The 144179-nt window shown below is 33.4% G+C and overlaps 3 protein-coding genes across 3 annotated transcripts; 2 read left to right on the plus strand and 1 right to left on the minus strand.

The window, feature by feature from the left end:
- The first annotated feature begins 2051 nt into the window (after positions 1–2051).
- LOC124355635 (DNA-directed RNA polymerase III subunit RPC5) lies at positions 2052–26857 on the plus strand. The gene is made up of 9 exons (XM_046806798.1): positions 2052–2220; positions 9690–9791; positions 14698–14828; positions 17427–17620; positions 19141–19319; positions 20573–20777; positions 21677–21879; positions 23223–23386; positions 24853–26857. Exons 1-9 carry the CDS (start codon positions 2185–2187, stop codon positions 25232–25234), a joined length of 1596 nt encoding a protein of 531 aa, XP_046662754.1. The 5' UTR covers positions 2052–2184; the 3' UTR covers positions 25235–26857.
- A 13032-nt stretch (positions 26858–39889) lies between these two features.
- LOC124355636 lies at positions 39890–40996 on the minus strand. The gene is made up of 2 exons (XM_046806799.1): positions 40930–40996; positions 39890–40347 (listed from the first exon to the last, which is right to left on the minus strand). Exons 1-2 carry the CDS (start codon positions 40934–40936, stop codon positions 39890–39892), a joined length of 465 nt encoding a protein of 154 aa, XP_046662755.1. The 5' UTR covers positions 40937–40996.
- A 49607-nt stretch (positions 40997–90603) lies between these two features.
- On the plus strand, positions 90604–134902 carry LOC124354005 (E3 ubiquitin-protein ligase ZNF598). The gene is made up of 8 exons (XM_046804117.1): positions 90604–90902; positions 97748–97999; positions 104428–104639; positions 122495–122607; positions 123404–123551; positions 126561–128035; positions 130230–130501; positions 133414–134902. Exons 1-8 carry the CDS (start codon positions 90726–90728, stop codon positions 133585–133587), a joined length of 2823 nt encoding a protein of 940 aa, XP_046660073.1. The 5' UTR covers positions 90604–90725; the 3' UTR covers positions 133588–134902.
- Positions 134903–144179: the final 9277 nt, after the last annotated feature.

The following is a 144179-nucleotide window of genomic DNA, read 5'->3' on the forward strand; positions in this document are numbered from 1 at the left end:
CCATTCAAAAAGTGTTTTATTCCCATTGATATTCAATCAAAAAACGTGTTTTTATCCTTGAGTTTCGGTCAAAAGGGGGTTTATATTCCAAAATTATAAATGCATTTATTCTAGTTTGTTCTTGAGGCTAACATCTGCCACATGTCTGTTTGATTATCTACGGTCCATCTATATCTAATAAATAAAAAAAAAATCATGGTTTAAATCATGTGTTTCTGAGTTTCTATAGGTTTTTTTGGTTTCCTGTAAAAATTGCATCAGAGTGAGAAATCACCTTTTGAATGTTTGCTCCTCAATTAGAATACTAAGTCATTTAGAAGCAGTGTAAAACTGTAGGTCTCCAATTTTCTCTTATCACTTAGCTATTAATTAATTGCCATTTGTAATATGATTTTAGCTTATATAAAACAAAACTAATAATGGAACCATCATTCATTCCATGGCCTATTCATCTCACATTTCCTAATAACACTAACACGTTCTACGGGTACAAATAAGAAACTACTTAAAATATGGCTCTATTTTCAGCTCTCATTTATAACACAACTACATTCTTGTAGATCTATTTACAACAGGCTTGTGTGCGATGAACTAGTTATATTTATGAAATCTGAACAAGTTCTCTTATTTGGTGTGATGTACGCATATCAATCCTGTTGTGCAATACTGTTGTGTTTTCTTCCCTTGCTGGTGAAAGATGATGAAAATAGCTTTGGATGCCAATCCATTATGGACACGGACGGTATTGTAGATGATGATAAATGAAACGAAAGTACATTTGAAGAACTAGAGTAAGAATAGGGTAGTTGTTAATTTCAAATCTGTAACTTCTGCTAACATGTTTGCCAATTATAATTTTGGTAATATTCATGACTCATGGTTTACATACCAAATCACCAACTACAATGATCTGGATAATTTTTAGAACTAAAAGCCGTAGAAATCTGTGAATAAAACATATATAACATTTCAAAATAAAATACTTGTGTTATCTTATGTATAAAATAAAATCGTTAAGTACTCTTCCATTTCTTGTTCGCTTATTTATTTTTACCAATTAATTTACTCATTAGTACATTTGGCTTCATAATCAAGGCTCTAAATCTGGAAGTAAAAAAAAAACTTTGTTTAGAACAAAAATAACTTTATCATTACTAATTTTTATTTTCAAATTTAAGAATGTTATAAAGACCGAAAACATCTATATATATTTTTACTGTAAAAGGAAATTAAAGGCAAAATAAAAGAAAATACGGTTATAAAGACGAGACCATTTTTTGAACATATCTCCAACAATTTGTACTCATCTCGACTTAATACTAGGGAGATGTACGGAGAAGAATGGAAGTGGGTAGGACACAACCAGAAGACAGAAGAAAAGTACTTGTGACAAAAATAGTGTTTCAACAATATACTGACATCTGAATCAACTGTACTGTCTCTAATCTGTCTCGGGCCTGCAAGGTAGAAAAGTCAACACCCTGGTTGTCCGTCTATCTGCACTAAATTAACAAAATCTGTCCAATTGCTTCTAAAGAAAATCAATTTTTTATAACCACTAAGAGTATACGGATAGTCAATGCTGTCATTATTTCACCATTAATATTATGTCACTGGCTAGTTTGTCGGTACTTTCTTCACCGATAATATTATTTAAGAACGACCAGTTATCCATTGTGATTGTAGAATATTGTTTTTACAACGCAAATATTTGTGAAAAATTATATTAATCCATTACTCTATTTTCTTATTTTTGCATCATTTAATGCGCTTGTAGCAGATTGTATTAGTAACTATGGAAGAAAGTAATTTAAATTGTTGAACTACTGGATTTATTTCAAATATTTGAATACGTGAATGATCCATTCTTTGCTGTTTGAATGATCCATTATTAGGGTGAACACTGAAACAGCTGGTTTTAAGTTCTCGCTGCCGTTCCTCATTCCCTGTTTGTATGTTTGGAATCGTTACCAATTTTTGATTGGTCGATTGGTGCTTTCATCTTGGATTGGATGATGAAATCTTGAAACTATAATACAAAACAGAAAAAAATGCACGGTTGGTTTGGAATGTCTGTTACTGTTTGTGTTTGGGGTTAAGTTTGCAGTACATGAGTATTTTAAAAATTAAAAAGTTGATTATGGTTTAATAAATTAAACATCTCGTTCTTTCCATAAACTAATCATGAATGAAGATGAAGAGGATCCAGTTGTATCCGAGGTATTATTGTAATTTATGCTTATTTTGAGTTTATTTTGGATTAGTACATTTTACAACGTGGTTGATCGTTGACATTATTTTCAGAGTTTAAACATACAACTTTATTATTTTGTTGTGCCTTTTCATATCCCCATTTAACACGTTATACATTTTTCACTATGTAGATTGTCAAATACAAAATGCAGCCTCCTATTAGGTAGAAACAGCCTAAGTTTTAACTTCTTAGTCCTAATGATATATACAATATACAGTATTATGTGGGTTATTTTACTTCAATACCATTAGCCTTCAAACCTAGATCGTTTTACACTAAAACCTCACAGTTATATAGCCTAGTGTTTTTAAGGATTAAAACAATACCATGGACTAATGTTACCCTTTAGCGCTTCAGAGGCGAATTAATTGAGCCTAGAAACATAAGCGGGGAGACTTTAATAAACAGCCTACACTCGTTATTCGGTTGTTTTTATCGAATGGTGATATATAATATCCAACTTCGATATGTATAAATCGTACACAATAAGAGTTATAATAAATTACTGTAAGAAGAATCTCGTACATTACAATTTTAAAGACAAACTTAATACTAACATTACAAAACAACAAAACCAACTATGGCCTAGACTTAGATATCAAAGAAACCTTACAATATTTATAACTCGCCCAGCTTCATATCAACGAGTAACCTCTTTTGAGAAATGGAGGAAAGAAGTCTCCCTATAGGTTACCAGGAGCCAAACCCACATGTTGTAGCCATGTAAACAAATCTCGTCATTTTTGAGAAACATCTCACATATTTTCCTCATATTCATCGCCATTTTCAAAATATTATTTACTTCTTGTTGTTTATTGTTTACATTAAATTACTATAACTAATAGGGTAGGGTATGATAAGCGGACCCGGTTTTTTATACCGAGGAATGTAGTAGTCAACGATACCTAATATTCGCATCTCAAATCCTAGACTATCAGTCGATATAAAAGTACCTAAATATAGTCCTCAATAACAATCATGTGTTTTAAATTAAAATATGAATTTTAATATTTACAGTGATCAAACAAATTATTATAACCAAAATTAGGAAAACTGAAGACGACCATATTTGCTCCTCTCACAGTTAGGTACAGTTGTTTCTTTCCCACAAATTTCACATAATGGGTTTTTCGGTACGAGTCCAACATGTTGAAGCCACGAAAAACATGTCTTATCATCTTTCAAAGCAATGTGGTGTAGTTTTCTAAAATTGACTGCCATTTTTAATAATCAAAATTACTTATGCAAATTTGAAATATTACCTGTGTATTATTTTAAAGTGTTTACAGCTGTTGATATAGATTATTTGGGTACGGTCCAATAAGCGGACCCGGTTTTTTATATCGAAGAATATAATCATCGATACCTAATATTTGCATATCGAATCATAGACTATCAATCGATATAAAAGTAATAACAATCATATGTTTAAATTAAAATGTGAATTTAATGATAACAAATAATAAATGAACATAACCAAAATCAGGGAAACTCATAACTTTAACTAAATGAAACAGAACGAAAACGTTTTTACTAAAGTTGTGTCCACCATTACCTTCTTTTTTTGCATCTGAAGACGACCATGTTAGCTCCTCTGACAGTTACATTTGTTACCTTTCCACAAATATCACATAATGGATTCTTAGGTACTAACCCAACATCCTGAAGCCATAAAAAACATATTTTATAGTCTTTTAAAGCAATTTCGTGAAGCTTCCTAAGATTGACGGCCATTTTAATACACAATGTTACGTGAAATTTAAAATATTACCTTAATTGTATTATTTGAAAGTGTTTACAGCTGTTCATATAGATTATTTAAGTTGTTAAAAATAATTCATCAGTATCGATTGATTATATCGATGGTTATGATTAAGTAATATCGTTTGCCAATTTCGATATAAAAAACCGGGTCCGCTTATTGGACCCTACCCGATTATTTAAGTTAATAGTTCAAAATAATTCATCAGTATTGATTAATTATATCAATGGTTATGATTAAGTAATATCGTTTGCCAATTTCAATATAAAATATCGGGCCCGCTTATCGTATCCTACTCTAACTAATTTGTTGAAATCATATGATAAGTTAAATAAACTGTGTAATATCGAATTATTCATTCGGATAAAAACACAAACAATTCTATAAAAACAACCAAATTAATTAGTGTATGCCACTTATTAATGTCTACCCACATAAGCTAAAACAAATTGATTTTTTCACAGATACCTTTTGGCCATGTTAATGTAAAATCACTTCCAACAGTTTCTTAAAATAGGTCTAGTATATTTTAATTTCCAGAAAGAACTTTTAGTAGGTTAGGATACAAACTAACTTACATAATGCACAAAAAGTAATAAATTCTTTTATATTTAGGTTAGATCCAAAGTGATCCATCAATCTAGAGGACTGGAGGTAATCGGTGTTTCTTTTTTTTGCAATTATTTGTCATTTGTTGAATATTTACTTTGTTTTATGATAAATTGGCTGGGTAGACTTTAAGAAGTGGTCTACACTCGTCATTCAATTGCTAATTATCAAATGGTTTATTTTTTTAATCCGAAGGAATAATTCGATATTACAATTTATTTAACCTATTGTACTATTTAAATTAGTACAATTTATTTGTACTAATTTTAATGTAAACAATAAACAGCAAGAAGTAATTAATATTTTGAGACTTTGAAAATGGCGATGAATATGAGGAAAGTATCCTATGTGACATTTTTCTCACAAGTGGCGAGATTTGTTTAAGGGGCTTCAACATGTGGGGAGAATTCTTTCCTTCATTTCATAAAAGCGGTTACTCATTGATATCAAGCTGGGCGCGTTATAAATATTGTAACATTTCTTTGATATCTAAGTGTAGGCCATAGTTTGTTTTGTAATGTTATTGTTAAATTTATGGTTTTTTAAATTGTAATATACGAGTATCTTCTTGTTACCTTAATTTATTATATAACTCTTATTGTTTAAAATTTTTAGTTATTGAATTGTTCGATAATAGCAATGGAATGTCTAGTGTAGGCAGCTTATTAAAGTCTCTCAAATTGTCCACTTTGATTAACAGTAAACATACCAATAACGTAGAAAAAACTAATGTTAAAACCATGGATGAGTGTTGGATTATTTAGGACCTTAAGTATTAGGGATAAGTTATTTAAATAATTTAAAAGATCTCTCTGTACAAAGAATAAAGTAAATGTTGATAAATTTCAACACAAGCTACCAACATGGCTGAGACAAGATAAATAAACTCAAATATTGCACCAATAAGTTCCAAAAATATATTACTAATTCAAAACAACTGTGATTTATAGTCAATGGTATTAAATATATATATATATATATATATATATATATATATATATATATATATAATGGTGTGGATAATATTTCTTGTAACAAAGTAGCCAGTTTATATTTGGATGTAAGTAAAGCCTTTGATATTGTTAATCGTAATTGCTGCTAAATACATTGTAATCTGCTGGTATTCGAGGTGTCTCTTTAAGTTGGTTTAAGACATACCTAACAGGTTAGCAGCAATTTGTCAAAATAAGCAATGGCAACATCTGTTTAGAAATTCTATATTTTGGAATACTTCTTGGGTTATTTCTGAGGCCTAGTTTGTTTTTAATCTTTGTTAATGAATTTTATCTATAAATTTCAATAGTAAAGTGATAGCATTTTCTGATGATATGGCACTTTTGTATATAGTGCATCAACAGTTAATGAATTATATTCAAGAACGCAGGATGACGTTAATAAAATATCTATATGGTTTGGTTGTAATAAATTATCTTTGAATGTATAAAAAATACATGATTCTTTTTTTTTCCACAATCTAATAATTTTTGTACAATCCTAAGAAATTATTCAATACATTGCAGCAAAGCTCTATATAATTTTAGAGTGATTAATAAATGTAGTTAGATCACGTATCTAGTTTTACTCTTAATGAAAACTTATCATGCAAACTTTATGAAAGTTCTTTGAAAAGGGGCATTTCCTCATTTAAAATCAGTTAGTCACCCCTCAGTAAAGAGTATGGTTTGTGTTTAAGCTTAAAATAGGTGGTAGCAATGAATCGTCACAGAATTTCTCGTATATACTGGTAGCGATAATATTTGCTAGGCCACCGCAAATTCGTGGCATTTCTTGCAAAAACAGCTGTTACGTTTGGTGTAAGGGTTAAATTTACTAGGTGCGTTCAAAAAGTAACAGGAATTTTCATTCTTTGCAAAAAATATTTATTTATTTGTTCACATTAATGTTGTCACTTTCAAAATAGTTGCCAATAGATATTATGCACTTGTGTCAGCGCTTCTTCCAATCTTCAAAACACTTCTCAAACTCAATACTTGTAAAATGATAACCATTTAAAGTTCTCTTTATTTTTGGAAATAAAAAAAGTCACACCGAGGCATGTCTGCAAAATATGGAGCTGCAGCATTGTGACAGTAATGTTTTTTGCAAAAATCCACTAACAAACAATGAAATGTGAGTAGGTGTGTTGTCATGGTGAATTGTTTTGCCACAAATCCAAACTGTTTTTGGATTGCTTCATGCATAAACGTTGAACTTTCAGGTCCATTAAAATCAAACAAAACAGTGAGCATAATCTTCATGTTTGACTGTACTTGTCGAGCCTGTTTCGGTCTTGGCGATCCAGAATGCCTTCACTGGGATGATTTGAGTCTTAGTTTTGACGTCATATCTGTAAACTCATGTTTCGTCACATGTTATAAGAGCTACTTCTCTGATTAAAATACATTGTTTATAACCACTTTTTTCACGTTTTCATCGGTTGTTGATGTGCTTGGGCATCCAGAGAGTTTGTCATCTTCAATGTTTTCACAGCCATCTGTGAAACATTCATACTACTCGTCTACCCTTGTTTTACTCATAGCAGACTCACCATAGGCCTTTGTTCACATTTCCCACACTCTATTACACCTTATTTCGTTTTTAAACAAAATATAATACACAGTTTTCTTATCCATTTTTGTTTCAAACATAAATTGCTGGGTTCATAAAACACGGCTAACCATAACAGCTGCCAGTGAAAAAGTAAACAATGAATACAGCTGGAAATGTTATTATACTTTAGGAGTATAAATAGGCTTACTAATGAAAAAATCTTGACATTCTGACAATTTGATTCTCCAATTAAAAAATTCCATTACTTTTTGAACACGTCTCATATACATGTCATGTAAGTTTCCTGCTGCTACTTTGGTTTTTGTGCAGATTGTTTGACAGTTTTTGAAAAGCTGGTATTTTGAGACTAGTTAAACTATTTCCTTTATTTTAGTGTAAAGTCAGGTCTTATTAACAGAAGTAAGTACCTATAGAAAATAACAGTACTGTGACTCAAAATATTTCAATGACATTCAAAACACCTGACATGATCAACAAATTAGGTATGGTTTGCAAACCATTTTAAAATGTTGATGTGTTTTAATTTGTGTATATGTGTGTTTTGTTTTAACTCAATTTTAACATCAATGATGACTCTACTGAGGATTACAGTTGTTTATATTTGGTTTGAGAATGGACTAGAGAATCGGAAGTTTGTGATCAGGAAGTCAGGGAAAACTGGGAATTCGAAAAAAAGGTTTTGAGTAGCCACCATGAATAACTATGGTGGTAGCTAATGTCTTCTTGCTATGGTACAATCTTTTGGTGGGTTTGTAATATTTTGAGCTCTCACGATCTTTCTTGATCCTTGAGCCTTTTTAGAATTTTATTTTTTATTGTTCAGTACTATCTCAGTGGACATTTTTTCGTTATCTTCAGCGTGTGTTAGTACATTTAAGTATCTAGTTACTTGCACAAAGGTTTTAAAATAAATGTTGGTAAAATATATTATTAAGGTGGACTTTTTTATTTTTGTTCAGAATCAGAAGTAATTTATTTCGCTAATAACAAAATGTTTTATGAAATAAGTCACATACTAAATTAAGAGCAATCAAATAAGGCTATTTAATATAATTTACTTATCACAACAATCTGACAGGAATTCTTGTACAGAATATGGACATCTCTGTAGCAACATGGTTTTAACTTCTTTTAGAAAATGTTTTGAGCTGGATAGGAGTTTCAGGTGGAAGCACATTACAGTGTCACAGAGCTGAATAGTGCATGCCCTTTTCAAGAATCAGTCAATCTGCAGATCAGGTAGACCATGTCACTCTTATGACGAGTATTGTACTAATGATTGTATTTTCTGCAAAAAAAGATGGTAATTATTATTAAAGAAAGTTAAAACTTGGAAGAGTGAGGAGATTCAGCTACTGAAAAAAGGCTTACTCTGAGCACAATAATCAGATCCTGACATAATAAGAACAGCCCTCTGTTATTAGGTACTCTTACAATTTTACTAGATAACCCCCAGAATGTAATAATATATTTTAACCTACTGTACAGATAAGCATAGTAAATTTGAAGGACATGTTCTTTACCAACTAAGAGCATTAATACTGGAAAAGCGAAAGTAATTGAAGACAGCTTTGTGCATAGGGTATCAGGTATCAATATGTTGACAGTTGATTTATCATTCAAAACAGCACCAAGAAGAGGGGAAGAACCTTGTTGGCTGATACCACTTACGCTGAAACTCGCTACATTAGGGAAACGTGGCGAGGAAAATCATTGTTTTAGTTTTATTTTTATTCAAGTGAAGACCATTTGGCTTAAACCGTCTACTCGAGCCAACATATAACTGACTCATGATAATTTCTAGGCTGTGAAAATCATGATATGAAGACAGAGCAGTTGTGTCATCTGCATAACAAACAATGTCTAAATTCATATTGGAAAGAAGTTCATATATATATATATATATATATATATATATATATATATATATATATATATATATATATAGAAAGGAGGCATATGGAGCCTTGAAGTCCTCCTTGAAATTGTCCTTTATTTGTTAGTCAAACTGCCGGCTTCCTTTTCAGAGAGGTATGAGGAGAGAAGTGAGAGAGCTGCACTGTTCAAGTCTTTCGAATCTTTCCATTTTGACCAAAAAAACGGAATGGTTGACACAATTGAAAGCCTTGGATAAATTACAGTATATCGCACCAACACACTGCGACCCATCTAAAGCTCTGAAAATGGGTTCCATGGCATACAGCACTAGAAGTTGAATACCTCTGAAACCAAACTGAGTTGCAGTGAAGAGTTCATTAAAGTTGAGGTATTGTTTAAGTCTTACCAGAATGATTATTCCAAACACCTTAGCAAAGGAAGAAAGCACACTAATTGGTCTGTCATTGGAAATTGCAGTTTTTTTTTGCTATTTAAATAAATTTAATGAGAATAATTTTTTCTTGTATTATATTTAAATTTTTATTTTTGGATATCTTATTCATTGTCTTTTCATTTTTTAAACTAAGTAGTTTGCAACTCCTTTTTTTTGTTCAGATGCCTGTGTTCCTTGCACATACACTAGAAGATCAGCTTTACTTGATCCAGCATCCAACCCGGCCTGCTGCCCTACCCCCGGAGAATGACAATATCATCAGGGTAAGTGAGGGAAGGATTAACCAGTATAACTGGAATTACTTCTGAATTTTCTGAATTGAAGGTTTACCAACTAAAAACTTCTAAAATGGAGGAGAAATTAGCAGAGGAGGATTTGAAATATTGACATGACATAGTACTTTTTTATGATTGCAACTCTACTTTCGCTATTCAATTCTAAATGGGTTAGATCTTCAAAGTCACATATCATAGGATATATTTGGGAACAGTTTTTGAGGTATTTGTCAACAAATAATAAATTTAAGAGGAACAGACTTAGCAGACTTGTAGCTTTCTTTTAATATGGTAATTGAAATTCTTTTAATATATGAAGTACTAAAGTTCAATACTTTTTTTCCTGATAAAATTTGGTTTTAGATTGGTTTCCAATTGAATGATAAACTTTGAACCTCATCACTGAACAGAGAGAATCATACAATGATTCTGACACTCTGTCTTGAAAGAGTTGTTTTTTTTTCGTAGTTTTTAATGAGTTTAATGATGTATGGGAGACCTTTGAAAAATTGGAGTGGTCTGGACATACTTTAAGTGGTGTGGATGAAAATACCATGAATGTAGTAATCTAATGGACTCTGACAGCCATTTGAAAACAATATTACTGTTGATGACCTCAACCAAGTTGCTAATGTTTTTTCTAAAATGTCCTTGCACGCCTACGCAGAACTGTCAAATGAAAATTGCTTATCACTGGAAGCTACACCACTATGCTACTGTCTTGCTCCGACACACCACCTACATGCCACAAATAGGGGTTGCAGCGTTACTGCAGCTACCAAAAAGCTCAGCAGAATTCCTGTTCCATGAGTAGCCTGAAAAGTCACTGTTTTGAAGATGTTCCAGCCATCCAATGAGCTGTCACAGTAATTATTTGAATTTCCAGGAAGCCTTTGCAGATGGAAATCTTGTTGATAGACTTAAATCAACAACGTAAGAAGTAAAGAAATAAATTAAGATATGGTTCACTGACAGGAGATAGACTATCTCTATCTGGCCAGTGAAAATAAAGTAAATTTATATAATAATTTAGTGGGGATGAGTCGTAAATAAATACTAACTAAAATTAATAATGTATTAGTGTAAATATTATACACTGTTATGAAGACTTAACAACATGATCAGATCAATAATTTTTTTCACTAAACCCAGACTTAACATGTTATGTACAAACCATTGTTATTTAATAGAGTTCTGATAGTGGTGAATTAATTTTTTATAAGGAAAGGATAATATAACAGTGATGACCAAAAAACTTCAGAAATCCTGTCTGTAAACACTAAAAATCTTCCAGATTAATGGAAGGATAGTATGTAACGGACGAGACGGGACTTGGGAATTAGATAATCAGAAAACTAGTTGGCCGCAAAAATCTGATTTTAATTTAATCTTTCACATTAATAATTATTACGATACTATTCACATTCCCTAAACTGTACTTTTAAAATATATTAATCATTCATCAGCGAAACAGTAGGTAAAAAAAATTTAGATTTTAGAGGGAAGGGCAAACACGGAGCGACGCGTTACGTTCGAGTACCGGCGATCAACTCACTCCACGCACATACTTTTTCGCTACAAATTTTTATTAAAATGGCGGACTAGACTCCGTACGGTGCTGCTCCCAAACGATTTACTTGGGCGTAACAGAGTCTAGAAACGACACAACTTGGCCAGACACAGGCTGGAGTCAGCAGAATCAGCAAATTCCTCAGCCAGCTGCAGCTAAAGCTGCCACGGGTATCGGGCTACTTCCGCTTAACAACTCAGTTGAGATCAACTAGAATATTCCGAGCAACTATCACTTGGACTGATATCTTACTAAATAAATATATAATAATCACTGTTCCTTATTTCCTTTTAATAATTTAGGTGACGGTAGATATTTTGTAAGTAATAGCACTTACATTTTACTGTTAGGAACAATGCAGAATCGTTGGTTGGTAATACTACAATATAAATACTGTAGTACTTCACTGGTCAATAATAATATTGACCTCACAGTGTCAAATGGTCAGGGGCTTTCTTAATGGGCCGTCACAAGTATGCTATCCTACATACATAGATAATTACTTCAACAGACTGCAGTACAGTAGCAAAGAGTAAGATAAATATTAATGATAACAATTCCATTATTACATGATATCCCAAGCTCAAACAACTTAACATCATTGTGGAGCATACAATGTACATCTTGAATACAGTTACAATTGGAGAACTTGCAAGTACAATAAATGAGTTGCTAAGCATGAACTTTTATCATTCTTGCTTCGTGTTGTCCAGCTTTTGCTTGCTGAGGGTGACAGAAACTAAAGACCTCTCCGCAAAGTTAATATGAAACAGGTAATTACAGGTTGATTTTGTTAATCCCCCCCGATGTCATAAGATTCTTAATGTCCAGCTGTTGCTTGTTGAGTATTACAGAAACTAAAGACCTCTCCGAAAGAAGTTAGTCAATATAATACAGATAATTACAGGCTGATGTTTTCAATCTCCATGATGTTGTAAGATTCTTAATAAGATAATCCCCTGTCCAGTTGTCACTTGCTGAGGGTGACATAAACTAAAGACCTCTCCACAAGAAGTTGCTCAATATGAAAAAGGTAAATACAGGCTGATCTTGTTAATCCCCATGATCTCGTAAGATTCTTTAGAAGATAACCCCTGTCGAGTTGTTGCTTGTTGAGGGTGACAAACTAAAGACCTCTCCACAAGAAATTACTCAATATGAAACAGGTAAATACAGGTTGATCTTGTTAATCCCCATGATCTCGTAAGATTCTTTAGAAGATAGTACTTGAGAAGCCTATAACACCTGATTATCAACAACCTCTTACTAATAGATAGCATGTAGTTGTAAAGGGTAAGTCCACTCTCATTTTTGGTAGATATGTTGAAATGATTGTGATATATGATAGTGGAGACGTATAAAGAGATTTTTTATGGACGTGAGTAAATGCTCTGATTGCTTGTGCCACAACATGATCTTGGTAAAGCTATACAATTTCGGCACCCAGGACATGGCAATGTGTTGGTTTAGATTATATCTCACAAATAAAAACAGAGCAGTTGAATTAACTAGTCTGTCAAAAACTTAGAACCACAGCCAGATCAGTGTTTCAAGCTCATAGTAAGATGAATGAGTAAGAGTCTTTGAGACTCAGTCTTGGCCCACTTTTGTTGTGCGTTTGTGCTGTCCACCAATGACCATCTTGAAGTGACAGCCTTATTCTTGAGCCATAATCTAATCAGATGATATTGTCCTATTCAAATCCCAATAAAGAACAATTAGCGGTTTTGTAATATGTATTTTTTTAACAACAGTTTATGTTTATTATTTTAAGTGAGCAATTCAAAGTTTTATTATATTTACAGATATAAATTGATCAAATTGATGTAAATTCACATGATAACGAAGAGCATTAAAGTCGTTACACATTTGAATTAACTTAATATGTGTTTAACCTTGTCTGATTCTATCCTGCAATTTTGATGTTGGCTTATTAACTCATTTAATTTTCCAAGTTAATGGATTTATAATTTATTTTACAGGTTTGTATTACAATAAGATTTTTTAGCTTAATATTTTAAATGGTTAAAGTAATGGTATATAGGGAATTTTAAAAATTGATTTAGGAATGTTCTTTATAATTTCATTAACCCTTTTAGTGCTAAGGGGTCTGGCGCATTGCCATACCCAAGAGTGGTAAGCATTTTAGTGCATAAATGCAGAGTTTTAGTAAATTCCTTACTATTTCCTTATTTGAGGTCATATCTTGTTACTTTTTTTGTATTGAAGATAAATAACCAATAAACAGAAATAAATACAAAAAAATACATTTGTACATATTTGAATTGTTATAAAAAAATTTTCTTTATAATGTAAATTTTTTTCATAATTTTTTATTCACTTTGGCATACAATTTTAATATGTAAACAATTTTATATTATTTTTCTGATGCTACCATCAGAAAGAGAAACTAAAAACTAACCAAATTCCATATATTTTATTTTATTTTTAAAAAATAAATAAGAAGTGTGGATGACAAATATATAATATGTTGTCCGCGCCAAATTTTGCACTACATGTAATGTTTGAAACGCTCAAGAGAAAAAGTAATACACTTACTATTATTAGCATAAATACTTTACTAACTTTATTATTATTTATAAAAGAAGAAATTCAAGCACAGTTAACACTTTACAGTAATAAAACTATAAAAAAAGGTGAAGTAAACTCATCATAACTCGCAATGTTCTTATTAGATATAGTTTGTAACTTAGTAAAATATAATACACACGGAAAACAAAAATGAAAAATGAAGTAATGCAATGATTTGGAATACTAATGAAGTAGTATTTCACAATTATAACACAATGTAATGGATAAAATAAGATAAAACAGAGTAAACAAAGCACAGCGTCAGTTCGCTTGCAACGTAGGCCAAACATCCGACCTGACCTTCTTTTTATTTCACGTCAAAGACGTATAAACAGCTAGTCATCAGTAATCAAATATACAAAATATCATTACTCTATGGCTTTTGGATGAACTGTCATCGTTTGCAGCCAGTAACTTGAATAAACTGAACCAATATATATAAAAATACGCTGTGTCTACGACGTAGATGCTGTAGCACTAAAAGGGTTAAATATTCTTTTTATATTAATTGATACCCTCTCTGCACTTGTGATTCCAGATTATTTTTGAGAAAATATTATTAATAAGTTGTGCACTAATATGAACAATATTTGCTAATATATTATATAGTTGTGACTGTGGAGCCTGCATTTTCAGTAACTTACATAACTTATTACTCTTCATCTTTATTTTAACATGTTTTAATTATGCCCAGATTTATTTCATATGTAAGATTCCATTATGTTGTTTCAGTGCTGTTTTAAGCCTGATCATCAAGAATTATTGATGGAGCTGTCAGTCGATACAGAAAACCCCAACTATGACACCAGCCATGGAGAACAGATCGCAATCAACGTGGATGGCGGGAAAAAACCGACCGGATAGTGAAAAATTTTTCAAAAGGTATGTGCTTAGTACCATGAAATGAAATAATTTACTAAATGTTATAAAAATTAGCTGTAATTCCTCATTCAGGGTGCTTTGAGACATTGTACCAATCTTCAGAAGATGATTACTTACAGTGAAATAAGTACAAAAGTTACTGTATCAGGGTGGCCACCTGACCGGGAAAACGGGAATAAGCCGGAAATTCTTCTGAGAACCGGTAAAAATTTTTAAAATAATTTTTCTTTCTCCATGAATATATAAAATCAAGATATAATTTGACAGCTTCTTGAATCAAGAACTAATTAATCACGAAACATTGTATTTTACGCGACGTGGCTCTTGAAATTGTGAATGAAGATCGACAAATGTTCGTGAGCTACATCTGATGCTGGTTAATCTAAGGTTATAGTGTAGTGTAGTGAGTTTATCTTGGTTAAGTCTACTCCTGTGCCGTGGCAAGCCCCCCCCCCCCCCGTGATGTTATGTTTTTATATCACGGTCAAATCTAAATCTCTACTGAACTGCGTTTACACCAGCAAAAAATGGTGCAAGTTTTGTGTCCAACTAAACATTGCTTGTCTAAATGGGCACAAGAGGTCTCGCAAGCACTGCCACAACCAGTGCCGGACAGTTTGTTACAAGAACTAGAGACCAGTGTCTGCTATTAAAATTTCAATTATAAACATTGCCGAGACCACTGTCGTGTGTGAACAGACTTTGTCTTGACTCCCGGAATAACCAGGAACTACTTAATTAATTAAGTAGAGTTCAGATGAAAGTATTTGATTTATTTGTTGATTGTACTGAACTGACCTTATTTACCGGCGAAATCATTGTCTCGTACCGAAAGTTTGTCCACCGCCAGACCTCTGACGTGCAATACTGGGCTGCAGTCTGCCCCACGGTAGCGCTGTGTTGGTATTTATTTGTTATCTTTGTATTTCCGAATATTATAATGTATTTTCTAAACTTCACAGAAAGGAAAGTAATTAGGTATACAAAATGTTATGTTGACACATTGAAAGCCATAGAGATAAAAACTAGGGAGCTTTAAATAGGTGATAGCGATGAGAAAATAGCGTCACCGAATTTCTCAAATATCGCTAGCGATGAAATGCTAGAGCACCGCAGCTTTCTGGAATTTCTTGCAAATACTGCTAGTGACGATAAGACGTCATCGTTGCACTTGACGTAACGGTTAAATACAGTACTATAGTTGTCTATTTGGTTTGAAAATAGACAAGATAATCAGAAATTTTCGACTGGGAAAAAACTGGGAATTTGAAAAGAGGTTTTGAGTGGCCACCCTGTGTATAGACTTGTGTCCTACTTGGTTTTGCATCTGTCTACATCCTTGTTTTATTATTTTACTTAAAAATTCATAGTTTATAAGTATGATAAAAAAGTAACATGTTAACATTCCTAGTTTTCTTTGTTATTTCATCTGATTCATGTCTAGCACAAGACCAATTTTTATGTTGAAACATCATCAGTCAATTCATTGAAGGAGGATCTCTTCTTATTGGAAAAACTATTTTCAAAAAAAGAAAACTAACAATTGTCCAATCATTTTAATTTTCACACGAGGCCTTTTGACATCTTAGATGCCATCGTCAGGTGTGAATCAACAATATAAAATAGTATAAATATTTTACAATTGAAAACAATTATCAGCTGCATAAAGCTTAATACAAGACATGTATAATGAAAAGTAAATAAAATACATTAATATTAATATATGTATAAAAGTTTGGGTCAAAAAGAATTTAGTTATATTTTAAAGGAAGGTTTAATTTTAAATCGGTTCAAAATCATTGTTTACTATTTAATCTTTATGTTTTTTTATGTATAATGTTTCATAAACGTTGAATTCTTCTTTTATAGAAAATAATAGAATATCATCAGTCAAGTTAAAGAAAGATTTAAAACATTTATTTCCTCTGCAGAGTCAATGACATTAAAATAAAAGCACATACAAAAACTTAAAAACACACATAGTTCTAGTTACACAAACATAAAAACACATCATAATTTAAAACTGTAGTTTGCAAAACATACCTAGTTCGTTGGTGATGTCAGGTGTTTTGAATGTCATTTAAATATTTTGAGTCACGGTACCATTATTTTCTATAGTTACTTACTTCTGTTAATAAGACGACGTTGCGCTAAAATAAAGGAAATAGTTTAACTAGTCTCAAAATACCAGCTTTAAAAAAACTGTCAAGCAATCTGCACAAATACCAAAGTAGCAGCAGGAAACTTACATGACGTAAATGAGGCGTGTTCAAAAAGTAATTGGAATTTTTTAATTTTGCGGTTTTGGAGAGTCCAATTGTCAGGTTGTCAAGATTTTTTTTAAAATTAATGGATTAGAGAATAGAAATTTTCAACTGTGACAACTCCAGGAATTTGTAAAGGGGTTTTAAGTGGTCACCCTGTTTTAATTTTACATACTAACAGAAAAGAGGAGCAATACACCGCTGTACCAATGTCATCAAAAAAAAGGGTAAGCAAAAAGTAGCTCAATTAAGATTTATTACTTTGAATGAAAAACATGACGTGGAACCCACTGTTTAGTTAGATTGATGTTACAGTTCCTTAATGGACAAGCGGACACTGCAGTCGACGCGAGTAGTAACTGACACAAGCTCATGCGCCTTGGCCACACTCAAGAATAGGCAAATGTTCATTGTGCCTCTCAAGGGTATTATGAGTGTTCAGCCAACCTTTCCCCACTTGGACGTGACGGATAAGAGAGCAAAGGAAGAGGCCAAGGAGATGGGTGAAGGTAGGTCCTCTGGTTTGTTTCCTTAAAGAATTTTGACAGGATGGGGGTGGTGACCAAAATTATTTCACAACACTACCCGTGTGTTGACAATAGTAAGGTATGTTGTATTTGGGTAATCTGGGTAGTTCTTCAAAGTTTTAGACTCTTAGTAAGCTGTGGAATTTTGGAGGAGGGTAAAATCCTCAAAATATTCAGACTTATGTCATAGTTTTGATTATAACTTCTAATCCATTTGTTTAAAGAAAACTTATGTTTAGATTTATATTCAAATGTTTCTATTTTACAAATATACAGAATTTCAGGGATTCTATGCTCATGGTAGAGCAGTAAAAGAATTTTGTTAACTGTAAAACTTGGTAAGAGTAAGGGAGTTTTCAAATATCTCTCAAATTTATTAAATTTTGTTGTCACTAAATTTGTTCTTCCTTCTGTTGAAAATGTCGTGTTTAAAGGTACAAGTACCTTTCATTGCCTAGGTTAAAAGTAGTGACATGTTGAAGTCAAATGTTAGATCAACCAAACCATCAACAAAAATTCAGATTCAAGAATCGGTCAAGGGGATTCAATAATCCAGTCTGCAAATAAATCGCCACATTATTAGTTATTGGCTGATCAGCAGTAACAATTTCTTGATTGCTGAAACACATTTTTTCTCTACTTTGTGTTATACAACTGTAAATAGATAACTTAATTAACAAAATATCTTCCTTTTGTAAATATATTAGTTGCAGTTAGTATCTTTTGAATGTGTATTTTGGTGCATCTCCACGAGTCTGCTGTGTCTATTTGTGGATGACTGCTGATACTCAGTACGCAAATTACAATTCACTAAAATGTGTTTTTGACGTACTTTGTATTTAAAAAACGAAATAGATAACGTAATTAACAAATTATCGTATATTTGTGCATCATATTCTGCTTGCAGTTCTTTTTTTATTTACATGCATTGCCATGAGTCTACTGCATATTTTCTTAGGCAGCTGAAAAAACTGCTTGAGGAGACAAATTTTTAAATTAAAGTATTAGAAAGGGAAATTAATTCTTTAGCTGTCTTATTCAAGTGGTTTGGTTTTTTGTTATTTTTTACTTACAGACATTGAACATTGTCTCAAGAAATAAGCACACACACACACACACACACACACACACACACACACACACACACACACACACACACACACACACACACACACACATTTTAATACCTACTTTTTGCTGTTTTGTAAGTACTACTTAGGCTCTTCTTAAAGTACTAGTAAAAGTTGTTGCTTTTTATCAAATTAATTTACACTTAACTTTAATGTTCACATACCTTATCAACAATTTTGCTTTGAAAATTTGTGTAAAACAGCTCTTTCAAATTACTTGTGGTCTGATTTGCCCCTAGACAAACATATTGCCACTATCAGTTCCTTTTACCAAAATAAATCTTCTTCTGTGTTTGGAGGAAAATACAAAACATTAGAAGTATAAACAGTTTTGTAAAAATGGTATATAGTGAAAACAAATTATGTTGGCAGACGTTTCGGGGGGAGAAGAAGAAGAAAGCGAGAAACAAGTGACAGTGAAATTTGCGCGACAAGAGAGCGATCGCGTGAAGAGAGCACGTGAACAGTCGTACAACTACTTGAGCAAGAGAAGTGCTGAGGAGAAGTGGTATCAGACCAAGTACCATCTACCTAATTCAAGACAGTCCGAGGTAACAAACCTCCGTTAATTTACAACTTGTTTTCATTTATAATATGATTATTTTCTGGGTATAATTAAGCTTTGATCAACTTGTATCAACAAAACTTTTGATTAAAATGATATAAAGTCATGAAAGATAAGATTAGATTGGCTCATGAGGCTAAACAGGGAAAGTTGTCTTGGAGTTTATAAAAATCTTGTCCAGTCCTAACAACATTAATGGTGTGTATGTACCAGTAGTTAGTAGTATGAATAATACTTTTTCCCTGTCTATGATTTTGATAAATTTTTACCAATCAGTGGAAAGAAAAAGTTGTGAATAATAATGTCTTTTATACAGAATAAGGATTGCTTGATGTTGTATAAACCACCTCCTTTGTTGTGTGTTGTAGGTACAATGACTTGCCGTTGACATGTATAAATAAGTAAATAAAAACAAACAATTTTATTTTTTATTCCATTATTTATACATGTCATCGGCAAGTCATTATATGTATGTATGTTTTATATATACACATCGTACCTCGCTTGGTTTTCTGTCTGTCTATCCATGTGTTTTTAATTTTAAAATGGTTAATGTGAATAACTTAAAACTTGGCATTTATTTCAAACTAATCAATATACTATTAACAAAGTATTGAATAAATAATATTATTTTCTATTTCAAAATTGTTGCATTTAAAGGTTTTTGAAACCAGTATAACAATTTTGTTAGAGTAATATTTTTTTCGAAATGTAATAACAAATCTAATGGTATCCTATTTGTTTAAATCGATTGAAAAATAAAAGAATTACTAATGTATTAGGTTTTTTAAGCCTCAGCTTTAGCTATGACGGTTTCGATGTACACTGGTTTATTTTCACAGTACACACACTGTTTTCATGTCTATACATTATTGGCCCTCTCCGGGATTTGAACCCGTGATCTCTTAGTTAGAGAACCGAGACTATAACCATTAGACTTCGGAGAAGGACTCAATATATTAGTTAATGGACTGAGTACAAAAATAAATGTCTCTGTTACTATGTAAAAAAAATAATGTCTCAGTTAATTCTAACTATTGTTAATTAAGCATACCTATACTAAAAAGAAGAAAAAAACATGGACAGACAGACAAACCACTAACGAAAGTAAGATGTAGTACATATGTTAATATGAATTTCTTTGCTTGTTGTATCTGTTAATATTTCCTGAAGATAATAATTTCTGGGATCATTTATTCCATTGACACTGACACTTGACCTGGTTGTGTTTCGCAACAGAGGGAGAAGGCTAAGTTAACATCGGTGGAACTGTCAGACCAGTTGGGAGCAATGTGCCTGACGGCCCGCCAGTATATGGATAACTTGGTGCCAGTACAGCAAGATCCCACCTGGTTACTACCCAGCATGCCCTCACATGTCACTTCCCTGACAGCCCTGAGCAACTTGCCACTGCCTGACATCGTGTTGGCCATATTGAAGGAAGGTGAGTTCCAAGTTGTAGTATTGTGTTCAACATAAGCATATTTTCATTGATTGTCACTTGTAAATGTATATAATACAATTTTTTTTCTTTCTGGAAGATGTTCTATTTTTTTTTACATAGAAAAAATATAAATAACATACTAAATGGGATATTTCATGCTCACTGTGCTCAAACACAAACATATTCAGTTTGAAGTATCCAGTGTTGCCAAATTTCAGAAAGAAAGAGATAATGAATTACAGAAACAATTGTAAACTTTCACTGAGCCTACTTTTTACACTAAACTATATTATCATACATAATTATATCTACAGATTTCATATTAAGGTTATGTGGCTGTCTAGATTTTGTTACCCCATTGGTAGGCTAACTCACATCTCCTCAGACATTCCAATTCCAACTGGAATTGGTTAGTCTGATTGGGTATCATGTTGGTTATAAAACAGTTGTTGAAAGAAGTGATATTGAGACTAGCAGATGAAAGGTTTGTCTTTGAATATGTTTTAATGACTTTTCAGTGGCAACTCATGCGTAGGCTATTATTGGATGAGTTAATGGCAGTTAGGCCTACGTACTGAGCAGATTTTACATATGTTTGGTAGAATTTCAGTGCCATAAGTATGGTGCCCTTTAATTTGATACAATGGTTGAGTGACAGTTCTTGAACTGCTATGAAGCCTAATGCAGTTCAAAAGTCTTGAACTTATTATTTCCACATATTAAAGAGCCATGTGGAAAGTTAAAAGTTTTATAAAGTATATGATGTATGTATGTATATACTAAATTAATTAATCTTGAATTACAACTTTGTGGCAAGAAAAAGTTAGAGTCCAGGTTTGAAATTACGTGGACACAAAGAATAAATAAGTTGTAGATACTTATTTTAAATGTTGTTTCAGTGAAAATCATTACATTCGAACAGCTGGCAGGACTGCTGGCTGGGCAAGCAGACCGAGTCAAGTTGCTGCGCTGTGTGCAGCAGGTGGCAGTTCTAGTTCAGGGCAACTGGGTGGTCCGCTCTGAGTGTCTCTACAACAAGGAGTCTATCAGTGAACATAATGGTGTGCCTGGAGAGATCATGTGTCGTGCACGTGACTACATCGTGAGTAAAAAGTCTGCTAGGAGATTATATATCTATATTATTGTATAACGATCTAATGATGGTCTGTAGGTTTGTGTGTATTATACTCAATTGAATTCACGTAAAAACCACTAGACCGATTGTACTGAAATTTTACATGGACATTCTTAAAGTCTCTGATTAACATTTAGGCCTATTCTTATTTTGAAAAATTTTACAATTTATATTTAGTTGTTGTTGGGAAAATGTCAATTAAAGATAAAGAATATGTAAAGATTAACTTCATAGAGTAAAGATTTTTCATTAGATTTGTAACAGAATTTTTATTCAGTTTGAACATAATTTATTCAAACCAGAATTTTTAGTCATTTTCAACAAAATTGACATTAAAGTATTTTTGATTAATTTTGAGTATTGTCATATATTTTCTTATATATATATATATATATATATATATATATATATATATATATATATATATATATATATATATATATTTCCTATTTAGATAGTAAAATACTTTGTGATTATCTGTATATTCATTTAGTAATTGTTTTCATTTTTAGACTGTCCCCTTTAAAGAATTGTTTGGTCTTTTTTTTAAATTCATTCATGGTACTTTATAAAATATTTTATATTGGTCTTCTCAAAAGTGGTTTTGTAGTGACATATTATTTATGTATACTCATAGACTCTGTAATAATATGATGCAATGAAAATGGGGAAGTTTGGTTCAAGTCTTTGTGGATGTTATATGGATAGGGAACTTGAACATATTCCAACCCTAATTTTAATATGGCTCGCCAAAAAAATTTTAACATCTATGCATAATTTCTTAAAATGCACACAATGTTTAGGGTAGTTGTGTAGGAGATGAATTTGTCCAATTACTGTTTTTGTATGTTCTATCGGCAATAGCTACAAATTGTGTAACTGCTTTTTAGAAATACGTTCATGTATATTTGTCCATTATACATACATGTTGTCTAATTCTTAGGTACATAGTAATTAAGTTTTTTTCTTTTTGGGAAAGGAGAACAGTTTGCTGTATTCTATTTTATATTAACTGTCACTGGAAAGATTTTTACTGACAGTATTAAATTTTAATAAAATCATAACTTTTGTTATTTGTCATGAGGCAAAAATTTGAATTTTTTCTTACATTGTAAATTAATAAAAATATATCATAAACCCTACATTTTTCTTTTTATACATATGAGTTGTTTACAAAACAAACTTATTTCATAGAGACTAACAATAAAATGTTTATTTAAAACTTTATAAACTTTTAACAGCTAGAGTTCGTTAAAAAATAGAGTAATTGTGCTAGTTTAGTATTGATATGCTTGTAACACTGTTTGTAGCTGTACCAACTGTCCGAGGGGAAGGTGTTAGAACGCAAGCAAGTAGCTGCTACAGTGCGCCTGCCTCCTGAGGAACTCAAGACACTACTCTCGCAGGTGGCGAGGCTCAGGCGTAACAAGGGCTGGGAGCTGGTTCTTCCTCCAGACTCAGAATTCATAGATAGGTCAGTTCTTAAACATTAGTTTAGTTTTGTCATTTCAGGTTAAGTTTAACAAGTGGAGGATCACCTTTGAGATGGAGGCACACATAGGTTTTAAAAGTTGACTAAGTAAGTTTAGTAGATCTAGATTTTTAAATTTTGTAATACTTACATACAATAACGTTTTTAAACCAGCAGTAATTTTTATCAAACTCATTTGATCTGTTTAGTAAAAAGCTGTTATATTGTGCTCTTTGCATGATGAAGATGGGTTCAAACTTCAATACAAAAATTAAAAGTAGCTAATTTCCTTAAATATGTTGTGTTTATTTTGTAACAAGTTGTCTTTTGATTTTTTCAATTTCATTTCAGTTAGTTGTATCCATTGCAAATAAATGGATTGATGCATACATTAGACTCTATGTTCTGCAATTTAATCCGCGTTTGAATATGTCTTTCATTTTGATTCATGGAATCAGCCATTTTGTAATGGGAAAGAGAAACTCCGAGGAAAGAAAATGTGAAGTGGATCTGTCCAATGGATAATTTGCAAATGTACATCGAAACAGAAATAGGACATCAATACAATAAAAAATTTTTACATTGATTCCAGTTTGGATATTACTTGACATGCATGATTAATGGAAATTGCTTGACTTGCACAATTCAAACTTTGTTTGCAAAAATTCTTACTAAAATTGAAGACATAATAGTATAATTTTAAATACTATATATAAATACGAATGAAGTTATATTTCAAAGTAGATAACATCACAAAACGATCAATAATAGCAGAGTATCAGTTTACAAACAAAGTGTGTGCATAGTGGCTAAGTATTTTCATTTATAGCAACAGCTGGACCATTAAGAGTACACTCGGACTGATAAAACAAACCAAGATTGAGTTGTGACTGCTGCTGGATGTTATGATCACTGATGAGTCACACTGCACATTGTATCACACTAAAACACCAAAGAAGCACTCTCACGCATTTTGATTTTATAGAACTAACATTAATATAATGCTCAGTATATTCTGAGATATCATGATATATTCCGCTAACAGCTTATACAGGCAGTAAAAAAGTTAATTAACTTTGTATTTTAGTTTTGATCTTTTGTGAGGATTGAGTGGTTCCACATCTGTACTCATGTCATTTTAGGGATACGTAGGGGTTAATCCTGAATAAAAATTTAGTCATAAAAATGTTAATCTGTCATTAAATTTAAAGTAGGTTAGTGTGTGATTGCAGTGTTGTTTCTTCATATACTGATAGTTGATTTAGTAATGTTCACTATTTTATTTTTTTATTTGTAGGCCTACATTAACTCTTTAATTTATTCCAATGTTGATTATATTTGTGATGTCTATTCAGTATTAGAAATTATCCTTAATTATTAAATCGAGTTGTCTCTTCTACTTCTTTTGAGTCTATCTCGATCACTTTTTTGTATTTTCTTGTTCCCTATAACACTCAACATGTTTGCAGGAATTCAGAGGTGGTGGAAAGGCAGACACGAGCTTGGGCGAGCAAGTTCAAGCAGATTATGGAGGCACTGGAAGGAGATGGCACAACCCCACAAGGTAAGGGGCGCTCCAGACGACGGGAATCATCCATGAGTGGTGGCTCTGACCTCGAGAGTCCCCAAAGACTCAAGGCTCCTCCGAGACATCGGAAGGACTCTTCGTTCAGCTCAGACACGGAGAGTGGGACGGAATCAGGTCGAAGGAAAAGGAACAGCGAAAGTTCCGAAGGGCATAAAGTCAAGACTGAACAACGTAAGAAACGAAATAGCGAAAGTGGTAGCGAACCAAAACTGAATGGGAAGTCAAAGCGGACTAAAAATGAAATACCTGAAGTATTTTCGTGACGAAAAGTAACAGGTAAATTGCATTACCTTGTGGATTATATGTGTTTATTTGTATACCTGCTATGAGCTAGTGGAAACATCTATTGCCAATTCAGGTGACACAAAATGGCTGTGAGGTTGATCTGACCGGAAATGAAATTTTCAAACCAGTTGGACAGCCAGAGTTTATAATTAAAATGTACCAAATGAATTCACATAAAAAAGGTTGGGCTTTACATTTTACAACACAATATTTTTGTTTTATGTAATGATCATTTATTTGATCTAAAAAGGTTGCAGATTTTATTTTTTGTGTTGGAGTTAAAAGGTTATATTTTAATATATATACTGTAATTGTTACAATTCAAAAATATAACAATGTAAAATTGGTGTTTTTAAATTAAGTTCCTGCTGCAATGTATTTAGGCAAAGCTTAAGGATAAGAGAACTGGTTATATTGTTTTGCGTCAATATCAAATCTATTAACTTATTTGGTAGAAACAACTTTGTACTAGTTAATATTTTGAATAGTAAATGCTAGTCATCTTTTAAGTAGGAATCTGTTGAGATTTTGTCTGTTTTTGATAGATTCTTACACTAATTAGAAGTTAATTAATTGATTAATTAAAGATTTCACTTTGTTGAGTGATTTATTACAATTTTAGCTAAAGATATTAAAAACACATATAAATAAACAACTTAATATGGAAAAATTAAGGAAATGTACTAACAGTTGTTTTCTCTGTGAGCAAACCAGGTTTTAGTTGACCTAAACCGTTTGTGTTGTACTTCTCAAATCAAAGATAAATAAATATGATTTTCAATATTTAACATTAAAATAATAAATATAAAAATTGTATTCGAATAATAGAAATTAAATTATACTAATTGAGAGTAGTATGAAATCCATATTTTAAATTCTATTATCCAAAACATTAAAGATTAGTTCATTTCAATCACAAAAATAATAAATAAATTATAATGTAAAACTGTTAATTTTATTTAAGTTTTTATTTGTTGAATCATTGTTGTTTAGAGACACTTTTAATCAGTGTATTTATTTTTGTACATATTATGTATTGCATGTTATAGTAAGGTAAGATTGAATATTTTTTGTTGAATTTTGTATTCAAATTTTTCTGTTTATAAGGATAGCATTCATTTTAATACTGAAAACATTTTGATTTATTGTTAGGCTTATTAACAGTAAATTAATATTAAGTTGAACTCATTAAAAATATAGTGTATTAGTTATTATTAATTTAAAAACTAGTTAAATTTACATAATATTTTTTTTATTCATTTAGAATCATTGTTCCTAATTAGTTTCCCTTGGCTACTCGAGGTTTTTAAGCAATTTAAGGTTATTTGTGAAATATTCTTAAAGAAGTCTTTAAAAAACATTTTTAGAAAATGATTAGTTTAATATATTTTCAGTTTGAAAACTTTTTAGTCTTGAAACTAGAACTATATTTTAATTTTGTTAGATTAAGATTATTTATTGTTATCCAAGCTTATTATGTTTAAAACGGTATGTAAATATAATGTTTGTATCTAAGTTTGTTAAACTTGCCGGGTATAAAGTTAGTAAACATATGATTGTGTGATTGTAAGAAAATGTAGAAATAAAGAAAATGAAGTGCATAGTTGTTGTTTTATAAATCCTCATAGCAAATGGTTATTTTATAATAATAGAGGTTTCTACAGCTAGGATGTCACTTATAAACAAGAATAGAAGAAAGGAGGAGGAAAATGTTAATTAAATTATTATTGTCTTCAGCATAGGTGCAATAGGTTGTAGGTACGGTTAATCGTTTAAAATTATAGAATCATTTCTCGTTAACATAACTTTTTTGAAGATAAAAAGATGTTTTATTACTTCAAGAAGACTTGTAAATCTCATCATTGAGATTAAAAATAGGAATGTTGGCTAATTTTATGGTAACACAAGGAAAACAGCTTAAGATAAGTATGTTATTTTTTACAGTATGAATATGAGTAATAAAATCAGGCAGCAACGTCAAAGTCAAAACATTCTTTATTTACAGAAACTTTGAGAATTGTACTGGCATCAATTCGTTTAAAAAGGAAAATTTTAATTAAAAATTTTTAAAGTTTGTAGTCTTCAAGCGTAAGTATCCCCCATTAGTGGAATTCGTCCAGTGTGTACAATGAATGGTTTATAAGTAATTCACTTAGGGTGGTCTTCAGACTTTTTCTGCTTGTGCTTCGAATTCTCTCTGGAAGTAGGTTGTGCATCTGAGGGTTTCTTCTGTGCTGTGGTGGAGAGGTAGCTGATATCTAAAGGCGTGTCTAGTGTCATAACTGTGTGTCCGATCTTCGTTGCAGTACTTCTTGGTGTACATACAGTATCAGCTCTTAATGCGCAATTTCTATTATGTTTGGTTTTGGAAGTCCTTCTCTGGAGCTATCCATGAAGCTAATGCCTGAAAGAATTGAATGGCTCGCTTTTTAAACAGTAGAACTCAATGGAGATTTCCTGCAGATATTCCGCCATAAGTACGAAGGTCTTAGGGAGATGAGATTCAAAGAGTACATGATACATCACTTTGGATGTGTCTTCATGAATTGTATGTTTAATTTTTTTAAAGATGTATAAACTGGTATATAGTGTGCTGCAATCAACCTGTTGGTTCCAAGAAATTTTTCATGTATTGTGATTCCATGAAGTATTCTTTGATCCCAACATTCGCTATATTTGGGCTTTAATTTACTTTTCAGCAATACACTAGATGTTAATTTTACTAGTAATCACAGCTAAGTCATTTTCGTGGTAGAATTGATAGGCCGTGTTAAGCACAACAAATATGTCAATTGCTAATGCAACTTTCTGGCTAATAGTAGGGTCGTATCATCAGGGAGCATCAGCAGTTTACAGTGTTCTTAAAGATACTGTGGCATATCATTTGCCAGTTGTAGGTCCTTATTAGTAAAATAAAAAAGGGCCCAATACAGAGCCTTGAGGTACATCTTGATTAGTTGAGAGAGATTTGGACTTTACTTATTGCAATGTCCCGAGGTATGTTTGTCTCAGTTCAACAATTTGTGTTTCTCCCTTAAACCAAGGTCCAGCTCAGTCATTTATGTCCAGTTTTTCTAGTTTTTGCATTATTAGATCATGGCTCAGGCAATCAAAAGCCTTACTGAAGTCCAGCATAATAGTTGTTACAAAGTTTTTTCATCAAGATTGTTAATGATAAATTTAATTAGTTTTACAATCACTGTGGTGGTCATTGTACATCAATTGGAATTCATTGACAATTCTTGGGTAATTAAAAGTATATGATATTTGCAGTTATCTATCAATCTTCTCAAAATCACTCTCTCAATTATCTTTGAGAATGCTGATAGGAGTGTTCTGCGATAGTTGCTGATAACCAGATGAGAGCCACTTTTAAACTTTGGAGTACACCTTTGCAACTTTTAGTGGTAAAGGGAAATTCCAGCAGTGACAGATTAGTTATTTTAACATGGGGCTTAGTGAAATCAAGACCAACAATGTTTTACTATCTGAGTCTTGATCAAGTCTAACTGACGTTTAGGATTTGAATATTTTAATTGTTTACTATTTCTTCTTCATCAGTGAAAGGAAAGCAAGTCAGATATTTGGTTTTTGGTGGTGAGGATTAAAAGTATTTATTCCAGCGGGATTTATTTTAAGAGTTTGATCTGCTGAGTAAAAGAATATTAAGGTGGTTTACTATTTTCCTGGAGTCACATGTGTTTTTCGTTCTATGTTGCATTATATCTGAGGTACATTGAATTGTTTCATTACACAAGGAGGTACATTTTTTCATTATTCATTTATAACCTGCCAAATAGCTTTATACATGTTTTCTGAATTTTGTACGTGAGCCATGGTGTATTCTGTCTTAGCATTTTAAGCTGAAGAGCACTCTGTTTTTTAGCATTAACCATGTTAGCACTATTCTATTAATTAGCAGTGAGTTAAAATTGGTGTAAGAATCTCAAGTAATTAGTCATCAGGGTAATAGCTTCTGTTTCTGTAAATGTAGGTTTAGATGTTTTGTTTTGTTTTAATGTTGAGGGCACGTTGCATCTAGGGCTGTATGTACAGTTGATAGAAAACTATCTAATGCTCTCAACAAATTGAGCATTAAAAATTTCTTCCCATTTTTCAGTTCCAAGAAGTTTGAAAGAGCATGTAAATTCCATTGATTGAAAATTTTGCGTAATGTAGTAGTGTTTGACAGTGGAATGTGGTCAGTAAAAAGTGTAAGAAGTTGTACTGTATGGTCAGATACTCCTGCATTTATTACTTATGTGTTTAACCCATCAACTTTGTTAGTAACAGATGAAGTCTATTGATGGAATCAGGGGTTATTCTATTTGGGGAAGAAGTAATCTTTGGATGTTGTGGCTCACTAAAATGCTGTTAAGCTTCATTGTATTACTGTTGGCAAGCAATGTTGATGTCTCCCATCATGATGATTACAGGTTTTGTAAATTCTTTCAAACTACTATGTAAATCAATTGCGACACCATCTTTTTTGTAATTTTTCCTGCTGAAATAGATCACAAGTGAAACTAGGTAATTTTGTGTTTATAATACTTCTTTCTTTTAGGCCATGTTCAGTTAGAATTAAAATGTTTGGTTTTATTTCTTCCAGAAAGTAGATTAAGCTGTCAGTTTTATTAGATATTTCTTATACATTTTTATGAATTATAGTAGTTTGGTTAATGTTGAGATCTGTGTCTTTGTATAATTCTGTTCTGTAATTTTTTTGAAAAGGTAAGGGAAAACTTCTGTTCAATTTAGTTGTTCCCAATCCCTAAAAATTAATCATTGAGTAAAGGTTTAGTTTTTTATACTTTTGGGTGCTTATTTTCTGAGGGGAAGTGGAAGGATGAATATTTTTATTGAGCAAAGCTGGACATGTCTTTAGAGAGCATTTTGACTGTGGGCTTCTTCATTATTCGTGTTAAAACATTCATCTAAGGTTTCAAATTGATCTAATTTTCTTAGCAGAAAGCGGGGCCTGATTACTTGCTAAAAACTTTAAAAGTATGAATGTCTGACTATTGATGAGGACTGTTTTGATTTAAATTTAGCCATTTCTTGTTTATAAAAGAGTATCGAAATTTCCTATGTCCTCAGTAAACTTTCCTAGATTGTATGGAAGAATGTCAGTAGTTTCACCTGTCTTTGGGATTGAACTCGACTTGGCAGGCCTGCTGGAATCTGTAGAATGTTTTGATTTGGCTGCCTGTAGGGAAATGCCAAAAGTGTTCTTTATTCCATCCAAACTTATTTATTTTTAGGGGTGGATGCAGTATGTTTTAATTATTCATTATTTGATAATGACATTTTTCTAGTGTAATATTAAATAATTAAGTAATTTAATAAAATTAATGTTTTTACTCGTAATAAAATATTACCTATAGAAATTCAATTTGTTTTATAAATATAAGTCTTATTCTTCTTTTAGTCTTCTTTAATATACATACCTCAGCTGTTTTTCTGTGGGTCAAATTACAAGATGTCCCCTAATACTGCTTTCAAGTGTATACAATGCTTTTGGAATGACTAAGACTTTTTCTGTTTTCTTATCTTTAGGAAAATTATGTTGAATAGTTATGTAATAAATAATTAAACCAATCGGATGTCTGCAGCCAAAACGTAACCTATCAAACTGTTTATTCTATTCATTCCAACATTGTACAACACTTGCATGATTATTATGTGGATTAAAATTATCTGATTTGCTTAAATCCATCATCCTTGTTGTCAATAGTCAATATTAAAACATAGAGAAACCAGATCTATTCTCTTTGTAAGTTCAACTAAAATAGTAGCAATAATATAAATACTAAGTCACAAAACAACTCCAAAGGGTCATTAATACAAATTTAATCATTTCACCTACATAACACTAGGTTAGCCAATAATAAAAAGTGAGCCTAACAGCATAAAATACTTCTACACGGCCACATGTTTATCAGCAGTGGTTCTTGCACCAAGTAATGAATCTCAGAAAGGTGAGCAAGGGTTTTCTCTCATATAAAAAATGTGAGAGGAAAAAATTACATTGCAAAAGCTGACTGAGCTAGTCAAAGGAATTGAAATTTAAGGTTGTAGAATAACAGAGCAAACAATTCTCGAAGTGACTAAGCAATATATTTTCCTAATAATTTTCTGTATTCCTTACTGATTCTCATTCTCCACTTAATTAACATTTTCACTTGTATTCGATAATAAGTCTATTGCAGCTAAAACTCTGTTTGATTTATAATAAAAGCTTTTTTACATTTCCAAAAATGTACATAATAGTCCAGCGCTACAATAACTGAATCTAAATCTAAATAGAATCATTATCTTGAGTCTCAGCCCCCTCCTTACACAGACAGTTATGAAAACCTATATGAGATGTTCAGCCAGGAAAAAATATTTTCCAACATAATATAAGCGATTTTTTTTAACTTGAGACTTAGGCAACACTCACTTTAAAAATTCAGCACAACTGATCCCAAAGTGTGCTAAAGCAGGTGGATACTAGTGGACTAGGCTATGAGAGTAAGAAAATTCTACACATGTGGAAAAGGCCCCACTCATCCTCAACTTTGTCCAGAGTCCTGGTGTCAATGAAGTCCTCTTTGTGTACTACCACTTATATTTATATAATATAATATAATATTAATATTTAATTTTCCAATAAACATCGAATCAGAAAAATTACTTGTTCTTTCCCAGGACTTGAACCTGGATCGCTCACTTGCCGGGTGAGTGTGCTACCACTACACCACAGAGCTCTTACAATTAAATTATTTTGTATTTGGCCGTATCTGTACATATACCCAAATAACTAAACTAAAATATGATTGGAAGATCAAATACCTGTCAAACTACTTTTATTTACATTAATCAAATTTGTATAAATGGCAATAGCCTAATTTAATTTTTCAATAAGCATTGAATCATAAAAAGTACTTCATATACATACACTTTGTTTTAGCTGTTGGTATGAGAATTTGTAAGCATTCTTATTTTCCCAGCAGAAATATGATAGCAAGTCTACTTAGGAGTATTATTAAAACAACAATTTTTCCATCACAAAGCGAACAATTTTAAATGTTCTAAAATTTGTAGTTACGTTTACTACACATTAAAAGTAAAGTTGTTGCATTAAAATCTGTTATTAGTAACCTAATATTTTAACACATATATCTTCAAAACACACCTTTTCAATCATTACATTGTTCGTTCACTGACAGTAAACTGGCTACAGTATCAATATACAAGGTACATTGCCAGCATTCTGGATGGTAGTCAGATTGTGGTCCATCTGCTGAAGATGGCCTTCAACACATTGGGCATCAGCAATAAGTACAAACTTGTAGCTTACTAGAAACATTATTTGAACTATGTTTGCTCTTATTATCACTATTTGCAATAAGAATTGCTTTTTATTAAAGTAATTTTAAATGTAACTGGTTTGCATAAAACATTTACATACTTTACTGATAACATCACTGTAAAAGTCAATTGTTGTAGAAAACAACAATTCTACAACAACTGACTTTTACAGTGATGTTATCAGTAAAGTATGTAAATGTTTTATGCAAACCAGTTACATTTAAAATTACTTTGGTATACAGATAACTGCAAAACACAAGTGAAAAAGTAAAGACAAATATTGTATCACAAATTTTAGCAAATAGTATATAGTAATCCTGCAATAAACTACAGACATATATAAAAGAAATAAAAAAAGTGGTCACTATTTATTCTATTATAATTCATTTCAAATATAGCAACGCTATACAGAAATTAGGGTTTCTTGAACTTAGCAGTGCATTTTTGTAATATAAAAATCACCCATGAAGTTAAAAGCCAGTTTGGTGAAGCCCTGAATACATGATCCACTGCCCTTTTTCACTGAGCACTTTTGATTCAAATTTAAATTTGCATATTTAAATATTTATTAAATTATAATTAAATGAATATTATATTTAAATTAAATTTAAAATATGAAATTATGTTAAATATGATTTTATTTTCAAAGAATATCTTATGTATGACTAAGATTTGTTGAATAATCAATAAAAAATAACTCACTAATGACAAATTTTGCTAGGTATATACAGGATGTCCTGTAACTGTCTGGAACATGGTGTATCACATTATTGCTCAGGTCAAGACAATAACATTTCACCACATAAACATGAGTGTCTAGTGATCAGTTTCCCATCTGTCTGTCTTTATGTGTATTTTATAAAAAAGTAAGATTTTAAAAGTAATAAAATATGAATTACCAAACTTTGATCAAATGCTTATGGTGCGAGTTACTGCAAAAAATGTTATAATATTATCTCTAATACTTTCAAAATGGCGGCCATTAAAACTCTTTAATTTTGAACATCGTAAAAACCAGCAATTTTACTGAAGAACTAGAATAACATTGTGTTGTGTGAATTTTATCATAAATCTAATGACACCAAAATCGTTTAAATAGGGTAATAAACCATTGGAACAATATTTGCTTCAAGAATATTCTTGATTTATTATATTTTCATTACTGTGTCTAGTTTAAATGGTGAATAAAATCGCATTAATTAGAAGACAGTGGCACTGGTTGTCACACGACACGTCCTACTGCTCCAACAAATCACAATTTATTGTTATGTCGACCAACTGTGAAGCAAAAACTGTTAGATATAGGCTACAGTTAACAGACACAGGAGACTTACACTCAAAACTAAGCCGATGATCGTACATCAATATAACATGGGGATGAGTGGAATTTACGGCACCAACCAAATGTTATATACTTATTTAGATGAGCGTAAGTCCCTCAAAACCTGGAAAAAAGTTATTTTTAACATTATTGGACGAATAGTCCTGAATTCATATGTTGTATATAAACTAAACATTGAGAAACCTCTCACTCGCTATGATGTTATGGTTGAGGTCACTGAGTCACTGGCTGCTGACAAGCTGACAGGAAGAGGGGGTGGAGATGCACCTGGAGGATGCAAATAGTCTGTTTTAGTTTTAGTTTATTATTATATTTTATAGTTTATAGCTCTGTTAGTCTTATTTTATCAATTGTACCATTTGTTTTTCCTAACAGTAGATTATTTTTTACATGATTATAAGAACTCGTTATTATAGGTACCGACACAATATTAATGTTCCTTCTTACGTTAAAGGATTTTAATTTTTCATATAAGATTTTTTTTTTACCAAATCATTTTAAACAGTACCTTACGTTTTAAATATTTTAGGATAAGTTTTATTTATATAATTAAAACATATTTGTAATCTACAATTCATAAAGTTAAAGAAACAAGAGATCAATTCCTTTGATGGCAAAAGTAGTTTTTATACTTTGTTTTATAATAAATGTATATTTGTAAAATTGTAGTGTTATTTTTCCAAACTTGCACATCTCATTACTAAATACATGTACTTTAATATAATATAGAAATTTCCTTACATAAAAAATTTTTCCATGTACTTTTAGTTACTTAAAGGTAAAAAATTTAAGCATAATTTAAAAAACTTCACATTTATCTTATAAAAACGATACTTTTAAATCAAGATATCTTAAATGTGCCTATACATAAACATACATCTACAGTACTAATAACGAAATAAACAAAGTAAAAAACATAATTTTATCATCAAAGATACAAAAACTGTGACCGTTTATGTGTACACGAGTAAAAAGCGCTGAATTGGCCTGGGCTTGTGCTACGTACCCCGCCCGCATCAAAGGCCCGGCGCTCAACGGGACGATCCGGACCAGTAACTCTGGCGCCATACGACGTGACTTGCCCAATTGGCTTGGCGCTAAAAGGGTTAAGAATAATAAACAAATAGCACAATCATAGTAATGTTCACGCAACAATGTTTTTATAATTGGCAACGGCACAGATCAGGTGTTTTTATGAGAAAGACAGCTGGTTGTCGTATAACTTTTTATTAAACACATAAGTTCTATAACAAAAGAAAATAAATTCAGTCCTCCTCCGTAGACTAGTGGATATAGTCACGGCTCTCTAACTGAGAGATCACGGGTTCAAATCCCGGGGAGGTCCAATCATACAGGAATAGCAACCACAGTGTATTAAAACAAACCAGCATAGCCGTGAGCTAAGGCTTTAAAAAGATAACAAAAAATAAATAAAATAAAATAAATTCATTGAACACCAAATACTGACTCTACACCATCCTTACGTAGGCCTGAAAAATAACATGTATTTAAGTTCTTTTGCATCTTAAAACACAATAGCCATAAGGTACTCAAACTGAAAATACTGCCCTATTTCAATTTTGCCTGTTCTAAGCAAGGTGTGCAATAAGAATTCTCTAGAAAGATTGTTAATCATTCTGAAGAGATTCGACATCCTTTCTGACAACAATACAGATTCAGAAAAAATTGAATTACATAACTGATTCAGTGATGAATTTTATGAACTTAGCTGACGACAGAGTAGAGAGGCGGGGACATAACGAAATATTGTTGCACATGGTCTACAACATACCAACACAGGGACACTAGTGGGTGCAGATATCGGACGTTATGTGTAGTAGAAGTAAAATACAACCAAACCTTTAGAGATTGTGGAAGATGTCTTCCTAGTGGAAACCGATTCTACAAAGTTGCTTAGAATGCATATTGATTGTGGGTCGACTAGTGACTACTCGTATCACATAGACAGTGTTAACTCAAAGGTTGTTGCATCAGGCAGGGACAGATTTATACATTTTTCGCCCCTAGGCACTATCCTGACTGCCGCTCCCTTGAAACATGCCACATCTTCGCCAAAATCATTATTTAAATAAAAAACTAAATCTAACGTGTCCATAAACAAGGGTTCATAACAATTCTGAGAGTTATTCTTTTATATTTTAATTACATTTGAAAAGATAAAATGTTATTAACTAAACTAACTTTTACAAACTAAAAAATATATATTTTTATTATTAAAATACACGAATAAAAAAAATTTAACAAAAATAAACCAATGTATCAATGTTGATACTTTTGGAAATCTTTATTGTGTTTTCTTACATTGGTTTCCTCCTACTTTTAACCATTGTAAACTCCTCTATTAAATCTTTAACTTTTATTTGATCACCGTTCAAAAGTTTACAAGCCTTGTACAAGCCTTGATGTGTAGAAGAGCCGAGTTTATCTTCATTCTGGGTCTAAGGCAAGATTTTATTCTTTGCTAGACAAAATCAAAGATTACATAGTTGATATCTGTGTTGGGAAACGTAAATCAGAGATTTTGTTCTCTTACGAGCTTTTTCATCGGTAAGGAGTTTTCGTTAACACTGCCACTATATAGAAGGCCAGATAAGTGTTTGCACTCCTTTAAAAATGATTTTTCTATATCGTTTTCATAAAAAGATTTAAGTTTTCAGTACGATAAATAATAATTTCAGCTAAAACGACGATATACTGTTAAGAACTGATAACTTATCAGCAATAACGTCATAAACATATTTGCGCTTCAGTAAAGCTGACTTGAGTTCGTCAAGAACAACGTAATATGTTTCTACTGGCTCATAGCCATAGCGCCACAGAATTGGCCCGAGTGCTCACAGCGCCAACACAACCGAATAAATAATCGTATCCAGGCTCACAGCGCCACAGATTTGGTCGAGTGCTCACAGCGCCAACACAACCGAATAAATAATCGGATCCATGCTCACAGCGCCACAGCTCATAGCGCCACAGGTCATGGCGCCACACATTTGGCCGGAGTGCTCACAGCGCCACAGCTCATAGCGCCACACATTTGTTGTGGCGCTGTGAGCTGTGGCGCTATGAGGCCGCACCCAGTCTCTACTTTCTGGTGTTGCATAGCGCCACAATCTCCTATTGGTTCAAATTTATTAAATAATAACCTTGGAGGGGGACACTTGATGTAGGGGAAATATTGCTAAAAAAAGTGTTTGCGTGAGTGGCTAAACGAAGAATTATATTGTGACATTGAGACCCATTCCTTCGTTTCACTTGTAAACAGCATCTAGGTTATGTTGATATGTGAAATGTATTGGTCTCATTGGCCGTTCCCAGATTTGATCATTACAGAGTTGTAAATGTAAAATTTCACATTTTATTTATTATCTCATTTACAGATATAGTTCCAACAGATTACACGAGTTGATTGGAAGCAACATATTTCGACAAAGTAAATTTAAAAGGTAAGTCAATTTAATATAGCCTCTATATACTGTATATATATCGTCGCTTAAGAAACAGGACCGCCTAAGTGACATTTTGGTCAACTTTTCAGGAGGGACAAAAAACTTTCTCTTTACCACAGATAATGTCAAATCCTGATTTAATTTTTACCTGTTTTCACATTTTCTAAGTTCTGTGAACGGTATTAGGTCATTTAATTAGTATTTGCCATTCATGTTTTATGTAATGTACTTAGGCGGTACTACCGCTTATTATTATTTTCGTTAGGTACTTAGGCGGTATTGACGGGTTTTGTTTAACTGGCGTTAGAGCGTACAAAAAGTTTTGTTTTTCACATCAAAATTTTTGTTTTATTAGTAAAGTAATTTAAATATAAAAACCACTTATTTCAATTAATACTGAAAATCAATATGGGGGAAATAACAACTCATTAAAATGCAAAGATAAAAATTCTTTATTTTTGTTGTATTCTTATTTGTATAAAGTAAGGATACATTTCAAATATAAGTACTTGTAAATGGTTATTATCATCATTACATTATGAAAAGTTGTATAAATTTTAAATGGTAGAATCTATACAATTTGGGGGACAAGTACTAGCTATGGTTAAATAATACAACAATAGTATAATAAAACTAAATTATGACAGTAAGGAATTGGTAAAATCCCAATCAATAAAAGGTTTACTTGTTTTTGTACGGCAGACTGTCATAAAATTCATGACAATCTCTAGGAATAAATTGCTTCAGTTCCTGAAGGTGTGTTTCCACTTTGATTCAGTGATGGGGAGTCTCTGTTTGTTAAGTGGCGGGAAGTCAGTTATTGGCTCAACATTTTTCAACATTTGTTTCCGACTTTGGGGCAGTTCCTTGAATTCATCATTGAAATTGAGTTTGTAGAGGATCTTTCCATCCGGCTGGTACTGTAATGCTTTTACATCGTTAACCTTTGGGGTCTGATACATTTCTACCGGGTCTTATTGAATCGTAAAAACATAGTGCTAGGCTTTGAAAAATATTTAAAAAACTGGTGTGTCAAAAACACAGACCTGTAAGGAATAGGTGCTTTCCTGGCTTCTAAGGTCAGGCTGTGATACGTGCTCGGCAGATAAATTTCTTTTCTTCCCTGTTTGTTGTAGCTAGGTTGGAGCAGGGATTCAATTTTGCTGTGAACTGAGTCACACTCCATCTGAGTATGACCCTTCACTAGCCACTTTTGTTCGATTACTACTTGGATTCCATCGATAGATGTAGCAAGGCATTTGACAGTATGGCATTTTTATTTTGGGCTCCACAGCCATCTGACCATAAAACAATAGGTTTTTTGTCTTCTGCAAGCATAGTTTTTTAAATTATCAATAATGCAGGATGCATAAGTTGACGCTTCAAGTGAAAGATGCTGTCTCGTCAAACCAGTAACACTTGACATCTTTGTTCCCCAAATTGTACATAGTGAAATTGTGTACTGCTAACTTAGTTTTGATGAAGTACATGGAACTGGCATTCAAGCAAGGCGCTAATTTTACTCTTTCAACATCCTGAGTGAAAGCATAATGCAATCCTTGAATGGCTTTAGCTTTGTCAATTTGTTTTTGCTCTCCTAAGCTTGTTTCTTTATCAATTATATGTTTGTTATACTCCTCCTCAGTAACGGTTCCATTTTTTATCTCAAAGGCAGAACAAAGATCGCATTTATCCTTTTTCGGTGCATGTATAGCTAGGTTCTTCTGTTTGAAAATCTTATCAAATGTAAACCTACTAAGTGGAACAGCGCTACTGGTCTGACATTGGGTTCTTATATAGATCATAGAGCTGAGTCTTGGACACAATCGTTGTTTCTAGATACAAAGATGTAGAAGTGGATCTACAATAATGGGCGGGAAGTTTGGGCAAACTGTCAAAAAAACTTGTTTAAAAACTCAATCTGAATCGGATTTACCCTTCTTTCTCCAATATTATCATGAGATGTCTCAAATGAAGAGGCAGTACCTGTAGATTATCCAGGCGTGTCTAACCAGTATCGCACAGTCCATTTCTTAATTCCTAAGGTTTGTAGAAACATGTTCTGGCAGACTTTCATCTTTTGCCATTTACAGTAAAAATAGTAAGTCAGGGTATCGTTTCTTCTTGATTCATCACCTTCAGCTACCCTCCGTTTAATTGGCGTTTTTAAGACATTGTTTACTATGAAAACTTTTCTTTGATCCCAGTTCATATTATTCCAATAGTTTTGAAAAGATTTACTGTCTCTCTTGTTGTATTATGCTGTTACAAAACCTAACTTTGGACCGTTCACAAAATCTTGAAGTACACGGAGGTCCCATCCTTCTTCCTTCTCTCTCTGTGTCATGGGTAGGTTTTTCCTTCGGCTGTTTTTCTAAACCCTAAATATGCTTGCCCTTTCATTCTTTTTTCCTTTTCAGCATTTCTTTTCCATTTAGTCTTATCAGGAATTTTACTTCTCACTCTATTTCTTACAACGGCTGTTCTTCAGGAGGTTCCGGACCTTGTTGGTTTACTTCCACTTCTGGTGGCTGATGGATTACTTCCACTTCTAGTGGCTGCTGGATTACTTCCACTTCTGGTGGCTGCTGGTTTATTTCCACTTCTAGTAGCTGGTGATTTATTTCCACATCTAATATCTGCTGCTGGTCACGTAAAGGTGAAGATTGAACAATCAAGCTGCTGTTAATTGATGGAATATAATCAAGATCGTTGGGGTCATCAAAACTTGAGTCACTATCTGCAATTGAAGTGTCCTTCTGAACGTCAAAATAGTTATTTCTAATATCAGGGAGCTGATGTTGTGTCGTGCTACACGATGAGACAGCTGTATCAACAATATCACTTATATTCAAAGTGGTAGACACATCCTGCAATTCCATAGTGCTTAGGTAGCAGAGAGAATCTGTTACAATGTCCTCTTCAGCACCTGTAATAAATTCAAACTAGTTAGGAGCAATCCAAGCTCAAAAGAATTGATTATTTTCTGTTTACCAAAGTTGTATACCATTGTAAGTGTATTGGGCAAACAAAGAAAGAGAGGAGAAAGAAAAGAAATTACATTTATTCTCTTCTTTCAGCACACAAAATACATAATACATTACAAATTGTGCAGTAATCATGTATAACTATCATTGTTACAAATGAATAAAATCTAAAATAGCTTTCACTTGTTATAGTACCTCGGCCAGCTAAAACAAAACTTGGTGGTGTCCCCTTGGAAACCATGAGGAAAATAATTGCACTACCCATACAATAATAAAGAGAATTTTTGGCTAAAACAAGACAACTGAAATGATACATCAATGATGCAGGGTAAACTCTGAATTTATTCTATACAGTACGTTATTAAGAGCTTCACACTTTCAAATCGTACTAATAAAATAAATAAATTGTTGTCAATAAGAACACAATAGTTGTCCGTTTTCAAAAACTTATGATTGCTTTTAAATATTGAAAAAAATATTAACACATAACAAATACCGTAACTTAGTTAATACGAACTACTTACTTGTCATTTTAATCTTCTTTAAATTGTGGTTTTCATTGCCAGAAGAACTTTGATGTGACCTCTTAGTAGCTCTTTTCAATTGTACTAAATCCCATTTCTTTTAAGATCTCTGACGAATGTGAATAAACCTCCCTCAATCCTCAGAATTGCTTGAACTATCCATCACTGTACTCTAAAAAAATAAATTTATCAGCGTAATTCAATTTTCAAATCTTTCATAATATCTGCATTCAGAGGAGGACATTAAAGATAACAATATATCATAACGTAGTCATTGCTATGGTATAACATCCCTGGTAATTAAAAGTATGTATTTTTGACTTAAGCTTTAAGTTGAAGGTTATTTGTGACTTTGTCGATGCAAAACATGTAATTTATGACAATAAAATATTATTTATTTTATTAATGAAGATGCTATTTCAGAAGCGGAATGATAAAACAATTTTATAAAGACTTGAAAAATAAAAACAACTTGTGTAAGATATCTACTGTTAGGTTCAAAAACCGCCTATCTGCTAAAACTCACGAAAAAGCAGAACCGCATATCTTGAGTTGTGTAAAGTAAGGTTAAGCTAGAAACTGTTTTAGATAAATGTAGTGTTAATTCACTATAAACAAGATCACAAAAGCAAAGAGCTTTTCCGTGAGTAAAACATAGTTTTTATTCTTACATTTTATTGACGCCAAAGGTTGCACAATGTAGACACAATTCCAATAGAACAGTGACGAAATGCGAGCCGGTATCTACTGACTGATGGCTTGCCTCGCTATATAGGCGGTACTGCCACTGAGGTTGCAGATAGGCGGGGCTGTTTCAAATGCGATAGTGACGCTATCTGTTAGAGTTTTGTTGAACTAACAGAGCCAAACGGTCCGCAGAGAAATTCTGCGTCCCATTGATACCAATAACTCAATTTCAGCAAAAATGTCACTTAGGCGGTCCTGTTTCTTAAGCGACGATATGTTTAAATATATATTCTTCACTTATTGCACATTACTTGTTCTAGATTTACAAATAAATACTTAAAATAGGCTGGCACTACCTTCCGACACCAGTTTTGGCTGTGGCATTCCTATCTTTCAGACACCCAAAACTATTAGGCCTATAAACTTATAAACCACTATTGTCTAGGTAAGGAAACCTAGCTTCATTTATTGTTCCAAAATACATAGGCTAGCCTATGTGAGCCTCATAATTCGTTGTGAAATTGAAAAGTAGGCCTAGGATACACCTAAAGTTAAGCGTATTTGAGATTAACTGTGAGAGGAGCAAATATGGTCTTCTTCAGTTTTCCTAATTTTGGTTAATTTGTTTGATCACTGTTAATATTAAATTCACATTATAACTTTTTTTAACCCAAATTAAAATTAATTCTTTTCTAAATTTTGAACTACTAGCTTTATATATAATTAATTAATAATATAATTTTATATAATATATTATTTGTGCCATCTTATTTAAGCATTCACAAAATAAAGAGATGCAAATCTCAACATAAACTTAAATTATGAAAATCTCTTTTTTTAGTAGTACAAATTATAATTTAATTATCTTGTGACCTCTTAACAGTTAATACAGGGAGAACTTCTCACTCATTTAGAGTACCTCAAAATGGATATTTCAACTAGGATCAGTAGTTATTGACTGATCATCAGAGAAGCCTATCACTTGAGCAGCTGGAAAAATGTCTGTGATATTTCTGTCTACCTCTCTGTCTGTCCACATAATATCTTGAAAACGATCTGATCTATAGGCTTGAAATTTTGCATAAAGCTTTATTGACATACAGGCTAAGGCAAACCACCCGTCCGCAATGTAAAGCGGCTGAACAGAGAAACCTACTTTCTTCGTTTTAATAAAAACGCCCTTATTTCAACCCCAAAGAATTCAGAGAATTAATTGTTGTCACTAAAAAATACCCCAAAATGGCACTTTTGGAGGAGTAGGGGCCAAAGATTTTCAAATGTAAAGGTAAGTCGAGCCAAAGCTCATTTTAAAGGTCACTGATTATTTTGGAAAAAAGTTTTAAATTTATTTGTTTTTTTGTATACAAGTTGGTCCAAAATGTCAAAGTTGTACATTACACAATTTGTTTTGCTGTTCAGAATTCCAAATTTTTATCCAAGGTTACCAAAGAAGTGCTTTTTCTTAAGCTATTTACAGTTGTAACTTTTCAGCACAATTCCAGTTTTTTTTAATTAGTTCAAATAGATTATTTCAAACTAGTAAAACCTAACAAATTCAAATAGCAAGGTACAATTTTCATTATATAAACCGATAGCTCTCTTAAAACCAAATAACAATGCCAGTTATGTTTTAACCTATTTTTAATTAATCTGTACACAAGAATTAGTTTTAAAAATTTTGATGTTCAGTTACATGAACATCAACCCTCCACCACCCCCCAGTCTTGTTTCAAAACTGAGACCACTCCTTGACAAAATTTTGAAAGATCCAGCTGCACATATGTGAAGTATACTGCAAAATCCAGTTTTTCCGGGAAGATATCAGGCACCTTGGGAAGAACGATGTCCTCACAAGAAAATTTCTTCATTGCTGTCAGCCATTGAGCCTGGGACCAGCAGAGCGCTACGTCGAAGAATGATATCCACACAAGGAATTTCTTCTGTGCTGTCAGCCATTGAGCCTGGGACCAGCAGAGCGCTACGTCAAAGAATGATATCCACACAAGGAATTTCTTCTGTGCTGTCAGCCATTGAGCCTGGGACCAGCAGAGCGCTACGTCGAAGAATGATATCCATACAAGGAATTTCTTCTGTGCTGTCAGTCATTGAGCCTGGGACCAGCAGAGCGCTACGTCGAAAAATGATATCCATACAAGAAATTTCTTCTGTGCTGTCAGCCATTGAGCCTGGGACCAGCAGAGCGCTACGTCGAAAAATGATATCCATACAAGAAATTTCTTCTGTGCTGTCAGCCATTGAGCCTGGGACCAGCAGAGCGCTACGTCGAAAAATGATATCCATACAAGAAATTTCTTCTGTGCTGTCAGCCCCATTGAGCCTGGGACCAGCAGAGCGCTACGTCGAAAAATGATATCCATACAAGAAATTTCTTCTGTGCTGTCAGCCATTGAGCCTGGGACCAGCAGAGCGCTACGAGAGAGAGAGAGAGAGAGAGAGAGAGAGAGAGAGGTCTTTATTTACAATCATTGAGATTGAAATGGCGTCAACTTAACAAACATTTTTAGTAATAGTCCAAATACTTGCTTTACAACAATATTTCACTTGTTTTAACAGTTTGCCCAGTCCATGAATTTCCTTCACACTGTAAAATGGACGTTGCAGCAACCACTCGTAGAGTTTTCCTTTTAAGGCTTTTGGATCAGTCCTCTTCAGCTCCTCCGGTAGCAGGTTAAACAGCCTGGCCCCAGCATACGTCGGCTTCATTTCAAATCTTCTACTGTTGTGGGATGGAAGAATGAAATTGTGGGCAAATCGGGTGTTGTGCTGATGAATATCTTCTCCTCTAGGTATACTCTTTTTGCAGGCTAAAATGATCACCTCCAGTATGTATATATTATGTATATATATGGGTAAGGCCTTCACTTGCGTCACAAGGTGTTTATAGTGGAAGTGAGCTATTGAAAGACCTTAAAAAAGACGACGTGGATCTGGGTGGGGAAATAAGATGTGATGGAAGCTTTAAAAATTTTTGTCGAATGACAAGTGAAGATTTTGAGTTTCTCATAACTAGTGTTGGCCACAAAAAAGGAAGGAAAAACAGTAATTTTAGGAAACCAATACCCGTCCAAGAAAGACTTGCTATTACCTTGAGGTTTTTGGCTACAGGCGATTCCTATGCTAGTTTGCAGTACTTGTTTAAAGTTTCTAAAAGTACAATTTCTATAATAGTTTCTGAAGTGTGTGACGCTTTAATAGAGTGCTTGAAAGAAAACATTAAGGTAAGTTCTGGATAAATTAAGCTGGACAAATCAATTTGAATTTAGTATAATTTTTATTAATGATCCATTAGAACAGGTTAATTGATAAGCTAAGGAAAGTTATAAAAAACAGGTTCTTCTTCATGATTTTCATTTTGAGGTGGCATTACATCAAGAGAGTTGGAATTATCCTCGTTTGAGACAGATTTTGTAGTGCAACCACTTTGGTTAGAAATTGCTGAAGTCGACCGTGGCGGTGGGTAATGGAAATCAAACGCACCTCCATAAGCGTACACTTACATTTCAGCTTTAAACAAAATATTATTTATATCATGTTTTACCATGGCCTGTTCTCTTTTAGTTTGTAACTGTCGTATCACTGATGCTACGTGTTCTCCATATATGTCAAACTGATCCTTAGGCTTATTCAGTATTGATGTAATAACAGAGCAGGCATTTTCCGCCATTTTAGTTTTGCTCATTTTCTTTGCGCTGCTTACTGGCATCGCAGAAGCTGGCTGTTGCAAAACTCTTTTCCGGTTTACTTGTGCAACAGATTTTTCCTTAGGAGTACCTTCTGTTGTTTTTGTGGTAGATGCTATATCATCGTCAAGGCCGTCATTTGAGATGTTGGTATTTTCTTCTCCTCCTACCTGAAAAGAAACCTGTCACTCAGACATGTATATTATAATAGGGTCTACGTGTTGTAAATACATAGAAACATGTATAATTAATACGAAAATGTTCAATTTCTAGATGCCGAAAACTAAAAAAGAGAGGCTAGCTACAGCCAATGAGTGGAATTACCAATGGCAGTTTCCGCACTGCTTGGGTAGTATGGATGGGAAGCATGTGACCATGGAGTGAGTAGTGGAAGTGAATATTACAACTATAAAGGATTCTTTAGTATTGTGTTTATGGCTGTAGTTAATGCAAACTACAATTTTATATATGTAAATACAGGATGTCAAGGGCGTTTGTCAGATGTTGGTGTGTTTGCTGCAACTGAATTGGCTGCAAGACTTGAGGAAAAATGTTTGGATTTACCAGAAAATATAGTATTACCAAATCGAGAAACTTTCAACTGGCCAGTGCCTTACATGTTTTTAGCAGACGATGCCTTTCCGTTGAAGCTAAATATAATGAAAAGATTCGCTGGTACATTCACCCGTGGTACAAGAGAGAGAATTTTTAATGGGCGCCACTCCAGGGGAAGGCGTGTTGTGGAAAACTCATTTGGTATTTTATTAGTTGTTTTTCGAGTACTGCGTAAGCCAATGCTATTGCAACCCGTAACAGCAGAATAGGTAGTTATGGCCTGCGCCCATCTACACAACTTTCTGAGAAGGAATGCATGCACCTCGTCGAGGTACTCTCCTCCCGGGACTTTTGACTCAGAGGATGAAGTAACTGGTGAACTTGTTCCTGGGGAGTGGAGACTCTTAGGATCCCCTACCGACACGTTGTTGAAATTGAAAACAGTACCAAAGAAATCTTGTGAAATAGCAAGGTCAGTTCGCAATGAACTCAGTTTCTTTTTTCTAACTAAAGAGGGTAGTGTTCCTTGGCAGCACAAATATTAAAGACAGAAAAATGAGGATCTATACAAATATTTAAATATTTGTACCCTAATAAGATTGGCTCCAAGTTTGTACTAATAGTGAAAGGGTCATGCATTAACGGTAGTATTATTGTAAATAGAAATTAACATTGACTCAGGTTGACCTGTATATCTGTAGTAATTTATTGTACTCGCACACCCCGAGTAATTAAACACAAGTAATTAAAAGGTATTAAAAGGATGATGATGAATTAAAAGGTAACAGTATGAGCTTAAAATGTTAACAATTAAAGTAATGCTAATGTTCTGTCAGTTTTAGAAATGTTAATATTTTGAAGCAATTTAAAGTAATAAGTAATGTTAATTTTAAAGTAATGTTAAAATTAACAGTATTAGCTCAACGTTTAGCAATTAATAAAAGCTTAATATGTATGTTCAATTGCCTTGTGTGTGTTTTATTAAAATAATGTTACACCAAATATTGTGTATTTAAAAAAGTTACCTGTACATGTTCCTCTTCTATAGTGTCTAATGGAGACAAGCCGGATTCTTGAGAACGGATTGAAACATTTTTGTCTTTTAAAAACAATAACAGTTTGTAGCAAAACCATTTTTTTTTTTTTTAGAATCAGAATCTCTTTATTCACATTATTATTAAGACATGTAATGGCGTCCAATAAAATTTTACAAAGAAATATATCTTCATGTCTCTTGCTTTACAAATTAGGTTTTGTAAGTTCATAATATTCTTTCACGGTGTACAAAGGTCGTTCCATCAACCAGTTCTGGAGACTTCTCTTGAGATTTTTCCCACTGAGCCTTTTCAAATGCTGTGAGTACATTTCTTGTGCATTATCATTTGCCAGAACCAATGTCGTGTCATCAGCATACATAATAGTTTTTATGTTATTGTTGCCAAGGTATATAGGGAGGTCATTTGTAAACAGTACAAAGAGGAAGGGACCCAAAACTGAGCTCTGAGGCACCCCTCTGTTCATCAAATATGGCTTAGATCTGAAAGTTAATTTCTTGCCTTTCTCTGACGTTTGAACCTCGACAATTTGACTGGGCCCTTGGAGATAACTTGCTATCCACTTTTTTGATGTGTCTTGAAAGCCTAGTGTTGACAATTTGTTTACAATCAGGTCATGCCCCAGACAGTCAAAGGCTTTACTGTAGTCTAGTAACACAGCCGAGACATGCTTTTGTTCCTCTAGCCGATCTGTTATGTACTCTACTAGACTTGTAATGGCAGTGACAGTTGACCTTCCCTTTAGAAAACCATGTTGGCTGTCTGTGATCAAGTTTTGACTTTCCAGTTGTAATAACATTCTCTTTAGTGCAATTTTCTCAATTATTTTTGAGAAAGTGGATACAAGCGATATTGGTCGATAGTTTTCTGCCCTTGTTGCTGGGCCCTTTTTGTGCTTGGGGTATACCTTGGCCACCTTTAACAGTGAGGGAAATTGTCCACTGCTAAATGATTTATTTATTATGCTAACCATAGGTGGGGCTAACTGATTTGCACAGTGCTTTATCATCTTTGATGGAACTTCATCAATGCCACAGGAGAGCTTTGGCTTCGTGATCCAATAGTTTCTAACACCTCGTTCTCCTCAGTTAGTGTCATGCTTAGTGTGTGGTTGCATTGTGAATGTATAATGCCTTCAAAGGTTGTTTCCACATTGTGAAACTGATTCCTGCTTTCCTCCAAAGTTAAATCTGCCACTGTCGAAAAGTAGTTGTTAAGATGCTCAGCGATCAGCATCGGGTTTTCTTCTGTTTTCCCATCTATTTCCAAGTGAAGTGCAGCATTGGAGGAGTGGCTTCCCTGCTTCTCTGCATTTATGATGCTCCACAGTGCTTTAGGTTTGTTATTTGATTTGATTAGGTGTTCATAGGCTGCATCACGTCTCAGATCTCGAAGTTTGAGGTCATAGGTTTTCTTTTTTTCAGCCATTATTTCTTTATCTCTTGTGGTTCCTGTGAGTTCATACATGTGCAATGATTTAAGAAAATCTTCTCTTAACTTATTCACCTCATCATCATACCGGGTTTTCTGCTTCCCCTTTGGTTTTGTCCTAGCTATTTTGTTTGGGGAGGCCAGGTTTAGGGCATTGATCACAATCTTGTGAAAAGCATTATATGCCAGCTCAACATCATGAGCATTATACACTTCATCCCAGGTTTCTTTTGCAAGTTCATTTTTTAAGTAGTCAAGGTTTTGTTTGTTAAAACTTCTTTTATATGAGCTGCCTTGTTTATTGTAATTTGTTGTTGTAGTTAGGATTCTGCACAACTGCCCAGTATGATCCGACATTCCACCCTGAATAATGTCGAAGCACAATTTGTCCTCCAGTAGATTTGTACAAATGCAATCAATTGATGTTTTGGTTAAGCTTGTTATTCTGGTGGCTGGTAGTGGTAGTCTTCTAATTCCAAAGGTTGACAGTTCCTCTTCAAGTAGGCTGTTTCCAGGATTTGTAGAGTCTAATCTATCTATGTTGATGTCACCCATTAAGATTAGTGGTTTTACATCACTTCTTACAAGGTTAAGTATGTTTGATATGGCCTCTATTGCTTCCTTAGTTTTACTCGATGGTGGACGGTAAATGCCAAGAATGTGGAATGATTGCTTTTTTGAACTTACTTTAGCCAGTGCGGCTTCAAATACAAGTTCTTGACAGTAATCCTTTACGTCAATTTGTTCCACTTCCAAGTCTTGCGTATCCTCAACATAAATGGCAACTCCTCCCAGCTTATGGACATGTCTACTAAATTCAGTTATTAGACTATAGCCCTTTAGGTTTATAAGTTTCAGTTTGTCTGGATCAAGGCCATGTTCAGTTACAATCAGTATTGATGGATTTGCAGACTCGATGAAGTGGTTTAGTCTTTCTACTTTTCTTGATAGGCCTCTCACATTTTGGTGTAGAATGCTAAATTGCTGATTTACTGTGTTTGATATTTCATTCTTGAGTTTAGGAATACTCTGGGTTTGTATGCTTTCTTGTATCTGGTCTTTTTTTGGCCTTCTATTCCTAAGAAATAAGCATCCTGTACGTAGTCAGGGTTGGACGAACTGTAAATAGTTTTGTATTTATTTATGTTTTGCTCAAAAAAAGTGTTCATATGTTTCTCCTGGATTTAGAAGCTTAGCAGTTGAGGGTGGATTTGTGATCAGTTTCTGAGTGTGCACTGTCGCAGTTTTGTCATTTCCAGGAGTTTTTTTGTCAGCTAAGAGCTTAAAAATAGCAGTTTTCCCATTGCAGTTAGAGGGAAAAGATGATCGACCATTTACATCTTTGTATTTGGTTGTTTCCTGAGGAACAATATCAGGAGTTATATTTTTCATTTTACCATTCCGGGACTTGTTCTTGGCCATTTGAAGTGACACGCTAAAATGGTTCCTTCTAGCAGATGTTTTATTCCTGCTTGAGTTGTGCAAGGAGAGACAGGATGGCTTCATTCTGGGTGATTTTAATTGGCTTTGTGGCTGAGGTATAGGTTGTGTACTGAGGACCTGGGTTTGAAAATTGAATTTGCAATGCTTGCATAGACCGTTCAATTTGGTCTTGACGAATTTTTAGCTCAGCCAAACCTACCAGATGAGATGGAGAAGGACTTTGGGTTGTTTTTCCTGAGTCACATGTTTGTGTTGTTGACTCTGTATATGCCTTGGAGTCTGTTGGCAACTCAGACTTTTGGTCCAGTTTTAATTTGTTTACTATTCCTTGTAGGTGCTTAATTTCTTTTTCATAGTTTGAAATTATTGTTTCTTTTTCTTGATCATGTTCCTCAAACATTTGGATAAATTTGTCTTTCTGCAGCCTTTCGTTAGCCAGTCGCTGCTCAACTAGAGTGGAGTTTCTTTGAATTAGAGCTTACATTCCAATTCCTCTATTTTTGCTTCATACTGCATTTCTTTATTGTTTTCTTGTTCAACAATCTGCCGAGTCAGTTGAGAATTTAACAGACATATTTTGCAAGCTATTTTTGATTTGGTTGTTTTCAGCCAATAGGGCATTTCCTACCTCTGCTGCTAAAACGAGAGATGACTCCAAATCATCCTTGTCTTGAAAATTTTTTACTTTTGTGTGTACATCCTCTATTTTTTGTGTTATGTTTAAACTAGATCTGTCATCATTATGGTTGTGTTCTAGTTTAAGTGTGGGGTCTTCTTCTTCAGAATTATTCTGCTTAGTAACTGGGAGCAGACAACATTTTTGGCATTTCTAGGCGGTATAGCCAACTTTACAGAGCTTTTTTAGGTCACCACCTGATATTCCAGCACATTTAGTGTGAAACCAATATTTACAAGGCCCTGTGCAAGCTATTGATGAGTGCTTAGCCCTTATACCATATGTGCCACAAAGGTATTTTGGCATTTTGTTTTAGGGTTGAATGTTAAAATTTTTGGTCAAGAATGATTAAGATGGATTGGGAGAAAGTTTTCCTGCCATCATATACTTATCTATTGTAATGTGCAAAGCAACTACAGTTTAAATTAATATTTAGCAATCTTGGTGCTTCAATATTTTATTTGGTTATAGCAACTTTAGATCAACAACAGCCCCTTCTTCAAAAATAAATAAATATTTCCTCTGTGAAATAATTATTTCATTACATACATTGTTTTCATTAAGAGGACAATATGAGTTGCAAAAAGACAGCTTGCTGTTTATTAATATACTTGACAGTATAGCATGTGTAATGCAAACAACAAACAGCTGATAACAAGTAGTTTGGTGAGTTTGAACAGCTGTTATGAGTGGTGGGGGCCAGCAGTTCTCATCAGGAAACTGCTCCAGTCAAATAAGTGATCAGTGCTACAAGAAATATCAGCTTTTAATGTTGGCTTTGTTTGTATATTAAATAGTGAAAACTGTTCAAATATGTACAAATAAATGGTTTTTCAACAAATAGAATATTGTTGCTGTGCCTCTTATAATAGGGATCTGGCTTCAAGGTTGTACTCCAAACCATGTGGTTTTAGCAGGCAAGATAATGAGTATTTAGAAAATTTAAATATTAATTTGTCTGCAGCAAATAGAGTAGTACCTATTTATTCAATGTATCTAGTATACTTCTATGATTAGTTAACATTAGAGTTCAACACCAAATCAAACCTTTGAACTGCTTTTTAAACTGTAAATTGTTGTACTTGAAAATGTAGCACTATCACTCACTTTTTCACTTTTCAATTTCCGACCAACTTCATCCGCACCAGCTCCAGACTTTGCCTTCTTCTCTCTATTGAATTGGAAAATTAAATTTTTAATTTTCTTTTCGACAGCCTCCTGACTGGTGTCGAGCGTGTTTGCTATCTCCAGCCAAGTGTCATGCTTCTGGTTTCTATTTTTATAGTGTTCGTACGAAGGATCCCACACTTCCCTTTTCCCTCTATACATATCAATCAGTAAAGTCACTTGCTCCCTGTTCCACTCCATAGCATTAGAATAATAATATTATAGAATAATATTATTGGACTACAGAATTCACAACAACACTGTACACCGTACTGGTCAGACTGCAAAACAAACTGACAACTTGTTCTACCAACAGAACGCATAAAAAATTATTGGCAGACCTGATGATTTATGTTTCTCAACAATGTTCCTATATCTAAATGCGCCATATTGTTTATACTGCAGTTACTTACTTGGAACGTTCAATTCGAACGAGTCAGTCAGTTGAACGAGTGATCCGGATTGGAGTGTTTCAAAAGACCCATTCACTTTGAAAGTTTTGTTCAATTTGGCCTGGCAACTGAATAAATTTGATACTTTTTTCCAAATCAGGTGAAATGAAAATGGTTTATTTTCTTAAAAATAGTACAATAAAACACATATACACGTTTTGCAACAAATGTAAGCTAATATATACAATGTCTGAAATCATGTATCAGAGTGTAACAAAAAGGGTACTTATACGTAGTTAATTATTTCTTATTATAATAATCCTTTCATTAATTGTATTTAATTAAATTCAAAATTGAAATAAGAAGAGTAGTATAACCGGGATGAGCCTACATGGGCCTACATTCAATTATGATAATATTGAAAAAGTAAACTAATATTCTTTGTATAACAAGTAGCTGTATTTTAATATCGAATGCCCTCTGCAAAATAATATTTTATTTCATTGGGTAAATAATTATTTAATGTAATATTTATCTAATGCTGTTTAATTAATAACCTATTTTCATTTTCTTTAATAATTTGGCAATTACACGAATTTCAGTTCACATTATACTAATGTGCGTAGTATAAGTAGGCCTATAATTTTAAAAAGTGCATTTTACACTCACGTGGAAATTTTGCTCTAAAGTAACGCTGACACTAAGAGTAACTATAACAATTTAATTAAAGTAACTAAATCTCGTATTATTTTTACTACTCCATACTTAGTATAACTGGAGTTGTTCCCCTTATACTACGGGCCATACTAAAGGTAGAATTTGAAAAAAAATAAACGGTATTCATTCTGATATGTCATTTCAAAATCAACAATTGGGCAATTTTGTAACCATAGAAATAGCTTAGTAAAAAATCATTAAAATTTAAAAAGTTGTATAAGAAACATGTCTGGATAAATTTATGTTACAATCTTATAAAATTCCTGATGTGCTCCATGTTCTGATGTGAATAACAGAGAATGAGAAGAAATATAAATTCCAAAAGCCGTAGTACCGGCAGTTTCTTAAATTTGCTACTTCTGCAAACTGAAAATTAATATAAAGAGAAAAAAACGGAAATGCAAAATAGAATCAAAAACCCCAGGGAATGTACTAAAACAGCCAACAACAAATCTCTGCACTTACCACAATTCAACACAAGACCAAACTTAATGCTACATTCCTGCTTCACAATCTGAACTACTCATCAGTTTAGAAGTTAAACCAAGGATACTCACCAGCACGTGCCAAAATTACAATTGATCATTTAGTCTGGAATTTCATTGTGAACACTTAGCAGATACCTAAATTCCAGTTTGCAGCCGCTGCAACATTGTTCATCCAGTGTGAAGGTCCGATGTGGATACTTACCAGATACCTAAATTCCGGTTTGCAGCCGCTGCACCATTGCTCATCCAGTGTGAAGGTCCGATGTGGATACTTACCAGGAACCTAAATTCCAGTTTGCAGCAGCTGCACCATTGTTCATCCAGTGTGAAGGTCCGATGTGGATACTTACCAGGAACCTAAATTCCAGTTTGCAGCCGCTGCACCATTGCTCATCCAGTGTGAAGGTCCGATGTGGATACTTACCAGGAACCTAAATTCCAGTTTGCAGCCGCTGCACCATTGTTCATCCAGTGTGAAGGTCCGATGTGGATACTTACCAGGAACCTAAATTCCAGTTTGCAGCCGCTACACCATTGCTCATCCAGTGTGAAGGTCCGATGTGGATACTTACCAGGAACCTAAATTCCAATTTGCAGCCGCTGCACCATTGTTCATCCAGTGTGAAGGTCCGATGTGGATACTTACCAGGAACCTAAATTCCAGTTTGCAGCCGCTTCACCATTGCTCATCCAGTGTGAAGGTCCGATGTGGATACTTACCAGGAACCTAAATTCCAGTTTCAGCCGCTGCACCATGTTCATCCAGTGTGCAGATCCGATGTGGATACTTACCAGGAACCTAAATTCCGGTTTGCAGCCGCTGCACCATTGCTCATCCAGTGTGAAGGTCCGATGTGGATACTTACCAGATACCTAAATTCCGGTTTGCAGCCGCTGCACCATTGCTCATCCAGTGTGAAGGTCCGATGTGGATACTTACCAGATACCAAAATTCTAGTTTGCAGCCGCTGCACTATTACTCTCCAGTCTGAAGTGCCATTGGCTGTCAATTTCAAATCTGATAATAAATACCATCTAATATGAAAATCCGCAAAGTCCAGTTCTAAGTTACATTGTGGATGCTCACCAGTTGCCAAAATTCTCATTGTAAGCTACAGCACTCTTGGCCGTCCGCTCAACAATTTTATATCGAACACTTTACAGTTGAACACAATTCACTGGGGTTGCTGATTAATGGTTTCAAGTTGACTGTATTCCGTCTCCAGCTCTTCATAATTGTAATGTTTACTATTGTCATATAATTTATAATGTAAAAATAAAAACTGTTCTTCTAAATCCCACTATTTACTTGTCTAGATTATAAAAAATATCTTAAAATTGATTAAGTATAACTATAATCCTCTCTCTTTATTATCAAATCACAGTGTAGTTTATTATATGAATATTATTACTTATTCGTTAAGTATTAATTAGGTTTAATTTATTTATTAAGTATGAACTTTTAGTGTGGACCACTATTAGGTACGGGTCCACGAAAGGACCTACGGCGTTCCTTGTGAGGGACCACAACCATTTAGCAAGTCAGGACTTTGTTTCAGTTTGCATTCCCAGCCAATACGCTTAAATTATATATGCAATTTTATTTTGTCTAAGCGTACACTCTACAGCCAGTGGACATAGGATCCAGATGTTGTACGGCCACGAAAGGACGTGGCAGCAGAGTGGTTTAGTGGGGTAAAAGTCCATTATAACCGGGACGTTGGTATCTTTTGAAGGTTCCCTCTGCTTAAAAAAGTCCAATAAATTGCAGTTGGTGGCTTTGGCCACACTTCCAGTCTATTTTATCGTCACTGCTGTCTGTAGTTGGGTCGTGAGCGTATGTGTTATTTCCATCCTCTCATCAACCAAATAACGTCACCTGCACATCTTATTAGCTCATGTAATTATTGTTTGAATACAAAAAACGCACTGCTGAAAGGCTGGGTCGCAACAAACTATTTAAGAAAGTACCTAAAATAGGACATACATTAATAATTTAACGCCTACCTGTGAATGCTGAGATGACTTATCATTAACCTTCTTCATCGACCTCGTTTAACTTTACAGAAGAAGAATTACTAGGCCTAGATACACACATTGATCAGCCCTGCAACAACGTTAACCTAAATGATGAGCCTGAAGTTTTCCAGCAGCCAATTGAAATTAGTGTACAATCACAGGTTGAGGTAACCTTACCTAATTCATTTTCCATAGATGATCCTTCTACTTGGAATGCTAAGACAAATGACAATGATGAAAACAAAAAATAATAGTGGAGATATAATTCCTGCGAACTTACTATGATGGAAAAAGCATTGTATGGAAATATATTTAAGCGCACCTTTCCTAATATGGATGTTGTTTATAGGATTGGTTATTACTCACAGTCAGGTGATAATTTATGTTGTATTGAATGTTATTTATTTCAAACAGGTGATGCAAAAACTTTACACATTTTAGTGACTGGAAGCACAGCTTCCCAAATATCATGAACATTCTCATGGTCATAGTCATTAAATTCTTACGTAAATGCTTTAAAATTAAGGAACTGATTAGGAATCTAGCTTACATGACACGTTTACTTTTAATATAACCAATTTAAAACATATCTACTCACATTCGATTTAGTTAGTGAAACTTGACTTGACTATTAGTGTTTAAAAATTAACTTTTAAAATGTACTAAAACATGCCATAATGTGTTTTGAAAATAGAAATGTCATTTTTTTCTTTTCGTGGTCTTTTCTAAGTACGTGCAAATGTATAATGTATTATTGGCGGAGCGTTAGCGAAGAGACGGGAAAATTTCATTTTTGTATGTCTGTCTGCACACATGTAGAACTATTTCAACAAATAAAACATAATTATGTAGTAACTTGGTGGGTCAATTTCGAGTCAACTTTATTTTGTATGATTGAATTTCAGTTTAGCTTTCCGCAGAACATCTCGAGAATGAAATGAGCTATAGATTTGAAACTACATGCAACCCCAGTTTGTTACAATACGTAGTGTACCTTGTATATTTTGTATGATTGAATTTCAGTTTAGGTGTCCACAGAACATCTCGAGAATGAAATGAACTATAGATTTGAAACTACATGCAACCCCAGTTTGTTACAATACGTAGTGTACCTTGTATATTATGTATGATTGAATTTCAGTTTAGCTTTCCGCAGAGCATCTCGAGAATGAAATGAGCTATAGATTTGAAACTGTGCATGCAACCCCGGTTTGTTACAATACGTAGTGTACCTTGTATATTTTGTATGATTGAATTTCAGTTTAGCTTTCCGCAGAGCATCTCGAGAATGAAATGAGCTATAGATTGGAAACTGTGCATGCAACCCCGGTTTGTTACAATACGTAGTGTACCTTGTATATTTTGTATGATTGAATTTCAGTTTAGCTTTCCGCAGAGCATCTCGAGAATGAAATGAGCTATAGATTTGAAACTACATGCAACCCCAGTTTGTTACAATACGTAATGTACCTTGTATATTATGTATGATTGAATTTCAGTTTAGCTTTCCGCAGAACATCTCGAGAATGAAATGAGCTATAGATTTGAAACTACATACAACCCCAGTTTGTTACAATACGTAATGTACCTTGTATATTTTGTATGATTGAATTTCAGTTTAGCTTTCCGCAGAGCATCTCGAGAATGAAATGAGCTATAGATTTGAAACTGTGCATGCAACCCCGGTTTGTTACAATACGTAGTGTACCTTGTATATTATGTATGATTGAATTTCAGTTTAGCTTTCCGCAGAGCATCTCGAGAATGAAATGAGCTATAGATTTGAAACTGTGCATGCAACCCCGGTTTGTTACAATACGTAATGTACCTTGTATATTATGTATGATTGAATTTCAGTTTAGCTTTCCGCAGAGCATCTCGAGAATGAAATGAGCTATAGATTTGAAACTGTGCATGCAACCCCGGTTTGTTACAATACGTAGTGTACCTTGTATATTATGTATGATTGAATTTCAGTTTAGCTTTCCGCAGAACATCTCGAGAATGAAATGAGCTATAGATTTGAAACTACATACAACCCCAGATTGTTACAATACGTAATGTACCTTATATATTTTGTATGATTGAATTTCAGTTTAGCTTTCCGCAGAGCATCTTGAGAATGAAATGAGCTATAGATTTGAAACTACATACAACCCCAGATTGTTACAATACGTAGTGTACCTTGTATATTTTGTATGATTGAATTTCAGTTTAGCTTTCCGCAGAACATCTCGAGAATGAAATGAGCTATAGATTTGAAACTACATACAACCCCAGATTGTTACAATACGTAGTGTACCTTGTATATTATGTATGATTGAATTTCAGTTTAGCTTTCCGCAGAACATCTCGAGAATGAACTGAGCTATAGATATGAAACTGTGCATGCAACCCCGGTTTGTTACAATACGTAGTGTACCTTGTATATTTTGTATGATTGAATTTCAGTTTAGGTGTCCACAGAACATCTCGAGAGTGAAATGAACTATAGATTTGAAACTACATGCAACCCCAGTTTGTTACAATACGTATTGTACCTTGTATATTTTGTATGATTGAATTTCAGTTTAGCTGTCCGCAGAACATCTCGAGAATGAAATGAGCTATAGATTTGAAACTACATACAACCCCAGTTTGTTACAATACGTAATGTACCTTGTATATTTTGTATGATTGAATTTCAGTTTAGGTGTCCACAGAAAATCTCGAGAATGAAATGAACTATAGATTTGAAACTACATGCAACCCCAGTTTGTTACAATACGTAATGTACCTTGTATATTTTGTATGATTGAATTTCAGTTTAGCTTTCCGCAGAGCATCTCGAGAATGAAATGAGCTATAGATTTGAAACTGTGCATGCAACCCCGGTTTGTTACAATACGTAGTGTACCTTGTATATTATGTATGATTGAATTTCAGTTTAGCTGTCCGCAGAACATCTCGAGAATGAAATGAGCTATAGATTTGAAACTACATACAACCCCAGTTTGTTACAATACGTAATGTATCTTGTATATTTTGTATGATTGAATTTCAGTTTAGGTGTCCACAGAAAATCTCGAGAATGAAATGAACTATAGATTTGAAACTACATGCAACCCCAGTTTGTTACAATACGTAATGTACCTTGTATATTTTGTATGATTGAATTTCAGTTTAGCTTTCCGCAGAGCATCTCGAGAATGAAATGAGCTATAGATTTGAAACTGTGCATGCAACCCCGGTTTGTTACAATACGTAGTGTACCTTGTATATTATGTATGATTGAATTTCAGTTTAGCTTTCCGCAGAGCATCTCGAGAATGAAATGAGCTATAGATTTGAAACTGTGCATGCAACCCCGGTTTGTTACAATACGTAATGTACCTTGTATATTTTGTATGATTGAATTTCAGTTTAGCTTTCCGCAGAACATCTCGAGAATGAAATGAGCTATAGATTTGAAACTACATACAACCCCAGTTTGTTACAATACGTAATGTACCTTGTATATTTTGTATGATTGAATTTCAGTTTAGCTTTCCGCAGAGCATCTCGAGAATGAAATGAGCTATAGATTTGAAACTGTGCATGCAACCCCGGTTTGTTACAATACGTAGTGTACCTTGTATATTTTGTATGATTGAATTTCAGTTTAGGTGTCCACAGAACATCTCGAGAGTGAAATGAACTATAGATTTGAAACTACATGCAACCCCAGTTTGTTACAATACGTATTGTACCTTGTATATTTTGTATGATTGAATTTCAGTTTAGCTGTCCGCAGAACATCTCGAGAATGAAATGAGCTATAGATTTGAAACTACATACAACCCCAGTTTGTTACAATACGTAATGTACCTTGTATATTTTGTATGATTGAATTTCAGTTTAGGTGTCCACAGAACATCTCGAGAATGAAATGAACTATAGATTTGAAACTACATGCAACCCCAGTTTGTTACAATACGTAATGTACCTTGTATATTTTGTATGATTGAATTTCAGTTTAGGTGTCCGCAGAACATCTCGAGAATGAAATGAGCTATAGATTTCTCTGGCTGTTGTTCTTCTGTGATTCTCCAGAGGACTTGACAATATCGATTACATTTGATGTTATCTTGACCAAATACTCTCGATTAGCTTATAAGAATAAAAGTAGGCAGATGCTAATTTAATGAACTAAACTAATTTTATTTTATTAAACTATATGTGTCTTTGATAGTAAGAACAACTACTTATTGAATGAACTTACATGATGGCCTCTTAATATACTTGAACGTTTGATTACAGAAAGGAGAGGACCAGTAGCAGCATCTCCAAAGAAAGCAGTAATTCAAATGTTGGGAAATTGGAGTACATGCATTAATCTAGTTATTTATTGTATAACTAAAAGTTAAATTAATTTAAAAATTGTTTTATTATATTCATAGTTTATTTTTTTCAATGCATTTAATTTTTTCTTGTTAATCATACATATTTTAATATATAAAATTAAAATGTTTCATAGTAAATTTTGAAATGTCTTATTTGTTGTTTAAATGTTATTTTTTCATGACTATATAAAATATTTTGTATTTGTTGTATTTTTAAAAGTTAATTTCAGTTGTGTTTGTTTTTTAATTGTTAGTTTAAATTTGTATTATTAAAAAAAATTATTAGTTTGACATAAGACCAACTTTCCGGTGTTTCCACACTTGTAGAGAAATGTCCTGCAGTCTTAGTTTAATTCAGTTTTCTTTAGTTCAAATATGTTTATGTTCAACTGTGATTTTTGTCCGAAATAAACTTTAATAACATGTGTTTGTTGTTTTTTAATACCAATGTTATGTCTCGTTATATGTGTGTGTGTGTCAACTGTATTATTTATATTCAACAGTTTTTCAATTGATTCAATTATTTAAAACTTTTCCTATAATAAAAATATTGTGTAATCATATTCATAGCTATGAAATAATGGATATTTTGTAATAAACACAGTTAAGACCAGATTTAGAATTTCCAAAAACTGTATTATACAAGTAACTAAACTTAAAATAATGCATTTGAATTTTTCTTGTTCATTCTTGCTATTCACATAAACTTCTAATACCATGTACATTTCAAAGACTAATAGTAAATAAATGCACCTGAAACATGCTAGTTACGTGTTTGTTCATATATTGTAACCAATATATTACTTTGAAACATATCAGATGTTACTTTGAAACATATCAGATGTTACTTTGAAACATATTGTATAAGTTACTTTGAAATGTATCAGATATGTTACTTTGCAACGTATCTGATATGTTACATTGAAACATATACATATATTTGTGACGAAACATGAGAGGACATTCTTGTCAGTTAGATACGTGTCTGAAACTAAGCAGATACATTTTGAAATGTATCTGAAACATTACCAATATTTAAATGAAATATTTTTGATACTATTGGGTGCTATGTGGGTTATTTTGATAGATGTGAGACTTCAGGAGCAGTTGCAGTCATGAGTTCTTCAGAGATTATTCTTCGTGTTCAAAGGGTTCATATACAAGAGGATAAGATTTGAAACTGCAATGTTTCCACGTGGCATAAAATTTATAATAGAACAATTAGAATAACAAGTGATTCCTTTACTAAAAAGTTCTTTGATAAAATAGTAAATTATTATTATATAAATAATAATAGTTTAAATAAGTATTATACCACTTTTTAAGCCTTACGAAAGTATATTTATTTTTCTTATTTAAATTGGAGGCGATTGGCATGGTGCGCCTGAATTAGCACCCCCTGGACATAGCACCCCCTCGCTACTGACGTCATTTTGACATCACCAAAGGGGGTGCTAAATCAGCACAGATGCCGTGTCCAGGCCCTGAATAAGCACCCCCTTCGAATAGGGGGGTCCTAATTCAGCGCCTTGACCGTGCTCATGTGCTGATTTAGCACCCCCTTGAATCTGGGCCGTATTGATGAGATGAATAATTACCCCAACGGAATAGAATATATAATCGTTTAACCATATTGCGATTTATTTTTAAATAAAATAAAATAATATATATATATATATATATATATATATATATATATATATATATATATATATATATATATATATATATATATAATAATTTAAATATAATGCAATGAGTACATTTACTGCATTGCTGTCGTTTACTTAATATTTTCAAAAAGAAACAGTTCATTACCAATTGTAAAAATACTATGCATGAAATATACTTAAGTAAACAACTAGGTTCTAGGCATTCAAATACAGGTTTATTTTAGAATAAAATTAATTTGGAATCATGGTACGAACAACGCAGAGGAACTGATATTGCGTAAATCCGGCATGTGTAATAAATATACATGTTCAGAGATTACATCAACCTATTAACCAATTTAAAAACAATTATTTATTTATTTTAATTTTTCGAATACCAACCAAAAGCGGGAAAATTTAGAAGCGTGAAATTGTAATTTTGTGACGGCTAAGAGCCAATTATTTTTAATGACGCATCTCAACTGAATTATACTATTTAAACTGAATAGTATAATTCAAACACACTTGACAAACAATTTAAATATTATTTTATATCTACAAGAATCAATATCATTCAGTTATATCCATATCAGTTAGTTCAACTATAATTAAAAAAAAAAAGTTGAAAACAATGTTTAAACACGTAGCAATAAATAGACTATACTACTGTATTTTCAAAAGCGTTATTGCTTAGGTCAAAACATACATTTATATACTGAGTATTATGGATCTACATTGCTTAATTTCCCCTCTGTCGGTTAGTGTGCGTTTTTTTGTTGTTGTTAAAAATGGAATATCTTGAAAAATTTAAAAGGAAAACCTAATAAATTTAATCCTACCAAGTCTTGGTCAAAACTTTATGGTGGCTAAAAATGATTGTAGGACTGTAGGTCCACGCCTAGTTTTGACGAGGGTGGCTGACGTCACTTTTCTGCAGGGTAGGACAGTTAGTCCACGGGTGTCGGCGTGGACTAACTGTCCTACTTTTCAAAACTGACCTGGCCGTGAAATAACTTTTCTACCTGCGCTCAATCTTCAATCTGTGGAAGAATGTGAGTGATACTTCCACTACACACGCACAGCGTACTGCTTAGGCAGTAAATATAACAGCTTACTCAAACCAAAACTCAAGGTATCACATATGAAGTGGGTTGCTAATTGGGATTAAATTTGAACAAATTCCATACATCACTACATTACTATCTGAGTAATTCGACAATATCCTAATGAATGATAAACATCTACAGTCAGTTTGTTATAATTTTATTATACCTTATCTTGGTCCATCGTTACGTTAGCGTAATACGGTATATGCGAGTAGACACGTCACTCATAGTAGGCAACACGTTAATTGAAATGGATAGTTGATTGTTTTATTATTACTGTTATTAATTAAAACTACACTTTAGATCATATTTAATATATCACATTTATAATTGTATCAAATTACTTTAAATATATAACTATAGATAGGCAAAATATTGTATTACCTTAAATAGTGGCTCTTGGCCTATAAACCAAAATTTCTCTCTTGTCTTCAGAGACATATTAGCTTACACAAAAGAGTGCGAGTATATACGAGTACTAACATGTCTCAGGAGGTAAGACGTTATTAAAAATTAATCTTTTACAATAGGTATAACTCAATTAGGGAAATTTGTTGATTATTTGTACTAACAACGAACTTTATGTTTATTAAAAAACAACTTGCAGTATAGACAATTTTACAAAGTGTTATGAAAACTAATTATGGTCTCATGTTAGAAATTCTTATTTTTGAATTACCAATACATGATTAATTACAATTTACAAATAAATGCTGAATTGGATAGTACCGCTAGATTAACCTAAAATGTAAGTTAACTTTCGACTTACAAATTGAGTATAATTTTAGAAGAAAATTACTTTACCGACGGATACTTCTTATTGAAGAAAACAATAACTTATACAAATTTAATAAGTGGGACTATTGCCCAAAGTCCAGATAGGTGATAAATTAAAACAACGTATATTACTCATAATATATGTATTTATATCCATAGTACAATTTTAGAAGGAGGACGATTAACAATAGAATAATATTTTCAACAAAAATGTTATGAACATGAAATTTATTGCATCTTTGTGTGTTTTATTATTGTTTAGCGCTAGAGATTTATATGTTAGTCTTAAAATAAATATTATACCTCTATTTTAAGTTAAACTGTACATTTACAAAGTTAGAAATGTAGCTGATAAAGAAAACACCTGTATACCTATTTTATGTAACATGTTCTGCTCAGCAGTGCTTAATTTCTAAAATTTTAGGTGTGGGAACTCTTAAAGCGGGAAGCTCAGACCGGTGGGTATGGAATACATCCCAATAAGGAGGGGGGCCCTCACCCAGGAAAACTTTTGAAAATTATAACTGTAAACCTTTGTTTTTAGGCCACCCAGACATAATAATACATTCATTTTTATAAAATACCAAGTGATATTTTAATGCTGTTTATTTTCTTCAAGGTGCTTGATTAGGATGTAAGAAAATAAAAACATGAATTTAAATTATTGAGTTTACTCTCTACTCTACTCTACTCCATTAACACCTTGTTGCCTACTTTAAATTTCCCAGAAATATTTGGTTTGATTTCATTGACCATTTTGTTTGAATCAATGAAGCTCGCCAATATTAATTTTTTAATGAATGGTAAAATAAAAACAAATTGAGCCTTATTCACAGTTTTATTTATACACATTACAGTAGTAATAATAATACATATTAATATGTAAATGGATGTTTGTTAATATAACAGCCTTTTTACAAGTTTGAATATTTTACAAAAAAATTGCATACCTTATGGGTACAAAACAATATTAATACATTCAAAATAAACCAACTTCTTGGAAAGGAAAAGGAAGCGTTTAATTACACACAAAATAAATGACACACAGAGTGGAGTAACACGGTTTCATTTTTTAAAATTTAGTGTAGTTTTAAAAAGTTAAGGTTGATTATTTTATTTGCTTATTAGTTATTATAACAAATATGTACGGATTTGTAGTATAATATTGTAAGGCAATGCCAAGACTGTTGGTAAACTTAGTTTTAGTTGTTTGTTAATATTTTAAAGTGAAAACTACAAAAGAAACAAAACAACAATACACAAAACTAACTGTAAGTACAAAAAAGAACTCAGAAACTTGAGTTCAGAACACAACTATAAGTTAGGCATAGGCTAGTTATTTTAATGAAAACTTAATGTTCTGAAATTCTAAAAGATATTTAAAAAACAGATTTAGGAAAAAAGTTCCCACAATGCAATGCTGTCTTCATGGTAAGTTTTCTGCCCTCGTTGTTTTGACTTGGTGTCAAGTGCAGAATGGTGTCCCTTCGCCAGCCAGGTTTTGACGTGTCGCTCGGGATTGTATCTAGCCACAGGAGGTCCTAGGAGCCTGATCCGCAATAAATCGCAAACAGTGCTAATGTAGAGTGAAGATCTAAGAGGAGACATAATTAGATTCATTGCAGAAAACCCACGTTCACATTCAGCACTAGACACTGCAATACTATTTATGATGGAAATCAGTTTCTTAAACGACGGCGGTTGCTCTAGAATAGTAGGTTTCTCTCCACTTAACATAGGCTTCAGTCCCTGCTTGAAGTGTCTGAAGTCTCTAATTATATCCTGAGAGCTGCTAATCTTAAATCTATCGCAGATTCGCTGGATCTCACATTCTCCGTAGGTGATGGATAAGTCTTTTGGCCAATACATGGGGTGGATCACTTTGATGTCATTCATGATTTTGGTGTAGTGTTCAGCCGCATTTGAAGATGATGATAGCAACCTTGAAGTCAAGTTGTTAGCGAGGCTCCGATAGAACTGTTTTTCTGGAATACTGGGTATCTTGGATCTTACACAAAGTTTAACATCTTGAAACATCAAATCGTCAATAGCAATTTTAGCTTCCACTGAACGTCTACCCATGTTTTCAACTCGGTTTTCAAACACTTTGATTAACAGTGTTACATCACTGTGGGCTTGGATAAGGTTGAGGCTTGATTTTTGAAGCTGTAAGGACAAATCCGATCTCTTCTAGAGCATCGAACATCAATGCCAGGTTGTGTACAAAAGTTGTAGAAGATAATGTACTACAAAGCCCTTTGTAAGTTGAACGTTGCTTCGAGTCCCTTTGTTTGTCTTCAGATGCTTCAATGAAATGATTGTACAAAGCTTTAAAATCTGTCCAAACTGCTTTCACCGCCATTAAGCTGGAGGCTACCCAACGAGTATCTAAAACACGGCCGATTTTCAACATTTGCTCCTCTAGTCCTTTAGCAACTTCTGCCAACTCCCTGCTGTTTTTCGGTGAACAACTAAACATGTTTCTAATTTTATCCATGAATATCTTAAAATGATTGATTCCAGCTACTTCTTCTATGGAATCGTGCACGGCAAGCTCTAAACGATGGTTCAAACAATGCCAAATGAACAAGTTGGGGAACGTTTCAGTAAGCTGTATAGCAAGGCCAGATTTCTTGCCTAGTAGCACTGAAGCACCATCACAAGTTAGAGCAATCATATGGTCTTTCATGAATTCAAAGCTTAGACCTAATGCTTGTAACTGATTTAAAAGTTCTTGTAATATACCAGCTGATGTTGTGCTATTTAGCTCAAAAAGTGTTAAGAACACTGTCATAGGGTTTTGTATTCCCTTTAGAACAGTTCTGATATAAACCACCAAAGCATTTTTGTTTGAAACTGAAGTGGCTTCATCCAAAAGCAGGGAAAATTTAGAGTCTGACTTGATTAGGCCATTTATCAAGTCTGATTTCATTTCATCAGAAATATGATGAATTATATTGGAGCAAGCAACATTTGAATGTAGGATTCGCCCCATATCTAAGCCATTCATTATTTGAAGATCAATTTCAGTTTCAAACTCAAAAAATGGCCTCTTTAGTTTAGCTTGCTTATAAGCCGTGCGGAAAATGCGCTCAGTTACAATCTGCTGCTCTTTATGCATAGAAGCAACAGCTTTTTTCATTGTATCTTTCTTAGCTTCAATGAGTATTTTTTCAGCTAAAGAATGAGCTCGAGACCCACGGTGTAAAAATATCTTTTTCCTAAGAGAGGATTGCTGGTCTTTTTTATTGTTTCCATAAGCGGTAACAGTTCCTAAAACCCACTCTTCGCTAATCTTTAGGCCTTTCGTTTTCTCTGCACCTAGAGTACTCACACTACGGCAAACGTTGCAACCTAGTTCTCTGTTCACAATTAACCATGGATTTTTAGCTTTAAATTCAACAATTTGTTCTTCAGACCAACAAACTGGCTGTTCACCCCTATTAACAAAATCATTATTTTCATTACTAACCTTAGCTTCGTCTGCATCAGATCCCAAACCCACCAACCTGGATACTACTTTGACCGACGAGGAAGTCGAAGGGGAATGGTAATCGCAATTATCCTCATTGATCCCGATTGCGTCTTCTTTTTTATCTTGATCAACAATTGAAGTTGTAGTCAATGCTTCCGAACTGCAGTTCTCATTATTCGCATAACCTTTTTGTTTCTTAGGGTTAGGTTTAAAGAAATCAACAATTTTTCTGGTAGTCATAGTCAATTAGGAAACTATTTAGCTGCACCAGCACTAATAAGCATAAACACGAACACAATCAACGACCTGCACCTCAAAAACGAACTTAAGCGTGATGGGATGCGATGCAACTTGTAACTTAAACGCGAAACACACCAAGGTCAACTAGTCAACACACTTGTGATCACTGGGGCGGTGGCGCGGTGAAGGAATGGAGGGGGAAAGGAAGGGGGTGGGGTGGGTATTGCTTTGTTATTGAGAGGCGCAGCCGCGCATGCGCGAACTAGGATGACTCGCCCGTCACCTTCCTCCTGCCTGATTCCGTGCAAGACTCATCACAGCACAGCTCACAACTGCTTGTACGGGCGCTTACTATCTGCTTACGAGTCACTCGCAAACAAAGCATAGCATAATATTGATCCTACCTACAATTTTTTTTAACTAAAACTTGTACTCGTAGTTTTAAAAGCGTTCCCTTGCGTTCCGGCACTCTTGGGAGGTAAGGGAACGCCGTTCCCTTGCGTTCCCACTGAAATTAACCACTGCTGCTCAGTGAATTGCTATGTTATTTGGTATTCACGGTTTTGCTGGGACAAGTTTAATCCTGTCATAATATAAGTGCTAAACCACAAACATTTATGACAATCCAAGTATTATCTTAAAAAACTGACATCATATTTTAGCAAATTTGGATTTAAACAATCGTATCATTACATTTACAGCGAGGACAGTATTTAAAGGCATTTTACCTATTATATTTTAGTTGATGATACATAGGTGAGATGACATGCCCCTTTCATATTACATGGGAAATGTTTATGTGGACATTAGATCCACTTAAAGTAAATTAATTTCTAAAGAAGGAAGTCCTTTAAGCATTGACGCATAAAATAAACGTATTTGCACCGGACACAAGAGATTTTTAAGTTCCATTCAAACTTGCAGTTGCTATTCATGGCTATATGCCGTTACGACATAATTTTAAGTTCGTTCAAATCCCGGAAACACAGTATATAATATTTTTAGTTAGTAGCAAGTTACCAGCGACTTCGGCCACAATAAACTATTTAATAGCTTCTTAAACCCTATTAGTTTTATTCCTCTTTAAAATAAATCAAACCGTTAAAAATGTGGAACATCTTAGTTAATAAAAAATACAAATGATGTAAAAGTGTTGAAAGGCCACGATTACAATATGTTAAAACTAGTAGTTCCCTGCGGTTTCTTACACAATTTTAGACAGCTGTCGTATGACCAGTTCTGGTTCGCATAATTCATATTTCCGACACCAACGTTGAGATTTCTTTGTTCCTACGATCCAGGAAATATGTCTAAAAGTGTATACTTATAGTGATTGTATTTATTCCTGGCTTAATATATTTTGTGCCTTAGTTCGCTTTGTTACTTTGTTTGCTCGATCAAGTTTGCGTTTTAGAACAGTCTTTAAATTTATAGTAAAAGTTATATAGTAAATGCTTCTTTGATATCAGCTTTACAGTACTCACCAAACTCTGCATACTCAATATTTGCTAAAGTGTACAATTAAAAGTAGATCTTTATTACCAAAACTTTTAATTTTCTTATCTGAATATTTTTGTTACTATGTGTTCAACAATGGTTGCATAAAAGGTTAAATAAGTAGTGGTTACTATCAAGCTAATTCTATGCTTTCAACACCAAATATAAATAAATTGAAAATAATGGTAAAATTATTACACATATGATTGTGCTATCATACATTTAAACAGAACAGTTTAACAGACTCGTATTATATAAAATTCTTGTTCTAATTACCTAATTTTTCCGTGCATTTTACGATAGTTTAATAGTTGTTTTAAAAGACCATTATAATCGTTACAGTAATTCTTAAGTTATAAATGGTGTATTACTTAACAATATACTTAAGAAAATAAACCCGACTTTCATTTATGCATTTAGCTTTTTGTTTCATTCTTTCTGTAGCTGTATACTGCAGCTAGTTAGAAAGAACTAGTAAAAACACAGTAGCCTAATGAATAATAGTTAAAATATACAGAGTATAGATCTCGAAACATCCGTTCAAGGACAGTATAGTGAGTACGGCGATCCCCTGTCAAACCCTCGTCAAAAGAAACCCGTGAGTCGGACAGTAGGTCCACGGTCCCGGCCTGGGACCCACTGTCCATCCCTTAAGAAGTAGGTAAGAAATGCTTCCGGCAGTTTTACGACGTGGACCTACAGTCCGTTTACCGTCTGAGTCAGCTCATGCTTGTCGCGCTAGGAGTACCACAGGAGGCCTTTTATTAATGTCCATTAAACATCTATAAAGCAGAATATACATGTACAAATAAAACATTTTGCCTATGATGTTGTAATTTTTATTCTGACAAAACCATTCAGAGATTTTTAAAAGAAATTAAATTAAATCTTCTTTCCATTTTAAATTGGTGTAATATAAATTAAATGCAAGTCGTAAGTAAAACCTTGTTTGTTAATTTTGATCTCAGAGGCTACACTTTTCAACATACTCTAAAAAATCACAACTCAAATTGTAATTGTGTTAATTTTGCAAATTGAAACTGTCAAATAATAGGACTTGTTCTAATTTTAAATATGTAGGAATTTTTGGATAAAAATCTTTCTTGGATTAACTAATTTCAACAATGCACAACAAAATATTTTATTACATATGAGATCGATGTGATCACACATGCTCCGTAATAAATGCACTTATTCAGTTCAGATTACAGTATGTTTTGAATACACCGGACCGAAATACTTTAGTACTACATTAGTTATAAGATTAAATGAAATAGACTACGACTATTTCAAAATAATATTATTGAATTTTTGAACTCAGTATCAACCTAAACTTATGGTTTATATTAAAAATTAAATATTTTTTTCTGTTGTAACTTACTTATTATAATATTGCAAACTAAAGGGTACTTGTGGTTTATTAATTTTGTGTGTGAAAAATCATTTGATCTCTGTTTACTTGTAAATTAATTTTAACGCCACGGAATGCCGACGTTATTTACGTCTGGTATCTTTGCTTTTGTATATATATTTCACTTAAGTATATTTAAACGTTAATACTTGTAAATATTTTTTTCACTTCTTGCTGTCCGTATACTGTATAATTGGACAGTAATTTTTCCGACAAGTACTATGTTGTAACCTTTACTTTAGAACGAAAATAAATCATTATTATCATATAAATTTCTTTTGGTTACAGTTAAAGAAAAACTATTATTGAGATCTAAAAGAGGAAGCACATGAGGATGGCTGAAAGTGTTATAATTTGTGTGATTTATATTATTTAGCGGCTAATGACTGTTTCTCATATATTCACCCGTCAATAAAACTATTCCAGCAGTTTATTGTAAAAATGTAGGCCTATTTTCAAATTTAAAGGTGAGCGATTACACTGCACACAATAACCATCATGTAACCAAGAAAATAAGTACTGACCAACATGCTTTTGCTGTAGAAACGTTTTAAGAACAGTGATTCTTATGTAAAAACTCACAGATTTTTTACAACTCACTTTAACATTGGTTGGCACGGCGCTGTTCAAGATCTAAAAACAATTAAAATCTGGGTAAGTTCATTTACAAATACGGCCTCTACCCAAAATAAAACTGAGGGAAGTCTACAAACTGTTCAAACACCGAACAATGTGGAAAGAGTGAGAGTTGCCGTTAGTCGCAGGCCAAAGCAGGCGGCATGATTGCAAGCTTTGGCTAGGGTTTTCAAAAACAGATCCCCGCTAAGGATTTTTCACCACGACATTCATTTTTATCTTTGCAAATTTAAATTATGCAAGAACTTGTTATTACTAAATACATACAATATTGTTAATGTTAGTATGTAATAATACAAGTTCAGGTCTAGTACACTAAATAGGTATCTGAACGTCCATTAAACAATAACTGTATTCTTTTTCAAATACGCATGTCATTCATGAAGAATTTAAAACAATCTGATCATTTAAAAAATGTATAGGTACATGATAAAACTTGTTTTAACTAAAACCAAAAAGTATTCACATAGTCCACACATAGTTCAAAACATGTTAACAACAATTATGCATGTTAACAACAATTATGCATGTACGAGTGTGAGGACTAATTTTAAAGCGATTTCAATTCAATATACAACATGCAAATTCACAATGACATAAAGCTGATGTGTACAGAAAATAAAAAACAATCAATTCGTGATAATTAATACCTGTTCTACTATTATTTCATTAACCCTTTCAGGGCCAGGACCAAATATGAGATGTTGCAAAATTTTTTCACATATCTATCCCCTTGTGACTAGTCAAAAGTGCCAGGCTAAAATTGGCGATTTTGCAGTCTCTTAGATTAAAATTTATAACTTTTCATAAACATTAGAGAATGACCTAAAAGTTGCACCAAATTACTCGTATAGATATATACTATCAACAAAAAAATATAAAGATGTAGTTTTAAGTAATTTAAAATTTAAAAAAAAATAATGTTTTAATGGATTACATAAAAAAAATTTAATTTTTTAATTTTTTTCGTAAATAACTAAAAAAGGAAAAATAATTTTACTGTAGAAAGCTATGTTATTATATTGTACATTTATAAAGGAACAACCATACAAAATTTTGTGTTATTTCTCTCATAAATAAATTTTTTATGACACATTTTGTATAAATACGCATAATTGTACTTCGCAACAAGTGATAAAGCAACTGACTCTTAACTGCAAGAAACTTAAAATAAATATTCACATTACGGATGTACCGGTAAACAGATGATTGTAGGATCCATAAGCAGTTTCAATACAGTTAAAAACACTATTTACCAAGAAATATTTACACAATTTTATTTGAAATTTATTTACACTTTTTCTATTTACAAATATGCTACTTACAATTTCACTCCCGTGAGATCGCAAATTGTCAGTCATTGTAACTACTACACACAATAGCTAAGCAGGTAACACTACTAATATTTACAACCACAAAATAAAATAATGAAGAAGAATCCAGCATACAATGGTACGATTGCACTAAAGCATAAAGAATTAACAACAATAGATCGAGTCACCTGATAATGTCACGTGACAATTACGAAATAAAAATGCATAGACCTCCAAAATAAAAATTATATTCATATTAAATATCTACAAATATACCAGGGAATAAAAAAACATAAAACTTTAATCATTTGATGTCGTATTTTTTAAAGAAAATTACGAATATCAAGGCGGCAATATATATCAAAGCTCACCGCCTGGCACTTTTCAGACACGATCTATGGCGGCAATATATTGCCGCCTGGCCCGGAAAGGGTTAACAATAACAATCTATTTTTAAACATTATAAATACAGATATACACACAAAGGTTAATTAATTAATACAAACGTGATTAGCACATAATAGGTTTTAAAATACCGGTTCAAACATAAGAAACAATGTTTCTTGGTTATCACGGGAATTATAACTTTGGAGGTTGGTACAGGGAAGGCGGGTTACCTCTCCAGTGGGTGTTTCCCCCACACTCAAATCTGTGGCGCTATGAGCTGTGGCGCTGTGAGCACTCCGGCCAAATCTTTGGCGCTATGACCTGTGGCGCTATGAGCTGTGGCGCTGTGAGCATGGATCCGATTATTTATTCGGTTGTGTTGGCGCTGTGAGCATGGACCCGATTATTTATTCGGTTGTGTTGGCGCTGTGAGCACTCCGGCCAAATCTGTGGCGCTATGAGCTGTGGCGCTGTGAGCACATTCACGTTGTGGCGCTGTGAGCTTAGGCACTATGAGCCACCACCCACCGTTTGTTGGCTTTTATTCATACCCTCTAGGAGAGTCAACGAAAATTACTAAAGAGTCATACAATCTAATTATACTCTCTAGGGACATGTCGACTTTTTGCAAAGTTTGACTCCACCATAGTCATTGTTTCCAATCTATTCTAGCATTTCAGGAGTCTCGTTGCTTCACTCCTAAATAGAGGTTTCTCATTAGTGTCCTTTTCATATATCTCCAAACTCAGAATCACACTTTCTAGGTTTTAACATAGAACTTTACATGCACTTTAACAAGCACTCCAAATGGTTTCTGACAAACCCTTGAGTGTTTTGCTTTTATCTTTAGTGAAACAAAGAGATTCTCATCTCTAGTAGATGCAAAAATTAAATGCGTAAATGTTCTGAATTTGGTAAAAGAAGGTACACGCTTCCGGACAACAACTTGCAATACATGTGCCCACAAGATTCAATGAATGAGCCGAACAAGGGACAAACAATGATGTAGGATATTCATCGTTTATTTTAGTTTGCAAGCCGCTGTACATACTTGACATATTGCTTGCATTATCGTACAACTGCCCTCTATAGTTGGTTAAATCAATGGAGTTTGAAATTAGCACATTAAAGCTCTGGCTAATTTTTCAGGTGTGTGCCCCATATTAGGTAAAAACATGAGAAACCGTTTCATATGAATGCCATTTTCTTGAAAAAATAACTCAAAACAAATGGTAATTGATCAGTATGACTTATGGAGTAATACCTTGCCTGTTTCACTCGTTAATGATAACATTTTTTACGTTATAATTGAACAATTCAATTACTTCATTGCAAATGGATGGTGAAAGATAAGACGTTCTCCCTGAACCTGGATTACCAAATGTATGCGTATGTTCAGCAAGGACAGGGCGGAACTCAGCTATTAATTCTAGTGACATATACTCGCCGTTGTGTATCGAGCCAAATATCTCATCCGATCCTCGAAACGAACGTTCCCTGCTTGCCAGCGTTTTCACAACAGCGAACACTCCAAAACGTTCTTTCTATATTTCAGTTCAGTTTCTACGTAAGAATTAAATTTGACTTACGAATAGGTTCAAGCTCAGATCACTTGGGCACTCAAATGTCGGCTTTAACGTTTTATAGCCTACTTATAATACGTACGTACATAAATAGCCTAATAACAAATATTAGGTAAGGACAGAGTGGCCTCCTTCTCGTCGACATAGCTTCCTTTCTGATAGCAGAAAACAAAATCTGATCACAGTAAGTCAAATAAAGTCTGTTCTTTCTAATATTGCATTTTGGCTGTCACAGATAAGAAAAAACTGCTTAACAGATATTGTTCTCCGAATAACACTAAAGTATCTAGTTTTCTTTCTTTATCACTCATTATTTATTATTAAAAGAAAAGCAAAACAAAAAACTATTATTATTAAACTAAATCTAGGAATAAGCAAGGCTCGGTAAAAAACGTTGCTGACGAGCTAAACACTATTGAACGTCTACCATATAAGAACTATCAAGGTTGTAATACGAGCCTTCTTTCGTCGTGTTGTCACAGCCGCCGCTGTGTCGCGCTTCCCGCTGACAGTATGGAACAGCCGGCCCGCGTCAAGCCTTGCCGCCCCTAGGCTCTGGTCTAGTGTGCCTAGTGGTCTCAAATCTTGTTTCTCTAAATTCTTAAAAACAGGTTAAAAAAGAGAGTGATAACGTAAATCTCCTTACTACGTATTACCTTACTAGGCTGAGCAATCAACCGCGATCAATATTTAGGTAAAATAAACTTTAATAGTTTAATAGTATAGTGACAAACATAAGAAATATTTAAAATGTAACCTCTAACTAATACAGTTAAAACGGTCAGCCTACTTGGCGAAAGTCTCTCACTTTTAATACTAAATTTTTTCATAATTTTAGTACTTTCACTGATCGTACAAAAATCCAAATCATCGTTGCTTTCCTATTGACAAAAATTAATATTTACTTACTTATCACTGCCCAGTTCAAAATCCTCTCACTAGCCAGATTTGGAGATCACTACACTGGAGATCCGACAGGGTTTCAACATCGAATCGTAGTCCGATAAATCTTGATATAACGGTTCTAGAGACTTAAAACTTAGTACATCCTGTTAGTCCAAGGAAGGGCTATGTTGATTTTGGGGTCAGAATGAAAAATGAGTACTTCCGTCCGTTTATGCGATGACTCTTTCGTTACGTTCTGCCTAGTACTTTGGTGTTTCGTTGTATTGGTTTATGGGTTTTAAATTAATAATTCGTTAAGACGTTACAATTGGTATACCAATTCGCGTTAAGCATTCAATAACTACGAAAGTATTAATAAAATACTCGTATAATGGTTGCTTTAAAACTCTGATATTCATAGTAAAAATTTCTTAGTATGCCTTGGCAATTCTTAGTGATTAATGATTGCAGGCATGCTAGAAAAAGGTTTGGATTCGTCTAAATCAGTCTGATGTAGTAGGATGAAATTTTAATGATGAAATCCCACCTTACGTAAAGTTAAATGACATTAGCAAGTCTTTTGTTGATATGGGACATAGGAGTGAAGTTGATAATAATACATTACATTTATTTATGACTCACAAAAAGATGAATAATTTAGTTTTGTTGATGTAAACGAAGATGATATTAAAAAAATAGTACAAGAAATAAAATCAAAGGTAATAGGCAGTGATGGAATATTCATTGAAATGACATATGCTGTGGACACATACGCCACAGGAGTCAAACACAATTGCTAAATCTACCACTTTGAAAGGGTATGTTTTCTAAGAAATGGAGGACAAGTATGGTTAAAGTGCTACCATGTAATAAATCCAAGAACATTTCAGCAGCTGAGACCCATATCATATTACTTGCCATGTAAAAGATTCTGGAACAAACATTGCAGTACGTCAGATCATAAGTTATGTTAATCATAAAGACATATTGCCGAAGTTGTAATCTGGATTTTGGAGTAACTACAGCATATTATGTACTGCACTTTTAAATTTATTCGCTGACCTGTATGATGCAAGAGACGCTGGAAGATCTAGCTCACTGGCCTTGCTTGATTATTCCCAAGCGTTTGACTCGATCAGTCACACACTGTTAACAGCTAAAATGAATTATTATGAATTTGGGGAGAACATTGCCAGAGGTGGGTCAACTCATACCTGAGTGTACGGCAGCGGTCATGAAAGTATGGAAAATTCTTTGTTCTTTTTGTTCTTCCCTAAGCGACGCAGTGTACCTTAGGGTAGCCGTTTAGTATCTATTCTCTTCAATATGTACATATCTGACCTACCCACTTGTATAAAACATAGAACGGTCCATCTACACACACACACACACACACACACACACACACACACACACACACACACACACACACACACACACACACACACACACACACACACACACACACACACACACACACACACACACACACACACACACACACACACACACACACACACACACACACACACACACACACACACACACACACACACACACACACACACACACACACACACACACACACACACACACACACACACACACACACACACACACACACACACACACACACACACACACACACACACACACACACACACACACACACACACACACACACACACACACACACACACACACACACACACCACACACACACACACACACACACACACACACACACACACACACACACACACACACACACACACACACACACACACACACACACACACACACACACACACACACACAACACACACACACACACACACACACACACACACACACACACACACACACACACACACACCACACGCACGCACGCACGCACGCACGCACGCACGCACGCACGCACGCACGCACGCACGCACGCACGCACGCACGCACGCACGCACACACACACACACACACACACACACACACACACACACACACACACACACACACACACACACACACACACACATATATATATATCTGCTGTCTGCTTATATATATGCAGATGGTTTTCAATAACATATTTCATATAAAATTGAAAATATGGAACTTGCGGTTGCTGATATCAATATTGTGATCGACAACATCATGATACGAGCTGTCAACAACTATCTCAAGTTGAATATCAGCAAGTGTTCATATAGCTCAACAACAAGAGATACAGTCCCTCAGCTAGCTTGAGATGCAGATAATGCTTGAAGGCCAGGCTATAGCGGTTTATGTCAAGATCAAAACGCTAGGCGTAGTACTTGAAAAAGAGCTCACATTTTCTGATCCATGTTACCCACACTATTCAACGTTCACTGGAAAGGCTGAGGGGACTGTGTAGGTTTAGAAACCTGTTACCGAAATCCGTCAAGTTCAGCTCATGCAGTCAATATTTTTTTCAGTATTTTATTACTGTTCTCCAGCATATGGAAAAAGCATCTCAAGGAAGGTCACGGAAAGGGTTTGAACTTGCAAAAAAATGACAGAAAGGTTAATTTACTGCGTCTCACGTTTTGACGACGTGTCCCGCAGTACCTGAGTGAGAAACTTTGCCGAATGATGCGTCCGTCAGCATGGAAGGGTGCACTTTTGCAGAGTTAGGCTGAAGGCTGGTCGGAAAAGCTTTTCATACTTTAGGCCTATCCTTTATAATGATCTTCTCCAAGTCATTAAACTTGTTAAATGTGCTTGTAAAGCCTTTAAAGTTAAGTCAAAACAAATGTTACACAATTTTAATAGTTAATGTTAGTAAGCTAAATTAGTTTTAATGTTACTTATAACTATAGACATTAATGACACGAATTATTCTGAAAATCGTTTGTTGATGAGAAACGCTGTTAAATAAAGGAATTTTTATGTATTTATTTTATTTATTATTAAGTAACTGAATATCCTTTATCTTGTCTTGTTGAACTTTATTTTTTCCATAATTATAACAAATGAAACCTAACTCCAATGATATTGTTTATACCACAGTTTTTCTAAACATAATATATAACACTGTTTAACTCATAAATAAACAACAAAAATTATTATCTTTGTAGGCTAAATAAACTGTACAAATCATGTAAAATGTTTAAGAATGGAAAGGGTGTACAAATGTTTGGAAGAAAAATGTGATATGTAGAGAATGTCCATACAAGGATATAAATAGTAATAGGAACACTCATTACGCATATTAAATTATCGGTTCTGACTTTATATTGCTACAAGTGCATCTTCAGTGCTCGTTTTCCCTAGCTCCTCTGTATACGTTATGTAGGCCAAATTGTAATATATTAGCCAATAGATAACCAATAACAACAAAAATGGCTTACATATACATATATACACACTTAATTTAAATAACTCTCTAATATATGTATATAAATTTAATATAATAATACTATTAATATTGTAATAATACATATATAATAGAGTGAGAGAGTCACTTAAATTAAGTGTACTTTTAAACATACACTACAAAAGACCAAGATCTTTTAACTATATATAGGCTTTTAACTTTATTTAAAGGCGTAACAGAATAGTTATAACCATTGCTTTCGCACAATATCTGTTACATTTACTAAATTATTACAAATCTAACAACATTTTAGGTATAATGTTGAAATAACAAATATTAAAAACGTGCTAAGCAATAATACAGCCTTGTCAATACTAAATATTCTCTTACCTGTCGTATATTCATTACTTTATACTTACAATAACTAAAGAAAGAAAACTACATTTCGTTGAATCATATTTTAGGAAATACTAATATTATAAACTTGTACTCTAATATGTAATGTACAGAAAGAAAGGGTAAAATTCAGAGTCAGTTAACTTCAGATTCATTAAATACATACAACAATTATAAATGATAAGAATTACAACAACATGTAACGGAAACATGTTAGAATAAGGCTTTTAACACATAGAGGATGATTTTCCAACCAAGTACCAAAGTGTTCCATGGTATGATGAAGTACCATTCTGTACTACCTTAAAGATACTCCTGATCTAATGCGCCAAGTTTTCTTCCACTGTTCAATAAGAACAGGGCCCGATTAAGGTTTTTGGCGCCCGTAGGCTATCTTGTACTTCGCGCCCCCCCCCCAACGGTTTCCGGCCGGCTTCCCTCTGTCAATTTTCAATAATAAAAAGTGTTCTGCTGTATAGCGGCCATATTATATTTTTGTAATAAAATTTCAACTTACTTAAATTTAAAGACCATTACAGAGAGAGACCATTTAGAGTATTAAACTTTAGGAAAAGAACAACATTCAGCAACTAACTATAAACTTTAATTATTGTTCAAAGGTCTAATGATACATGTATGTATAAACTGCTATGTAATATGTTCAAATTCAACGGTTAAAAGAACTATGCTGTTTGCTGTCATTTCCTAAAAACACACAAACAAACGAACAAAAACAGCAAAATTATAGAAAGTGCAAACTTGCAAAGGGAAAGGATGCTTACTGCTGAGCATTTATTTGTATCTTTAAAATGGAATATGGTCTATTGTTGTAGACTTGTAGGTAACATTCTTTAAAGAGAATCAAGGGTTCTTATTTACCACTGGTTTTGTGGGACATACAAAAATTTGTCCTAGCTACAGCCAAACCTTACATGAGTTTTTAATTCTTATACATTTTTTGTAGATTACTATCATTAAATAGTCACAAAATTCAAAGTTCAGCACTTTGTAATGTTACTTTCAAAAAATCTGTAGGCTTATTTTTTTCAAAATAAATTAAAATGCATACTGTAATTTTAAGGCTGTTAAAATTATGTGAATTTTATCTCTTACTTCAGTATAAATGCTGCCATAATAATGGAGATTTTATTGTTGTCCATTTTAATAAGAAAGCTTAGTAGCTACGTATAGCCTGTTTAATTAGCGTTTTAACTGTAAATCACTGAAAAGGATTTATAATAAATCAATGAACATGGTCAAATTGGTCATCAACTTTCTCTGGTTTATTCAAGTACATTATGTTACATAGAAATGACATTAGACTTTGGTATAGGCTACAACTTGGTGACTTGAACATTTAATCACAATAACAAACAATGAGCTAGAACTATAAAATTATTAGGCCTACTGTTAACAAAAGAACTTTTTATTTTCTCATGACGATATATTCCCTGATTAAACAAAGTCTTTCTTCCGTGCTTTTGATGAGGCAAACGCATCGATCAAGTCATCAAACGGAACGAGCTGTACATAATCACTTTCTATAAATAAGAGAGCGAGTGCCTGGAGTTTTCTTGCCGTAGAGTCGACCTCAAATAATTCTTGACTCGAGTAAGAGCAGAAAAGGATCTTTCTCCGCTGCAATTAGACACCGCCATGCTCAAGAAGATCCGCAATGCCACTTCCACGTTCGGAAAAAGAGATTCAAGTTTTAGGGTTTTTACATGTTTCAATAGCCTGTAGGCTTTAGTCCCGGTCGGTTTGACTTTCTTCTTTTCCTCCATTCTGTCTGACAGTACATTTTCCTCTTCATAGAATGTATTATCATCTTTTAAAAATTTTTGAAGATACAAACACTCATCTGGAAATGAATCATCTAGGTCTGTTGAATATTCATTCATTAGCTTTGTTGCCTTTTCCTTCAAGATTGAACTCTCAATTTTATTCAAATTCCATAAAAAGTTGAAGGAGTCTCGTAGTGTGACATAAATTGATTTTCTCCTAGTTAGTTGCCCTAGGAGTGTATCAATTGCTTTGTAGTAACAATTTATCAGGAATGATTTTCGCCCATCAAACTCAGTGTGCCCCTCTTTGCTTTCTCCAAAAGGGATTTTTGGTTTCTTTTTCCTTGTATTGTCTTGTTTGTACTCTTGAGAATTGCACATAAGCTTTGCCTCACTTTCAAAGTTAGAAAATTGTTCCTCATTTCTTAATGAACTTAGAAAAGACTCTAGGAGCTCGTACGAAAGTGCTGTCTGATCTAAGTCTCCATCTTCAGATTGAAGTCGTACACTGATGTCATGAAACTTCATGAGTACTTTATTCCAAAAACAAATCATCATGGTCATTTCCAAAGACTGGAGCTTCTCTATCAGTTGTTTGGCTTCAAGTCGTACGTCTTTTTTATTTTCTTCGTTTGAAGTGATGTCTTGTAACGCTGCGATTATTTGTTTATATGACTTGTGCATGGCTTTACTGGCATCTGCTCTTGCACTCCAGCGAGTTTTCGAAAGGGTCTTGACTGTCAAACATTCTTTGTCATATTGCGACAAGAGAATTTCCCATCTGTGTGTAGATGAATGGAAAAAGTTATACATTTGCTGTGCCAGGGCAAAATATTCAACAGAACTACTACTACTTTCTGCAGCGGTCGAACCTACTAGCTGTAACGAATGAGCTGCGCAAGGAACGTAGTGAGCAAGAGGATTTTGCTCTTTGATTCGATTTTGAAGCCCCTTGTAACACCCAGACATGTTACTTGCATTGTCGTAACTCTGACCTCTACAGTCACTGATATTTAAGTTCAAACTTTCAAGAGTATTTATCACAGCCTTCTCCATATCTTCCCCTTTATGGCCACAATTTGGGATGAACGTTATGAACCGCTCATTAGGTGACCCGTCAGGTGCTACAAAACGAATGACAAAAGTCAATTGATCCACATTGGAAACATCTGGAGTAGAGTCGACAATAATCGAAAAATACTTAGAATTCTTGATATCTGACGCGATTTTGGATTTAACATTGTCAGCTAACAGAGTAATAAACTCGTTAACGATCGTGGAAGATAAGTATGAGGGCACTCCTTTACCTTTATTTCCGAAACGAGCAACATGGTCAGCCATGAAAGGATCAAACTTGCACAAAAGCTCGATACAGCCAAGGAAATTACCATTACTGGTTGACCCCAAAATTTCATTTTCACCATAAAACGGAAGCCCTCGAGAAGTTAAATACTTAACTACTTCAACAACTCTTGACAATACATCTCTCCAATACTTCACTTCTACTTGATGCTGCTCAAGTAGTTTTGCATCAATTCTCTGAGGTGCATTCATCCGGGTCAAATATTTGTTCACACATTCTCTGTGCTCTAGACTATTATCATGTTCTTGAATTTTGTGTGAATTTTTCCAATCATTAAAGCCGCATGTAGCTAAGGCAGTCGTCCCCCCATAGAGCTTACAAGGAGCACAGTATACATAGCCAGTTGATTTGGAATAAACTAAATGAGTTCTTTTTACAATCTCTCCATTTACAAGTTTTTTGAAAAAACAAGCTTTGTTCAAATAACGGTTTTGGTCAGAATACTGCCGCTTTGATTGGGAAAAATCCCCACTGTCATTTTGATTGATGCTGTGCACTGCAAAGTATTCACGCAATGCCTCATTTACCAGCCATAAAGCGGGATCATCAAGATTTTTTGAATCGGTTACCTCTTTATTTGCTGGTACACAATCTTGCAACTGATGTCCCAAATCTGCTATTTGCTCGGTTGATGGTGGTGAAGGGACGTGTACAGGTGCAATTTCCGTTGTGGTGTCTGAGACATCGGTAGCAGTGGCACTGCCAGGCTGCTGAATCACTTCCACTTCCACTATAACACCGCTGTCCTCACTCACAACGTTTCGTTCAGTTCCCGTGACGACCGGCAATGTCTCAGCAGAACAACTGGGAGTTTCGGGTTTATTGAAAAAATCGTCTAGTCTATGAATTTTATTTAGAAGAGCACTTTCCCGTTCGTTACGCTCCCGGGCCCGTTTACGGTATTCGGAACCACTTGGTTTTTTACTCATAATGTAGCCTACATATGTAAAACAAGCAAACCACTGCTTCTTCTAATATTTCAGTATCAAACACTCTACTCGACTTACGAATAAATGTCAGTGTTTATAATAACGAGCAATGACACCAATTAATCACAACGAAAGTCCAAATAATTCATAGGCCATAGGCCTAAAACAAACAGTGCAGACGAGGAGACGACTGACTGCAGCTGCAGCTACACTCTGTCTCTATCTGTCAGAGAGCGTCAGTGTTGCAAACGGCGAAGGGCGGCGGCCGGCGGCGCCCCTCGCGCGAAGCAAAATTTCCCTTTTAGTTTCCCTACCGTTACGATAATTACTATGCGTTGTCACTAATCGCTATTAATTAATTTCTTTTTCTACTTAATAGTTATTTTTAAGTAAATGGAGTAAATCTAAGGTCTAGGTGGATGTGTAAATAATGTACAAAAATGTATAGTGAAGTTTTAGACCATACCATTTTATTTACTACATATAAAAAGCACTTCATCTTGAACTCCGAAGCGCCCCCCTAAAATCGTCACCGGTCTCGCGCCCTAGGCTGCAGCCTACTTAGCCTACTGGTTAATCGGGCCCTGAATAAGAACAAGATTGGGAGAGATGTTCGGTCGAAGACATCTTCGGACTAACTATAGGCTAACTTTTCAGCGCAGTGAATACAGCACCAGAGCAATCTGATGACAGCTTCTCTCGACTTCTTCTCTATAGGTAAACCGCTAACAAAAAAACCTTGGTTGATTTGAGTTCACGCAGGGTGGGGTAAATATCCCTCCGCCGCCCCTCCAAGCATCCCCACCACTGCTCGGCGCTCACTCTATTTCAATCTAATAAAATCAGCTGACTAATCCGGCTCAGTCGGTATCGTTCACTGCTGCGACCCGTTCAGTTGAACCGGTCAGTACAGAGTTACTAAGCCTTCCCGCTAGAGAGTGTTTTACCGGTCATCGTGTTGATTGAACAAAATGAACGACTGGATGTAATGACCAAGTGAATGAAAGGATCTGCTTGCAAATATGTGTTCGGATAGAGGAAGAAACAACATATTTTACAGTGAATGGATAGATATATAACAATAAATATATTGTTTCAGGAATCTAGTAAATGTAAATATATATTATTATTAGAACTGATTAACAAAAATTAACTGTATGTTACTATATGCATTACTAAATATTTTAAACGTTAATACTTAAGAACAATGGACTTGGTTGATTCATATGCCTTTAATTTATCACAAGATTATTTCACTACAAATGTTTCGATAAATTACTAAACATCAAACAGACACATTGCAATGTTTGAAAATAATTTATTTTTATAAATAACAACACATTTTAACCATTTAATCGATTAAGTTACCACCACTTTTCATAATACCCAGGCTGAGTCATTAAAATAATATTACGCACACTTTTACACAGAACGCCTCTTCTCAGATCGACCCTGAACATCGCACCTATATCGACCACATGATAACCTTTTAAATGCTAATAGGCAATCAATTTTTAACAGCACAAATGTTAATGTTTTTACATTACAACTACAGAATATTATTACAATTTCAATAGACAATCGAATAAATTTAAAACGAGGTCAATAAACGCTAAAACCATGGATTACTTCAGATTTAGTTCATGCTATAAGACAAAGAGATAAATTACGTAAATTAGTGAAAAAGCAACCATTTAATGTGGAGCGTAAAACCCGCTATGTCAATTGCAGGAACATTGTAAGCAGAAATTTAAAGCGATTAAAAAATATTATTTTTGTGATAAATTCGACCAAGCTAATGAGGATTTAAATATGTTTTGGGGGTTTTAATTAAATTGAGTGATAGAGGGGTTAACAAAGTTTCTTCCTTAAATAAATATTTGCCAAATACCAAATTATTCAATGACAAAATTAAGCTTGAAGTAGCTAACGAATTTAATAAATTCTTTACTAATGTGGGTCAGAACTTGGCGAACTCTAATGGCTCAAATATAACAATCTTTTTCGAAGACAGATCTTATAGGCTTCATTCGACCTTTAACTTACGCACTGTTACAAGAGGTTATATGTTACGTATCCAGTTTGATAGGAAATTTCGCTCTTGGGCACGATTCAATACCTGCAAGTATATTTTTAAAAAATCACATCATAATGTGAATGTATAAAACACATTCATTTTTTGACAAATAAAATCCACAAGTACATTTTTGCCTTCAGACAATTACGAGAAGTACTCACAGATAAGGAAATTAAAGTGGTCTATTTTGCTTTCGTTCAATCCCAACTTTCATTTGGTATTATAGTCCATGGTGCTGCTTTCAAAACTATTCTTGAGCCAATAATTTTTTAACAAAAAACAATACTAAAAATAATGTTCTTTAAGAGTACAACATATTCTTTAGAATTAATTTTCTTCGAGGAAGAACTAATGACTATGAGACATTTGTTAATCAAAACCATTCTTATTTACTTATACATTAATTTTCATACTCTTTTAGCGTTGACAACTTATACTCATAACACACGGTACTCGCAACAAGTCGTCATTACAGTTTCTATATTAAAAAAAAAAACACATTCAGCGTAACAAATTTGTATTATATTTCACACGTTTTGTACCGTAACGTGTGTTTGAGTTACAACTTTGCTTCTGTGTTGCAATTACCTAATCTTAACTGGTTTAAAAACTCGTGAACAATGGGTTACTATCGTTAGATGGCGAAGAAGTATATAGACTTATTGTCCCTTGTTATCGCTGAACTTCTAACCCTTCCTCGCTATTTATTGTTATTCGGTCTGTCCTTCACTATAATTACCATAACTAATACTTCATGCGACAGTGCAGCAAAACTAGATTTATACTCGGTTACGTATCATTATCAATGTGACTCATCAATTGCCTGCGTGGTCACTGTTCTCATTGCCATCCAGCCGGATTAAAAATAAATTCTAAAACCATTAATAATATAAAAAATTACTAAACTACTATTTTTACTTATAAAATCATTTGTTTTATTATTAGTTTTGAGTTCCAATATTCACGACCAGAGCCTACGCACAGGTCCTAGGCCCATGTAGACTCATCCCGGTTATACTACTCTTCTTATTTCAAATTTTAATTGAATTAAATAAAATTAATGCAATGTTTATTATAATAAGAAATAATTAACTACGTATAAGTACCGTATTGTTACACTCTGAGACATGATTTCAGACATTGTAGGCTATATATTTGCTTACGTTTGTTGCAAAACGTGTATATGTGTTTTATTGTACTATTTTTAAGAAAATAAACCATTTTCATTTCATTTTTCATTTCACCTGATTTGGAAAAAAGTATCAAATTTATTCAGTTGCCAGGCCAAATTGAACAAAACTTTCAAAGTGAACGGGTCTTTTGAAACACTCCGATCCGGATCACTCGTTCACCTGACTGACTCGTTCGAATTGAACGGTCCAAATAAGTAACTGCAGTATAAACAATATGGCGCGAGCAAGACAAGATTTAAACAGCTGACAAGAAGATGCTCCGCCCACTCACCACTCCCCCCCCGCCGGAGGGGGACCCCTCCTGCGCTGTGCTGCTCAAATATTTGCTTCTGCGCAGGTTTCTTTATTAGCGGTTCACCTATAGTACATCACTTTTTAAGGGGAATTGCTGAGAATTTACTTTGCTTCCATTGATGGATAGTAGCTACCATAATGATAATCGTAGTCTTTAGATCGACCATTGTCATTATCTTGAATGTTTTTGTTACGGTACGTATTTATTGCATTTGCTAAATTAATTTATTGTTATGTTTATTATTTTTGTGATGTAATTCTTAATACCACAACTGTTGGTTTTGTTTGTTTACTTAATTAATTACTTTTTTGTTAACTTGTTCTAACTCAAATTACGTTTTTTATTATTAATGAGTTTTTGAATGAGCTTGATTATAGGTACCGGTATATTACTGAGTTTCGTTATTATATTAAATTACCAAACTTATTTGTACCGTACTACAATTTATTTTTAGGAATAATTTTGCACTAATTATATATTTGTTTTTGCATTATAGTTTATTCCTAATTATTAAATGTTATGCTTGTTTTTGTTAATTATTTAATCTAAATAAAAACTGCCGTACCAATCACTACTACGTTATAGCTAGAACTGTAAAAAACTTGTTTGTTGAAATAAATACTACGGTGTGTATGGCATTGGTGCGTATGAACAGAAATTGTACAAAACAGTTTAATAATAGTTCATTTTTATAATGTGAGATATATAAAGCCTTGACTTTAGCAATACAATTTTTGGTTTGACAATTTAGTAAAAGAATGTTTTGCACACTCTGTAAGATATAAACGGTGTACAAATACATTTTGATAACATCTTATTAGTGTTGTTGTCGTGGTAAACTACTAACCAATACTTTATATTATATATTCTTTATGAATGAGAATATTAATGGCAGTTTCTTATATTATTTTCATCATTATAACAAATTATATCAAACACAAAATTATAATCTTCGGTGCAATTCTCCTATATACAATCAGTAATTTTACCAGGTAAAGCATGAATACAGGGTGCCAAATAAACTGTTTCTTGTTAGAAATATTTGAATTATCAAGCTTTATCCATTTTATTTCTCCTTATTATTTATTTCTCCTTTAATAGTTGCACTTTATTTTCCAGCTGGAATTGGGCTATCAACGCAGAAATACTCACAGATGGGTGCTATTAACGATGCCTATATTCATAAATATTGTCCACGTTGTAGGTATTTTTCCAAATTAGTTAAACGGTGGTAGCATATAGTTCACCCTTACCACCCAGAAACACCACTCAACGTGCAACTCCCTGCACCCCCTGCCAGAACTCCATCACCACATGTTTTACCCCTTGTGGAAATCAAGTCAAACCCTGTCGGATTCGGACTCGATGACTAATCTTTTCACCCTCTGTCTCAACCCCTCACCCCCTGCCACTTCCCCCTTATCACCTGTTTCATCCCCTCACCCCCTGCAGAAAATAAGCCAAACACGGTTGAATTCAGGCTCTACTAATCGTTTCACTCCCTGCTTCACCCTCTGTCTCCGACGAGAATTTAGTTACATAATTAAATATGTGTTATCATTAGTATTAAAATAACTATTCAATTTGTATCTTAAAATAACTTTTTGGCATTAATTTTTAAAACTCCAATAACATTACCATATTATTATGAAAATTACAAAAGCATAACAGTGGCTGAGGAATTTTTACAGAGTCATGTCACTCAAGAAAGATTCTACTTCTCGCGCCTTGTTGGATCCTTACGTCCGTCTATTGTGATTATTAAACGCGACCAAAAGAAACCTTTCTAAGAAGCGTGTGTTAGTCGACACGTTTCCAAATACCGAATTAAAATGCATTCTAATTTTCTTTGCCTGGCCATGATGGACGTTGTGATCACAGAATTCCAACACTTTTTCACGGTCGCTAGCATCTCACCTCCTGTGTAGTCGTACTTCGACTTAGGAGTCATGTATAGCAAAACGAGATTGTTCTTATGTTTTATAACGAAGAGCACATGTTTTCCGCGATTTCAAACATGTATTTGATAATAGCAAAAAACGCGGAGAGCACACCCCTTGCGCCTGTACGTGACGGAAAACAGTTCCGTATAATATGTAAAACCTCCCCAACGGTAGTAAGTAAACTTGAAATTTCTTGATGCGCGTTCCAAACCGAGTCTCAACATTTGTACTATGAGATTCTTCTCGTAGGTCTCATACTGTCTGGTAAACAGTCGTAACAAGATGCCGAAAAGCGGATTAACGACAGCACCATATCCCTTGACGACCACAGTGTTGCTACATCTAAATCGATCCATGTGTTGTGTGACTGTTCTCTGTTCGAAGTGTCCAAATCCTTATTCCAACAACGCGTACAGGCCGGGAAGTTATTTATCGACTCGCCTATCGAATCCAGTCGAGTCATCAACGTTTCGTCTGTCATTCTCTGCCTTGGGTCCTTTTTCCTCGGTCTGGTGTGGCGGCTGCCGTTGGTTGTTGCTATAATGAACAAAACTGATCCGTTCACTTCGCATATCACGGTTTCCTTGAAATTCGAGAATAGTCCTGATCTCTTCAGTTACGTCTTCGTTTCGTGTTAACACATTGAAGACTGTGGGCCGGAAACCAGGATTCATAATAAGATCGTAATTTTTCTCAGTTTCGTTTTCACCCTCAAAGTCGGCAATCTTATCTTAAGATCGTAAGAATAGAATATTAAACGTGAGTGATATAAATGTATAAATAATGAAAGATCACTGTAAATGGCCTCCAGAAGATTCTTATGTACAAAAGAATAATGAGCGAATTTTAGACATGGAAATTGTCTACACAGACATGTTTCTGGATATTTTAAATTACGAACACGATTGGAACGTTTTGTGAAATAATCTCTTGGACATGAAAACTCGGCGACATCATGTGCTCTTTAGTTCTGGTAGAGCCGTCACACTAAATCTTCAGACAAGCGGCAAACCCCCGTTTCTACAGATGGACGGTGTTTTATTATTGACCCAAATTGTTTTGATCACGAAGAGGTGCGATAACGTTACAAAACTGTCGTTTACTTGAACTTGAATCCTTTCGTGTACGCGTTCCATAGTGTAGTAGGTGCCACACATTTGCCTCAGCTTTCGAACGAGTCGTGAATTCTCTAGACTATCATAGACTTCAATACCTTTCTCTTGCAAATGCAAAGTGTAATATAATACAAAAATGACGTCAGTTGCACGTAAACTTTATATTACGTGTGTTTCCAATACATTTTCACTATCAAGAATTGGTTTCACAGCGCGTGTAACTTCTTTTCACACGCTGTCCTTTGCACACAACAAAATGGAAGTGTACACTGCCCCACTTGTTAAGCTGAAATTTCGATCTCGTACTCTCGGTTCGGCGCTCGAGCCGTCTTTTAGTGCTCGACAAGCTATATAGTGCTGTTAAACGTTAGCAACTACCGAGGCGGGTGGTCTTCTGTCACTTTTCCTGTCACATTCCGTGGTCTGAATATTCAGAATATATATTTCCACGGCAACAGGTTACTGGAACATAATACCAACTAACCTCGTTATTTTGGTAATAGGTTATTGGAACTAAATAATGGTATTTCCCATCTTTAATAACGATTCCGGAGTTACACTGCCTGGCCGAGAGGTGGTGGTTACGAATCCCGTAAAAGCGGATGTGCTAAAAAAGCGACTGGGCATCAGGAGGCTGGACATCAGAGTGATGGGGACACCACCGGTTGTTAGAAGACAAATATGCTCTTCACACAGAGGGTGATCATGAACACCAGTTGTAATGTTTTGCCAAAAAGCGATTACCGAGGTGCCTATGGAAAATAGAATTGAGTTAATTATTTTGTCAGATTGTTTAATAAATCCACATTTTACATTATATGCTGTTTTATTTCTAAGATGTGAAGCCTTTGAATAGTTGTTTGTGAGGCAAGGATTATTCTTCGGATTAATCGATTTCCTAAAATGAAAATTTTACTGACTGAATATTTATATATACATGTTTTACTTTACGCAAATATTTGAATTTGTATAGATTTTATTAATAATTAAAACATATTAACCCTTCAGTTCCAATAGGGACTGTAAAACTTTATAACCTCTTCTTTAACATTTGTTTGGAGACTTAGTATATTATGGTTCAAAATTATTCTTCAAATGCTTACAATATCTTTAGCAATAGTTACAATAATTTTTTATTATTCCTTTAATTTAAAAAGGTATTAATTAAAGTATAATAAAACCTGTTTCAACCGTAATTTGATTACACCACCTTAAATATACATAGAATACAACTGTTATATGAATAATAAGTAAATATTACAATAACTCTATGTGTGTATGTACTTTGTGGTAGTGTGTTAGTTATTTTACAAATGTTAATTCAGTATTGGCTCTACATTTAATACAAATTAGTCAAGTTATACTTTTATTCAATTTTAAATATAATAATAATTATTAATTACATTTTTTTATTTATTACTTAAGTTATTGCTGTAGATAATGATATCAGTTATTCTTTAAATTTATTTGTAAAAAGTGTATATCATATAGTGCGCACATATCTTGTAGAATATCTGAATGACGAAATTTAGTATTAACCATTGGTTCAACGTAGTCAAAATTGTCCTAGGCCTAGTTTTAGATTTAGATTGCTTTCTCAGCTGATAAGTATTTCAATGCGGCAGGATCAGGATCAACCTGTGGTGAAAGTGTCGATGTTGTCTTTCTAAATATTTGTCTGTAACAGAAATAAAGGAAATCCGTCTTATAATCATGTCTAATAACAACGATGATAGTTTCAATGAAAATACGTGCGTTGTTTGTTTCAAAAACGTTGATATATATTCTATTGGCGACTGTGATCACCCAGTTTGCTATGAGTGTTCCACAAGAATGCGAGTCTTGTGTCGTCAAAATGAATGTCCCATATGTAGGCATGACATGCAAAAGGTAATAAAATAGTTTATAAAGAAAGAAATAACACGTTATTAACATTAAAAGTTAAGCATAGCCGAATTGAAGGTAGACTAGGGTACTTTCAAATTTGCTAATATAGAACAAATTAATTTGAGAAAGTTTAGAAAAATTCAATAGGTTACTAAATTTATATCTAAGTTAGTCTGTATAAATACTCATAAAGTATGCTTTTCTGTAGAAGCACTTTTAACCAATTGTAAGATTAAATGTTGGAGTTTTAATTTTTTTTCTGGAATTTTATATGGTTTGAACACCAGTTCTTATTTGAGAAAGATAGATAGGTTTCTTTAAGACTGGGCCCTTTTAGTCTTAAAATAGTTCTGCATATAAGTAACAGCTTCAAGAGTGAAGGAGTAAATGCTATCATGACTGTAAATCACAATTGAATGGTTGAGAGCAGAAGGTACAGCAATAGGTCTATGTCTCCATATGTTTAAATCTTATACGATATCTTGGGAATCAAAAACGGTGAGGTGAGATAATTATTGTGATGCAAATCAGGTCATAGGGGTAAAAAATGCATCTCTTTATTACTCAGTGACTAAATATGAACAATATTGTTTGGTTAAGCTGCGTTTACACCAGATGTTGCAGACAATTTATGTGCAATTTTCTGTTTATGACATTTTGTAGACAACTGTAAGTTGCAGACAAAATACAGGGTTCTTTCTATGTCTTAAAACTTTTGTTTCCATCACGAACGCAAAACAATCAGTCAAGATGGCAGAAGTGGAGGATGTTGTGCTTACAGCAGCATGCTGTGTGATTTTAGCTAAACAACAAGCACCCCATAGGTACTGGGTAAGGCCGTCTTCAAAATAAAGATCTGTGTTCAGTGGAAGTGATAAGGGGTAGGGTACGATAAGCGGACCCGGTTTTTTATATCGAAGAATATAATCATCAATACCTAATATTTGCATATCGAATCATAGACTATCAATCAATATAAAAGTATCTATAGTCCCCAATAACAATCATATGTTTTAAATTGAAATATGAATTTAACCCTCAAAGTGCTACTATCGCACTGTGCGATATGTTCGTACCACTTCAAAGTGCTACTATCGCACTGTGCGATATGTTCGTTTTTTTCATATCACAGACGAACGGTTCGCTCAATAACGACGTGGTTTATAAGGCTACATGTAGGAATAAATTCCCTATCAAGTAACGTAATTAGAACTATGTAATTCAGAAGTTTACGAGGAAGAGTAAGAAGAATAGTCAGCTGATTTCGATGCGTGTTTGTCTGTTACGGTCGTCTCGCGGCCGACGCTCTGTGACGTTATTGTTTTGCTTCGTTCTTTTGATTTGTAAGTGACTTATATTATTGTTTATTGAGTAATTATTTGTGCTATGAGTGAACTTAGTAATTCAAGTGCCATTAGGCGCTGTTTTGATGACGATTTGAGTGGAAATGATAGCGATGCAAGCAGCACCCCCACCAGAGAGTGACTCAGACTAATTTTTTTTAGTCTAATGTAAATATGTATATAAGCCATTTTTTTTTTGTATTTTTAATACTTTATCTGTCATTTTTCTTACTTTTACTCATATCAGTAACTAAATATGTGTTTATTTTGAGGCCATAATCACTATTCAACTACTTACTGCCACTTGTTGATGTGGTAAATATTTTAGTAAAATTTTTGCGAAAAAACATTGTTTTGTTTTTTACCAATTAGTATTGTGATATGTTGTGCAAAAGGTTAAGAAGTGATATTTTTCTTATTCAGCATTATATTTGGAACATTTTGCATATTTTTAGAACTAGGACTACTACATTTTGTAAAAACTATACGTCAAGGATTTTGAAAAATAAAAATATAAAAAACTACACAACCGGTTAGCAGTACCAGATTTTTTTATGATAAAAGATAAGCATTTTTATTTTTACTTGATCTTATAGAACATATGTTTGTGTAAAAAACCATATGTAATACATGCAATTTGAACATATGTTTGTATATAAAAAGTTGTTTAAAAAAGAAATGTCATATGCTCGAAAATGGCCTAGCACTTTGAAGTGGTTTAGTCATCACTTGGAGGGTTAATGGTGTAGCAAATAATAAATGAACATAACCAAAATCAGGGAAACTCATAACTTTAACTAAATGAATAACAAGAACAATCAAACAGCAAAACTCATAAATAATTAAGAAATGATAACAAACATTGGGAATAGAAAAATAAATTAGAACATAACAATAATTAGAATAGAAAACGGAAACTTGTCGAACTATCTACATGTTTTCGCCTGGATAGCAATTTTTTACTGCTTTTAAGAAATGGTTGAACGCGTCCTCTTCAGAAAATCGTACCTCTCTTCTATATAAATATTCACAGAGGTGATCTGCGGGAAGGTCGAATGGCCACTTCTTTGACTGCGTTTTACGGCTCTCCACGAACTTTCAACTGTCTGAGTGTTGGCACCAGTTGCTGAGTTTTAAAAGTTTTCACTAAGGTTGACAGCAAAGTGGACAAAACCACAATCACTTAACCCAAAATAAGCTTTCCACATATATGTGACTATGGTTGTTCCAGGCTGTACGTGTTTTAGTACGAGAGGAATGAGAATTTTAGCACCTCGTTTGTTTTCAGGACAAATATCTATCCTATACCTACCCCCACATTTTTGTCCTTCTGGTATAGTTTCTATTAAACATAGAATCCAGGTTCCTTCTACCAACCTCCATTTGTTATTTTTACGTTTTCCAATTTTACACTCATCAATTATCGTACTTCTTGATGGACTGTGTAAATCCGAACTACACTCAAGAATTAAAAAATCGTAATTTGTCTGATTTCTTGAAAAGAAGTACATTAAAGTTACAATATTGCGCAGTCCGATCTTTGACCCTCCAAAAAAACTATTCTTCAGTGCGTTTTTACTATAATTGTGTCCACCATTACCTTCTTTCTTGCATCTGAAGACGACCATGTTTGCTCCTCTCACAGTTACATTTGTTTCCTTTCCACAAATATCACATAATGAATTCGTAGGTACTAACCCAACATGTTGAAGCCATAAAAAAACACGTTTTATCGTCTATTAAAGCAATTTCGTGAAGCTTCCTAAGATTGACAGCCATTTTTGTAATAAACAATGTTACTTATGTGAAATATGAAATATTACCTTACTTGTATTATTTGAAAGTGTTTACAGCTGTTGGGTCAATCCATTTCAAATCACCCAATAAAAATAACATTTGTTGCTCAACATTTTTAATTTGCTTAATTTTTTATTATGAGTTCCCTATGGGTAGACAATCACAAAACACTATTTGAAAAAATTTTACAAGCCATAGTTTTTTCCTGGTGGCCATTTTAAAATGGCGGTTTTGCAGATTTTAGTAAAATACGCGGTTTGCGAAAAGTTTAATTGCCAAGCTATTTTTAAAGATATCAGAATAATCCAAAAACCAGTGTGTTCAGCATAAAATGAACTTCAATTTGACATTATAGGCCTAATAATGTTTCTTTTGTGCAAGAAAGTCAGTCAAAGTTGTTCTGCAAAATCTCGGAAGAAAATCATCAATTGTTACTTTTTAAGACCATAAAAGTTTAAGAAGGAAAAGAGACTCACTACTAATATTTTATTTCTTTGTTGAAAACTAATATAACTACCTACTGAAAAAGTTTTAGCCCTGAGAATGCTCTCCATTTTTTTCTAGAGCTTTTCAAAAATGGCCAAAAGCTTAATAATGTCAATTTTCTAGGGTTAATAACTAAAAAGGGACTGAATGAAAATAAATGAAAATTTTACAGAATGTTCTTTATACAAATAGGAATATCTCATAAAAAAATTATGACTGAGACTTAATAGAGATATACAGCATTGAATTTCAGTTAAACACGCTACACTTTTTCTCGCTTGTGCGGTACCAAGTTAGCAAACAAGGGCTTGTTTAAATCATTATGTTAACAATAAACTTATATTTAATGCTCAAAAAATTATATTCCTTATTTAAACCTACTTAGGATTTACAATAAAAATTATTTAAAACCAGAAAATAATGGTATAAATAAACAATACTCATAACCACAAAATACCACTTGCGCACTTTAGGAAAAATAATTTGCTTAGGTCTATTATACTGTCAAAATGTATATGCATTTCAATTTATGTTCTAAAATATAATATTATTAAATACATTTTATAAAATACATGATGTAAAAATATATGTTAGTACCTGAGGAATATTTTAAAATAGTAATAATAGTAAAAGGTGAGTGACTTGTCAGCTGAAGAACAATGTTTGCTAAAATTGAGAATTTCGAAAGAAATTACTAATATTTGCCACTACCACAAAGTATTTAGACAAATACAACCACATTTATGGGAAAAAATGTTGTGGGAATAAATGAGAAACTATGTAAAGAATTATCATCTTTATTTAATTCGCTGATGAAAATTGCAGCCAATAAGTAATTGAAACCAATGTTTTAAATCTAAATGCACAGAAGAACAATAGTATCTGGATACAGTATGCAAGTGTAGTACAAAAATTGTATCGGTAAGTTAAGTTGAAGAATTATAATTCCTACCTATTGTTCTCACTGTGTAAGATTATGAGTTACTATTTTAAAATATTCCTCAGGTACTAACATATATTTTTACATCATGTATTTTATAAAATGTATTTAATAATATTATATTTTAGAACATAAATTGAAATGCATATACATTTTGACAATATAATAGACCTAAGCAAATTATTTTTCCTAAAGTGCGCAAGTGGTATTTTGTGGTTATGAGTATTGTTTATTTATACCATTATTTTCTGGTTTTAAATAATTTTTATTGTAAATCCTAAGTAGGTTTAATTAAGGAATATAATTTTTTGAGCATTAAATATAAGTTTATTGTTAACATAATGATTTAAACAAGCCCTTGTTTGCTAACTTGGTACCGCACAAGCGAGAAAAAGGGTAGCGCGTTTAACTGAAATTCAATGCTGTATATCTCTAAATGTAGTTAAGTCTCAGTCATAATTTTTTTTATGAGATATTCCTATTTGTAAAGAACATTCTGTAAAATTTTCATTTATTTTCATTCAGTCCCTTTTTAGTTATTAACCATAGAAAATTGACATTATTAAGCTTTTCGCCATTTTTGAAAAGCTCTAGAAAAAAAAGGAGAGCATTCTCAGGGCTAAAACTTTTTCAGTAGGTAGTTATATTAGTTTTCAACAAAGAAATAAAATATTAGTAGTGAGTCTCTTTTCCTTCTTAAACTTTTATGGTCTTAAAAAGTAACAATTGATGATTTTCTTCCGAGATTTTGTAGAACAACTTTGACTGACTTTCTTGCACAAAAGAAACATTATTATAATGTCAAATTGAAGTTCATTTTATGCTGAACACACTGGTTTTTGGATTATTCTAATATCTTTAAAAATAGCTTAGCAATTAAACTTCTCGCAAACCGCGTATTTTACTAAAATCTGCAAAACCGCCATTTTAAAATGGCCACCAGGAAAAAACTATGGCTTATAACATTTTTTCAAATAGTGTTTTGTGATTGTCTACCCATAGGGAACTCATAATAAAAAAATTAAGCAAATTAAAAATGTTGAGCAACATGACCTGGGTGATTTGAAATGGATTGACCCTGTTCATATAGATTATTTAAGTTAATTATTGTTCAAAATAATTAATTAGTATCGATTGATTATATAGCTGGTTATGATTAAGTAATATCGTTTGCTAATTTCGATGTAAAAAACCGGGTCCGTTTATCGTACCCTACCCGTGATAAGATTTATAGAAAGATGACTGGGACTTGTTGGCAGGTGAACTGGTTTTTGTTTTTTTAGATACTCCTGAACCGCTAATTTCCCTGTAAAATTGTGCAGTTATGTTCCGCAATTTGTTTCATACCTCTGCCTTGTTAATTTTTAATTCCTCACCAATTTTACTCCATGCGTGCTTCTGTATGGGCGGAGGGAGTGGAGAGAGGATGTCTCCAACACCGAAACAGCACTGCAACTTTTGTTCACAACAAATGTTGGCGACATAAGTCGCAACTCTTTCATCTTTACCGACTCTCGGTCGAAAACAAAAATTGTGTTGCAGTCACGCCAAATCTGTCTGAAACACATATTGTTGCTGACAAAATAAAAGTTATTTTTTGAAAATTTGTCAACAACTGTCGTAATACGTGTCTGCAACTCCGGTGTAAACACGGCTTTAAAGTTACATTGCTATTTAAAGAAAAGAACCCCAATTTTTTACTTGCATGTAGAACTTATTGGTTACAAACATTTGCTTTAGTTCTTTGTTAAGATTTGAATGGATAATGGGTTTTCATACCTGCCATTGTTTACATAATTAGTACACTATGTTTTGAGTATTTGAATGTATCCTCAACCTTGAAGTGCATAAGGCTAATGATATGAAGTTAGGCTACGCTAAATTTAAGCACTAATAAATATGTTGTGCTGAACTTGCCTATCATGTATATTTTGCTTTTTATTTTTTACTTAACCCTACAGGTTGTCATGTTTTTATTAACCATGTGTTTAAGATTTTGACACCTGATGAAGAAAGTAATTCTAATCTTCAAAGATTAGGCTAGTGTTCTATTCTTGTATGTCTTTTCATATAGGTACTAAAGAAGAAAGTATGAATACGCACTAAATATAGAGAGTAGTAGAGCATTTGTGGTAAGCAACTTTCACTTTATTATTGTGAACATAACGCAAAAGAACATGGAATAAAAGTTTATACAAGTGTGGCTATAGGAATTGGCTTGTTTATTAAGTATTATATGACATCACATTTTTTAATTCTAAAGTTCTGGTTTTCTCTTACAGGTCATCTTCACAAAAACCGTGCGACCTTTTAAAGAACTGGATGAGCTGATAGGGACAAAATGCTTGTTGGACCGCAAGTTTAAAATTGTCTTCGAAAGCACTGACACACAACACGCATATAATACACTACTGGCCCATGTCTGCTCCAAGTGTCCAGGCAGGCATGCCTTCCAGACATTCGCCATTCTACGAGAACACATGCGCAAGGAACATGAACTCTTCTATTGTGACCTCTGTGTGGAAAACCTGAAGGTAGGTAAATTTTCATGGTTCACAATTTTTCATCTCATGTTCCATAATGTGTTGCTTAACCCTGGAAGTGTCGGTCGACCCATTTGGTGTCGATGAGGTCACTTCTAAAGTGCAATCGACACTACGGGGTCTATTCGTAATATACCGGTCACAGACCTTTAAATTATATATCAATCTATTGCTTATGAGTTGCTTTTAACCCTTTGAGTGCCGGGCTTATTTTGATGTTGCATGCGAAAAGTGCCAGGCCTCCACGCTATTGGTTATGCAAGAAATGCCAGGGCATATTTGTAAAAAATGTAGAAGTTTAGGAAAACGTTTACAGCTCTCTTATTTATGAACAGATCTTTGTGAAACTTTTTTTAAACAGTTCATAATACACTATATTTGAACATTCAAACACAAAATATAAGGTCATGCATTACAAAATATATATTTTTTTAGTATATGTATATAAACTTACATGATTTTTTTCTTTTTTTCAAAGTTTAAGGTAGATATCAATTACAAAAAAAATCTATAGGCCAATTTTTATTTGTTTTTAGTGATGCTCCTATGGTTAAGCACACACTGTCCAAGTTTTATTACATTTGATCCACAAATAACATATTTACATCACTTAAAACAAAATATACGATACAGTACTTTTTCAAAAGCTTTCGTTTCTATGGCGTAACAATTAAATTCAAGGTTCCAGTTGCAAAACAACTTAAATAATATATTTTTTATAAAAACAAAAAAGAACCAATTCACTTTTTACAAAATAAAATAACTACTTATATACAAAATGTCCGTTTGGGCATGTACCTAACAAGTATGTTTCGGGAACCAGAATGTGTGGGTACTTTGGGATTATACCAACTACACAAGTATGAAGAACACAAAAATATAAATTTATAGAAACAAACATGATAGAACGAAAAATCTCTTTAATTACAAAATTACAAACTTACAACGATTATCAATTGTTAATGGGGTCAGATTCCGTTATATGCTCCCAACGCTTAAACTTTTTTCAATGAACTTTGAACGTTATAAAACGGTGTAGTTGAGTAACAGAACTAACATTCCCTCAGTCAACAAGCATTTCCAGGTATTTTGATCGGTATTGTTGTCGCTGTTATCTTATCTTTCTAGAGAATCCTGATTACGGCGCGATAACGGGCGGCGCGCGACGAGACTCTGCAATCACGTTATCTACTAGACCGCTCGACTTTGACCTCTGTCTGAGGATGGGGAGGAGTTTGCGATAAGACAATATTCCTGTTTTATATTGAAGAAATATTGTTCTAAGCTAATCTAGTTATCAGTAGAAGCAAAATGTCAAATAACGATTCATGTCTGGGTGTGGTCGGTATAATCCCTAAGTACCAATGTGTATACTGCCCTTTTACACTTTCGGCAGATGTAAGAGGATCTTTTCCTTGAAAAACATTAACCTGTCGACTTTATGCGACGCTATAACATTTTTTTTAATTGAAGACGATGAAATACAGAATATTACGATATAAGTATCAATAGTGGTAAATATAATTTTAATAACAAACAAAAATCAAATTGCGGACGGCGGATTACTCGGCCGTTGGCACTTCTCGCTCAGATACGGGACGGCGGATTACTCGGCCGTTGGCACTTCTCGCTCAGATATGGGACGGCGGATTACTCGGCCGTTGGCACTCAAAGGGTTAATGTTTAGTAGTCTTTGATTATCTTTTGTGCTGTATCTAGATGGCAACCAGTTTAACTTTATAAGCTGTCATTGTGCTCGATCATATCTGTGTAGCAAAGATTGCCGGTTGTAAACAAATCATTTCTTGTTTGTTCAGGAGTGCGTATACGTGATTTGTGTCCAGTTGTAATATAATTAGTTTCATTTTAAAACTAGTAATGGCTGATCCATGTGGATCTAGTGATATTTATAATATTCTCATAGAATCTGATGTGAGTGATTACGTTGAATCTGAAGTAACTCGGAGTGAGAAAACCAAAAACCTAGTGTAAATATATTTTGTTTTTTTTTCTTCAATTCTAAAATGTTAAAAACTGTTTTATATATTGCTCTATATCATTAAACATAAAAAAAGTAAGAAACATAATATTCAACATTTGTTTGATAGTACTTATTTCATTGTGTTGCCTAGCAACTGAAAAATGGCAAATTTTCACTATTCTGTATAAACATAATTAATTGTTATCACTTTTTTAATTTTAACCAATAAAACTATATATGTATGTGTGTTTATAGCCAAATTTGCTACAATTTGGCTATCCTACATGTTCTATTCATCTTTAATTTTTGTAAGATGAGGGTAGTTTTATGTAACATAATTTTTTCACACATAAAATTATAGTCACGATACATGGCATAATTTTTAAAAATTTCTTATTAAAACTTATTTAGTTTTATTCTCTGTTTTATAACAAAAAATTGATGTATAACACTTTATACTTAAATAAAAAAAAATCCCTTTTTTTATGAATTTTACCGTGAGAGCCTGCATGAAAAGTACCGACATTTCAGAAATTCTGATAGACACTTCCAGGGTTAACACGTTCGCTGCGGCAAGAGGGGCCAATGATGTACCCAATATGCGGCCAAATTTGAACTTGCGATTTTCGTTGAATTGGCGTTATTTTGGTTTGATGCGCTTCCTAATCATCGGGACTGTCTGGACAATGGCCCGCATTTTTGGCATGGCATCATTTATGTTAACATATGATGGGCTATATAACATTTAACTATAACTTACCAAATGTGTTGTGTGATGTCCAAAAGTAGCAAGAATACTTCAATCGACTTTGATATGCATCAGGTTCCGTTGCTAGACAACGCTACTGTCCGGATAGTAGTCCCGCACATAGAGTAAAACACCCACAGAGCCCGCGGTGCAGATCGCCGCCGCGTGCTGTCCGCATAGTAAAACAAATAAAAGTATCATTTGAATGAATTTACTAAGAAGACAATACATACTGTATATTAAAAAGCAAAATATATGTATACTGTGTACAATCAAAATATTGACACCACACATATAGATAAAATCGCAATACCGGTAAAAGATTGCCTTACTTTTAATTTAGTAGTAATAACCTATCCAATTTGTAAACAAGCCTAGCTGCTAATACGTCTACTCTCGAAAACAATAACACAAGGGAAAAGAAATTAGGAACACGTGTTTTATTGTTTTCCTACTGTTTCATAATAGCAATAAACATGTGAAATTTCAGCTGTTTCGCTGGCACTGTCAGGACAGTAGGTCCGCATTTCCAGGACGAACTGGCGTATCAGAAAGTATATTTCATCTAGAACAAGCTTGAAAAGTTTCCAACAATCCCGCAAGATTGCAGCACGTGACAAGCGAAGCGAATAAGCAATGCATTGTGCGTATCGGCACTGTCCGGACAGTGCCTCGCAGCGAACGTGTTAAACAAGCATGGAGTCTGAACAATGTAGTGTTTTATATAATACAAAATTTTGGTTAAAGTCACTCACTTCTCTTGATTATTTTTGATATTCTAGTAGTAAAACTAGCCCACTGGGTTAGCTCAAATATTATATCAGTAGACAAGACTGAGCATTGCACTTACTAGACTTGGCAACAACTAGGTTTCATGGCAAATTTGAAAGGGGTTATTATCTATGGCGATATTATGAATCACTATGACAAGCTCCACCATCATAATGTCCCTAACTGGACTTCTGCACCAAATTAATGCGTTGTGCAGACTCCCTGGGCACTAGTAACTCGTTCAAGAGTGTCACATGTACCTTGTGTTTTAATTGTCTGAGAGTTAGCAATCCCTATCACTCACGCTGGAAAAAATGTATTTGTTTGTTTGTCGTCCGCAATATATCTCGAAAACAAATTGACCACCCATAGACTTAAAATTTTGCATGAAGCTTCATTTTTACATTTTTTTCATTTTTTCAAACACTGAGTTCCATGTCATTACTTTGGCTGAGTATTTGTGAATATTTTTACATTGGAAAACAGTTACTCAGTGCCATTACAAGTATCTTATGGATAATTACGATAGTAAGGGGTAAATATCTGAATAAAGAAATTTTTTATCAAACAGTACAATCAGTGGGTTTTCTAAATACAAATATTCTAAATTCTAAATGTCAGTGAGTTTAGGTTCCATACAATGAGTATTGTTTTCTACTCACAATCTTACCATGAGGTGATATAGATAACATTGCCACTGAATCTGGTATTTCTGTATCACCTTGATTCTGAAGAAAATGGTGTTGCAAAAAACAAAACTGGTCTATTTTTAATACATTCATAACATTGTATAATGTATGAAGAAAGTGTGTACCAGTTAAGGCCCTTAACACGTTCTCTGCTACGCTGCGCTAGGAGCGGGTGGTAACTGTGGTTACCACAGAGCCTTCGTTCTGAAATGATGTCAGTGTGTGGCCAGCACTCGAGCTATCACAACTTTGGGATATTTCTCGCTCCTTGGGAGGTACTTTTCCCATATTTTTATGCACTTCATTTTCACATTAGATTTTTTCATTATTTTTAATGATTTTTAAAGTTTTTATGGTAGTAAGTGGTTGTGCAACACAATGCATCTTCTCCCGGGACCAAGTGCTGTACAATAATCAAGTTCAAAACGTACAACAGAGTTCAGTATTAAGTTCAAACGATGAGGATGACAACATGGACGATGTGGAGTACCAGACGGACTCAGAAGTTGAGGATCCTGATTACGAGACCACCCACGCCAATGGAGCGCTCACAACTGGATTGGAATACATTTTTATAAACTTATTTACTACAATACTTTTTGTATCATTTCAAGTAAACATTTAAATATATTTTGTTATAATTACTCACCACATATTTGTAAATAATAACTGAATTTCAGTGAGTTAGCGGAGATTTATATAAACTTTTTCACATTTTGATAAACTTTTACATTCATTTTGGTTTTCACATTTACGTATAAATATTGTTTATATGTGTCTGAAACAAATAAAATACAATTTACTTAGCTACAATGTATTCATTTAGAATATTCCCTCTGCCATAAAAGGGTGTTCCCTAGTGCGAGCGGTAACTAGAGTTAATAGCTGGCAAGGAAGACTGTCCTCAAGGAGCTAGCGGTCAGCACAGTTACCGCATTCCCAAAATTGTAGAGAGTGATAACTTTTGTGATTTATGAGTAATTTTCATATATTTCTAACATATTTCATCCAAAAGTAAGTAAAAATATATTTAAAAAATTTCAGCATATAGGGAACTCTATATAGGGATTTTTAGCAGCGAACGTGTTAATACACCAGGCTGCTGAGCGGGGCAACCAGGCTGCACCCCTAGTGTCCTACTGTTATTTAATACTGTATGTTGTTATATTGGATCTTATTACACTAGGGTGGCAGTAGTTGAGCTGGAACATCAGCGGCACAACACCAAAGTCAACTGCCAGGCTCATTACAGGCCTGCCGCCAGCGACTTTGTTGAAAGTTACACCTCTGCATTCTAGGACAGTTTTAGTAAATAGGAGCTTATTATATGAGGAGGTAACCAAAAGAAACGGAATAGCATTGCTGTGGGCGGGGCTTTTCTGCCACTAGGCGTGTATAGTGCAACTTATAGCCAGTTCAGTGCCGTCTGTATTGTCAATCTGGCTTGTTCCGTTTTAGCTATATTTTAACCTGTTTTTAATTGATCTAAACACATGTTTGTACGTTTACATTCTTTTTACAGATATGGAGAAGTTTATTTTCAACAAATACTGAACATTATTGAACAAGTTTGGGAGAAATTATAAGAAAAATACTCATATCTTATCAGATTGTATTTTTTTTACTTAGTCAATTTTGTGCCATGCCTATGAAGACGTGTATTGTTGTCTGTCAAATATGCTATACACCAATTAGTAAGCTTTCTCGATATTGATGGTATCAGGTAAACTGCTGCTCTGTATGCTTGATGTTACTCGGACCGTGAACTTCATTCGCGTTTGCTAGTTGTGTCTATAAAATCGGAAATAAACAAAGAAACTGTGAAACCGTAAAACTTTGACATTTTTGACCAACCTGTATACAAGAAAGGAAATAAATGAAAAGTTTTTTCAAAATGATCTTTGAATTAGAGAGACCTTTAAAATGAGGTATAGATGAGTACTTTGTCTCACCCTGTATAAAAAATAAATCAGTACACAGAACAACAATAGTAAATCATAAAAAACGCTCACAAAAATGCAACTAGTTTATTTGTCATACACAATGAATTAACAGATTTTTCATGTCATTGCTTTGTATGTAATAATACGATTTGTCAATGATACAGATTTTTTCCAAATGACTAAATGCTATAGTAAAGTATTCAACGTACAAGTCAATTGTTAAATACTTAAATAATATTAACTAATAAACAAATAGATTGTGACAACAGATTGTGACGTTGTTATAGATCCTGACACATGAGAGGCGATGCTACACACGGAAGGAACTGGGAATGCACAGGCGCCAGGGAGACCCAGATAATCGGTCCCACCGTGGCCATCCACTTTGTGAGTTCTGTGACCGTCGGTATATGGACAACGACGAGTTATACCGTCATCTGCGGCGTGACCATCTGTATTGTCACTTCTGTGATACAGATGGCCTTCACCAATATTATGAGTGAGTATTTAGAAGTTTATTTAGTGGTTTGCTCCTTGTTGTTCAGCATACACTTTCTACAGGCTGGAAATCCCACATTCCATTTTTTGAAAATCCGATTGATTAATAAAAAAAAACGTGATTTCTATGTTTAACTTTATTAAGTACATTATTGGTGTTCTATCCTTTACATATAACATCCTTAATCCTCATTTTAAAAGAGTAATTGATAGAAACCAAACAACTACTAACCCTTAGAGCGCTGGATATAAATTACTGTATTATTCTCCCTAGCATATAATTAGCTTTTAAAACACTAATGTTAATTAACTTAAAGTTTCTACTTGAATTAAGGTTCTTAAAGTTATTGAAGGAAGTAACAAACAAAAAAATTAAAAACTGATTTCTTAAAGACGAAAAGATATTTTTACAAATAAATATGACTAGAAAACTAAAGATGAAATTTTCAAAGTCTCATAAAACAAAAAAAATTCATAATAAAAAAGTCCAAAATTTATATCTTTATTTGTTGCTGTAAACAATGTTCAGATGTAACATATTGCACGCAATTCAGCATAGGAATAGAGCTTGCATGCATATCTCAAAAATTGTCCTGTCAAGCTGGCAAACGAACATAAGTATAGGAAAAAATTGGCTGACAGATTGATAACTGGTAGCAGAGAACTGCGAATAGAGTGCATCAGTTTAATTTCGAACGCATTTTATCACCAGTTTCACAAACTACTGTAAGCGATGGGGGACAAAAACTTTAATAGCGAGATTTGTTGTCATACACATGTTGGAGTCTTTACTGTGTACTATATACTATGTGTACGGTATTTCCCGTAGTATATATTTAGGAAGTTTAAAAAAAAAAATATATATATATATAAAACAGATATATATATATATATATATATATATATACATTGAAAAACTATAACATGTTTAACAAATTTACAATTCAGTACATTTTCTAAGAGTAAAGGTCCTCGAAACAAGGATGAATATGTAGAATGAAACCACTGGTTGAGCACTGTACAGACTAATCTACTTACTCGAAAGTATTATTATTGGTAATATTTTCATGAAAATACAAAAGTACAGTTAGTTATTAAACGTCATATGGCATCCTTACTTATTTATAGTTTTTACAAACTCCTAACAGAATTGAAATATTATTATTTTGGCATTTTTTGTTTTATAATACATTTAACTTGATGGGCTAACAAAATTGTCGAGAACGTTTGCAATTGTCAAGCCTTCAACTGCCTATAATAACTCCAGTTACTGGCAAGCAAATATTGGCCTATTTGCAAGGGTTTTTCGCAACTGTTATAACATGTATGTTTTATGTATAGGAACACTTATTACATTCTTTAGCCAAAGTATGCAGAAGCTGATTATTAAACTAAAAACAATATTAACATTTGTTTACAATATTAACATTTCTATGTTTACAAAAATATCTTAGAAAAAAAATAGTGATTGCTGAGCAATTTTAGCACAGATCTATAAATATCGAATTCCCTGGTTGGGTACCAAAATTTGGTAGGAAAAAACCAAAATAGCCAAATAATGTAGATTTTATTTATCACTCAATAAAAAAAATATGAAACACTATGTAATAAATAAAATGTAGGCTACAAAAACAAAAAAGTAGCAAATTCATCTAAAATCCAATATTTTTGATGTAATAAAGTGATATTATTGCTTTTTTGTGTAGCAATGCATAACATTTTTTTATGTCATAGTAATTCCAAAATTGTGTTTTGGTAAAAAAATATAATAATTGAATTGCAAAATATATGATGAAAAAACACTTATAAGATGAGAAAAGTACAGAAAACCTACACAATAAATACATTATTTACTATATACATTCTTCTATAAAAATGCGTTAGTTTCATTCTAAAAAAAAAAATTCTAACCGTTTTTATTTGTTGAGACAAAAACGAGATATGAGTTGCTATGCATTATATAGAAACACATGCAGTTGCTAGGCAACTATATATTTCAAGATAACCTCAAGGTTTATAACAAAAAAATCCCACTTGTTTAGAAAGAACTACCATATATTTCAAGAAACCTCAAGGTTTGTAAAAAAAAACCACTTGTTTAGAAAGAACTGTTCTTTTCAATGATATAAGTTTTGTTCTTTCAAAACAAAAAATTCTCTTTGGTATGTTACTTGGAATCATTGGTAGTTTTTATTCTTCTCACAAGTTTGCGGCTGGTACTAACCAAGCATCTACTTTTAAGTTACTAAAGTCAAGTGATAAGGTTGATACAAAATTCCAATACCTACTTGGAATATTTTAGTTGACTGGAAATACTCAGATACCATATATGTTGTGGTTAAACCCCTCTTTGATGGTTGATTGGCATAAAAGAGATGATGACACAATGACTAGATGTAAGTTGCTGGAAAGTCTTACGGTTAACTCAACGTACACCTTAACGAACTAAACATTCATAAAAACACTACTTTTTCCAAATTGTTTATTTTTCGGACGAGGCCTTTCGAAACCAAAGGTTTCACCTTCAGGCAACTCCACAAATAAATATTTACACATTGTTTGTTACAATTAATATTAAAATAACATATGGTGTAAAAATGTAAATACAAAAATTTTGGAAAATTAATTTTTCATACTGGCTGAAATATTTCCAAAATTTTTGTATTTACATTTTTACACCATATGTTATTTTAATATTAATTGTAACAAACAATGTGTAAATATTTATTTGTGGAGTTGCCTGAAGATGAAACCTTTGGTTTCGAAAGGCCTCGTCCGAAAAATAAACAATTTGGAAGAAGTAGTGTTTTTATTAACATTTAGTAATATTTAAAGAATTTTCCAATTGCTCTAAGAGTCTACAATAAACATTCATGAAATAGTTACAAACAATATATTATGTAGTAAAGTATTTTCTTGGAAAAAATTTGAACACTTAAATGTTTAATACCATGCATAATTTTTAATACAGTACTCTTTTACATGTGGTGGGGGAAGCATTCTTATTTTTTTGTTAGTGTAGGAAGTGGATATTTTTATATATCCTGCTCCAGTGGTTGACCCTGTCAGGCCCTTGATTGCAATATAATATGTTTACTCAAACAAGTCTTAGTGTTAACCAATTTATATTGTTTATAAAAAGTTGTATCGGCTTAATTTAATAAAATGAGTGAGATGATACTAGATGTTTACTATTTTGATACTATGATTGTTAACTGTTGTTAACATAAATGAAGTAACATGTATATTTTGTAACATTAATTTTTATAGAACTAAAACAAATGTTTTTGTAATATTTGACAGAAATGCTAGCTCTGATCAGCGTTTTTAAAGGTGTTTTAAATCAGCACTCTGTGTGGGGCTTATCATTAAATTTGTGGATAATTGGCTTATCTGAGGGTAAAGTACTGTTTTGTGTTTGTAACCATTAACTGCTTAGAGTGTGATGAGTAAGCCATACAAATAGCCAGATAAGAAATAGTCTGTCAAGGTTATATACAATATAGTCAATTTGCAGACTACAGAACCCATTATGTGCTACAAATAGTGATTACAAAACATTGATTGTTGTCTGGTGTGATAAGAGAATAAAATTATAAAATTCCACAATTTTTTCAATTGGATTTTTTTATTATTTACAATTAAAATGTTTTTTTTTACAACTTCTATGATTTTTTTATTACTATTAGTATATGCTAACACTTTTTACTAAAACATGTATTACAATAACAATATTTCTAACAATACTAATATCCCCTTATGTTATATTTAATAACTGTATAATAGACACAAGTAATGATAGGCCAATTCTTATGTCTTCAGAATGTTATTCATTATATATCTTTTTGGAGCTCTTGGCCATACCAAACTAATTATGTTAAAAATTACTTCATTTCAGAAGTGACGAACAAACACTAGTAGCACAGTGTTATAGGTTAACCGTTCATATATTATTAAACATTTATTTCTGTCACAAGCAATACTACAGTTTTTACATATTATACATAATTTTTCTGATAAAAAAACAGAACAATATTTTTCAGTATATTTTTTGTTTACTGCACTATAGTTTTACAATGCTTCAAAAAGTATGTAAACGTATAAAAAACACAAAACTACTCTCAAATCTCATTGTATACATAACTTTTAGCATTTCTAAAATAAATTAAATATCTAAATTAGATTTCAAATATGTTTAAATGTTCATTTTAGAAACATGTAGTTTATAATATATATATATATATATATATATATATATATATATATATATATATATATACATTTACCTATACATATTTATATGCAATTCTACATAAAAGTATTTAAAATATTTTCATCCCAGAATTTTGATTAATATCTAATTTTAAGAATGTAAAGGAACAAAATAAGTAAAAATATTCTGTTTAGAATTGTGTATTGATTTCATAAATATAAGTTATATTACTGAAAAGTATTTCAATAAATATTTTTTTATAAAATTATGGCTTATTGCAATTTTGTTATTACATTTTAGGTAATTGAAGTTTATATTTTTATGTTACTTATGTAATGTGAGTATGTAGTGATGTTAGTTATATTATTGAAGTAAGTATTTATGGAAATCAATACCGAAATAATCACTTAATTGACTAAGAATGAGAATAAGAAAACAAAATGATGTGTTTGACAGGTGTTGTTCTGCAGTTGACCCAGAGGCGTCTAAAAATAAAATAAAATTTAACGCTCCCAAAATTTTAAGAAATTTCATTCTTTCTCTTGAATATAAAAGTATGTAAATGCTTTGCATTTGAACCGATGATACTTATACAATAGCCTGATATGCTGTATATTATGTATTGCATACCACTTATGTGTGCCAATAAAAATAAGGAAAATGCAGGTTAAAATAACTGTTTTGCAATAAAAAAATTTTTTCTAGTGCAAACTTTGAAAATAACAAATTATATATATAAATATATATATATATATATATATATATATATATGTGTGGATTTTTTACCTTTTTAGTGGTATACCATCTCCGAGAGCAACCCAACGATTTAATCTCAAGCTCACTGTTGGTGATCATACTTATTTCATGTAATACGCCTTAGTTATGTAATGCCACTGGCCACTAGAAGCAATTTTCTGTTCCAAAGGCTTCATCATTTTGATTATTGCTCTTTGGTAAACCATGGGCTGTTTACATCTAACATGTGAGCAAAAAAAGTAAGTCATTCAGTTCCCTCAATTCAGCTGTTTTGTTTACAGTCCAATTTGTTAGAATCTTTATTTGTCAAGATAGTTTATTATTTTTTATGTTCATTTTAGTTGGTAATTACTACAAAGAAACTTAGAGAACAAGTGTTAAAATTGTTTACATAGCAGTATTTTACGTAAAACTCAAAATTGTGTAAATGACAAAAATGTATTTTTGGATATTTTATATTATGTTTATGCATTTAGGCTGAACAATTTATATATTTTGTATCCTAATTGTTATGATGAAAAACAGAACTAAAACTTCACATCATATTAGCATTTTACAATTTTTTCTAAACCATTATATTTTTGGTACACCATTATATTCACAGTTGTTATCAGATCGTCGATGAGAGCAGTCGTGTCCTTATCTCTCCGACCGCTGATTGCCTGAACCGTGTCGTTACCTGTCCGGTACGGTCTGACTGTGCGGCCTGACTGTTACAGTTATTATTGTATTATATCAACATTTTAAATATATTTTTTTTAAATTTTTAATAGTTTGTTATCATGGCCGATAAACTGTAAAAAGTGTAACAAAGTCTTCGTCGAGAGTGATGTAGTAGCTAAGTGCGTCGACTGTAGGCATGGTTTTCATGCCACGTGCACACGTGCAGGATCGACCCAAAGTTTCACTAAATCTAAAAATAAAACCTTGAAGTGCGATTCATGTGTTGAGGAATCTAAATCGAATGCTTCACGTTCGCAGTAGTGAGGAGCCTCGAAGACAAAAATTCTATTTTAGAAGCTATTCGGGCCCTAAAAATCGATATAGAAGGCAAATTTAATGTAGTGTTGTCATCAGTTGTGCTGTGCAAGACGAAATAAAAGGTATGCGCGATTGTGTGATTAAGCTGGAGGGTGAACAGGAAAAACTACAGGAGCGCTGCAGCAGGCTGGAGCATGCTGATGAACGCGTTGGCTGGCTATGTGCGGGACTTGCAACAGCGACTGCACGATACCGAACAGCACTCTCGATCTGCTAATGTGGAGATAGTCGGTCTGCCAAAGACTGACAATGAAAATATTGTCGACTGTCTCCAGCACATTGCCGGTGCCCTTGGACTTGAGTTCAGGATGGAGGACATATCGATCGCTCATCGGCTGAGAGCTTACTCCACGAGAAGGCATGTACATCCGCCGATTATTGTTGCAGTTCGTCTCCAGACGCGTCAAGGAGGACTGGCTGAGGGCCAGCGAGGACGAAGAAGAATTTAAACGCCGCGGACATCCCACCCATCTCTCACACGGGAGTAATGTATACGTGAACGACCACCTGACACCTCACAATAAAGCGCTTCTGGGGAAGGCTCGCCGGCTTAAGCGAGAGGGGGAAGATCGTCCTAGCCGGATTTTTCAACGGATAAAGGTCGTCATCAAGGCTGCTGAGGGTGCTGAGGCTGTTCGCGCGTCACCATGATGGAGGATCTCGACAGGTTTGACAAGAGATAACTTTCCTCTGTGGTCCGCATTACATAAGTAAGTTTATACGTCTATTAAAATTGTTTTCTTTCGTTAGTATAATAATCAGGCTTTTTCCTTTGTTTTATTCACTTTTTATGTCATAAAGAAGATACTTTTAATTTTCATTTGTATTGTATTTATATAATCTAAAACTACATTTATAATTTTACAATACACTTTTCTTATTAGAGAAAATAATATTTCATTTTTCTCTCGATAGGTTATTGTACGAGGAAACGATAAATTAAGTATGACAATGAGATTGATGTAATTAGTTATTATTAGTTTGGTGTATGGTTTTGTATTTTAATTTCTATGAGAAAGTCAAGTTACTAATAGGTAAGAGAGGCTCAAATTTTATATACAATTTTCTTTTCATGTAAAATTTAATATCAGTATTTTTCGGAGTATAAATTCAGAACATAACTAACTATTTATTACTAATCAATTAAATATTTTCTAAATTACATATTTGCAATATTTTTTTTCTTTAAGCGAGTAAAACATTGAAAAAATAAATTCAATTATTTTAGTATTGTTATATTTGCATTGTCTGTTTTTGGTAATAAATTGTCAGCAAACTTATACAAGCATACGCTTGTTTATTTATTCTTATTATGTTTATTATGGTATAGCATCATAGGCCTAGGTGTAAGAAATTAAGATTAATATTATATAGTTAAATACATTTAGTACTATTTAATTTTATGTACACAGATGTCTTTATTTAGTCTGTCTTTTCCACTATTTAATATCTTTATTATTTAACCAGAAACTATTTTATGATAAAACTTAATGTTCAGAATTCACAAACTTCTAAATTTGTCTATGTAAGACTGCAATCTTTAAAATTTGAAAAACTTTTAAAATGTATAATTATGCAATCTTTTTAATCGTCTACTGAAATTGGCCATTTTTAATGTAATTACATTGTAATAATATGGATTTATATAAATGCATCTTACTGAAGTATAAATAAGTAACAGATTATATGCAATATTTAAGTGCTAATTAAACTTCTGTGTATGCCAGGGGTACATATACGCATTTATAAAATATACTTTTATTGCTTTCAAATATTTAGACTGGCCGGGCGGGTGATTGGCTTGAACGGCATAAATGGGTGAGAATGATGACAACTCTTTGTTTTTCCACAACGATTGTTTAGAACTGGAATCATATTTTGAATACAAAGATTTTTTTTTTAGTAGTAATTCTGTTGATAAACTTAAAAATATTCCATTGCAATATAAGAAGTATTTCAAAAAACTTTGACGAACTTTTGATTTATTTAAATGATCTTCCTTCGCTAGATATTATAATATTGACAGAGTGTTGGTTGAGGGGAGGTGAGGTGAGGAGGGGTGGACCATTGACGGGTTGACTTTGTACTTTGCTACTTACTGATAAGCAGCGTAACAAGGCTGATGGTTGTAGTTGTTTACTACAATAACCGGTTGTCAGTTACTGCATCACAGATTTCTATAGGTGACACGTACGGCATAAAACTCTACTTTAATTTTTGTCATAAAAACTTTTTTGTCTCGTGGCTCTCTACCGTACGTTTGACTGCGACATTCAACTTTTTTTTTGATTCTCTAGAACATTATCTTGACAGTTTGAATAAGGACGAAATAATTATCTTAGCTGGAGATTTCAACTTTGACTTGCTTGAAACAAACTCCCCTTATACTGACAGATACTTGAATTGTATAGTAGGTGCTGGTCTCATTCATTGTATAGATAAACCAACAAGGGTAACAAAATCAAGAAAGTCATGCCTGGATCACTTTATTATACGATTATAACGACATGAACAACGTACAGGCAGCTGTGTTACAGAGACTGAGATAACTGATCACTATAGCACTGGTCTTACAATTACTTTTCCCCGTTACAGCACCATCGGTTTATGACAAATACAGCACAGACGATTATAGACTCTGCACTCTTGTCCCGTAATCTTGCTCATATTGACTGGAAGACGATTTTTCAGAACGAAAATGTAAACGGTTCTACATACGAATTTTGCAAAATGGGTAGGCCAAGCGATCGATAATTCTAGAAAAACCAATTAAAAAGTCATCTAGATTCAAGAGGCTTAAGCCTTGGATTACAAATGATCTGAATCAAATTAATTCGCGATAGAGATAAATTGAGCAAAAAAATTAAAAAAACAGCCTTTTTAATATAATTCTTAAAAAATAATTATCGAACGTTAAGGGCAATTTTATTGCCAATTCTATCAAAACGTCTAAGCGTATTTTACTACAGGGCTAAATTAAACGAATATCAAAAATAATCCTAAATTGTTTTGGACTGTAATTAACGAGTTGGCAGGTAAAAAAAATAATAAGGGTTTATTTCCGGTAGAAAGGTATCTGCCTAATGTACCAAGTGTTACTCACGGTGTATGTAAAGAAGTCGCTAACGATTTCAACATGTTTTTTGCTAGCGTTGGATATAAACTTGGCAAGTTCAATTAACACCGGGGGTGCATTTAATTATCGATGATGCAGATTACGGGCGAGACTCACTGTTCACGCTTCGGAACTGTCACTGACATGAACTGGACCTATTCAGACACATTACTGCACTTACGTGGCGGGTCCGCTCCTGGTTATGACGGCGTCACAGCTTCTGCACTCAAAGATAATATTCATATTTTCTCTAAACCTTCTCTACATATTTTTAAATCTTAGCTTGGCGTACGGTATATTTCCTGATAGTTTTTAAGTTAGCTAAAGTAATCCCACTTCACAAGGCTTAGCACATTTACGGAGAAAAATAACTATCGTCCATTTCTTTGTTAAGTGTTTTCTCTAAGGTGCTGGAGAGAGAATCGTCAAAGAGCAGTTTGTAAATTACCTTCAACACAACCATATTTTAGCGGAGTGTCAATACGGGTTTTAGGGCTGATAAAAACATTTCAGACGTTCTCTTTGATGTAAACAAAGAAATTTATCATACTTTGTCAGATGGTATGAGGAGCTTTTTAATTTTCCTTGACCTAAAGAAAGCATTTGATAGTGTAGATAGAAACAAATTAATTTACAAATTATCAGCTATAGGTGTATAACGGGAAACGCTCTCGCATGGTTTAGGAGCTACCTTGCGGACAGACGGCAGTTTGTGTCTGTCTGCGGTGTGAATGGTGATGAGCTTCCTGTGGATTATGGTGTAGTTCAAGGAAGCACTCTGGGCCCTATATTATTTTTTGATATACATTAAAACAACATTTCAAAAACTGCAGATTCATGGTAAACTATTTCTTTTTGCTGACGACACGCTAATTATTATCAAAGGTAAAATCTTGGCAGGATGTTCAAAATAAAATCTTTAAATGACCTCATGACAATTAAAAAATGGGATGGACCAAAATGTTTTATCACTTAACATCTCAAAAACTAAATTTATGCCCTTTTCTCTTACATCAAATTCAGATTACAACTTACACGATTTAATTATTCATAATTGTAATTAATCTCTATAACAATGCCTGTGGATGTAATAAAATCGAGAAAGTGTCGTCATACAAATATTTTGGGTGTGTTGTTTGATTCTCGAATGAAATGGAATAGATCACATTAATTTCTTAAAAAATAAAGCAAGAAAGTATATATTTGCTTTTAGGCAGTTAAATAGCATTTTGAGTTTTGATGAAACTAAAATGTTTATTTTGCTTATGTGCAATCCCTTTTTTTCGTATGGCATTCTAGCTTGGGGGGGGTGCTTTTCCTTCACATATCAAAAGTTTTAGATATAGTTTCAGAAATCTATTCTGAAGCCGGTTTTGCGAAGTGTAGACGATATCCCTCTGATTTATTGTTTCAAGAAACAGGAATTCTGCCAATTAAAAAAATTTTTATTAAAGTCTGTATTTATTCATATTTACAAACAATTTCGGCTCCATTTTTTCTACAATCCCACATTTTTATAACACAAGATATGCAAATATAGTCGGAATTAACACTATTCACCAAACATAAATCATTTGCGACAACACAACAGTTTTTATCTAGCACACATTTTATATCGAAATTATTCTAATAGTTTTAGAAATTTCAAGCTGTTCGACTCTCCCTCTCTTGAGGTTTTTAAGAAACATGTCAAGGAGTTTTTGATTCTCATAAGCAGTGAGAGAGGCCCAGTTACTTATCTCTGTTGTCTACAGACGGACCTAGACTATCTGACAACTGACTGACTGACAGCATTGTCCCCTCTCCTCTCCTCTTCAAACTATATATAATAAAATCCAATCACTTAAGTAATTTAGCCTTTTTTTTGTAATTTTTGCTCACTCAATATTATTATTTGTTTTGTCTACTTTCTCCTCTATATTATTGCTGATTATCGGAATTCGAGGTCATATCCGTAGTTTATTCTGCTTTAGATGTCTTCTTTCAAATTATCAAATTTTATAAAATTAATCTACACTCTGCTCGAGAATAAAATTCGAATCGTAAACAATTTCAACTCGAGTCTACGCACAGGCCATTAAGGCCCATGTAGGCTCTTTTCCCTATTTGAATTTATCCAGAAATTATGTAGCAAACTTAATGCTGTTTATACTGGGTATGCGTGTATGTATGGGATATGTATGTATATGGCATGTGTATGTACATGTATGTGTGTATATATATGTCTCTTTATTCTATCATCTCTTTATTCATTATATTGATTTATTTATGTAACACAAGTCTTTTTTATATTATTTAACGTTAATTATTTAATTTTAGTTTTTTAATTGTATTCTAGAATACTTCTGTATGTTTGGTTTATATGAATTAGATAATATATACAAATGCTACATTTGCTATCATTTCAATGTAAAGGTTTATTTTGTATTTCATTTCTTTTTGTGTGTGGAAAATAAACGTGATTTGATTTGATTTGATTTGGTTTAATTTGGCTAGTACTTTCAAATATGATAGTAGACTAGACACTTTAGCACTAAAAGGGTTAAAATATGGGAAATCATGTATGGAAAACTAAATATATGCATGTAAGAAATACTTTTGTAAAAAAGTTGCTAAAGAAAAAGTTCAACATATATAAAAAGGTTTGAAATCTCAGACTGTAATTGAAAATAAATAATAATACTTTGGTAGATAAAGACAATGTGATGGTTGATTACCCACAATGTGTTACAGAAATATTTAATCAATATTATACTAATTACTCTACAGTTGTGAAAAATACGAGCATTGTTAAAAATAATGCTAATTATTGCTAATAAACCTTCTTGATTTCACCATTGCGAGATAAGAATAATACATTACATTTAATTGATAGTTTAAATTCTAAAAAAAAAACTCGAGTTTGGATGAAATTTCAATTTTGTTATTGAAAAAAAGGTTAAGATTGAATAATATGAACCACCGATACATTTGGTTAATTGTGTGTTTTACTGTTGTATAAAAAGGGTAGTTGGGATAAAGTAAATAATTATCAGCCTGTTTCCTTGACACCAGATTCAGTAAGTTGATAGAGAAAGTGATACTGACTAATGTAACTGATCACTAAGAATGCAACCATGTCTTGAACGATTATCAACACAGTTTTAGGAGAGGAGGAGTACTATCTCTGCGGCTGCTGAGTTTTTTCATAATGGTACTTACCAGTGTGGATGATGGTTTTGAGGTAATGGAATTTATTTGGACCTTTCCATGAGAGTTGATAATGGAATGGCACTTATATGTGTTTGCAAGTGAACTTTCTCAATCTAAAACTGGCTATTAGTGAATATTTTTAAAACTTATGTTTTAATCAATTGTGTAGAGTTTGAAAATGTTCGGTGCATAAATGGGCAAGTAATATGAAATCAAACTTTTAAACCTCTTCATGGGATACCCGGTATATGAGGACTATTCAGAAAGTAACGTACGTTTCCACCTGAAGCCGCCAGGTGCGTGCCAATCGCTTGTACTTGGTACTTGGTATTTAGTGTTCAGCCATGACAACGGGAACATCACCGTGCTGCCTGTTTTTTTATATTCTCATTTGAAGTAGGTGCTGCAATAAACAATTCTGCCATTTGTGAAGTGCGGTTTGTGATTAGTTTTTTGTTGGAATAAAACTTAACACCAATAAAATTCATCAGTAACTGCGTGAAGTATACAAGAACAATGTAATGACTGAAAGTTCTGACAAGTGATTAAGTGGTGCATTCAGTTTTAAAATGGCAGAACAAATGTTCATGATCAAGAGAAGAGTGGACCTCTGAATATCGTGACTGACAATTTAGTCGCCAAAGTAGATGAAAAGGTTCATGAAAACTGCTGTTTCACAATAACTGAGCTTTCTCTATTTTTCCCATTGCAAAACCTTAGGAGAGTTGTTCAAAACTAACCCTAAGGAAAATTGTCATCCAAAATCTACATTGTACATTAGTTTTTGAACTTAATTGGGTAAAGTATATAGATTATGTGTGCACTAAAATTATTGTTGGCATTTTTGCTAAGAAGGTTATCTGTTACATAGATTGTAGTGCAATAAAAGTAGTCTATTTTTGTTTATTTTTCCTTCCCTTACCTATGATTTGATATTATGGGGTAATACAATAAGCATTTATAGAGTTTTTTTTATTGAAAAGAGAGCAATCAGAATTACTGTTCAAGTATATTTTATACATTTAGAGTTGTAAATTTTAAAGATAAAATAATAATTTTTTTACAAAATGCTAATATTCATAATTAATTATAATAATATAAAATATAAAAATAATTTATTAGTGTTAGAAGATTAGAATTGACTTCAAAAAGTTCTTTCATAATGGCAAAAAATTATATAATACACTTCCCAAGGAAATAAAGGATCTGGAAGGAAATTAATTAAAAACTAAATTTAAGATGTGGTTGATTCAGAAGTATATTTATAGTCTAGATATAATGTATGAGTTGATATGGAATGTATTCATTTGTTAGTAAATTATGTAGCTTTGAAAGAAATATTATTTAAATTTTAATGTAGTCAAATTGTTTTATAGTATTTGTAGGATTAAATCCTGAGAGTTGATCTTATATAAAATCCTAATAATATTATAAATGTGAAAGTGCCTTTGTTTTTTTGTTTTGCTTTCATGCGTAAACTATTCAACTGATTGTACTGAAATTTTACATGGACATTATAAGGTCCCTGGGATGAGTATTATAGGCTTATTCTTATTTAGAAAATTCCTCTGGCCTACGCCCCACTGGTCTTTAAAATATGGAAAAATCCCATCCTGGTCTCTAAAGTTGTGAAATATTAATTGAAAGAATCTGTCAAGTGAAACCAATTGTTCTCTGTAAACATTGCTTTATGAAAGCACTACCATATGTTTTATTAATATGCACACTGTTTTCTATTTGTTTAAATTTATGTATTACATTTATTAGTAGTAACTCTTAGATTTCAGCGATGAGTAAGTACTCATATATCTACCTTAGAAAATGTCTTAAAACATAAGATGGTCAGAATTTGACTCTGGAGACTCCCTTTGAAACAATCGGCAAGAACTATTCTAGGTGAAAGATTGCCAGAGTGTGCTTTCGAAATAATGTAAAAATTGTAGCTCTAAATGTTCAAAAATATGAAAAATATTTTTCAGTTTATATAGAAACAACACGTAAATAGTGTAATTCTTAAGTATACTTTTAACTGTACAAGTTTAGCAAATGTTAAATATTAAATATAAAAAACAAAGTTACTGTCTAACTATTACCATAAAATGTGTGCAAAGCAGTAGGTAACTATTAGCAGTCAGTGCAGATATAAAAGACAAATTAGTTAATTCTTACTATACATTTCAAGACTGTTATGTAACATATCTTAGTTGTCTTTTGACAGAAGTAGCATATGTGTACACACACACACACACGCACGCACGCACGCACGCAGAGGGTGATTACCGAGAAACGCAAGTTTTTCAAATAATGAGTACTCAGGGAATTCAAGGCAAAAAATGTATTTATGGGTAGAAAAACAGTGTACACAATAAGCAATTTTAGAATAAATTTACTCACAATTTAGCATTTAAAAATTACATCTCTAAGGTGGCTGCCTTCTGCTTGGATACAGCGTTGAAGGCGTTCTTTAAAACTTGCTACGGATTTTGCTAACATATCTCTAGTAATCAATCAATCAATAATATCTTTATTCAAGACATACATAAAATGTACATGAATGCGTCAATCTTAATAAATAAATTCAAGGTGAGGTTATATTAGTTGCACATATATACAATCCTTTTAATGTAAATTATTTTCAAAATCTTAACATAGTTGAAAATAGGTTTAATATTATTTAAATTGTTTTTATTACCAAATTATAATTAATTCCACTAGACTTCAAAAATCAAAATCAAAATATATGGCTCTGGGAGTAAAACTCTTCAAAGTTATAACATGATAAGTATTAATCGGAATACTTGGATTTCCTTTTATTAACGGGAATGGTGTTGAATCCTGGTGAATAGCTTTTTTAAGTTCCTCTATTGTTCGTGGCTTGTTTATGTAAACTCTTAGATTTCAAATATCCCCACAGAAAGAAATCTGGAATTGTAAGATCCAATGAGCGAGAAGGCCAAGTGACGATCACCAAAACGTGAGATCACTCTTGTAGGGAATGTTCGCCGAAGGAATTCCATACTAATGCGAGCCGTATGGGCTGTTACCCCATCTTGTTGGAACCAAACTTTACGTATCTCTATATGTTGACGGCGCAGTTCTGGCAAGAGATATTCTTCCAACATTTCCAGGTGCATTCACTGTCACTGCTCTGCCATCGTTGTCTTAAAAAAAATAAGGACCAATGATCCCCTTTTCACTAACTGCACACCACACAGTCACACATAAGCTATGAAGAGGTCCCTCAGCTACGTTTTGAGGATTTTCTGCACACCAAAATCGTAACAACATATTGACTACTCCGTCCAAGTGGAAATGCACTTCATCTTCTAACTGCTTCGTCATTTTCTTCCATAATTTCACTCAATGTGTTACAAAAATTTACATGTTGTCTCTTATCTGCTTGACTCAATTGATGACATACTGCCAGCTTGAAAGGATAAAATTTAAGTTGTGTGACCAAAATCTTCCTTACTGTGGATGGGCGAAGTCCGAGAGCAGATGCCGCTTCCGAATTGAGCGGCTAGGACTCTGAACTGCTGCAAGGCGCACTCTTTCAACTGTCTCAGGGGTACTAACTGTCTTTGCCGGTCCAAGAGGTTTCTTCTTAATACATTCACTGCGGGTGAGCATGCTCGTCATGCGAAAATGGCACGCCGGCGTACGGCAGCTGCTTTCATATTGCCTCAGTGTGAGCTGAGCAGTTGCCTGGGAAGGCTGTAACACTCATAGCGAGGTGTGCCTGTTTCGGTGAGTCAGTTGGTGCGATTTGTCGCTGGTTTGCCATTTTCGTTTGTTGTGTATGCTTTGCAATACTGTGTGAGTGGATTATAGTGTCTGTTGACTGTGTAAGTGTATGTACTCATAATGGAGGAAGACGATAATGTTATTGATGATAATTTTTTATCTGATGAAGACAATGAGTCGAGTTCGAACAGTTCTAGGGACGGTGAAGGCGGCGTCCCCCACCCCCAGTGAGCCATCCCACCCCAATACGTGTAATTGATGTACTGTCTACATGTCATTCATGTACTATATACGTGTAATTCGCGAGTGTTTGTGCCGAAACCTAGTGCGCTGCGAGCACATACAACACTGGGACCGGCACCCGGTGCGGATGACGAGCAGACTTGGCACGGGCATGACATCACCCGTTCTGGCCAACGAAGCTTCCGGGATACCTTGGACAACCCTTTCGGCTATCCTGACTCCGTTTTGGGTAAGTAAGAAACAAAAAACATTCTCGTATTTTCTGTCGCCGGTAATTTTGTCATCCGCAGTGAATGTGTTAAGCAAAGATTCAATTGTGTTAACATTATGTATCCAACGCAATATCGTGTTACGATCAGGAATAGCACCAAGCCGTGCAATGTTAAAATGTGCACGAAAGTCTCGCTGAGTCTGAGTGACTGATTCACCATTTGCGTAAAACCGTCGCATGACAAACGTACGATGCTCAAGGTTCGACATCTCGGCTACAACTGAAACTGCACAACTACTTCAACTGCACACTCCCCCCTTCACAGCGCAACAACTTCCGGCCATCGCCGACCGATATTTTTTGTATACTACACAAGCCAAAAACATGCGTTTCCCGGTAATCACCCTGTATATGATTGATTGGAAAAAGGTAAAACCAGCTATGGAACAAAAAATACTAAAATTGAAATAAATTACAATGACCATAAATGTACACTTTTTTAAACATATTTTCTTAATTATGGGAATAAGGCAAACTCAACATTGGCGTCGGAAATATACTTGAGTCAGAAGTGCTTAGATAAATTTTGTATCAATTTGTTTAGATAAATTTCTATATCGACGATAGTATTCATGTTAAAATGTAAAAAGCAATAAACAATTTTAATTTTGTGTATGCACAAATATATTAGATACTAACATTGACATGGTCATAGTAGAGTCAGGGCTCTGACATCTCAGACTTTGAGGAGAATCCAATTGGGCAAAAATAATGGAACCATCGACTACAACCATTTTAAGACCTTCAAGGAAATATCTTTAGAAAGGCATACCATGATCTTCTTGTCCAACAGCCATTCTGCACCATCGATGGTTTCACGAACGAGAGGTCTTATGGAATCAAGAATCATTCCTGAACTTTACACATCATTGCACTCACACAAAAAAGGTTGTCATTACTTGACTCTATTGCTTTTATGTTGAAAATATGCTAATAGAGAAGTTTGTGTATTGTCTGTTGGTGTAGGGAGAGTAGAACCTCAACTAACTTTGATGAAAAGTAATTTGTCAAACATCAACCTCTGCAGGATCAAAATTGTTGGAAAATTATTTAGAATTAATTACTCTGAATTGTGTGAATTTGTGAAGGTGTAGGTAATTATGTAATGGATCATTGTAGAGAAAAATTGGCAATTTGAGGTAGTCATAATAATGTTAGAACATTGGCCAAGAATTAAAGAACAGTTATGTGAGAATGATCTGTATTTTAGTTATCCTGTTTTCATAGTTGTTGACCTACTGACAAGTTTATATGAAAATTGAAACATAATGTTTATTCCAGCTCGTACGATGAGCTGCGAAACCACTTCAGACAAGAGCACTATCTCTGTGAGGAGGGTGAGTGCTACGAGGAGAAGTTTACATCAGTCTTCCGGACCGACATTGACCTTAAAGGTAGCATTGTCTTATCTTATAAGTAGAAAGCAAAAAAAAAAAAAAACTTTAAAACCCTATAAAACACACACACACACACACACACATTTGAATTGGTTGGAATTTGGTATGTTTATCTTCTGTTTTCTAATTTTATAAGCCAAAAAAGAGTATAAGTTACTGAACAATCTAAATGGTAAAGAATATAGTTCAGGCTTGAAAAGTTTATGTATTTTAATAGCATGATTTAAAAATTAAGCATCTTCACAAAATGTAGTGTGGATATACAGTATCTAGTCTGTAAGAAATTCAGCAGGGATATGCTGAATTTAAGCTTCAAAAATCCTTGTAATGATTACACACATTTTGCTTTGTCCATATAATTAAAAATTATGTTTATAATTCAATGCTATTTTTTATAAAGCTTTTTTATTCTTCTCAATTTTTTTTAAAGAAATGTAGAAAGGGTGACAAATATTTCTCAAAAGTATGTCATAAGATGGTTTAATGAAATCAAACACTTGATACAATATAAACACTTTAATAGAATCCAAAACCAATTTTTAGTGCTGCTTCAGTGCAGACATGTTAATAAAAAAAATTTTAATCATTTATAATCTTAGTGATCCCAACAATGTGCTCTAAAAACAACAACACATACTGTTATAAAGAAGCACCTTTACCGGGCATGTCGACAATGTTTGATAAAATAATTAACTTTGATAAAAACTATTTTTAATTTAAATTCTTAGGGTTTGAAGTAAAAAATTATGGGTTGAATTTGAGGCTGGCCAAGATAAACAACGCAATCTTATAGCCCACAGGGCGCTGGTGCACGGACGGCAGATGACGAAGGCTGCTGCCAAGCAGGCTCGCACCCTAGAGCTGGCTTTTACACTGAAACCTCGACCGCGTCAAGCAGAGCAGAGGCGAGCTGGAGGTAGAGGAAACTCACGATATCACAGGTATAATTGGTTTTAGGGTATGAGGAATTTTAGAGAGAAAAAAGTACTGGAGTAGAAGGGAAATTATACTTCTAGCACCACGAGGTGTCATAAATGTCAGTACGTGGAATTAGAAGTGGTCTGAGGGACTCAGGAGAATTTTGTGAGTACTTTAAAGTATTTAAAGGAATTGATTGTACTTTCTCAAAAATGTTCGACAGTGGTGGGTGTATGTCTGTATTGATAGGCAAGTTCACTACACTGCAGTGGTTTCATATGGAGGCAACTTTTTTTATGGATAGTATTCCTATGTAATCTATTGGCAGAAGTTAGAACCTTTTTAAATGGTTATTATTGTCTCCGAGTACAAATCTTTCTATGTCTATTTGTTTCATTCAGTTGAATTTTAAGCAAACAAATAATCTTATCAGCTGATTATATCAACATTAAAGAATGCAATGTGCGCTGCTGTTTGGAATGTGGTTACATTGTATTCATTATAGTCTTAAAATATTATTTTTTTTTTAGCTAATACATGTATGGTATGAAATGTTGAAGATGGAGCTTGTATTGGCTACTATTGACTTAATCGCTACATTTAGAACACACAAACCAATACTTAAAACTTTTATTTTTGTGAGGCCTTTCGATAGCAAGACTATCTTCGTCAGACACATCACAAAAGACACATAACTTGGCAACACTCAGACAATTACCTGACTCAGCGCTTGGTGGTCATCACATGCCAATTTGCATAGTGTGTAATTGTAAAAGGGTTAAACAGATTTTGATAATTTGAGGGTATGCTTATTATTGGTTCTTAATGCAATTTTATGCTCGATATCTATCCTACATAAAGATTTTTTTTAATTGAAGGATCAGGAAGGAGATTAGACTTGCTACAGTGGAGGTATAAGGTAATGCCAATTGTGAGAGATTACAATCTTTAACACATGAGAGATTGCTCCTGTGAAAGATTGCTGCAATTTTCAAAATTCTTAAATATTATTATGATTAACATTATTGGCAGCTTGGGAGCTTGCCTTTTCTCTTCTCATACATTTATTTATAGGACCTTTAAATCTGTTGGTCTCTTACTTTGTTTTCAAAATAATTAAAATTTTGTTGTCCCCTACAGCCAATTCAGCAATATTCCCTGATAGAAACATTTAACTTTATAAATAAAATCACTCACTTGTAATAAATTCAAGTTCCTTTTTGAATGTTGTTACACAGAAAATAAGGAACAACACATTTAAAAAGGGAAAAGACACATATTCTTTTGAAGTACAAATAAATTTTTTATTTTTATGCTAAAAAAGAAAGTCCGGTAACTTGCTTATGATAGTGTAATCTCCAACAGTATAGACGCAAAATATTACTGTACCGACAATCTTACACCAAATTGTGCTGTACCCGTAGTATGTTTATTTATTTACAAAGTTTTATACGCAGATTAGAGTAATATATTCAAGAGATATTTAGTTAAACTAATCACAAAATGTTTTGAGATTTCCTATTGAAGGAAAATAACAGATAATAAAAGTGTAAGAAAGAGGAAATAGTCTTCATGTAATCTCTTGTGTCCAGAAAGTAGGTGTGATCCCTACTGTGTCAAAAAAAAAAAAAAAATGAAAAGCATTAAATTAATAATTTTAATTATTTCAGATTATTGAAATGCTCACATTTATATTTAGGTCTAAAAATAATTTCATATGTAGAACAAAAGTAAGTTGAGCAATATGAGAAATAAAGGTTATTTATAAATATTCTAATGTACAAGGGTGTATCAAATGAAACGATAATAAACGATTAGATCATCCTGGAGAAATTCACCATCCTTGTCCGAAATTCCAAAGATGACGTAACATTCTCTTACGTATGAAGTCCAATCAAACTACAGTGTTCAGCATTTTCCTCCTGTTCATCACATAACATACACAATGAATCATCCTTAATAACGCCAAATTTTTGTGAAGAACTGTCCAATTGATTTAAATTGAGTAGACTTTCTTAAAAACCCCATTTTAAGGCAAAAACCATGCTGATAATAAACTAACTTAGACCAACTGTATAGTTAATACATGTAAGTTTTTGGGATGACATGTAGGTTTGCATTCAAGATTTTATTTAATACAGTCTCAATTGAAGAATATAAAGTTGTGTATTACTCAGTCAAGTATTGGTACATATCTGTATACTTCAAGCTTCAAAATTTTGGATTTTGCTTCAACCTTTAAATTTGTTCTTTTGTTTCTTTACCTGTATTTGATTCTGTGAGGGTAGTATCTTCATCTATGTCGTGAATTCTGGAGTTTCAATGATTATCGAGCTTAATAGATCTAACCTGTCTTCTATTCAATCTGTGAAGTTATTGATATTTCACTCTGTGTTATTCATTGATTCACCGGTGATTGTAGTGTCACTAGGATTTCTACCTTCTTCTTTATAACTTTTGTGTGCTTGGTGTCTCTCAGCTCCAAATGGTTCATACCACGCAGTCTCACATGACTTTTATGACTTCCCAATGACTTGGCAAAGCCTATTAATCCAGGAGATTTCCCAGTATCCCTGAGGCTCTGTTCATGACCTCTTTTGCCCAGTGCCATATGGCTGAGCTGAAACCGAAAGTGGAGGCTAAAGAAGGAAATCAGGAGTGGGTATTGTTGTGCATTGAGGGAGAAATAAAAAAAAATAATAATAAAAAAATAGAAAGAAGACCTTTACTGAGACCAATCAGTAGGAATTCCCCCTTATTCACATCCAATGTCAAGAAAGAGAAAAAAATGTGTGTTTTAATAACTAAGTTATTTAAAGTTACTTTATTTTAATCTTTTTGGAGGCATGATTCTATAGTATTTAAATAAAAAGAGTTGTGCACGAACCTATTCTTCTACCTTGGGATTACGCTCAGTTTTAGTCTTATCAAGATAAACTACAACCAAAGTAAACAGAAATAATTTTGTAGCTTGATTATATCAACTTGCTATAAGAATATGGGTGTATATGATGAAAAAACTGTTTCTCCAGTTACAGTGACGAAGAGGAAGGTGCTGTGGGTGGAATGGCAGGGGACTACCATCGCTCCTCTCAGCCATCCTCAGCACACCCTACATTTTCCAAGATCAACACGGCGAGTAATGATGAGTTCCCATCCTTGGGAGGCAGCTCAGCTCCGGTGTCCCGCCAGGGTCTGCATTTCCCAAAGCCTGGAGGAGTCACAATTCATCGAACAGGGGGCAAGTTGGCGATGACTGAAGAAGACTTCCCTGCGCTTGCACCAGAGGCTACTGCCTCAGTCAGTCTGCGAGTGAATAGTGTTAGTGCAGCTGAGCGAGCGAAGGGCTCAAAACCTACAAATGTTTCCATTCATGTAAACCACCGACCTGGCGGCGTTGTTGCTACCGTCTCAAGTTCAAAAAATTCTCACTCGAGGGAACGAGACCCTTTCCCGGCATTGCAAAATAGTTATAATGGAAAAACACCTGTAGCAACGTCATCGACACAGTGGAATGCAGCAAGAGATTCTGAACCGAAAATGTCAGTTAAGAGCAAATCTACCCAGCAGCCATCTAAATCACAACAGAAGAGTTCAAAAAATTACAATTATGACGATGATGATTTCCCCATACAAAATAATTTTCCAGCACGGTTAACAGGAAATGTTCCTTCCCACATAGCAAGCCTGGCAACCACACAATGGTCATCAGGAAGAGAGCCTGAACCCAAGTTTTCTGTCAATAAAAATAAATCTAATCAGCCCCCGCCACCTAAGTTGCCTCAACCGAAGACTTTTCATATTGAAGATGATTTTCCCAGTTTGAATTCCAGATTTGATGCGAGCTGTAGTTTTACACCAGAGCCAGTGGAGCCCAAACCACCAGAGAGTAAGGCTAAGAGAGAATCTTCAATTTCAATATCAGTAGATAATGACTGGACTAAAGCCAGCAAAAATGTGGTGAGCAATGATAACATTTCAAGTGACAGTGATATCGGCAGCAGAAAGAGCGGCAAGAAGAAAAAGAACAAGTCAAAAACAAAAAAGGATTTGGTTAGTGAACCGGCTAAGTCAGTTCCAGTGAAGAGCAGTAACAATGAGAACGGTAAAAAGAATAAACAGAAAGAAGAGCCAAAAGCAAAATCAAAGCAGATAAAGGTTGAAAGCCAAGTTTTTGAGAATAAAGTGAAAAGCGAGGAAACTTCTGGAAAGAAAGTGCAAGAAACGTTGGAAAGGAAGCGATCTGAGTTAAAAATCCAAAGCCTGAACGGTCAACCACAGCAGGATAACAATATCAACATGAGTGAATTTCCATCATTGAGTGGTAAAAGACTTCCACCAGGTTTCTCCAATCCTGTGAAGGAGAAAACATCAGCACCACCAGGGTTTGAGGGGCCATCAGCTCCTCCTCCAGGATTCTCTATTACACTCAATTCAGTTGCTCGGCCCCCCAGTAACGGCCTTACCTTCACTAGTAGTAGTGGACAAAACTACGCCATCAGCCCGAGTAAGTGGAGCAAACATATGACATGTAACTTTGTAAGTATAACTTGATTTTAAAGGTGACGATTTAAAGTTTTCTGTGTTTTTAAATCATTCGAAGGCTACAACAGTCCGTAATGTAGTAAAATGTGACCATGTTTTTGAACAATACTAAAGATTCTTTCTATTAAAATATTTTCTTTATAATAGACCTATACAGGGTGACAATTAAGTCTGGAACCTCTTTTTTAATTTTTAAACCACAATATAAAAAAATACCAAAGTTCACACGTGCTTACTGGTGATAGTAACGCACACATCTGCCCAATTACCGACCAGATAATCTCTCTGGGGGGACGGTCCACAAGGAGTCAGACAAAATTCTTAAATAGCAGCATAGGTCAAGTTTGGTATCAAATTAAAGGTCTCACTTAGCAGAGTACAATTCCGCAAACCGAATTTCAAAAGGTGGATTCATTCAGTAGTAATAGCTGTTTGAATTTTTAAACTATTGAACAATTGTTAAATTATTAACTATTACAAGTAAAAACCAATTTTTAAGTACCTGTGATGAAAGTAAGTGTTCAAAATGTTCCCCTTAACTTCAGATTTTAACGTGAATGATCTTTGTATTTATGAAACTGTTTTTATGTCAAAGAATATATTGATTCTATTCATGTTTTGTTGAATTTTTAATTACAACATAACGCGTAGTATGTATGTTGAGCAAAATATACCCAAGTTTTATAAAAAGAAGACTAGTTTTATTGGTACAAAACTTTAGTTCAATCTTCTTCTTAATATACAAAATGAGCAAAATTATGATAAATTAAAGAAATTACTTAAACATTATTTATTAAGCTTATCCTTGTATTTTTTGAAGATTTTTTCTGTAAATGTTAATAACTATAAAGTATTATTAGGTATTTTTGAAAATTTATGTAATCAAGATAATATGTAATTGTAAAAGTATAGTTGCTAAACTTACTTTATAGAAGTCCAAAGGACTATTCTCCATGAATTATTGCCAAAGCTGATATCTTTTTTTATAAAAATAAAACAAATTTGTTTATACTTAATGGGAATATAAAAATCTGTATTGATGCTATTCTTGTAACCTGTACATGCTTGAATAAAGAGATTTTGAATTTGAATAGTGAGTACAAGAGCTAGTTACTTTTGACTAGACAAGTACGTACCAACAAGAGTTATTACAATGAGCTGTCATAACACAAAAATAAATAAGCTCATTTCTTTCTGTGTGGTCGCAGCAGTTAGAACATATTTAAAGACTTATGTACATATAACATATAACCTAACTTATAACATATTAAGCCTGTACCAGCCACTGCTGTGATAACAGTGAATGGTTATCAGATTATTGCATATCATTTAATTCAGAAATGTGGATTTTAAGTATTTAAAATGTATTAAAGTATATAATTATAAAAAAAATAATAAACAAAGATGAGTTTTTATATAATACAGAATTCCTGATAACAGGTGGTCCAATTGTCTTAACTGTAGTATAATTTTGTTCAGTAATGATAATAAAAATAAACAATAACTACTATTATAAGTAAAGTCAGGGAAATAAAGTAGTTCTGGTTCATAAGAAAACTTTTACAGCATTGAAATGCATGTAGCCTTGTGGTAGTTCAAATACACATAAATTGTTGTGAGCTCTGCCAGTCATACAAGAGCATAGATGGATGGGCTTGTATGTTTCATAATGAGATTGCTAGGTAGTAATTACACCTCAGTTACATAACTATTTACTAACTCAGCAGATACAGCATATTCATGTTTAAGAGATTTAAATAATATATAAATAAAAATGTATAGATTTTTAAGTAAATATTACTTTCTATAGATACACGAACAACAATAACCTATGTTATAGAACCAAACGTATTATAACATTTGTGAAAAAATAAATCTGAGGGTTCATTGAAGGTTATAATGTTCAAATATACTTAGCATTTTTAACAGTAAAATTGGGGTTGGAGTAAGATTTTTTTATTATGGCATACAAAGGTGAAAGGATTTTATTTTCAAAGTTGGATGATGCTCTTTTCTTGCTTTACACTGTAACAATAAATAAAACTAAATTTTACATTAAGCTCTTAGACAATAAATATAACATGACAGTAATTTTTTTGAGAGCTTACGTTTCTTTAATTTGTTTGAAGTCAGTTCCGATATATTTTATCATACAGGTGGAGAAGGAGGGGGATCATCACGTGTATTCACTTACGTACCTCCACCCAACATAAAGAAACGCAATGCAGAGTTAGTGGTGCGCGTGACCACCGCTCTCGGCACGCAGGCTGCACTTGATGAGTTCCTGCAGATGTCGGGGTTGTACCGACAGGGTTCATTGACGGCAGAGGCATACTACAATCACTGTCGGGAGGCCATGGGCAACAAACAGTTCACTGAGATCTTCCCCGAACTCCTAGTGTTGTTACCTGACATTGGCAAACAACAGGTAACTCTTCTCAAACATATTAATTCTAAATGTGACTATCAAAACCTTGGAAGGAACAGATATAATCAATTTTCTCTTGCCATGCAAAACTACTAGACATGTAACAGAACATGAAAATGGTCAGAAAGTTTATTGTTTAAGAAAATTGGACATTTTTCTTTCTATTAGTATCAGTACTGACACGCTTTGAGCAAATTATAAAGACTTAATAACAAACAATGTAGGCCGTGTTTAAAAGGCTTGATATTGGGCACTGCCATCTAGTATACAACTAAAATGTCCGATATTTGGTTTATGCTAATTGCAGGGTTGAGCATAGAGTAAGGGTCGTAAGTTAACAGATAAAGCCAGATTCAGCTGTGCAACATCACTGCGATCTCGCTCTTGTGGATAGAACGATTTTTGTTAATGAAATCACACCAGGAACAATCGCTGTGAGCAAGAGGATAATTTAGTTACTTGACAGATTGTTGAACATCTAATCTTAACTGTCAATCAGCAAAAGCCCAGTTATGGAACCACCCCAGCCACTTTCCTTTTCAGACTATGAATATCTCGTCTCGTCCCTTAAGTGTGACGTAACTCCTCTTCATTTTTACTTAACCAATTAATAATTAAGGAAAGTTGCAATATCTTATAGCCTTGCAGGCTTGAGTATTGCAGGTCAGGAGTGTTTTATTAAACTTTGCAAGCAAGTTAAAATAGAATTATGAAATAGCATTACACATATAAAAATTTATTGTTAACCTATAGAAATAATCCCTTTGTCGTTGTGTTGATGATTAATACTAAAAAGCTCTCTGGTGTGATACAAGTTGTAAATATTATGCCTGTTAATGCTTATTATTTAGCGAATTGCACATACCATGGGGTACTTGTCGCTCTTTGCTTGTGTCATAGCTAAGGCATTAATTTAACTCATATTTTTGTAGATGTATCTGTCTATTCCTGTTTGACCGTCGACATCGTTTGTAACATAAATAATTACACTGTTCCACCAAGTCTGAGTATTGTCCGTGTCTGAATTTTGTCCTTCGCAACATTTTGTTTTTTATTTATTGGTAACATTGTTTATAAAAACATTTTGGTTGTGAAATTATTATGTATTAAACCGTGAAAAAGCCAAGAATTTGATTATATGGATCAGTGGTTCCGAAAAAAGATGTTTTGAGGACCCCCTTATCAGTTACTTTACTGATATGGACCCCCTCAAATCCTTGAACTTAAATGGTAAATTACATGCATAATAATCTGAGTTGCATTACTTAGTAACCTACGGTTTTCCTACCCATTTACTTTATGATAGAAACTGTTCTTATGAAAATTAAATTTGATAGTAGCACAAGTGTATCAAACGGATCAGATATTTGTAATAAACCAATGCGGAGTCACAATATGGTTTAAAAAGTTCATCTAGCATGAACCAATAATAACAAAAGGGCCTATTCCTGTTTCCCTTCCTTTTTATTTCCACCATCTTGTGTTTCCCTGCCTTGACAATTGCCATTGGCTAGTGCCCTCTGGTTAGTCGTAGGTGGTTGGTAGACGAATGCAGACGTATTGTGACCTGTATTCTGTAGTTCAGTTTTAATGATTAGTGTTGTGTATAGTTCTTTATTAAGTGCATGTTTTTAAAGTTAGTGAAGTTGACAAACAACATGGTGGTTGTGATTCCTGACTTAGGCATGCCACAACGCTTTGGTATGATTTGTTTATTTTAACCTAGTTTGTAATTATGTATTAGGTTAGTCATTTACCTGAAGAAGAGATCAGATTGCAGATCTTGAAACTGATTCTTGTTTCACTGAACGATGGCAAATGTCCCGAAAAATCCTGTTTCCTTCACAATCCTTCCATCGTCAAAATTAACCTTCAAACAAAGAACAATATTAGGTACTACTTCTACTAAAAGTTCATTGACAAGTCACCTGTTAATTGTAGATCTTATCTACTACAATTATGTAATGTTACTTAAAAATAAATTTCTGATTTCTGCTGAACTTACACAGGAACTATATTACAATAATAGCTACTGGAAGTTAAGTTAAATATAAAATATTTTAATTGATCAAACACACCTTGTGGACTCCTAAGGCATAGCCTGTGAACCACCTGTTGGGAACCACTGATTTAGTTTGAGTGGGAACTCTGTAGATAACTACTGAATCAAACTTTGATTTGAAGAATACTCTCTAAAACCTCTCTCACTTTTACCTGGCAAACCTTCGAAAGTATTATTTTCCTTGATGAAGGAATTAAGAGATTCTTTCAGAATGACGTCCACGTCAAACCTTTATTCAAATATCAGTTTCTTTTCTGCAGCCTAGCTCAGCCTATCATATCTAGTCTTCTTGCTTCTAAAGAAGTACTGAAGGAACTAGCCAGTGTGAACCATGGGTAGCGCATGCGCGTAAGCAACTGTTCCCTCTCCACTCTGTAATAGATCATGTCGTACAGTCAGTGCCAAATAAACATTATGCTCACTTAACTTTTTAACAAAACTTTAGACCAAAGAATACTTAACTTTTTATCAGGACTTAAAAGATACACCATTTTTATAGAAATAGAAACATACAAGTGAGTCTCGGTAGTAGGACAGGTAGACATAACTAAGCAGTGACTTTGGCTTGTTTCCTGACTGTACGTCATCATTAAAAAAAAACCTAATCTGATATTGGACAGTAATGTCTCATCACCTGCCACCCTGGTCTACGCAGCCTCAACAATATCATAAGAGAATGTTACTATACCCTCAGAACTTCTCCCAGGTATTAGTCTAACCTAGTAGTCAACTGGCAGCTTTCCTGCATTTCGTTCATTATATTGAAAAAGTATGTTATTACAAATAAATTTATATTAATATAAATCTTGTAATACAGTGAGAAATACCTAAAGAATGGTTATGCTCACAGGACTTGTGGAAGGTAGCTGAACAATGCAGTGAGTGGAGACTTCATGTGTGTGCTGCGTGCGCTCAGGTTGTAGCAGCAACAGACTTCAAACACCATCATGCGACGCATTCGCTGGAGAATCATTTTCCGACGCTCGCTAACGGTCTTACAGGTCCCAATGCGTGGAGGAAATAAATAATTTATGTAATATATCTGGCTGATTACTTATTTTGTCAGGGAGCAGCCACAGTGGGTTATTTTCACTGAACAGAATCGCTTGAATTGAGAACGAATCAACAGTTCCAAAAATTTTGCCATGTCAATTACTACGTAATGTATGATAATTCAATTGATTAAACAAAGGTTTTTACTCAAGATGTATTTGAAAGTTTTCTTACAATGGGTTTAAGGATAATATAAAAAATATTAAAAGCACAGAAAATATTCTTTTGAATCAGTGTGTTGCTTTTAATTGAAATGTATTCTTTTAATATTATTGATAAGTTTTATAAGACAGTAGAAACAATATTTACATGCTAGTAAAATTATTAGCATTTGATTTATTTAGGGTGATGTTTTTAAAGAGAAAAGATGTATGTATTAGTTTATAAGTTGAAAAAACATATTTTTAATTGTTCGGTCTGAACTGTTATAGTATGCCAGTGTATTTGCCCATATTTTGAATTCATTATTTTATGTTAGTACTTATAAGTAAATTCGGTAGAAATGGACTTGGTATTGTTTATCTCTTGTTATTGATTTCAAAAATTTAAAAATATTCATAAAGCATCCATAAGTCTGATTAAAGTACTGACTGATTAAAACTTCTTCTATTAAGTCACAAATGTGAACAATTGTGCTTTCTAGTATATAACATTTTCTTGAAAATATATCATATTTAGATAGGACAGTTACATTTCCTTATACATAAATTTTCTAAAAACACAAAATAATTCATAATTAAAAAAATGGTGTAAATAAAATAAAGCAATCAATTAGAAATGTATTTTAATTTTGTGCCATTAAAATGTTATTTCATAGCAATGTGAACATATTTAAATAGTTTTAATTGATATAACACTGAAAGCATTTCTTGCCAAAGTTTGTGTAAGAGAAAAGTGTCTTATTATATAGTTAATTTAACCTTAGCTGATTCATTGTTAATTGGAATGGTTTAGATATGACCCTAGCCTGTGAAGGCAGCTTCTGCTACAAGTAAGAATGACTACATGTCTTATGACTCGTTTACACAGGCTCAACAATGTATCTATGTGTAAATGTAATTTTGTACATACTGTGGATAAGTAACCAGACTTGTTTGTACAATGTATAGAATTGTTACAGTGGGTAATCTCCCTAAACTAATCGAATGGAGGGTTTTTGGTCTCCATTTTGTGATAGAATGTAAATGATTTGAAGTCGCTTTATATATTTTTCAAATTAAAATATAGCTTCTAAAAGAGGAAATATTTTGTAAAATTGTAAAGTAAATAAAGTGTTTGAATTACAACTGTTCAGTTTATTTTTGAATTCCTTGTAAATAAAAATAGATATATATGTAGTTTTTAGTTATATTTAACCTTTATCATACAATCGACGTTAATAGAGACAGTACATACAATTATCAAGACGTAACAGTCGAATATTTAAAAATTTATATTTAAAATCTTTTAATATTTATAAAACTGTAAATTGGTATGTGATAAACAGGAAATAAGAGCTTAGACTTGAAAATATATCATATTTAGATAGGACAGCTACATTTCGCTATACATACATTTTCTAAAAACACAAAATAATTCATGTCAGTACATGAATGTCAACTGCAAGGGTGGATAAATTACATCCGGCTACTTGGAGTCTGCAAAGATCATGTCTGAGGATAGCTACTATACTACTTCATCCCTCATTTAGAGTTACATTCACATTGGCTTTTGTTTGAATATATGTTTTAATTTATAATATAGTTTGTTTATCAAATTTCCATTTTTGGGACTTTTTTTACTATGTAATAGCAAATGAATATAATATATTAAACATCATATACATTTATATAAAATTTGAATAAATCATTTTACAATATTTAGCGTTATTAATTTTATTTCAAAATAAAATATACTATATCCTTTTTGTAAAATCAAGTTATGTTTTATTTAATTTCAAAGTTAAATACATACTACTTTCTTGTTTTTTTTTTTTTTTTTAGTACATATACATAATTTAGAATTCTATTTAGTTTAATTTCTTTAAATTGAACTTTGCTTACTCCTTGAATACTAAGGTTTGCATAATGTGATTCATATATTAGTCCCAAAAATTCAGAGTCACTATGTGAGACTTTTTCCATTTTATAAAATACAGTTGTAAGGTTTTCTTAGTTATAATACTGTGCTTATCGATGTGCGGTGTATCTACAGGCTTGCAGGCGCTTAAAGTGGGCAAGAACTTGTCGCGTTGTGCAGCGATCAACGGGACGATACGGCATCACGCCTTTTCATGTCGAAACACGAATTGTCGTTTAACGCTGGATTTTGCATTCTTGGCTACTATTCGTGTTCAGTACATCAAGTCGTCTGCTCTGAGTAACTCAACTAGTTTTTTTAATGTTTTCTATTTAGTTGTTAATGTTTGTTATTTTATGACCTGGTGGACGCGCGCACCAATGCACGTCCAGATAGACAAAAGGCAGCCACATTATTTTCACAAGCAAGTACGTTTTTGTCAATAAAACTTCATAAATATTAATGTCGCAGATGATTAAAGTAACTATACTAAAACTGAGTGAAGTGGACGTGAATTTTCAAAGTGTGACCTTGACGGTACAAGCACTGATTTAAGTGCTTTCAAACATGTAGGTTATAAATTCCTTGAAACGTAGTTTTTTAAACTTGATACCATTAGTAATGATATTTGTGCTATTTTGGATCCTCTACACATGTAAAACTTGCACGAAATGCTCTAGCGGACATGCAAATTATGGAATCTGAGTCAGGCAGGATTTGTTTTAAATATATAGAATAACTTAACAACTTAAAGAAAAAACTGGGTTTTTAAAAATGTGTTACAAACTATCAGACAAACATGTCTTCTATAAAAACCGAAAAATGAATGTGAAGGTTGCAGCGTAGACTCTAAGCTCCAGCGTAGCGGACGCTTTAGAATATTTGTGTGAAAACAACATCCACAGTTCATAAACTGTTTACCAACCGTTGAATTCGTAAGAATTATATAGTTTTTAAGTTATCTAAAACAAATGCGACCACTTCTGAATTGACATTAAGAGTTTGTAACCATTTAACTAGTTGTGTTTTCAAGGGCAATTTAACTAATGACGAATTCACTTGAAGCCACAAATTATTTGTTATTAAAACGGAGACTAAACTATTTTTTTAAATAATATTAAGTTGCAAAACAGAAAACTTTGCACATAACAAAAAATCCAACTTAGGAATAAGGCAAAATTGAACAAAATAATTTTATTTATTAGATTAAGTATGTTTGTAAATTTTATGTAGTTTACCTTGGAATAAAATACAGTTAATAAAAATGTGTTTTTCCACTTGGTACATATTTTAATCTCTGTAGCCTTTGTTACAGACTTTATAAGAAAAACATCAAGTCAAATTTCAGTTATTTTGATATTGTAACAATATTCTGTTTTTTATAACTAAAAAATATCCACGGTAAAACGCAGCTACTAACATTTGTAACAATAAATCAATTGTGGAATATAACAATATTATTAGGTCTAGAAGGCGTTTTAAATTGCTGTTAGATCATTACTATAATGCCTGCCATGTGGGCGGAGTGAATTGTTGCAGATTTTGAGCTCCTGCAGACCCAGGACGCAACCCCTGATTCCGGCTTGTTTCTGCGGCACAGAGCGCGTTCCATTAGTATAATTCGTTGGTCCAAACACTCTTTTGCAGGTCAAGTTTGGTTCAAGCAAATGTTCACCCGTAACAGGCTTCAGTTAGTTTTAAATTTTTTTCACTTGGTAAACAACAAAAACCTTTCCAGAAATCAATATGATCCATGTGCTAAATTTGAACCTATAATTGATCATGCGAATGCTTTATTCAAACACCATTATACAGCTCACCAACAGAACTCCATTGATGAGTCACTAATTGGAACCAAGTTACAAACTATGCTGTAACAATACCTTCCTGTAATGCGACCGATTTGGGGATTAATTGGTATCCGCTGCCACCACCGGATGATTCCGGAAAAAGAAATAAAGTTTGTGCAACAACGTTTGAATTTTAAAAACACTGTTTATTAATGATTAATCTATAAAAATCACACAATTTACATTGGTTAAAAAGGGGAGAGCACTTCTGAATGATATAAAGTATTGAATTACATTATTGAAAGAATTTAGAAAAGTTTTAAAATAGGGCGACAGAGAGTTACATGTCTACGAGTCTGAGGCCTGAACTAGACTGCTTCCCAGCACACGCAGGTGCTGACTCTGCATTGTCAGCAGTCTTACTGCTGACCTCCTCAACAGTGCTGTACACTTTACAATTATTATGTCTTTAGTTAAATTTTACTAAATGAATGAAATTTTTATATAACCAAATAAAGCATAATTTCTTGAATTATTGTTAATATTGGGTTCGGGTCGTTACATCACCCTCTCCTCTGGAAAAGATGTGTCATAGGATTAAAGTGATGGCACATCTTGAATCTATTTCATTCGTATATTAATGACTTATTTGTAACTTGAAAATGTTTTTTTTCTTTGAAGTGTTCCCCAAATTATTAATACATATTTCTAATCTAAGTTTACATAACCATGATACTATTAAGATTTAGGATTATTACTAATATACAATATTTCTTTTCAGAGTTACAAGCCGGTCAGAGTCTTTTGATTTCTCACTTTAAAGATTTTAAAAATTTTCACATTTTTTTTCACTATTTAATCATGAGGGGGGGGTCACCCGAACAAAGGAGGCTTCGTGGATGATCTCTGCTAATGGAGTTCCTTCCTCCACCCTCACCGTCAGTTGGCTCTGGTCTGGGCCGCTTGTGCTCTGAGTTTGTCTTTGCTGCCGACTGGTCGTGCAAAGGCGTCTTATTCTCCTATGACATATAAAAACTACGAGCAGTACACAATTTAAACTTACAACTACATACATGACAATAAAATTATAATTCTTATTTACATTAATGATGACAGGTTGGTTTACATTAGATCCTTGCAATAATGAATTTAGGCCTATTTCTACATGATCATCAATTAGATTCTTTTTTATATCTTTTAGCGTTTCAAAAGTTAAGTTATTGTTTAATAATATAAGAGCAGTTTCATTCGGCTGCAATATGTTTATTTTCGGTATATGAAGGTGCGTAATATTTCTTTTATAAACTATATTGCCTCTAATCCTCGAAAATATCTTACCACTTTTTCCAAAAATATCACACCTTGATACTTGTTTTATGATACCTGAGGTATTAACAACGACTTCTAAATAATCTTTTACAATGTCTGTTTTAATTACAGATGTATCATCTTCAATATTTCTAAAACAATTTAATATTACTTTGTAGGGTTCTGCAACACTATAAATCCAGTCATTGCCATTTTGTAACCAAAACAGTGAGTTTACATTTTCAGTTAGAACTCTGTTACACTTTTGAGTTACAGAACTTAATCCCATAAACAGTGAATAGATGCAACCATCGACTGTATGGTGTAATACACTTATTGAATTTGGACAAATTTTAACATAACTGTGCCTACATTGAACATATTCATCTGAGGCGAGAGGTACATAGTACTGCCTATCTTTAGATATCAACAAGTAATTGTGTTCAATTTTCCAAACTAACCAATGTCTTAACCTAGGTTGATAAAGTGGTATCACTTCGATTTTATAGGTTTCAAATTGTCTATCAATTGAGCTTAATGGTACTGTAACAATCAATCTTATGCTAGCTGGATTAGCTAATGCTTGTGCTGTACAAAGATCATAATACAAAAATATATCTTCATTATTTACAGGAACAATTAGTTTCAAATGAGATGGTATACTCTTTTCAATTTTATTCAACACTTTTGTGAAATCATGTGGATTTAGTAATTTACTGCTTATCTTACCAGAGTATATAAGTTCTAATGCTTGTCTAAACTCTACTACTCTTAACTTAGCTTCATCAACAGTTTGACCTAAATGTCTTAACATTGTTGTAATTGCTATATGTTTTGCTAAGGACTGATGCATCATTATATTCTGTTCATTGAAGTTCGTTAATGATGTTATTAACCTGTCGTTGGCTGTAGATAAATTAATCATTATTTCATGAATAGCTTTAGTGTTACATACAATTCTAGAATTAATATCTTTCATCTAGCGTTATTTGTGTATGACGCGAACTAACAACTGTACCACTTATTAACTTTAGTTCGTCTACTTTGGTATTTACATGTTCTAAATCTTCACTAGTTGGTACACCAAATAACCACTTTAATGCATAACCTCCTGCATTTATAAGTCCACGCTTATTTCTAGAATGTCCAACAGGTGGCAAAAGTTTTAATAAGTCAGTTATATCACTCTCATACTGCTCGATTCCTTCCTTCACTCTTATATATTCGAACTCGAAGTCTTCATCCCAGACGTTCACACTGATATTTTTAAACTGTTCTAATTCTACACATCTTTCTTTTAATGGTATCAGTTCATCAAGGATTTCCACTAGATCAAAGTCTAAAACAATTCTCCATTCATCTCCGGATATCACAGAGTCTTCTAGCTTCCTAAACACAACTCCTTGGCTCATTTCAGCTGCTTTGACCAACGTAATAATCATTAGTCCTGTAACAAAGGTTATACTTGACATCTATAATCTAACTTATCTTTTATTTTACGCATATTCAATGTTGCTTAACTAACTTCTCCTTATTGTAATATAACACAATTGATCTTCTTAAAGTAACTCGATTTGTCCTTTCACTTCTTACAACTTTTTTTCTTCTGGCCTTCTGTATTAGTACTCTCAGTAATCTCATGTGCTTGTGTGGATATACTCAGACAATTTTTAGTCTTTAGGGTACCCTTTTTTGTTTTCTCTCACACAACATTCAAACTCATTCAGCAACATTCGTTTCACATTTTCACTTCTGTCAAACTGATCATTTTCACTTCATTCGCTACTGAGTTGTAATCCTACAAGACGAAATTTCGAGAATACACAACAACTTCGGCTTTTTCTTACTTCTCTCATGATATAACACTTTACTTCTACATTATTATAGTACAACTTGTATGCTTCTATTTACAACTCAACTTCATAGTCTTCCAGTCTGGACGGCTTCCTCCTTTCCCTGACTGGTCTTTCATTGTTTCTTTCTTGGGCAGGTTGTAATCCACTCGGTCCAGCTTGCTCTGCTGCTTGGCTTGGTACTGTTGGATCTTCAACCTCCTCTTCTGCATCACTTGCTTCTTCTTCGAGGCTTACTCCTCTTCTTGCTTCCTTGCTAGGAACTTCTAGTGCTTCTTCATTTTCATTCCCATGGAATTCTTCTACGCTGTCTTCGTTTTCTTCTTCTTTGTTTTTCAGTTCAACTACTGGCTTGATTCTATTCACGTGCACTTTGACGTTTTTCCCTCTTATTCTTAAAACTACATTTAACTCAGATACGATTTCTACTATTTTGTATGGACCTTTCCATAACTGTGAGAGTTTTTTAACTCTGCCCTTTTTTATGTGTGGTACATGCAGGTACACTAACTGTCCGACATAATACTCACTTTCCTTCGACTTCTTGTCGTAATGCTTCTTTTGAGCTTTCCTTGCCTTCTCCTGACAGTGTTTCGATATTTCTTGAATCTCTTTTAATCTGGTTCGTAGATCTTCCACGTAATCTGAGTAGACATCTGTGTCCTCAGTTATAGTGAGATCTGCTTCTAAGGGTGTTTCCATCTTCTTTCCGTACACCATTTCAAAAGGTGTGTACCCTGTACACTCGTGTTCTTGGCTGTTGTATGCCATGTTGATCATGGGTAACAGTTCGTCCCAGTCTGACTGGTTTTTGTTGACAAAGTGGCTCAGCATTTTAGGGATGGTTCGGTGTACTCTCTCTGTCCGTCCGTTACTCATAGGGTGGTAAGCTGTTGTCTGTAATTTCTTTATTTTCAGTAGTTTGCAAACATTCTGAATCAGTTCTGATGTGAAATTTTTTCCTTGGTCTGTAATTAGTTCTTTTGGTACTGTAATGACTCATTTCATACACCCATCTCACATTCATTTCAATACTTAGGCCTAATTTAATTTAGAAATTTATTAGTAAAAATAATTAAGGAATAATCATTTATAAATTGTCTCAAATTTAACTACAAACAATAATAAATACGAAATCAAAATTAATCAAAATCCACCTTATTACATATAAAACTCAAAAGTTATAAAGTGAACTAAAGTCAGTGATACAGTGTGCAGGGATGATTGTTGAAGAGTGAAGAGAGCAGAGATTTTTGAAAGGTGAAGAGGAGAGAGGGATCTGGAAGAAGTGAAGCAAGATTATTATTTTAAATAAAGAAACTGGTTACATTTATTCAGCAGTATTTGAAAGGTTATTTTATTAAATTCTTATTATCACTGAAGTACAAAGAAGCAGAAGACAGACATTGGGTGAGAAAATTCTTAAGTTTAACAGTGATTCATTGGAAGAACATAAAACCCAGGAACATTCAATTTGGTTAATAATTCAAAATTAACATAATTAAAAATTTAACAAAATTATTTTTCAAAATTACAATATCTTTTATAAAATAAAATACCCAATATTTCTATTTCATTAAGCCAGCACGACCACCCTGCCCTAAAAATTAAGAATTGTATTTAAAAATTTACCATTATTGTATCCTCCATCTTGTTTCAAAATTCAAACTTGTATGTCAATTAATTTATCATCATTAAATTTCACATTTATATCATACTGAGTTATTTGTTATTTCTAACTATAATCAGAATACAAATTAAGTTTAACCATTTATTTAAAGTAATAATAGTAGTAGGATATTACAAAATTGGCGCCCAAATATCCCCTCAGAAATCATGTGAAATAAATGAACATGGTTTCGATACAATGACGAATGAATAGCAAATGATACATATAGATTTGTGATACTTAAAGAGAAGGATGAACCACATTAAATGAGTGAATTAATTGATGATCATACATACTATTTAATAAATTTAATTAACAAACAAACAATAGGGAAAAAGGAGAACAAAATTAAAATTAGGGTTAGGTAGTACTTAAGCTAAGCCAACGAACAAAGTTACAAGTTTCTTAGTATACAATAAACAAACAATAGAGAAACATTGGATCAATGGCAAATATTTAATCATTGTCAAAGGACATAGTTTTTATTTTTGGAAATACACATCAAATGAATTGTGTTCCGAATAGGGGTATACTTTCCACTAACAAATTATTATCCCCTCCTGATAGGAAAATGTTTATATAGTATTGATTAAAAGTGTCTATGTCACTGGGTGTATAGTTGCACTGTTTATTTGGGGAAATAGTATTAATTTCACGCACGTCCCAACGCGTCAACTTCAGTATCTTCTGTAGCGTTGTTGACCGAGTTTTTATATGGCTTCAAAGAGGATATATGATAAGGTCCATATACATGCTCTTTGGATAAATCAGAAATTTGGTAGGTCGATTTCCCGAGGATTTCTTGAATTATGAATGGTCCTTCGTACACTTCAAATAATTTTGATGTTTCACCAGCTATAGCTTTAGAAAGGTGATGGGACTTTACCAATACTTGGTCATTAATTTGGAGAGAAACTGGTTTTCTCTTTTCATTTATCTTATCAGATCTCTTCTTTCTACTTTCTTCAAGTTTACGCCTTGCAATCAGTAGTTTGTGTTCGATTGGTACTTCTTCAGCTAGAGGGTTTGATACATATTTTTCCCAAAATCTGATATTTCTTGTTCCAAACTGTAGTTCGTTTGGTGTGAATCCAGTTGATTCATGGTAAATTTCATTAAGACATTCATTTATAACAGGTACATATTTCACCCATCTCTTATGATTCTGTGAACAATACGTTCTGAGACAACGCTTTATTTCTCTAATTGGCCGTTCTGCCAAATTAAAACTGGGGTGATACACTGGACTGTATATTAATTGTATGCTGTGGGATTCAAATTTCCTGATCCATTCGTTACTTTTAAATTGGGTTCCGTTATCTGATTGAATTCGTTTAGGAAAACCGTAATTAGGAAAGTGATGGTGAAATAATTTATGTAATATACTTCTGGTTGTTGCTCTTTGCAGTGGATAAAGTTTAACGAATTTGGTAAATATGTCAATAACAATTAACATGTATTTTGTATTTCCTACACTAGTCGGTAAGGGACCTATGATGTCAACTGCTAACTGGTCATTCTTCTCTCTGCATTTAACTCCTTTGGCTTGACTGTTGAGTGGATGGTTGTTGATTTTGCAGTGCTGACATTTATCACATGATGATAACAGTTGCCTGATTGTTCGATGCATATTCTTGAAAATAAAATTTTCACGCAGTAACAGGAAACATTTTTTTGCACCGCAGTGTAGATAGTAGAGATGGCATTCTAGTATTAGTGGTTTAATTACTGATTCTGGGATGACTATAAGCCATTTGCCCTTAAAATTTTGTAGTAAAGTGTTGTCATATAAACGATAATTAGTATATAATTGTTGAAATTCATTTGTTTCCATAGGTGACTGTAAGATTTCTATAAGTGGTTGTAGTTTAGGGTCTTGATGTTG

Source organism: Homalodisca vitripennis, chromosome 2, assembly GCF_021130785.1.
Source record: "Homalodisca vitripennis isolate AUS2020 chromosome 2, UT_GWSS_2.1, whole genome shotgun sequence".
In the NCBI taxonomy this organism is placed as follows: Eukaryota; Metazoa; Arthropoda; class Insecta; order Hemiptera; family Cicadellidae; genus Homalodisca; species Homalodisca vitripennis.

Coding starts and splice junctions, on each gene's coding strand:
- LOC124355635 (XM_046806798.1), top strand. CDS start 2,185: ATGAATGAAGATGAAGAGGATCCAGTTGTATCCGAG. Junction 14,829..17,426: donor GGGAAAAAACCGACCGGATA/GTGAAAAATTTT, acceptor TTGATGTTACAG/TTCCTTAATGGACAAGCGGA. Junction 21,880..23,222: donor GTCGTGCACGTGACTACATC/GTGAGTAAAAAG, acceptor CACTGTTTGTAG/CTGTACCAACTGTCCGAGGG.
- LOC124354005 (XM_046804117.1), top strand. CDS start 90,726: ATGTCTAATAACAACGATGATAGTTTCAATGAAAATACGTGCGTTGTT. Junction 123,552..126,560: donor GGAAACTCACGATATCACAG/GTATAATTGGTT, acceptor CTGTTTCTCCAG/TTACAGTGACGAAGAGGAAG. Junction 130,502..133,413: donor CTGACATTGGCAAACAACAG/GTAACTCTTCTC, acceptor TTATGCTCACAG/GACTTGTGGAAGGTAGCTGA.